The sequence below is a fragment of the Rattus norvegicus genome, chromosome 3, assembly GCF_021556685.1.
Source record: "Rattus norvegicus strain SHRSP/BbbUtx chromosome 3, alternate assembly SHRSP_T2T, whole genome shotgun sequence".
Classification (NCBI taxonomy): Eukaryota; Metazoa; Chordata; class Mammalia; order Rodentia; family Muridae; genus Rattus; species Rattus norvegicus.
The window spans coordinates 116,027,922-116,171,132 of NC_141536.1; the positions used below are offsets into that span (position 1 = coordinate 116,027,922).

Consider the following 143,211-nt stretch of genomic DNA (forward strand, 5'->3'; position numbering starts at 1 on the left):
AGTCTTGCTGGAGGAAGTGTATCACTGAGGGCGGACTTTGAGTGCTTACGGTCTCCTACACTTCCTGTTTACCGTGCACTTCCTGCTCGTAGTTAAAGACATGATCTCTCAGGTCATTTCCTCTTCCACAGCTCCTGCTGCTTGCTGCAACGCCTCTCCACCATGATGGTCTCTTATCTCTCAGAAAACTGAAGCTGAGATAATTTTTCCTTCTATAAGCTGCCGTGGCCAAGTATATTTTTGATTAATTAAATAATTTATGCATTTACTTTACATCCAGACCGGTCAAAGTGTTTTACCACAGCATCAGAAAAGGAACTAATTCAGACATAAATAAACACAATAACCTACGGTCAGAGAAGAAACAACATAGGCATTCCCTTTGTATGTGTGTATTAAAAAGGTTGCAAACTTGAACTATGTGTCTGAAGATGACTTACCTTGAATAGGGAGTGAGTCAACAAGATTGTAATATTTATATTTTAAATCATCAAATATTTATACCAATAAAGTTACAGGAGGTGTAAACTGAAGTAACAGCATGCTAGCTCAGGAAGGCACTTTATTTTCTTAACCAGATACAAAAAGTCTATGTTTACAAGCCTGAGTCTACAACTGAACTACCAGCCCTTTAGAAACCTCTATCTATGTCATTCTTGCAAGCTAGTCTACATTTCTCTTGAGCTCCTCCAACCCTAAGGGGCCCGTTGCTCTCTTTCCTAGAATACTATTTAACCTGCGTCCTGCACTCTGCTTCTCTCCTCTTCCTGCAAACCCAAAGACAGGATCCCCCTCCTACCCAGAGCTTCTTCCACAGACTCTTCTGAGTCAAAAGAACAGAGAGCTCTCAAAAGTCCCATTGCTGTCAAAGTTTCTAGCTCCTTCCCCTACACCCTCGGCAGGCTGAACCGTGTCACCATCATGGTGGGGATGCTCCAAGCCAAGTCAGTAGGGGCTAAACCATTTCACCTTTATGGTGGGGTAGCTCAAGGCCATCCAGTTGAATTTGTCTCAGGTCATAGAGCAAGGCCACAAGACCTCTCCCAAACAGCTTGCCTTAAAGTAGGTATGAACCTTCTCCTCTTTAGCCTTCTTATCTATGGAGGCTTTGGGGACACACCAGCTGCATCCGACATCTAATTAGCCTGTATATTTTGCTAACAATAGGTTTTCTTTCTACAATGGTCAAATATCCTGCAACACAGGATAGCTTTGCCATACAAATTCTACTCTCTTCCTAACAAAAATATTAATTTTATTTATTTTCAGTTATGCAAGCTCACCATCTAAATGTGATAGCTTTGTGTTTATACTGAGTTTATGACATGCCAAGCATGTGCTGGGAAGTGTTAGATACCACTTAATCTCCACAACTATCTCATCATCCAGCCATAGCCATGTCATGAGACACTTAGGGAGTAAATTGCTGGAGCTAGGAGACTGGTTCAGGCTTGGCTGACCTCAGAACCCTCATAGCCTTTGGCTCTCTGTGATGTTGTGTGTGCAAAGTCACACATCCTCACATTGTCACCTTCAGATGAGGGTGGCACCGAGTCCTGTCATCCTTATGAAAATGTCCTCATGACTTTCAAATGGTATCGGTCCAAAATCCAGATCCTGGTTTTGCAGCTCAAAGCTCTTCTCTATGCTGAGTTCTGGGTGACCCAGAGGATACACTGGGAAATCTAGTTAACTTGAAGTAGTAGGAGAATAAAGAAAGGGACAGGCTCTTGAGTGGAGGGTACTGTCAGCTGTGGGGCTGGAGCTTTGGGAGAGGTGATCATGGGTATTTATGGAGGGACCAGGGCTACTGGCTCCTCCTTCTGAGTATGTGTGTTCCTATGCACTCCATACAAGATCAATTTCCCAGGTGTGTCTGTTCCTGACACTTTACTGAAAGAAGTCTGTGGTGGTTTGAAAATGGACCTCACAGGCTCATAGATGTAAATGCTTAGTCTTTAGGTGATACTTGACAGGGATTAGGAGGTGTGGCCTTGGAGTGTGGTCTTGTTGGAGTGTGGTCTTGTCTTGTTGGAGTGTGGCCTTATTGGAGGAAGTGTGTCACTGGGGCTGGGCTTTGGGTTTCAGATGCTCAAGCCAGGCCCAGTGTCACTCTCTCTTCCTGCTCCTTGCTTATCTGGATGTAGAATCCTCAGCTACCTTTCCAGCACTGTGTCTCTCTGCATGCTGCCCTACCACCCGCCCATGATGACAATGGACTAAAACCTCAGAAACCGTAAGTCAGCTCCAATTAAATGTTTTCTTTTAAAAGAGTTGCTGTGATCATGGTGTCTCTTCACAACTTTAGAACATTAAGACAAAGTCTATTCCAGGAATTGTCTGCTACATATAAAACTATTTTCCTGTTGTGGTAAAAATAAAAAAAAGGGGTGGAACCGGTTCCTGCGCGTACCTTCTCTCTGCAGTTCTTGGCTCTGGCAGGCCGTTGAAACTAACACTAATTTATCTCCGTGGCTCCACGTGGCTCCCATCTACTTTCTGACCCGCTGTCTGAGAGCCATTCCAACGTGACACCCTGTCAGGCTGCCCTATTCTCGCTCACAGCTCTCTTGGCTGGTTTCCACCACGCCAGGTCTACACATCCCAATTCCATGGCAGGCCTGGTGTATACTGCCACCATATACTCTCATGAACTCAATTAAGTCGCCACATGAAAGAATACATCACACAATATTCTCTGATCTAATTCATAAGATGCGATTTGCCCATCTAGACAATACCAAATCCTGTACACACCCATCCCTTAAGAATAGTCATAACAACCTGTATATGTACAGAGGGAAATCTTAACATCCGATGCCATGTTTTCTCAGCTCCCTTCCCCTCGCTTCCCCCTTGATTTGGCCTCCTCTGCTTCTCTAAAACTTTTATCCCGCCCATCCTTCCTTCTTGTCCAATGACAGGCCTCGTTCTCTCTTGTACTTGCCTTCACCTGCATAATGAACCTACATTTTCCCTTCAAGGGTCTCTTCTCTGCTGAACAACTTCAAGTTGTTATTACTAAGGGGCCGACACCCTCTGGGGGGGGACAGCCAGAGCCAGGATGAGTGAACTGGGCAGGGAAAGCATATTTAAAACACGTACCATCCACGTGTGCCCTAGGTTGCTTTCTGTTGCTGTGATTAAAGTCCTGGCCAGGAGCAGCATGAACAGAAAGGGGTTTGTTTGATTACACATCCCAACCATAGTCCATCATGAGGGAGAGCAGAGCAGGAACCTTAAGGTAGGAACAGAATTAGAGGTCGTGGGAGAAAGCTGCTATGTCTCTCTTCTCGTGGCTCACTGGGTTTGCTTTAAGTACAAAACAGGACCACCTGCCCGAGGCTGACACTGCCCACTGTGGGCTGGGATCTTCCATACCAATCATAAATCAAGAAAAATGTCCCCACAGAACAATATTATGAAAGCATTTGAGGTTCCCTCTCCCAGATGACTTTAGCCTGTGGTGGGTTGACAAACTAACACTTGGCCAGCTTTCTGTCCCTGCAGCCAATAGCCAAGATAAGATCATAAAGACAAGGGGTTATTCTGCACCTCGGTTCTGGGCTGTGACTGCAAGGTGGTATCATGGTAGGAACACGTTACAGAGCCAAACACACTCACCCAGCCACCAGCCAGGGAATAAAAAAGAAGAGGGGTTGGGCTACCTCCAAAGGAGAAGACGTGCCTAATTCCCAAAAGGTCCAGATTAGGGGTAAAAGCATGCACGTATTGGCCAGAACATACACATCCATGTGGCCAGGACTAATTCAAAGGGGGATGAGAAGTCTACATCTCAGACAGAGTCACACTTTTGTAAGATGACAAGATGGCTTGATGTTGTCCCACGCCTTGTCTCTAAGTAACAGCAGCTGGAAAAGTGAACGACTTTCCATGATTCAGTGTCAGATTGGGGAGTTTTGTGTTATTTTTCTGTGCCACCGCTCACGTGACAAAAGGGACAAGAGTGGCCCCGTTAGTGTAGACCTGATTTCCATTCCCCTCAGTGTTAGTCTCTCTGGTCCCTCAGGAAATGGTGCCCGAGGGGGAAAGACATCACTAAGAAAAACAATGGTGAACAAAAGCCAAAATGAACAAACAAAAATGATGTAGTATTGGGCTAAAGATGTGCTCAACTGGTATAATGCTTACTTAGCACGCACACAGCCCTGGGTTCGATCCCCAGCACTAAATAAATCCAGGATGTGCCTATGGTACATGAGCAGAGGGAGGGAAAGAGGGAGGGAGGGAGGGAGTACAGTCACAGTGTATTCAGTAGATAAGGAGAGTAGGGTGGAGAGAGGCCCCACAGTGTTACCCTCCCCATCCACCCACCCACCCCCCAACCCCGCCCCCCATCCTAAAAGCTAATTTAAAAATGTGAAGCTTGGGTCTGGTGGGGGCATTTATGAGTGGAGTGTTGAGATGGTCATAGTACCAAAGTTGACTTCCTCAGGCAAAGGGACAAAAATCCTTTAAAGAACAAATCTGCCACCACTCAGAAGGGGAAGCTGAAGTCCAGCGAGGGGCGGGCGAGTGGCAGGATGCTGGAGAATTACAGGACCTGTGAAGAGTCCAGGGCTTGCCTGGATCCTGTATGGAGCTGACTCAGGCAGAGTCCAAAGGAGCCCTCCTTGGCACTGCACCACCCCGGACTCAGTAGATGACTGTTTGACAGCCCCCCCCCCCCCCCCCGGGGAACAGATCGGAAGGGAAGCAGGGCTTCACTTGGACACAGGATGGGACCGTAGAATTTCAGTTTTTATTTATTTTGAGACAGGGCTTCGTGTAGCCCAAGCTGGCCTCGAATTTACTAAGTACTTGAGGACGACCTTGGATACACGATCTTTCCTCCTCTACCTAGTGCTGGGATGAGAAGCGTGCTTTTACCGTACTCAGATCGAACCCAGGGCTCAGTGCTAGCTAAGCAGGCACTCTACCGACTGAGCGACATCCCGTGCCTGGATCTTTTGTTTCATCCACCAAATCTGATTTTGAACTAGGTGGAAGACCCAAACAGGGGTCGGAAAGGGATATTTGCAGGCTATGGCGCAGCTGGAATCATTTCCCTTGGTTTCTCCACCGCAGTTCGCTACTACTGCAGCTACATCTGCGCCTCTTGCCACCGGCCTCTCGCTGAGTGGCGGACGGGGCGGGCCCTGCTTGGGAGCTCCAGCCGCAGCAGCCCGCAGACCTGCCCCGAGCGCCGCGCGGAATCACGGTCGTGGGCGGGGCGCCGGCGGTGGGCGCGGCGTCCGGGTGGCGCTCGCCACTCGGGCGGTGGCGCGGGCGCCCAGGGCAGACACTAGGATAATCCGGAGGCGCGGCCCTGGAATTGGGCAGACAGCGGGACTGAGACTGAAGCTGGGGCAGTGAGCACGCGGAGCCGCCGTCCCTTGGACTACGGCTTGTGGCGGCTGCGGGGCGCGCTGCCCTTCGCCATGTACACCTTCGTGGTGCGCGACGAGAATAGCAGCGTCTACGCCGAGGTCTCCCGGCTGCTGCTGGCCACCGGCTACTGGAAGAGGCTGCGGCGGGACAACCCCAGGTTCAACCTGATGCTGGGCGAGAGGAACCGACTGCCTTTCGGGAGACTAGGTAAGCCTTTCCCTCGTGGCCGCTGCGCGCATGAATCGGAGAGCCAGCGCTTTTGTTTTTTAAGGTCATTAATCTTCCCCAGGCGCGAGCTCGCCCTAGAAGATCTAAAACGGGTCCAGCAAGACCTAAACCGGTAGCTGGATTCGGAACGGAGTCTGGGTGCGGTTGCCCTATCTGCTGACAGTGACCTATCCCTGCACCCGGGGTGTCGGCCTGGTTCCTTGGGCCCACAGCAGTCATCTTGTAGCTTTCTGCCACCCAGGATTCCGCCCTGTGTGGTTTGGGCATGGAGGGGCAGTTGTTGAAACCACGGAGGCTTGTGTTACCTGGAGGCCCAGATGAACCGGCAAGGAATTTGGGGAAAATTCACTGACTTCCCCAAAGCAGGAGCTTCTAGGGAAGTTGGGGGGTGGGGAGCTGTTCCATTTCAGACCTTTCCTTTAGCTGCACCAAAAGTGTGCATTTGCAACTGTGCATCTAGTGATGTTTTCTTACATGATCTTGGGAGACTTTTGCTCTCCTCATCCACACGGCCAAAGCTGACTTGGTACCACTCTATCCACATACTTTCATGTAGGAAGGGACAGCAACTCCCCTTTAAATGATGTAATCTAGAAGTTGGCCTGATGGGTTCAAGGAGCATCCACACACTTAAACTTGGTCTCATGGTCCCTTCACTGCATAGTCATCTGGGGAGGGCCTGCCTTTCTCTGGGTGGCTTGTTCTTGTACAGAATTTCACTTGGGGGTAGGATCATTTGTATTCCAAGGACAGAAGGGGACAGGGGCATCTCTACCTTAGAGAACACCCAGAGAGTAATGTCCCATGTCCTGAAGAGGGGCGGTTTTTCAGAAATAGGTATGGTCAGAGATGGATGAGACTGCACTGAAAGCAGTTCGTTTGGAATTAACTGGCTATTTGGCGAGCTTACATAGTGCCTTTGGGTGACATTATAGTCATACCAAGATATGATGACTTAATTGGAATGCAGTATGTTAAGGCTTAATCTTACTGACATAGTTCAGGGACAACTTTTCATTATTACACAAGTTTATACTCTAACATGGTGGCTCCATGGAGTGGCGGTTGGAAGCCTCAGAAATCGCAGAATAGAAAATGTACTTGGAAACTGATGTCCTTGTGGTAGCCAGATTCCTCCAGAAGGACTCAGCATAGAAAGTCCCAGAAAACTAAGTTCCCCGAGAGGAGTGCAGGAGTGGCTGACGAGTTTCTCCTTACTTTATCGCTTCCCTTCCTGACTTTCTGACTCCTCTTGGCACTTGACAATCCCAGGTGGGAAGAACTTAGGTAGAACACACCAAAAGGCTCTGCTCAGCCTGGGGTGGGGATAGCTGGCCTTGTTGGTGTGCTGACAGGTAGAAACCTTAACAGGATCTCAGTCCTGAGAAGGCAACACGCAATTACAGATGACCGACAGACATTTTATTTTTATGGAAAAGGTGTATCCTCTAATTAAAATGGTTCTACCCCCTTGCTGTTGGGAGAGTTCTCCTTCTGTAAAGTGGGCTGCATAAAACCCAAGGAGAAAGTACCGAGAGTCAGGTTCAGGCACTGGAAGGCTGGGGCCAATGGGATGAGAAGGTACCAGGTCAACAGGGCCTTGGGCCTGTCTTCCCCAAGGAGATTGTGCAAACCAGATAATTAATTAATTATTGTTACTGTTGACATCCAACTCAAAGTCTCTTTTAAAAATCTTACTTTTTGTTGCAAAGCATTTTGTTAGGGGTTAAATTTATTTTAATAAAATGTATTGTATCATTTTATTTCTAATCATTTATTTGTATTTATTTCATTTTATCATTGTGGAGCTTGAACCAAGGTGGGGATTGAACCCAAGGCCCCCATATTTGCCGAGGATGCACAGTACTGCTAAGCTACACTCTAAGCATCCAGGATAGAAGGATAAAAGGATTTCTGTAGTAAGCACTATTAAAATGTCTCCTTGTGGGATACGTACAGAGAAGTTCTCAGGGCTTCTGATGGTCTTCCCACTACCTTCTCTCACTTCTTAGTGGCTTCTCGAAGCTCCTTGAAGTAGATAGGCCATACTCTGCTGCCTTCTTTGATATTTGCAGACCGTGAGGTCGGGGATAGATGTGTGGCTGTGTTCAAGTAGCCTTGCTCAACAGACTGCAAGCTTGTGTGTGTTAAGCCCAGAGAGGACTATGCTAAGGGCCAAGGAGATATGAGAAAGAGAACACCCAATGCCCTTCTAATAAGAAAAAGGGAGCCACCTCACAGCTGACCTGCAGGTCAGTATTCATGTTTCAGTATTGAGAGTAGATACTGAGTGGGGCCTTGGAACAGAGAAACACAAGTACTCCACGGTTGACAAGGAGCCTCAAGTGAGACACAGGGAAGCTGGTATGATATATCTGTCCTGTGCACTCTGCTACTGACACTGTCACTCCGCACCTGCTGTTTCCCTTCTGAGTCTCTTCTTTCCTTGTAGGTCACGAACCTGGGCTGGCACAGCTGGTGAACTACTACAGGGGGGCGGACAAACTGTGCCGCAAAGCTTCCTTAGTGAAGTAAGTGTTCCACAAGACCTCTGTTGTTGGTGTTTTGTATAAATGGTTTCATCCTGAAGCACATCCTTAAGCCAAGATAAGGCATTGTTGTAAAGAAAAAGAAAATCTTTACTGTTTTAAAACCAACAGATAGCGGGGCTGTGGCCTCCTCTAGGGTGCTTTGATTACAGTTTAAGGCGTTGCTGTGTATGTCCTAAAGCCCGGCTGCCTCCTAGGTGAGGCTCCCTAGAAGCAGAGCCTAGCTCTCAGGAAGGCAGTTCTAGTGTAAGTGATTTCTTGGAAGATTTTCAAGGCAAACCCATCTGTAGTCAAGGTGGGGGGGAGGGGGGAAGGCAAGTGAGGAGCCAAGCAAAGCAGTGGCTTTAGCTTTCCCTTGGTGTTCTGACATGGATGACAGACACCTCAGAGTTGTCACATCTTGAGACAGAGTGACTGAACATCTGCTACAGTGTCAGTCAGGTGCAGTTCTACTTTTTCTTGGCATTTGCTCATCTAGAAACTTTTCCACCCTCTCTAATTGTAGGGAAAGGGTGGGGTGTGGAATAAGTTGCCAGGCATTTCTGGTCTCCGTAGAAAAATGTGCAAGCCATCCTCAGAAGACTCTCAGGCAGCTAGGGATCCCTGAGATATTCAGACAGAGTGCAACATGGTCATCTCCACCACCCATCCCTGAGCCCATAGGGGTGTGGCTAGTATCACGAGGATGGTGCTCTAAGTTAGAACTGAGCAGTGTGTAGTGACTGAGATCCAGGGTCTGCAGCTTGGGGTTATCCTCAGCTCTTTGAAGAATCCTATTAACAGGCAAATCTTTTCATCCCTCTAAGCCTGAATACCTCCTTCGTAAAGCAATTATGAGATTTAAACCAGGTGACATGTAAGAGTGGATGCAGCACAAAGGCCTGGCACCTCGTGGGAGTTTGCGCTTTGACATCTTGGGTGTAATGGCAGTGACTACCTAGTCTCGTTGCTTTTATTATTGCCATTTTCAGGTGGACGCTCTCGGTCTTGTCCCCAAGATCAGGGCTATGGTAGGTCTCCTGGGCTCTTTCTCTGAAATTCAAAAGCATGTCTGAGTAGTCAAATAGCCTTCAGGTAAAGAGGCACTGGGAGATGGGATTCCATGCAAAATGCTCTTTTCTTGCTAATGTTCCTGTTGGACTTAAGAGGTTGGGTGGCTCTCCTGGCATTTCTGTTTTCTTGGGATGCGCTGGTTCTAGTATCTTCCTCATTTCTCTGGGATGGCTTTTCATGATTTAGCATCAACTCCTAAAACAGAGTAAAGCTTGCTGCAGTCTTTGTGTAATGTGTTCTTTTTGTGTTTAGAATGTAAAAGGCCAAGGCCGGAGAGATGGCTCAGTCGTTGAGAGGACATGTACTGTTCTGTCAAAGTACCTGTGTTGAGAGCCCAGCACACAGCTCACAATTATTCTGACTAACTCCAGGGCATCTGCAGCCTCATCTGGCCACTGTGGCCACCTACTCTCATTCGAATGTGAGCACGCCCACACAGACACATTAAAGACAAAAGTAGAATTCTGCTTTCATAAGTAGGAAGCAGAGGATGCTATAAAAATAATGGTGCTTTGCATATTTGCATATTCAACAGCTGTAATGAGTCAGAGGATGCAGGGCTAGAGTCATGACCAATTCTATTACCCTGGTCAGCACCACCCTGAATCCCAGTGTCCCATCTGGAAAATGGGTTTACGCAGTACCTACTCTGACCCACAGTCACATAGGAAATTATCTGTGATGGCATCTTGAAAAATGGTGATATGACCCGTGCTGGGTGACTGTTGTGACCGTTAGCAGCAACTTCCAGTGTTCTACAAGGTTCCATAGCAGCTCCTGGAGATGCTGGCTCCCTTTCGCAGTGTGTACCTCTGCCGTGATTGTATATGGGTTGAAGGGATGCTAGACAGTTAGAAGTGTGATCTCCCTCATTTTGCGGGCTAGAAGTGACAGAAAGAAAGAACAGGTTGTCGAAGGTACAGCATAGAACCCAGTGCAGGCACCAGGAAGCCCTCTCAGACATGCCTGGCCAGACTGTTCTGTTTGTACAGTTAGAGCTTTCTTTGCTCAGTATGAACTGCCATGGCCTCAGAGTGTATATTGTTTGAAAAACTTATGTCCACATTAACTGTTCCAACCATCTGTCCTCTCATTACCTTATTATTGGATTTAAAGGGGTATTGAACCTACCGAAAAGCAACTTTCAAATTTTTAGTTTGCTTAGCTAACGTTCACAACATCATTCCAAGAAAAATTTTCTGCATTTTGTTACATGATAAAAATATGTAAAATTCATGATTGTTAAGTGTTATGAAGTTGGATAATACATATTATCATACCTGTATGGGTAGATCATAAAGTCTTTTTTTCCTTCCTTGAGCTGTCAACTTAGCTCATATGTGTATAATATGAATTTATGTGAGTTTTTTTTTATAACTGCCATTTAAAAGACTAAAAAATATTGAATGAAATAATGGCTTGCTGAGTGAAAATACCGACTTGGCAAGTATCTTTAATTCAAGAAAATATTAGTTGGAGTTAGTACAGGAAAAAGCTTTCATCTCTCCATCAGAGCCCATCGTCAGAGAACATTCATTAAGTTCACTGTCTTCTGTTTGATTTTTTTTCCCCAATGGTTTCCTGAATTGGTGGTGATTCATCATGACATGACATTTGCAAGTGGGTCCTGAGCCATTCCAGCAGCTGCAGCCATGATACTTTTTATAGAGTGGGCCTCAGAAAGCTGAGAAAGGAAATGTTTCCAGTTTGTATAGTCAGGTGCAGGGAAGCAAATGTTTCCAGTAGGTACCATATGCTGCTATGCAGTTTAAAAGGAAACATTCACACCCCACAAATCCACATTTTAACCCAGCCTTGAAGTTCTGTCTGTTATGACAAAGTCATTTTTACATGTAGACGAAATTCTTTGCCAGATTCAAAATATTAAAAGATACCTACAGCACAAGTTCAACATTGTTTAGGCCAGTGGTTCTCAACCTGTGGGTCTCAACCCCTCTGAGGGCCAAATATCAGATAATGTTGCCGCATTAAGAAGGTTGAGAAACACTGGTTTAGGCTGAACTTTGACGATGTTTTTTTCTGTATAAGCAAAGTATTAATTTGTCTGCTTTTGTCATAACTTATCTAAGACTAAAGAAATATTTTAAGATTTTTTTCAGTTTGTTTTTGATGTTAGAGTTGTAGCCAACGGCTGCTTGGAGATTAACTCTAAAACTTGAGAAGTAACTTAGTTAGGATTACTATTGCTAGGATGAAACCCCATGACCTAAAGCAACTTGGGAAGGAAAGGGTTCATTTGGCTCATGGTTCCACTTTGTAGTAGATCATGGAAGGAAGCCAGGACAGGAACTCAACAGGACAGGGACCTGGAGGCAGGAGCTGAGGCAGAGGCTGTGGAGTGGGCCTGCTTACTGACTTGCTCCTTATGAGTTTCTAAGCCTGCTTTCTTAAATAACCTAGGACCACCAGCCCAGGGATGACCCCACCCACAGTAGGCTGGCCCTCCTACATCGGTCACTAACTAAACAAATGCCCTACAGCCAGATTTTACCACAGGGTCATTTTCTCAGTGGAGGCTCCTTCCCCTCAGATGACTCCAGCTTGTGACAAATTGACATAAAATTGGCTAGTACGCCATCTTTTCAAGTTTTTTTTTCCCCGTAAAGTAATTCATTTCATCATCCATCCATGTACAATGGTTTTCTCTTTGTGTAAAAATGATAGCTATTCTATGGCTGACTGAAGTTACAAGTTTAGGTCTTGTTAAAAAAAAAGTTGTTGGCAGGCCAAGGACTGTAGCTCAGTTGTACAAGGCTTTCCTGGATGTGGGAGTCCGTGGGTTCTGTCCTCAGCACTGCAAGGGGAAAATTGTCTAAGAATGTTTTTGTTCAAGGATTGGAGAGATGGTTCAGTGGTTAAGAGAACACACTGCCCATCCAGGACTAAAAGATTTGGTTGCCAGCACCCACAAGGGCAGGTCACGATCATCTCTAAGCTTCAGCTCCAGAGGATCCTACGTCTTCCACTGACACATACATTCATCTGTGTATAAGTGTGTGCACGCGCGCACACACACACACACACACACAGGTACCCACACACAGATACACACAGAGACACAGAGACACACACACAGAGATACACACACAGATACACACACAGACACACACACAGACACACACACAGAAAAACACACACAGACACACACACAGACACAGATACACAGACACACACAGACACACACACACAGAAAAACACACACAGACACACAGACACAGATACACACACATACAGACACACACACACACACACACACACACAGAAAAACACACAGACACACAGACAGACACAGATACACAGACACACACAGACACAGATACACAGACACACACACAGACACACACAGAGACACACACACAGACACACACACAGACATACACACATACACCACATATAGTAAAATAAAATATTCTTGAAAGAATGTTCTGGGTAGGTACTTAACGATCTCAAGCACTAACGTCATCAATTCTTTCTTGGCTGTGGAGGGAAAACCTCTCATTTGCTGCTTCTTCACAGAAAATGTTACCTTTACCAAACAGACCGCTCTTTCATTTCACTTCACCACAAGTGAGCAGGTGACACTGACTGGGAATTTGTATGACTGAGGGCCACACCTTTCCTCATTATTTCATTTACTTATTCATTTTTCCCTTTACTCTCCTAGGCATTCTCTTAGCTTCTCTGCCCCTCTTTCAATTTCTTAATAGTCCACCTTTTCTTTTATATTTTAAAATATTTGTTGTTATTATTTTTATGTGAATGAGTAAGTTTGGCATGCATGCATATGTATACCACATGCATGTAGCACCCAAGGAGGCCAAAAGAGAATGTTCCAGATGTTCCAGAATGTGGGTGCTGAGAACTGAACCCAGACCCTGTGACATTATGCCTACAAGCCAGTGCTCCTAACCACTGAGCCATCTCTCCAGCACCAATATTTATTTTTTAAACTAGAAAAATATTTCGTGCCTCTCATGGTGTGCATATCTAGCTGTGTTCACTGGGTAATACATACGTGACATTTCATCCATGGACAGAAAACAGGCACTGCTTGAGCTGAATTAATCTGTTGTTCCTTGATAGAACAGCAGTGCTTTTGTGTGTCCTCCTAGAAACAACACCAGGGTGTGACTTGAGGGTAGCAAAACAGTAATAATAAAGGGAATGCCATCGTGCTAAATCAATAAAGCTGAACTTGCTAGAAAAACATTATTACAGTGCATTGGTTTTCTGGTTAAATTTAGATACAGTTTATAGTTTACTTCCTGAGTCTTACTGGCCACTCTTCAAATGCTCAGTGGTTGCATGTGACCCATGATGACCTTAAGGGACAGTGGTACAGAGCTGAGCATGCCGGAAGCTAAAAGTGTGTTGATTTGTATTTCTTGTTCTCTTTGTGTTGAAGAAGCTTTCAAATTCTGTTTGCCATTCAAATGGTTTTATTTAAATGTGTGTGTGTGTGTGTGTGTGTGTGTGTGTGTGTGTGTGTGTGTGTGAGAGAGAGAGAGAGAGAGAGTGCAAACATGTTTGCGTATGTGCTGATGAACATGTATTGAGGCCAGAGACTAACCCTAACTCTTACTAACCTCAGTTGTCACTATTCACCTTTGAAAAAAAGGTTTTTGCCTGGTGTGGTGGCACACGCCTTCAACCCCAGCTCTTGGGAGGCAGAGGCAGGTAGATCTCTGAGTTCAAGGCCAGTCTGGTCGACAAAGTGAGTCCAGGACAGCCACAACTACACAGAGAAACTGTGTCTCGAAAATAAAAATCTTTGGGGCTGGGGATTTAGCTCAGTGGTAGAGCGCTTACCTAGGAAGCGCAAGGCCCTGGGTTCGGTCCCCAGCTCCGAAAAAAAGAACCAAAAAAAAAAAAAAAAAAAGAAAAAGAAAATAAAAATCTTTTTTTGAGACACTAGGCTAAGCTGACTGGCCAGCAAGTCCCAGGGATCTGTGTGTCTTCCACTTCCCCAGCTATGAGGAAGTGAACGCACCTCCCCACATGCTGCTTTGGTGGGCTTTGGAGAGCAATCCCTGATTCTCTGCCTGCACAGCAAGCATTTACCGACTGATTTACCAAAATCCCCAGCCATTTTTTTTAAATCTTAGTTTGGGGTATTCTTGTTTTCGCTATTTGCTCAGACTTGGCTTTGTAGATGAGTCTTGCTTTAGAACTCCCATGAGTAGTTCTGTTCTAGACATTAAGTGGGGATGAATAGCAGCTTCCGGGAGGCCTGAGCTTGTCCTGGCTAGACCCCAGTGCCTCCGATTCCTGGGGCTGGATTTAACATGACAGTTAGGACTTGGGAGTTTGGCCCTGTCTAGGCCTTGCACATTTGTGATATAGGAACTTTACACCTCTGTGACTCAGTTATGCATTTGTGAGGGTCTGGCAGTGATGGGAGAGCTGGTGTGCTGGGAATCCCTTGTGGTTATGTGCCATCCCCAGGGCCTGGTATTTATTATCTTCTGTGGTGTATGCCATTTTAGGAGCAGAAGGCATTTCCTTAGCTCTGCTCCTGTCCTGTGTCCCATTGGAAAGATTCTTTCTTTATCCTGTCAGGGTAAGAGTCTGGGCTAAAAATCAAGAAATAGAACACTTAAAAATAGTGTCTGGATGACTTAGGTTGAGTAGTGAATAGGCTAAGAAGTTACCCCTAGATTTTTCTCCAGCTAGACTAAGATGGTATTTATGCTAGTTATTCAAATATTTTCCTGTCTTTTCACTTTTTTCCCCTTATAGATCAGGCTAGTCTTGTACTCTAGAGATCTGCCTGCGTCTGCCTGGCAGTGCTGGGACTAAGGGTGTGCTGCTGTTTTTGTTTGGATGTAGCTGGTAATGCATTGGTTGAAAGGCGTCATTGCAGGGCTACACTGTAGCTAGTATAGCATTGGTTGAAAGGCGTCATTGTAGGGCTACACTGAGTTTTTAGAGAGATACATTTCTCGTGGGTTTTGTTGTTGTTTTGTTATTTCTTTGCTTGTTTTGAGCCAGGGTCTCTTGTCCTTTATGCTGATCTCCAGACCTTGAGCTTCTGACCCTACTACTTCTGTTCCCCTCAAATACCAAGATTATAGGCGTGCACTACCAAGTCTGGTTTACGTGGTGGTGAGAATTAAACCTTGGACCCTACACTCCCAGCCCACCCAGGACCTGGCTTTGGAACCACACCAGACAGTGTGATGCATTAGAGGCCTGTCCTTGGAGGCTCCTGACTGGGTCTTAGCTTCTGGGAAAGCTTTGCGGGGGAAGCATTGGCTTTTCTGAGCAAGGTGACAGTTCACTGAGAACAGACACTGACCCCGCTGTCATCTGCCAGGCTAGTCAAGACCAGTCCGGAACTGTCTGAGTCCTGCTCATGGTTCCCCGAGTCCTATGTGATTTATCCAACTAACCTCAAGACGCCAGTCGCTCCAGCGCAGAATGGCATCCAGCTTCCGGTCAGTAACTCCAGGACAGATGAGAGAGAATTCTTCTTGGCTTCTTATAACAGAAAGAAAGAGGACGGGGAAGGCAACGTTTGGATTGCAAAGTCATCAGCTGGTGCCAAAGGTAAGTTAGCAATACTGTGCTCTCTGTCACCCGCAGCATCTTCCTGGGTGCCGTTCGGTGGCACATTAGGTTTCAAAGCTGTTTCGTTTCTTTGCTTCGAGGGTGGGGTAGAGGTCAGAGCACATCCTTCTGGTGTCATTCTCTCCTTCCACCATGTGGGTCCCAGGGATTGAACTCAGATCTTTCGGCTTGGCAGCCAGGGCCCGGAACCCACCAAGCCATTTCACCAGTCCCTACTGATGTCCACACAGAATCATCACCGTCAGAAGACTGTGTCCAGTTTTTATTCTGAAAGAAGGATTTTTTTTTTTTTGAGATAGGTTTTCATACAGCCTAGGCCGGCTAGTGATGACCTGAAAACTCCCGACCCTGCCGTTTCCATCCGCCCGAGTGCTAGGGTTGCAAGCTTGCACTCCTGTGCTTGGTTTTATTGGGTTCTGGGAATGAGATCCAAGGCTTATGATGCAAGGCCAATCCTCTACCTACTGGACTTTAGTCCAGCCCTTTCAAGGCCGTGTGGAGCCTCCCAGTGTCTGTTGCCTGAGTCTTCACTTTAAGCTCTGCAGTCAGTGGGACACTCACTGTCTCTAAAGGGATTACAAGTGCAGAGTGTCTGGCACAGAGCTTTCCGCATTCTTTTCAGCTTGTGCACCCAGCCTGCTCCTCCACATTTCCCACTTGGGGAATGATCCCCCATTCACCCAGCCTTTGAAGTCTCAAATCTCAGATTCCTCCTCTTCTTTATAATCTATACCAAGTACATTAATGTCATGCCAGGGCTACCTTCAAAATATGTTTGGAATGAGGTTCTTATATTTCTAACACTCCCCTTCTGGGTCAAAGCCACCAGTCTCTGGCCAGTTGCTGCGATGTGGCCCTCAGCCAGCTCTCATCTTGCCAGACAGTAAGGATTTAAAAACGCAAATCTTATTATGTTGCTTCCTGATCCGTTTAGGATGGCTCTGGAGTCTTGATGGGAGCCTCCCCGCTCCACCCCTACCCCACCTCCCCTCACCCCGGCATTGGACACTTCCCAGTATCTCTGAAGCCATCTCCTGTTCTTGCCCTTGCTCACTGTGCCGTAGACACAAAAACTGCCTTGGATCCCTCAAAATAGATAAATTTGCCTCTATACCTGGGGTGTGTCTCCATCAGCAGACATTGCCTTGTGAGAGGAGGCTCTTCTGGTCTAAAATGGCCCCATGCCCGTTACTTTCTGTATCTTTAACCTGTGTTGTTAGCGTCTTCCCATGACTGTGTCACAAATCCTGGCCCTCCCCACCACACATTAGAAGCCCCACATGAACACAGACTCTGTCTCGTTTGCTTCTGTATCTTCCACACATGCACTTGATACATGTGTGGAATGGATGTCCAGAAAGGGATAAGGCTCATAATCAACTCAGGCTTAGGCTCAGGAGAAAGCTCCTAGTGTAATGACCAACGGTCTCCCCAGAACTACCATCATGCGCTCTTTTTAAAACCATTGCATCTTGAATCTATTTTTTATGATTTGACAGACCATCTGCCCTTGGTCAACTGTACCTCAACTTCTTTTCCACCAATCATAGGACAGGAAGGCATCGCTGGGAATCTCCCAAAAATGGGTGAAGTGAACTCTCGCCAGAAGCCAGGGGCCTCGCTTGCTTCTGGTTCTTTCTTGTAACTCCGTCTTAAGTACTATCTTTTAGTTTGGTTCTTGTCATAAACTGGGGACTTGGAGGAGAATCAGGTATCTATAGTATTCTAGACTGTGGTCCAAGAGCCGGGAGGCTGCTGGGAGGACTCATTGGTTCCTGGGCCCCACTGAGGCAGGACAGAGGGGACCCCACAGCAGGAAGTGGTGAACAGAGAATAACATTTTGAAGACTTTTGTTTTAAGGCTTGAGAAGATGAGTGGTGCATGTTAGCATTTAGCAGGGTGGGGACTAAACAATGAAATAAATAGAATGAACACATGGCCGTTATGTGTATTACTAATAACTCCAACAACACCAAGGCAACCATTCCCCCTTTTTGTCCAGTTAAAAGGCTCTTGTCTTCCAGATATAAATTGAACACAGCCATGCAAATTATTAAGTATAAGATACACTCAACACCGAGTCCGTCATGTGCATTTAGATAAAGCACTCTACCATCTATCTTAACTTAAAAAGCTACAGTTTTATACTTGAATTCTGTTCTTGTTTTAGCTTGTATTACCATCTGAGAACCATTCTCTCGAATCTGTATCATCTCTCTCAATGCGAAACAACTCGTGTTGACTCTGAGGCTATAACTAGTCTCCAACCCCGTCAGAATCTGAAAACTACTTAAATATACCTGAACATACAGGAAACACGAAACAACATAGCTTCACGTGAAATCACCTGAGTTTGTGATCTACTCCTCATCGGGACAGGCAGCCCCTCTTGAGGAAACAGAATTAACTTTAGAATACAGACAGCATCAGGGCAACCCATAACATATAGTGAGTGTAACAGACACAGCCAAGGAAAATAGAGGAGTTAACTCTCATCACGTGATTGCTTTTAGTTTTTATTGCCTTTCTCCATAAATGGGCAAGGCCTGCTTCATCCTCCGTGGTCCATTGGTCTTTCATACAAAGACACAAAGAAAGCAAAATTAAAACACAACCGCACTTGTCCTTCAGCCCAGTCAGTACGAGATGCTAAGGTGTAGGTGTGTAGGTTCAAGAGGCCAGAAGTGCTAGGAGGGTCAGGAACAAGGTCGGAGAGCCCCTGCAGAGTGAAGGCAGGCTGTGTCCGTGGGCTGTAGAACTCAGCGGAGGAAGGATGTCGGCTCACCTAAACTAGTCCGCAGGTTTACGGGGATCCCAGTTAAGAAAGCAGCAGGATTTTCCTATAAAGTTTCTCAAATCCACATGAAAAGACACAAGCCATAGAGCATGTTCAATGGTCTTGAAAAAGATGAAGAAGAATCACTCACTCTACTCATTAGGTGACGTTAAGACACACCGCGTCGCTGTAGTGACCAGGACACTGCAGTACGTTAGAGGGACAGAAGCATGGATCCACAAAGCAGGACTCAACACTCAAAAGTAGATCCCAACGTATCTGTCCACCTGATATTTGACAGGCGAAAGGCATTTGTCTTCATTTCTTTTCCTCCTGCTATGATGAAATGACCTGGCCGTACAGCGTAAGGGAGGAAGGGTTAAGTTCAGCTCACAGTTCAAGGCGCAGTTCCATTAGGCCAGGAAGTCAGGAGAGCAGGAGCTTGAAGCAGTTGGTCACGTTGCCTCTGCAGTCTGAAGAAGAGAGCAGGGTTGCATGCGTCTCCATCATCCCTTTCTATCCACACAGTGCAGAATCCCCTGCCCGGGATATGGTCGCACCCACAATTTAGTTGTGTCTTCTCCCGTCAGATAATGTATTCAAGATAATCTCCCTGCACTCGGTGCCCAGAGGCCTGTTTTCCCAGGTGATTCATTGACAACACTAGCAACTGTCAATAAAAGACAGGGCTGGCGAGGACAGCTCATTGGGTAAAGCACGTGCTGTGCAAACATGACGAGCAGAAGTCAGATCCCCAGAACCTATGTAAAAGCCAGGTGGGCAGTCCTCCTGCTATCTTGGTGCCTGGTGGCAAGGGCCCCCTGGACCTAGCTGGCTTGCTGGGCCAGCTGAAATGGCAAGCTCTGGTTTCAGCCAGAGACCCCATCTAAATTATATAAGGTCAAGAAGAGCAATTTGAGAAAGACACCCAGCATCAACCCCAAGCCCCTGCATACATGCACACACACGGTACATGTGTACTGACATGCACACGTGCACCCCCATACAGAAACATTCGTGCACACCTGCCTATCGCATACTTATACACATGCAAAAATAAACAGATAAACACGTCAACAAGTGGTCCATATACAATACACAGCCACAGAAAGAAACATGAACCCGTCCACCGGCATACATCAAGCCAAATCCACTTCGTAGTTCATGTAGGTGATAAAAGTAAAATCGGGCAAGAGGCTGGCAAAGAAACCTTAAACACGATACCAGTACGTGTTAATCCATAAGATCAAGGACTGAGAAATTAAACCTCGTCAAAATAAAGCTTGCTCTGTGAAGCCTCTTTTAAAAACTTGGTGCACCACGAAGACACCAGTGGCCTGTACCATGTGATGGAGTTCATAGGAATGTGAGGAAGAGACAGATCCATAGTTACAGCAGTTAGGAGTTGTGAGGAGCTGGGACGAGGAAGGAGAGATGGCTACAGGATTTTGAGTGGGGGATATGAAATGCTCTAACAATAGAGTCTAATGACAGTTGAGGGACTCTTAAGGATACTAAAAGCCATCGGTTTGAATGCTTCACAAGGCTGGACTTTCGAGTGTGTTGTATCTCAATTAAATTGTTTTAGGCCATGCCGCTTGTCCTAGTTGATGGGCTGTGTCCTTCAGTCTACCTGCTGCAGGGCATGCTGCTGCTTTATGGCCGTGCCTTCGCCCCGTTGCTCTGGTGTCCTTCCTTGCCTTCCTGGCATTTCCATAGGGCGTCATCTTAGAAGAGAATTTGGTGATCACAGACCATAATTCTTATTATAACTGGTACCTAGTGACAGTGATATCTTAACCCACCCAGAAACTGCATCTATAAAACTAAAATTTTGGGCCAGAGATATAGTTTAGCTATAAAGGTGCTTGCCGCCAAACCCGATGACCTGAGTTTAATTCCACAGAACCCACGTGGTGGAAGAAGAGAACCACTTCCTTCGGCCTCCACACAGGCAGCATGGCACATACACATACTCACGAAAAATAAATAAGCTTACTTAAAAACCTGACACTTCGGGGCTGGGGATTTAGCTCAGTGGTAGAGCGCTTACCTAGGAAGCGCAAAGCCCTGGGTTCGGTCCCCAGCTCCGAAAAAAAGAACAAAAAAAAAAAAAAAAAGCAAACCTGACACTTCGTAAGTTAGTATTATGAGAACACGCTATGGAGAAGTTAATGGGATGACCCTGGAGAGGGTGGGAGATGGCAGGCGGGAGGGAGGGAGGTCGGGCAGTTGGTTGGAGGAACAGGCCATTGAAGCCCTCTGTGCATTTGTCTGGCTTTGGTCAGGAGCTGTCCCTCTTGGAAGGAGCTGGGCTAGTGTCCATGTTGCTTTTGTTTGCAGGCGAAGGCATCCTCATCTCCTCAGAGGCGTCAGAGCTTCTGGATTTTATAGACAACCAGGGCCAAGTGCACGTGATCCAGAAATACCTCGAGCACCCTCTGCTCCTCGAGCCCGGTCACCGCAAGTTTGACATTCGGTAATGTTCAGAGTCCCAGCGGCCATTTCCGTCATCTTTTCAGGGTGGTAGGGTGTCGTGAGGTGATCTGACTGGGAAGGAGCATTTGCCACGTGAGAGTGGCGAGCCCCTCAGCCTTGCTGCTGCTTCTTTCAGTTCTCCTGTCCAGAAAACTTTACTTAGATTATGGTGCTGGTCAAGATACCAGAAGGCAAGCATGGCAAGTGGAGTTATCATTTATTAACCTCAGACACATCCATAGCCTTCAAAAGTGCCTGTTTTTACAAGGAACACAAGTCTCTCTTTTATGGGGAAATACTTCATTGGCCTCTTCCTGGTGCTAAGCCATTATTTTGGCTAACTTATGACTTGCCGTATATAACTTTAGAACCTTCTCCTTTTCTATACCGTACTGTGCCTACAAATAGTCAAGGTGTGTGTCAGGTGGTCGCACACATTTGATCCTGGCACAGGAGGTAGAGGCAGGCAGATATCTTCAAAGGAAGTCTCTAACCCAGCCAGGGCCTCACAGTAGGACTTAAAGATAGATAGATAGATAGATAGATAGATAGATAGATAGATAGATAGATAGATAGATAGATAGATAGATAGATAATACATAGATAGATAGATAGATAGATAGATAGATAGATAGATAGATGATAGATAGTAGATAGATAGATAGATAGATAGATAGATAGATAGATAGATAGATAGATAGATAGATAGATAGATAGATAAAGGTGTGGAGGTGATGTCTAAAATCCAGGTATCTGAATAAGCTGTCTGTTGGCTTGCAGAAGCTGGGTCCTGGTTGACCACCAGTATAACATCTACCTCTACAGAGAGGGTGTGCTTCGAACTGCTTCAGAACCATATCATGTTGATAACTTCCAAGATAAGACCTGCCATCTGACCAATCACTGCATTCAGAAAGAGTACTCAAAGAACTATGGGAAATACGAAGAAGGGAACGAAATGTTCTTCGAAGAGTTCAATCAGTACCTAACAAGCGCTCTGAACATTACCCTAGAAAATAGCATCTTGCTGCAAATCAAACACATAATAAGGTAGGTTCATTGTAACCTTCCTGGTTTATGTTTCTTCTTGAAGGAACTTGGGGTGTCTGTGCCTTTTAGGGAATTGTCTTTCTTTTTTTTTTTCCTTTTTCTTTTCTTTCCGGAGCTGGGGACCGAACCCAGGGCCTTGTGCTTGCTAGGCAAGCGCTCTACTACTGAGCTAAATCCCCAACCCCGGGAATTGTCCTCCTTAGGTTGCCTAATTTATGGGCCGAGAGCATTTGTAATTATGACCTGTAGAATTAATCTGGGAACGTCACGTCATTTCTCCTAGGTTTTGATAATTCACATCTTGTCTCTAGTTTACTTGGATAGATTAAATCATTTTAAAAAAAAATCAACTTTGGCTCTTATTAACCATCTTCTTTATTTATCTTTGTTATCTTCTCCCGTCTGTTCTTTAAGACATTTAATTTGTCTTCTACTAGTTACTTAAGGTGAAAGGGTAGATAACTGATTTGAGGCTAACACAAAATTATAGACTTATTTAAAAGTAAAAAAAGAAAGACATACACAACAACAAACCATTCAATATCTCATTTTTTCCTCTGCTTTCCACAGATTATATGAAGTTACATTTATATTTTTATCATATCAAAATCTTTTTATTTTCCTTAATGCTTACATCCTGTCAGTGTGTGATCTAAAACATTTTGCTTATTAACTACGTGTTGGTAGATTTTTTTTTTCCTAATTCCATTATGGCCATAAGGACATTGCGTGGTTTCACTTTTATTTCTATTTATTTTTTCAGGAGTGGATATGTGTGGTGTGTGTGTTTGCATATGTGCTCAGACATGTATGTGTAGGTGCCTGTGCACATGTGTGAGTTCACATGTGTGCTTGAATGGGTGGAGCCCAGCCTGCACCTTATATACTGGGGTCTCCCACTCGAACGCAGAGCATACTAATTCATCTGCTCTAGCAAGACAGCTGGCCACAGGGACCCTGTATGCATATCTTATATTTAATAGTCTTGTGTTTGTTTTTACCTGCTCCTGACTTAGAGTTCATTTCTAGTGTCTTTTTTTTCTCTCTTGTTTCATTTCTCAGTATAGCTAGGAGTGGCGCTTTTACTTCAGTACTCTTTATGGTAGGTTACAAAATCTCATCATTTTAAACGATGAAGCATAACGCTCTGAAGTGTGGCTCAGTGAGTCGAAGGTTATGTTCATACTCACCTAACCATGAAACAAACTGTGATATAAGGTATTTATAGTAGGAAAACTCCTTTTAGCCCAGTATCTGGTAGGCTAAAGCAACAGGGGTTTGGGGCTTCAGCTAGGCTGGGCTATAGGATGAGACCATGCCCCCCAAATAAGGAAGTAAATAAATAAATCCAGCATCCCCAGAGCATCCTTTTAGCTCCCTTAAGATTCCTTGACAGAGGTAGCCTTTCCTTCCCATCTTTATGGCTAGAGTCATGGGTGCTCATTTTAAACGGTGTAGATGGAATTGCACTGTGGCTCCTGTTTTAAGCTTAGCTCCTGTTGACATCGTATTGCTGTATTTATCTACAAAGCAGTAGGTTTTTTTCTTTATTACTATGTATTATTCCATGGTGCGACAAAAATGTGCCTTCTGCAGTTGCCAGACATCTGGGTTTTATGCCTTGTATTTTATTTTTGTTCATCTTTCGTTTTGTTTTGTTTTTTTCTTCTTGTTTCTTATGTTTCAGACCCATACTTTGCCTGGTAGTTATAGGATGGTTAGAATTCCTACACCAAGAAAATAAAGTCCTCAGAAGGAATCTCCACTCCAGGAGCCTTTCCTTGGGCTCTTCCGCGCCCCCTGCTGGCTGCTCCCTGCAGTGCAGGGGTGCTGCTCCTGACTGTTGCTCACAGATATTAGGTTATCTTTTCCCCAGGCAGCCTCCTGCTGACGCCCACTGTAGTCAAAAAAGGGTGCACTGCCTGCAGCTTCAAATAATGAAAACCCTTTACTGTAGTTATTCATCCTAACCTCCTAGCAGATAAAAAGTGTAATTTTGTGTGTCAGATTGCAACGTTTATCTTATCCTTTTCTCTTGTCTCCCCTTTCACTAAATTTCTGACTTTTAAAAATTATCATATTTTAGAGGTTGGAGAGATGGCTCATCAGTTAAAAGCACTGGCTGCTCTTCCAGAGGTTCTGAGTTCAATTCCCAGCAACCACATGGTGGCTCACAACCATCTGTAATGGGATCCAGTGCCCTCTTCTGGCGGGTCAGAAGGCAGCGACAGTGCGCTCACATACATAAAATAAATAATAAATAATTCCTTTAAAAATTTTCCTATTTTACCTAGCAAGCGCAAGGCCCTGGGTTCAGTCCTCAGCTCCAAAAAAAAAAAAAAATATCATATTTTAAATATACTTTAATCAAAACACTTTTAAATGAGCCAGGCATAGTGGTGTGTTTGCCGATCTTGAGGCACCAGAAACAGGGAGAATGGAGTGGACAGGTCTTGGCGGACAAGACTTAGTGTCTCATGCAACAGTCATCTCTGTTCAGCGAATCAGACAATATCTGAGAGGCGGGAGGAGTCTCCTGGATAGTGTACAATCACAAGGAAAGCCACACAAGAGAAAAACGTGTCTCCCATAGAGGCACATAAACAAGTAACAATGGCCAGATGTATTGTATAATCTAAATAAGCTCACTCCCATCCGCTGCAGATGAATCTCTGAGTTCGAGGCCAGCCTTGTCTATATAGAGAATCCCAGGCAACCAGGGACACAGTGGCACTCTGTATCTAAAACAGTGACAAAAAACAGAAACAAAAAACCTAACAAAGTATTTCTTTGTAGAGAAAATGCTTTAAAATGTTGGATAGAATACCTTTTCTTCCCTCCCCCTCCCTGGTTTTATTTGTGAGTTTTTGTTTGTTTATTTATTTATCTGTTTGTCTGTCTGTTTATTTATTTATTTGACAGGGTTTGTCTGTGCTGTCCTGGCTGACTTGGAACTCACTCTGTAGACCAAGCTGGCCTTGAACTCAGAGATCCACCTGCCTCTGTCTCCCTGGGTGCTGTTAGGTTTTTGTTTTGTTTTCTTTTTTAAGATTTTTTATTTGTCTGTGTATGCCATGTGTGTTGAGTTACTGGCTAAGGCCAGGGCAGGGCACCGAATCTCTTGGAGCCGGAGTTACAGGTGGTTGTAAACCGCCCCAACATGAGTGCTAGGAACTGTACCTGGGTCCTCTGGAGGAACAGCGCCTACTCTTACCCACTGAGCCATCTCTCCAGCCCATTGTTTGTTTTGAGATGAAAACTTACACAATCCAGACTGTCCTTGAGTCCTAGATCTTCCTGCCTCAGTGTCTCCAGTGCCAGGATCACAGCTGTGCCATAGACATGGGTTATTAGCAGGTATTGTTGGTATAAAATGAAACTGTGGTGGCACTTTCATACATGCTTTTAACATACTATGGTCATGCCCCATCCCCATTTTCCCATCTTACTAATTTTTTTAACTCCTAAGTAACACATGTTTATTGGCATCAATGGTAAAGAATCAGTGACAGCTAGTTCATTAGAGCAATGTTTATTACATTTATTAAATGATGCCTAGACCTGGTTGTGGTGGTATACTCTAGATTTGCTGAAGGCGGCACTGGCAGGAGGGTCACGAGTTCAAGACCAGCCTGGGCTACACATTTAGCTGGTGACATAGACCTTTAACCCCGGCACTTGGGAGTCAGAGGCCAGAGGATCTCTGTGAGTTCAAAGCTAGCCTGGTCTACATGTGAGTTCCAGCACAGTCAGGACTACCTAGAGGCCATGTTGAATATCTTATATAATCATCTCTATGAACAGTCTGAAGGCTAGGCAGGAGCAGGTACTGTTTCTCCTACTCAGTAGGGAAGGAAACTACACATTTGAAAGTGCAGTTGTGTACCTCTATAAGCCTCAGGAGTCAGCTGAGGCTTGCCACTAAGTGCAAGGGAAACCTGCTGAGCTCTAGGCCAGCCTGGGCTACATAGCCAGACCCTACCTCAAAAACAACTGTGTCTGAGATTGTGGCCCGTTTTTAGACAAGACTGGGCATGTTCAGGGTAGTATGGCAGTAGACCTGGCCTGTCTTTACACCTCCTCTGTTTCTTCAGTATGTTTGAAGTCTCAATGTTCACTTCTTGCTGTTATTAAAAATCTTCTAATTAAAAAAAAAATGGTGGTTGGTGCTAAAAGGTGATAGATTTCAGTATTTAGTTTGAATACTTGTAATCTTAAATGTTCCATTAGCAGTAGGTGGCAGCAAATCTGGAGCTAGCAAGAGAAACCAATGCTGCCCAGAATTCTTTGAAGAGTTTTTCTATGTATGTGAGTATACTTGTAGCTGTCTTCAGATACACCAGAAGAGGGCATCAGATCTCATTACAGATGGTTGTGAACCACCATGTGGTTGCTGGGAATTGAACTCAGGACCTCTGGAAGAGCAGTCAGTGCTCTTCACCACTGAGCCATCTCTCCAGTCCCCATGCCTAGCATTCTTCTGTAACTCCTGCGTTACCAAGTGCCAGTCCACTCTTCACGAGGCAAAGTACAAGGATGTGGCCTGGGGTGCTGGCTCAGCTAATAACATCACTGCTGGGTAAACATGAGGTCCCAGGTTCATCCCCAGCTTCCATGTCTAATAGAGCCTTGGGTGATGGCTTGGCACCCCAGCCCTGGGGAGGCAGAGGCAGGCAGATGTCTGGGGCTCACTGGCCATCTGGTAATTCTCATAGACGGCGGCGGCGGCAGCATCTGCACTGATGGGGATTCACAGTGACCTGGTGCTGAGCTGCCAGTGGTGGGGCCTAAGCGAGCAGCTTTGACTTGGAAGAACAGGGATGATCGCGTGTGTCCCTAACAAGTCACTTGATAAGTAGCCTTCTCTTGAATAATCTGTTGGTAAAGTCATCCATTTTAAAAGACAATTAAGTTGAAACTGATTCCTATGCACACATGGGATGGGGTCTCGGCATAGTCTCACGTGTCCTTCCTCCTTCCTCCTCACAGGAGCTGCCTCATGAGCGTGGAGCCCGCCATCAGCACCAAGCACCTCCCTTACCAGAGCTTCCAGCTCCTTGGCTTTGACTTCATGGTGGATGAGGAGCTGAAAGTCTGGCTCATTGAGGTCAACGGTGCCCCTGCGTGTGCCCAGTAAGCCCAATCCTGCCTGTGTTGATAACCAGAAGTTGGGTGTGCACCTTGGGTAGTCTGACAGGTTCGAGCATGGACCCTTTGATGGCTGTTGGGAAAGCACTGTCACAGTGAGAGGAGTCCTTTGGGAGACATGATCAATGTACCAGCCCTGCCTGGTAGGAGCGCTTAGCTGAGCCATCTCCCTGTGGTTTTATGATACTGGGGATTCAAATAAACCTAAGCTGGGTATGGTAGGTTAGACCTGTAATCTCAGCACTAGAGAGGCTGAGGCAGGAGGATTGCTGTGGGTTCAAAGCCATCCTGGGTTTATACAGTAAGGCCTGTGCCCAGGATGTATGAATGAGATCATGCCTCTAAAACAACAAAAACGGAAACACCTCCTAACACACACACACACTCGCACACACATGCACACACACACACACGCACACTCACACGCACATGTTCATGCACACACACTCACACACATACGCACACGCACTCATACATGCACTCACACACGCACACTCACACACACTCACACACTCATTCACACTCACATACACTTACACACACATTCACACACACTTACACACACGCGTGCACACACTCACACACACTCACACATGCACTCACACACGCACACTCACACACGCACACTCACACACACACTCACATACACTTACACACATTCACACACACTTACACACACACACGCGTGCGCACACACACTCACACACACTCACACACACACCCTAAACCATCAGAGAAGCCCTGGCACTGTCATGTTCACGAGACTAATTGAGTAAGCTGGCCTGTGAGTGAGAGACTGTGACGTCCAAGGGCTTCTCAGGCAGGTGGTAGCACAGTCGGGTCTGAGCTAGGATGTAAGGCTCGGTCTCCCCAAAGACAATGGGGAGACTGCTCAGGGGACACAGGGACCTTGCTTTGTGCTGCATTGTTTCCTCTTGCCCCTTCTATCAAAGACTCATGGCTCCAGGGTGCTCTGCTCCATCCTTCCCTCCTGATGTCTGCCCACCCTCTTCAAGCCCCATGCCTCCTCCCCACATGGCTGTGGGGCACACACACACACACACACACACACACACACACACACACCCTGCACCCTTCATGAACCAGCCCCTTGGACTGCAGGGCTGTCCTATCTTCCTCCGGGAAGCATTCTTAGAAACGATGACTCTCCCAGCTTTACGTCCTCACTTCCTTGTGGCAGCTTTGGAGGAGACCACCTCCCTCTTCAGAATCTTCCTTCTGTTTGGCTTCAGGCCCTTGAAGACCAGACGGGGCTGACTAGGGAATTTTTTGAGCAAGCTGGAGTCTCTCTTCCTCACCAAGGATCTCAGGTTCTGGTGCTGGGTGGCCTTGGGCCTTTTCTGGTCTACTTCCCCTGTATGTGTTCTTGTTAAACTTCATAATAAAGCCACCAAATTAGTGCAGCTTCTGAATCTAGACCCTTGTGTGCACCTGCCTTCCCCGGGTCCTGTGAGGATGCCTGTGAGTCTATGGGGAACACCCACCCCTCTCCCTCCTCTGCAGACCCTTCCATGGCTAGGGAAATGGAGGGGCTGCCATCTCCCTCCACGGGAACCCTCAGCTCAGCACATGGGTCCCGTAGACTCTGCCTCTGGCCTCCTTGGTCTTCTGTCCCTCTGTGTCCGATTCCTTCCATCACTGGGGGAACTTTTGCAAAGAGCCTCCTCACTGGGTTTCTGCTTCTGCGCCACCCCCATAAAATCCTTCCTTCCCAGAGCAGCCTGAGAGAGAAAATAGAAACCACACCCCCTTCCCCGTGACAATGCTGCCACCTCGCCTCTCCCACCCACCAAAGACGCTATTCCTTATGACAGCTCTTATCCGCTGTAGGTCTTTGTGCTTCTGTGGCCTTCCTGTGGAGTCCCTGTCCCCTCACTCAGGCCTTCCCTGAAGGAGCTCCATGTCGTCTATCCAGAGCGTTAGGATTTCTTTCATCGCATCAGCTGGGCTTTGTGTCTCCATGGAACGTTCACACCATGGTGTCTCCAGCTTTGCTTTGGTTGGGTTGGGTTGAGTTCGTTTGTTTGTTTGTTTGGTGGCTTTTGAATCTTTGAGCTTGGCTCTGTGCCTGCCACACAGTTCTCTGTACATTTTCTCTGAATGAGCAAACAGTGTTTGCTCTTCCTGGCTAACAGTGTTTTCCGCTCACCTGATCCTTTTCTTTTTTTTTTTTTTTTGGTTCTTTTTTTTTTTTTTCCGGAGCTGGGGACCGAACCCAGGACCTTGCGCTTCCTAGGTAAGCGCTCTACCACTGAGCCAAATCCCCAGCCCCTTTTCTTTATTATTATTATTGTGTGTATAGGAGCACATGTGTCTTAGCATGTGCGTGATGTCAAGAGGGTAACTTCGTGGAGTCAGTTCTCTCCTTCCGCCTTCACATGGACGCTAGGGACTGAACTCAGGCGGCCACACTTAAGCTGGCTGCACTGCGCCTTTGCCTACTGGGCCGTCCCACCAGCTCAGCACTCACCTGATTGACAGTGACGTGGGTTTTAATTAAGTAGAGATATCTTTAAATTGTCTCTGTTAGGTGGTAATACAATGCTGAGATGCGAAAGATTTCTTTATATTAGGTCCAGCTTTATGCTGACCCTGATTCTTCTGGTGGCGTGGTTTTATTTGTGGATCCAGCGATGTGGGCCTGGTGGTGTGGGACACCCGTGCCATCCTGAGTCTTCCTGTGTCACCAGTGTTTAAGAGGCGAGTTGGGCTGGCCCTGAGTATCATCTCCTGGCTCCAGCTCTCCTCATGAGCAATGCTCACAACAGTGATTTATGTGCACAGCACATTTTTATAGCCATGGTTCTTGGTGAACTAACATCTTCACTGAAGGGCTCCCATGTCTCTGTCCCTTCAGCCATAGGAGCTAGAGTAATTTGGCTACCAGACTGTTGGAAACGGGACTACATTGTGTAAATGGGAGTGGCGGGGGAGTTGGGGAGCGGAGAGAGGGTCGAGCAGGACTGATGACGATCAGCCAGCAGTTAGGACTTCCTAAGAGAGAAAGTGGAAACATGGCTTCCCAGAGGCCTTCTAACAGGATAACCTGGCAGCCTAGGAGACAGGGGTGGGAGAGAGGAAGTTCTTTGATGGGGGAGACTGCTGGGTGGACATGGCATTGGGCCACAGGGATAAGAATGGCTTAAGAGGAACTTTTAGCCGGTAGAGTCGCCACACAGTGACCTCTGGGGATGAGAATAGTTAAAGCTGTGGGCCTAGGCAGGCTGGTCTGCATTCCTATCCTTGGATCTGGCTCCTTGGATTCCCGATGCCTCCTGATCAAGCTGCAGGCTTACCAGATACGTTTCCTCACGTCTCTGGCTTCTGCCTATGCTAAGGGTCAGTCCCAAGCAGTTGGCTCTGGGGACCCATGCCACCCGTGGAGTCCCACAAGGGAACCTCCCCACACACTGTTCTGAAGAGACAACAGGTTCCCTCCTCTTTGTCCTGTTTGCAGCCTGGGGTGTTTGTTGGAGGTCAGCAACACTGGGGTGAAACCTCCCGTGTGCTGATTGGAACCACAGGAAGAAATCTAAGATGAAGGGGTTTTGTTGCCCCTGGGGGAAGTTAAGCCCACTGAGCCACACTGCCTTGGGCCTTGGATAGTCTACAACACGATGCTCCACATTCAGGTCCCATTTCTCCCGCGTGTCCTGAGTTCTGTCTTATTGGTATAGGTTAGCGCTCCCTTCGTGCTCCCCCCACATGCACATTTACACAGCCCCCTTCCCTTCTCCAGACCCTCCATCCCTTCCCTCTCCTTTCTCTGCTTCTCTACACCATCATAACTCTTTGTCTGACCACTCTCTACTTCCTGGGTCCCCTCTCAACTGTCAGTTCCACAAGTGGTTAGTGTCCCTTTTCTCTTGGAAGGTGTTGATTTTCCTGGATGATGCCTACCTGTCCGAGTACTGCTCACAGACAGGTGAGCTAGGCTCATGACACCGCTGAGATTACCTTCTCTGGGTCCATTGTTCCCGCTGGGACCCTCTAAGAAACACTTACTTCTGCCTTACATGTTTTATTTGTGTGCAGAGGCACTTGTGGGTACTTGGTTCACAGAGACGAGTTTTTCAAAGGTGGAATTTCTAGTACAGATCATCACTGAAATCACACACACGCACACACACGCGCGCGCGCGCACACACACACGCACCATGCCCAGCTTTGATTTTTCTCTTGTACCTTGATGAGTACCCTCAGTGACATCTTTTAAACACTTATTTCAGGAAGCTCTATGCAGAACTGTGTCAGGGCATCGTGGACATAGCCATATCCAGCGTCTTCCCACCCCCAGACACGGAGCAGGTGCCGCAGCAGCCGGCTGCGTTCATGAAGCTGTGAAGGACTGGAAGGCACAGAGCCACCTTGGGAAATGTATGGGGTCCTGCTCCAGAGGAACGTGAGATGGCTGGACTGCTCCTGACCAAGGCATGCTGGGGAACAGATGTGCAGGAAGAACAGAAGAGCAGCCGGGCTGCCCACAGTGCTGTGGAGACCTTAGGAAGCTGACAGAAGTAACTGAGAGGGAGAGCCAGACGCTTTTCTAAAAGGCTGGAACCAGGGATTTGTTATGGTGCGATCTGATCCCTTGAGCGGTTTCTGGTCTTGGGTGGTTCTGGGAACAGCTCCTCCTCCCTGGGATGCAGCTCGGGGCCTCTGAGGGGTGTCTCCCCACCTGCTGCAGCTTTAGTGCCTTAGTCTGTGCCCGGTGCAGCCTCACTGGACACAGACTGGACCTTAGAGCATTTTAGAGGTTGCCACATGTTCCCTGCACATTCCTTCCGTGATGCTGTCCTGCCGAACTCTGGACAAGCATAGAGCACAGTCCATGCTGCGCCCTGGCCTGTCAGTGAAGGCCTCTTGCTTGTCACCATCCTGGTGGGCTATGAGTGAGCGCCTGCCAGGGGTCCTGTGGACACCAAACAGTGTATGCTGCTCACTGCATGTTTTAGAAACAAAAGCAGCAGGCCTGACAAATCTGCAAGCATCAAATAAGCATGAGAGAGAGAAAAACAAAACCATGATATCTTACTTTACTTAAAGGGAAGGGCGGGTGGGTGGGAGTCTCTGAAGTGTGAGTCTCAGTTATCTTTGGTTTAACCAGAATTCTGAATGCAACTTTGCAAGTTTTCTTTCCTTTACTCCCCACCCCCATCCCCCAATCTTTGAACCTTTGTAGCAATCCTTTCTGGGAGTCAGGGAAGGTAGAATCCTTTTCCTCACACTCCACCTCATAGCTCTCCCCATACCGGTCCTCCTTGGCACCAAGGGCCTTCTGCAGGAGCTGGAGGGCCAGGTTCCATTCCAGAAAGAGCCCTGTCTGCTTATGCATGTAGGTGACAGGAGAGACGCCCTCTCAATGAGGGTGTGCCTGCCTGAGTGAGAAAGAATTTTGGGAGCTCTGCACAGCTTGTAAGTGTCAACAAAAGTGTACCATGAAATGTTGTTTCTGGGTCTTGGGTCCATTCATATTTTATAGGCTTCTTGGGAGCTTGCTTCCGTGGTGGTGGTGTTGGTGGGACAAGTCACGAATATTCAGGGTGAGCATGTAAACAGGCTCTTCTGAAGAGTGTCCTGGAACCACAGCAGACACGGCAAAGCTGCCCTCCTCCCCAGAGAGCTGTGTGCTTCCCATGTGCTTCTTCACTCACACCTACTTGGTACATTCTACAGTCAAGGGAGCCATACATAACAGCCGCTGAAGCACCTCTTCCTCAGATAGAGCGAGGTGTGGGAACTTGTGGTGAGGAAAGGGAGGATGAGACTGTTTATTATGTGCACCAGCGGGTGGCAGGATGTGACAGTGTTTCCTGAAGCAAGGAAGTCCCAGCTCATGGGAGCCTGGAGTTAGAGGGCAAAGGTGCCGGGGTTACCTGGAATATGGGGAACAAGAGTCAGCAGCAAAAGCAAAGTAAAACATCCAATATGAAATCAGTTCTTCAAAGTAAAACATCCAATATGAAATCAGTTCTTGAGGCCCAGCAGAGCCGACAGGCGAGTGCTGGGGACCTTCTGAGAAGGCAGTGTGCACATTCAGAGAGTGGTGGTGGCGGTGCTGGGTCCTTGACTAGACCAGGTTAGATGGTAATGGAGAAAGCAGGGAGGTCTGTGTGTGTTCTTGGAGCCAAATCACAGGGACATTCAGGAGTGTTTAGCTGTCGTGGTGACAGGGCTGAGAAAGCAGATGTCAGTAAATCTTTATGAGTCCTGACAGGTGTTGTAATAAACCTCAACAAATCCATACCCTCTGTATAAAGGAAGTGAGGTCTTACAAAATGGGGAGGGTCGAGGTCATTCCTCACATAGCTTCAACCATTATTATGCGTTTTCTTCCCACCAAGTTAGGAAGATCGGCTCTGAGCGGTATCGTACCGGTCCATGGTGTCCCTGGCACAGACGGTCATGCCTGGCCTCCCAGTCAGTCTTCATGGTCAGTTGGTGTAAGTGCTGCCCACCGCCAGGAAAGGAGGGGTTGTTTGGAGACGCCATTTCCACACATGGCTCTGTCTTTAGACTGCACAGTGTCACACAAGCCAAATAACCTCGCTGTGCCTTAGTGTCTCGTGGAGGAGACATTACCTGACCCAGGGACTACCTCAGGGGAGTTTTGTGAGAGGAAAAGAGAGTAAAGTGGGAAGACTCAAGGGCCTTTGGTACCAAGGTTCTCGGTGCCGACTACTACGTGCTACACTCTCCAGGAAGTTAAAAGGGAGTCGATGACCCTTCCCACCTGTGGCCAATTGAATCAGAACCTCAGGTAACGAGATGCCTTGAGGTGCCTTGAAACATTACTTCGGTAAGGAGAACAAACACATTATTATCTTGGAAGAATCACTTAAGGATTAGGCTAAAAAAAATACTCTTTGAAGCAAGCGGTTCTGTAAGAACAATCAGATGTTGATACGTGTATTCATATATAAGTATTATCCGAGCAGTCTCTCAGTTTGCTTCTCATCCAAGCATCTGGAAAAAAAATCAAACATGCTTTCATTTACCTGAGCAGCGTATCAAGTCCTTGATAGCAAATGTACACAGACACGAATCTATAAATCTAATAATATATACTAGAGTTATTCGTTAATTATGGGAGAAATGCCCCTCCCCTCACACTTGACTTCAATGGCAATTACTATAAAGTCCATTTTGCCAAGAATATATAAGTGCCTCTGTGTTGTGAGGTAGCATGGAGCTGGCGTGCACACCAGCTGGCAGTGTGTTTCGGTGGCTCTGCGGGATGACACATGCACAGGACACTGGGGAGTGGGGGAGATGGCCCGTGATCCACAGCGCCAGCCCGGGGCAGTGATGCTATGAGGTGTTCTTATGAACAGCTGCGGTTGTGTTCATGGGCAAACTCAGTCCTGTCGTGACTGTGGCAGGGAGGAGGGGATCCGTGAACAAAATGACAGGGTGCCAAAGTGGGCTGCATGTGGGATGTGGGTGCTGTCGTGAGGACTCGGTGGTTGATGTATGTGCCTCCAGCCCTGGACACGGAGCCTGCACCTAAGAGGAAATTTCTGAAAGAAGGCAACTATATGAATGTTTTAAATGCTTGGAGCATTAAAGATATTTCAAATGTTCTTGTGTCCTTGTGTTTGGTCATCTTATTGTGGGAGTTGACTAGCCTTTGTCTATCACTGGTAATTTCAGTCTGTGATACCACCCGTAGGAAAACAGGATTTTCCTAGAAACAGCAAGAAATATCTTTGCCTCTTATGAGCCATCCGGGGTCTATATTGCTTATCCCATATTAATCCCTAAACTCTGAAAATGGAGACATAATTCTAAACTCACCTACCATCCAGAGCCAAGTCAGATATGACCATAGTTCCCTAACCAAATGATATATATTGCAGAAGTCAGCAGACGGCAGTTTCAGCTGCAGACCCCAAGCTATCCCTTCTCAGTGTCTTGGGCACCCATCTGAATCATGACACGATGGTCAAGTGGACCAGTGTTCGTGCAGGAAAGCTGTGTGTGCTTTCAGCGTAAGGTAGAGATTACTTGCTGAGAGCTCCTTGCTAATCATCTGACTGACGTTAAGTGTTAGATACCTAAAACTCTCCTTGTGTGTACAAACAGCCCCACAAGGTCATTTCTTGGGCCATGAGGTTGTTTGCTTTGAACTCCCGTATAGCTGGCCTGCCTTTCTGTACCCCATTTCTGTGACTCACAATAGCTTCACCGTGTTTTTCTGGCTGTTGGTTTCTAGGACTCCCATGAAGCAGGGAAGGCAGGGATGGAAGCAGGACAAGTTAAAGCATCAGGAAGCTCACGGTTGTGATTTTTTTCTGGGTGACCAAGAGCATCAACTTAACATCTAGACCAAGTTCCTGGTGTTCTTAGTGGTTTTGTGGCACAGAGGATTTTCAGGGGTTCTACCTCTGCCCTTCAGAGAGAGAAGAGCAGGCCTAGGGTTAGTGTGCTGCCATAGGAGGTTGAAGCAAGAAGAGCAAGACTTCAAGGCTGGGCCAGTGATGACCCCGCAGGCTGGGGTGCTTGCATGCAGGCCTGCTGACAGAGCAGTCTGAGCCCCGAACCTCATCGCTTGGAAGGGGACAGCCGATCCACTCTCTTCCCTTCACACAGGCTTCTACAGCCACATGTCTGTGCACACACACACACACACACACACACACACACACACACACACACACACGACTCTGAAGCCAGAGATCCATAGAAGACCCTGTCTACAAAGGGAATTGGAAGAGGGAGGAACAGGGAGAGAAACAGTGAAGGAATCTATAGTATTTTGTGTCCCAAACTATTCAATTACATTAAGAGATACTGGTTTTTGGTACTAATTAGGGCTCATGCAAAGAAAAAAGATACAGTCTGGACTAATATGGAAAGTTGGAAAGAGACATATATTGTATAGTGTGAAGAATAGAAAGAAAAAAGAACAGCGTTTCTGAGACCTACCAGATGCCATTAAGCATACCAACATATGCACAGTAGGAGTCCCCAAAGAAGGAGACAGGTCAAAAGCCAAGAGCAAGATGGCAGGTGTACTGGCTGGTTTTGTGTGTCAACTTGACACAAGCTGGAGTTATCATAGAAAAGGGAGCCTCCGTTGAGGAAATGCCTCCCTGAGATCCAGCTGTAAGGCATTTTCCCAATTAGGGATCAAGGTGGGAAGGACCCAGCCTATTGTGAGTGGTGCCGTCCCTGAGTTGGTGGTCTTTGGTTCTATAAGAGAGCAAGCTGAGCAAGACAGGGGAAGAAGTTGGTAAGAAACATCCCTCGATGACCTCTGCATCAGCTCCTGCTTCCTGACCTGCTTGAGTTCCAGTGCTGACTTCCTTTGGTGATGAACAGCAATGTGGAAGTGTAAGCTGAATAAACCCTTTCCTCCCCAACTTGCTTCTTGGTCATGATGTTTGTGCAGGAGTAGAAACCCTGACTAAGACAGCAAGTAAACCCTACTATATCAGTAATTTCACTAAATGCAAATACATCAAACACACCCAATCAAAAGGCAAAAATTGGCAAAATGGATTATAAAGAAAAGAAGACTATATACTATCTATAGGAGGCATGTTTTAGATTAAAGGCATAAATAAGTTGAGAATATAAGGATGTAAAAAGACACACTGTGTAAATAGTAACTCAAAGAGAGCTGAAATGGCTATACTAATATTAGACAAAGTCTACTGTAAGAATGTTATGACCAAGAAGGACATCTTATCACGGTAAAGGACCAGTTCATCAGGAAGATGCAACGGTTATAAACATGCACACCTAGAAAGAGAGCCTAAAACCCTAGCAAAATTTAATGGAAAAGACAATTCAATAAGATTTGGGACCCTTGAATATTCCACTTTTGGCAGTGGATGGGACAGCTATAGAGAAGAGCATGAACAGAACAGGAAACATTCTAAATCAATGGGAATCAACAATTACCCACCATATATTCCACCCAGATACTCTAATAATATACATCCTCCTCAAGTGCATCTGGCCCATACTGTGCTAAGCTATCAAACAAGCCACAGTAGATCTAAGGCAGTGGGAGTCCTTCCTAATGCTGTGGCCCTTTAATACAGTTCCTCGTGTTATGATAACCCCCAACCATAAAGCTGTTTCCATTGATACTTTATAACTGTAACGTGGCCGCTGTTCTGAGTGATAAATATCCGCTGTGCAGGAAATCTGCTAAGGGAGCCTGTGAAAGGGGTAAGACTCAGGGGGGGAAACACTGTTCTACACAGCAGCATTATCCAAAAGGAAGAACGGACATCCAGGTTGGAGCACAGTGTAAGTCTCTTTGCAGATGATGAGCATAGAGAAAACCTTTAGCAAGAGTCCTGGGGACAATATCAACAAAAAAAACCCAATTGCATTTCCAAACACCACAAATAAACAATTTGAAATGAAATCGGAAGGCAGTTCCACTTTTATCAACACCAAAAACAATGACTTAGGAATTAACACGGGTTGTTGTTGTTGTTGTTGTTGTTGTTGTTGTTGTTGTTGTTGTTAGACAGGGTCTCTCTATTTTAGAGCTTTGGCTGTCCTGGAACTCACTCTATAGACCAGGCTGGCCTTGAACTCATGGAGATCAGCCTGCCTCCACCTCCCTCCCCAGTGCACAGATTCATTATACAAAACAATTTCTTTTTCTTTTTCTTTTGAGGCAGGGTCTTTCTATGTAGTCCTGGCTGTCCTGGAACTCATATGTAGACCGGGTTGGCCTGGAATTTACAGAGATTTGTCTGCCTGTCTCCCAGGTGCTGGGATTAAAGTCACATGCCACTACACCCAGCTACAGAAATATTTTTAAAAGAGGGAGAAGGAGAAGGAAACGGGGGAGAGAGGAGGAGTTTGTCCTGGAGTGAGACAAAGGACTGCCTCTGGATAGGGAGGAGACAGATGTGGCACATAGAAAAACAGTGGTTTATAAAGGTACAGAGGGAAGCCTGTGTTAGGATGAGGTGTTCGGTTTTAACTGGGTATGTTAATGTGAGCCAAAGGGGGCTTTTGATTGCTGGACTTCAATACTTTGATAGCTTTGGTAGTCAGCCTTAGAGGGAGAAATTGGCCAAATAAGGGAATAGCCTTTGGGGTCTAGCTTTAGGGATGTAATTAGATTACATTGCTAATGGTTTTTAGCAAGGCAAAGGGAATCTGGGAGAAGGGCAAGGCCTGCCAAAGCCACCCTTGCCAAGCTCAAGCTGGCCAGAGTCCCTTCACATTTTCCAGAGAAAATATACCATCAACCAATAAACTCATGAAATGATATTTGATGCTATTATCCTCTAGGCCATAGTCTAGGGAGAAATGCTAATCAAAACCCACAAACAGATACTGTTGTGCAAATAATAAGATTGCTGTAATCAGAAGATAGGATCTAGTACTGGTAATGATGTTGCTAGGGGGAAAAATGAAATTGTCCAGCTCACTTTAACAGTTTCACAGAACTAAAGAAAATTAAATATTGTTAATATGACACAGAAATGGGGTTCTTATCTCTGATACCTAAGGGAATTGAAAACACACAAATATAAAAATTGATATTCGTAAAAGCCAAACAGTGGAAACAATACAAATTCTCACTGACACTATCCAACCCCCTTGATTTCTATCCAGAAGCAGGCTGGGGTTGCTTCTTTTCTTTTGGGTAGCATGGCCTGATTACTGCTGGCTGTCCTAGTGATCAACATTCAGAGTTGAGTAGAGTAGACCATAAGTGCACAGCCCACAGAATCAAATAACCAGGGCTCGTCGAGGTTCACAGAGACTGCATCAACAATCATGGAGCCTGTATGGGTCTGAGCTAGGTCCTCTGCATGTATTGATGTATAGCTTGGTATTCTTGGGGGACTTCTGACAGTGGGAGCAGGGGCCGTCTCTGACTCTCTTGCCTGCTCTTGGGATACTTTTCTTCTACTGATTTGCTTTGTCCAGACTTGATATGAGGGTTTGTGTCTAGGCTTATTGTAACTTGTTATGCCATTTTCAGTTGATATAACTGGAAGGCCTGCTCTTTTCTGAAGGGAAATGGAGGAGGAGTGGATTTAGAGGAGAACGGTGGTAGGGGGGAAGATTGGGAGGAGGGAATGGAGGGGAAACTGAGGCCAGAATGCAATGTATGCGAAAAAACTAAACTAAAAAAATAAAAAGAGTTGAGAAAGAGACAGAGCCATGGGTGGTGGCACATGCTTTTAACCCAGCACTCAGGCAGAGACAGATGGAGTGCCAGGCCAGCCTGGTCTACAAAGCAAGTTCTAGGACAGCCAGGAGTACATAGAGAGACCCTGACTCAAAAAACAAAGAAACAACAATAAATAAATAATTATTATTATAATAAACCAAGAGTTGAGTAGAGAGGACAGGTTGGTGCCCCAAATCTGCATTTCAGTAGAAGCCAAGACTTCAGAGTCTCCTAAAGTCTGCATCAGGATGTAAGAGGCAAGCTGTGAAAAGAGACAGAAGGGAACCGTTAAAGATACTTCTATCGGGTCCTAATTGACTAATTAAGCTAATATGGGTCACAGAGGTCACACACTAAAGTGGAAAGGGATTTAGTACGGTTTGTAGGATACAAAACATCGAAGTTTAGAGGAAGAGGCAGATCTGCCTGTCTATGTAGTGTTCTCTCTCTCCCTCCCTCCCTTCCCCCTCTCTCCCTCCCTCCCTCCCCCTCTCTCCCTCCCTCCCTCCCTCTCTCGGTGTTTCAAGACACCTCTGTGTTATTGCCCTAAGATGTCCTAGCACTCGCTTTTTAGACCAAACTGGTCTCGAATCCACAGAGATTCCCCTGCCTCCCGATTGCTGGAATTAAAGGTGTCTTGTGTGTAGTTTTAACAGGTCCAACCACGCCATGGTTTAAGTTTCCAGTCGACCGTGAGAAATGGAAGGACCAAAGGTGGGGCGGGCAGAACAAGAGGAACTACATTTCCCAGCAGGCCACGGGGTAGGGTGGCTGTAGGGTTGCTCCGGCCATTCCTGCGGTCCACGAGTGGAGTCGTAGCTCCGGTTTCCCGTCCGGGGCTCGCAGAAGCATGGATGTCGACAGCCGGTGGCGGAACCTGCCCAGCGGGCCCAGCCTAAAGCATTTAACCGACCCCTCGTACGCGGTTCCTCCGGAGCAGCAAAAGGCGGCGTTGCAGGACCTGACGCGGGCGCACGTGGACTCCTTCAACTACGCAGTGCTGGAGGGGCTGAGCCACGCGGTGCAGGTGAGTGGAGCGCACTCTCTGCTCCGGAGCCCTAACCCTCGGCCGGAGGGTCCCTGAGGTTGGAGGAGGTGGCCGGGAGGCCACAGTATGACCTCAAATAGTGATGCAAGCTCACCCTACAGTTCTTTGGGATAGTTCAGAGAGAAAACAACTTATAGCCTAGTGATGGAGGGAAACATGTATTTGTGATTTCTGGATTTATATGTGGGTACGAGCCCTGGTTTTGGGTACTGTGAAAGGAGAGTGAGGAAGTGATCTATTTGAGACTGTTTTCCGCCCATTGACAGCGCTCACGCCTTTTCACACCTGGAGTCTTACGTTCTAAAACTACCTCAGAAGGTTCCAAGCTGATTCAGACAGGCTGCAGCAGAGCACATCCTTCAGTTTGCTTCCCTTAGAGTTTCCTTTGGGGGCCAGGAGAGCGGGAACGGTTCGAGACAGGGTTTCGGTAGCGTTTGCTGTCCAGGAACTCCGTAGACCAAGGCTGGCCTCGGACTCACAGACATCTGCCTGCCTCTGCCTTCAAGTACTGGGATTAAAGGTGTGTACCACCACCCAGCTTCTTTTAAGAATTTGCAAGAGGGCTGGAGAGATGGCTCAGTGGTTAAGAGCACTGATTGCTCTTCCAGAAGTCCTGAGTTCAAATCCCAGCAACCACATGGTGGCTCACAACCATCTGTATGAGATCTGATGCCCTCTTCTAGGGTGTCTGAAGACAGCTACAGTGTACTTATATATAATAAATAAATCTTTAAAAAAAAAAAGAATTTGCAAGAGAAAAACTTGCCACCTCTTCTGAGTTGGGCCTGTTGAGGAAGATTAAAAAAAAAAAAAAAAAAAGCCCAGGGGATCATTGTAACCATGGTAGCAGAGTTCAGGAAAGGACGATAAGGCAAGGTCTCTTTTTGTTAGCATCTGTAGTCCTGGCACTACGCTCTGAGAGTAAGACACCTCTCAGGTTTAAGTGTACCTCACCCTTGTTGGTTGTGTAGGGGTAGCAGGCACCTACAAGCAGTCAATGGCATTCTCTTGAGAACTGCTCTAAGATGTAGAGCTTTTTTAGTCAGGAGCACCATGGAAGTGCAACTATTCCAGGTGTTTAGAAAGGTCTACATTAGATAAGGTTAAGAGAAGAAGATGGTGCGTTCCCTCTGGAGGGAGTAGGTTCGGGGAGGGACATATGTAGTAGACGGTACCCTGAGGTTTTGTTGTCAAACAACTGTATTGTGAGAATTAGGGATGGAGAGATGTGGGAGAGCTTTGACTGTCTGACTGATACTTGGAAATACAGAAGCCATTTACAATTCTTTGAATTGCCAGGCTTCAGTCTGAGGGAATAAAATATACAGAGCTGAACATTTAGATCATCATGTACTTGCCGGTAAAAAAAGCAGTTCTCCTTGTCTTCCTATGCGCAGAGAAGGTGGACTCTTGGCTTAGCGTTTTCTGTGTCTGTAGCACCTACTGCAGAATCAGATACACAGCGCACCATTAAAAAAGCCCTTGGTAAACACATTATAATTAAAGAGTTGGCGAAGTAACCAGTTAGGTATAGCTTTAGTCCCTTTTAGATTTGCTGCGTGGTAGATGTCAGTGAGTGTAGACCATGGTGATTTCAGAGACTCTTAGTGAAGAGTGTGTTAAAAAATGTAAGTGACTTAGCAGGGTGAATTGTCTTTCAGGCCATACCTCCCTTCGAATTTGCTTTCAAAGATGAGCGCATATCTCTTACTATTGTGGACGCTGCCATCAGTCCACCCGCAGTGCCCAAAGGGACCATCTGCAAAGAGCTCAACATTTATCCAGCTGAGTGCCGTGGCCGGAGGAGCACGTACCGAGGGAAGCTGACGGTGAGCATCAGTGGTGGCAGGCAGCCGTCCCTGCACACTTGAGACTAGGGCTGGGGCCTAAAAAGGTTATAGGAAAGGCCTGCTTCCTTAGCGTTGCCACTGAAATGATCGTGTCTTCCTCTAAAGGGATCGAGTGTCATCTGAAACATGAAGTCAGTTCCTCCTTTTAATATATGAGATGTCTCAGTGGTTAGGAGCACTGCCTTTTCTTCTAGAGGACCAGGGTTTGGTTCCCGGCACCATGGAGGCTCACAGCTGCCAGGAACTCCAGTTCCAGCAGGTCTAAGCCCCTCTTCTGGCCTCCACTGGCACCAGACACACATCTGGTACACAGACGTACATGCAGGCAAAACATTCATATGCAAAATAAAAACAAATACATCTAAATTTTTATTTAAATATTTATTCTGTCATCTCAAGATAATTTCATTTTTTTTTTCTTTTACTTGCCTACAGGCTGATATCAGCTGGGCCGTGAATGGAGTCCCCAAAGGCATCATTAAACAATTTCTTGGCTATGTTCCCATCATGGTGAAGTCCAAGCTTTGCAACTTATACAACCTTCCTCCTCAAGTCCTCATTGAGCACCACGAGGAGGCAGAGGTGAGTGCAGGGATCTAGGCTGCAGGGCAGCAGCAGAGGCTGGGGTTGGAGGTGAGGAACAGGAAGCTGGACCACTGATGCGGGTCTGTGCTGTGCCTGACTCTTACCACAGTCTGTTGAGGCCGCGTGAACGCGGTCATACGTTAAGAGTGTTGTTTTGAGCAATGTAATAGGAAAAGGTCTTTTCCTTCTCCCTTTTCCTCCCCCTTATCCCTTTCTCTCTTCCTCCTTCTTCCTGAGCATTGAACCCAGGGCCTTTGCATGTGTGAAACTTACACTCCCCACCCAAATTCTCTTTTATTGCCTTCCTTTCTTTCTTTTTATTTTGGTAGTGGAAGGGTCTTGCTGTGTGTCCTTGGCTGGCCTGAACGTCACTGTGTTCATCAGTCATGCTGCCCTTCATGTCACCTTAAATGCACCCCCACCCCACCCCGGGATTAAAGGTGTATCATCAAGCCTGGCTATATAGTTATTGTGGTCAGGGCAAGGGAAGTGAGGGGTCGCTTTAGTCACATGGTATCCTCCACACATATGTAGAGGTCAGAGGATCAGAGGACACGTCAGGTGTTGGTTAGGGCTTGAACTCAGGTCTTTAGACTCTACAGCAAATTCCTTTACCTGCTGAGCCATGATTCTGGTCCTGGGTTTCCGAATCATGCATATGTACATGAGTACTGAACCACAGAAGTATGGTAGGAACGGCCTGTAAAGTTCCCTGAGCTTACTGAGCGATTCGTAGCCTTTCCTTTGTTTCTTCAGCTGTGTAAGGTGGCTCTGGGCTGTTGAGTTGAAGTAAAGAGGATGTGCAGACTGCCTGTTCCTGAGACTGTGAGGCCTTGGGAAGGTGTGGGTGTCAAATCAGGAGGTGACACTCAGCCACTCTGTTCATCAGTGTAGGGCTTGGGAGAATTTAAGTCACCCCAACCTCATTTTCTCTCGTGAGGAGGGCATATCTATCATTAGGAGAACGGTGTGCTCCATTCACAGAGCCGCAGCGGTGGGCCTGCTTGGTAGCAGATTAGTAAAGTCTCTTTTTATCGCTAAACGTATTTTCCTGTATTTTCTAGTCTAGATTTCTAGTTAGCAGAACTCTCACATAGCCTCTTTCTTTGTCATTTTTCCTTAACTTACCCAGGAGCCTGTTTGGAAACAAAAGTGCTTAGTATTTTTATCTTTAGATTTTGGAGCAAGTTTTGTTTGTTTAAATGGTACTGGAAATTGAAATAATTTGGGACAGAATGAAAAGTTTGACTGAGCCTGTCTAGTTAGAAGGGATGGATGGCCCTGTTTTCCTGACTCTGTTCTCTCTGTCTGTTGGACCACACTCATGTATTTGACAAAGCTTCCTCTGGAGCTTGTACTGTTTCTAGAGACCAGTGTGTCCCTTTCACCAGTGTGTGCCTCTTCTGAAGATTGCACTTCATGTAGCTAGAAATAACTTTGTGTCCAGTTGTTTGACAGACTACCCATGTCTTTGGCAGGAAATGGGCGGTTATTTTATAATCAACGGCATTGAGAAAGTCATCCGCATGTTGATTATGCCTCGGAGAAATTTTCCCATCGCAATGATAAGACCGAAATGGAAAAGCAGAGGGCTCGGCTACACTCAGTTCGGTGAGTCCTAGTGTACATCGGAATGTCGCTTTAGACAACCTGAAAACCACTAACAACTGTATAAAGTATTTATTGTGTTCCTCTTATATTATTTTTGTTTTTCCATTTAGCATTTCTGTAAGATTCAGGGTGGAGGTTAGCGAGAAATGTTGATCAAAATGTAGACTTTAAGTTACAGGCTAAGTATGGGGCTGGGAAATGGTTCAGTGGGAAAACACTGGGGATTTAGTTTGGGTCCCTAATCATCCTCATTTAAAAACAACAGGGGGAGGGGTTGGGGATTTAGCTCAGTGGTAGAGCGCTAAGGCCCTGGGTTCGGTCCCCAGCTCCGGAAAAAAAAAGAAAAGAAAAGAAAAAAAAAACAAAAACAAAAACAAACAGGGCTGGAGAGATGACTTAGCGGTTAAGAGCACTGACTACTCTTCCAGAGGTCCTGAGTTCAATTCCCAGCAACCACATGGTGGCTTACAACCATCTGTAAAGAGATCTGGTGCCCTCTTCTGGTGTATCTGAAGACAGCTACAGTGTACTCATATATAATAAATAAATAAATCTTTAAAAAAAAAAAAACAGGGGGAGGGGGTATGGCAGGGCACATATCTGATCCTAGCACTTGGAGGGGAGAGGACAGGAGCCCCATGCAGGAGCTACAGCTAGTTTAGCCAAGGTAGAAAGTTCCAAAGAAAAGCAAAGTGGAGAAGTGAGTAAGGAAGACGCCTGGATGCCAGTCTCTGGTCTCTGCCTGTGCCTGTGTGGAAGAGTAACACACATGCACACGCATGCACAGGCACACATGCACACACATACTACCTGTGCCTGCGTGGGAGAGCAGTGCCCCCCACATATGAACACACAGACAGACTTGAATACAATCTAGTGCTAGTGTTCAGCACTGTGACTGTAGTTAATAATACTGTTTTTGCTTATTTGAAATTTTAAAATGGAGGCTAGAGTGATGACCCAGAGGTTAAGAGCACTGATTGCTCTTCCGAAGGTCCTAAGTTCAATTCCCAGCAACCCCATGGCGGCTCACAACCATCTGTAATGGAATCCGATGCCCTCTTGTGGTGCATCTAAAGATAGCTACAGTGTACCCATACATAAAATAAACAAATCTTTTTAAAAAAATTAAAAGTGGAGGAGATTTTTAAGTGTCTTGATCCCACTGTACATCATGCACAGTTGGCAACTGTATGTGGCAATTGATGTTTTAATCAATTTGATTATGGTATTTGCTGTGGATGTTTCTCAACTAGTAGGGTTCTGTCCTAATAAACCTGTAGTAAATTGAAAGTATTATGCATTAAAAATGCACTTAAAGGGGCTGGAGGGATAGCAGTTGAAGAGCTTGTTTTAATCTTCAGAGAACCTGAGTTCAGTTCACAGCAGCCATGTTGTGCAGTGCTTGTGCTATCCATCCATCCATCCATCCATCTATCTATCTATATATATATATATTTTTTTTTTTTGTATTTATTTTTTTTTAAATGCACTTAGATCCAGGCATGGTGGTGTATGCCTTTAGTCCCAGCCCTGGGGAAGCAGAGGCAGATGGAGCTCTGAGTTCAAGACCAGCCTGGTCTACATTGTCAGTTCAAGGACAGAACTATCAATAGACCCTGTCTCCGAGAGAGAGAGAGAGAGAGAGAGAGAGAGAGAGACAGAGAGAGAGAGAGAGAGACAGAGACAGACAGACAGACAGAAGTCCTTAGAGGCAGGGACTGGTTTGGTAGAGAGCTTGTCTGACCTCAGAAGTTTCTGGGCTCATCCTTGACACTGCACACATAATAATGCTCTCAATGCACTAATCTGCACACATAGTAGCTTAGCTTGCCAAGCCTAAATGTGCTCAGACAGTTATTAATACAGTAGCATACACTTTGGAAAAATCACCTAAAACAAAGCCTGTTTTTATGAGCAAGTGTTGATCAACTTGTGCTCACACACAGATTGTGAAAACACTGTTCAAAAACATTGGCAACCCTGGACACTGAAGAGTATCAGTTTTTCCTTTTGATCTCTGGGCTGGTTGGGAGCTGTGGCTCACTGCTGCTATCCAGCTTCCTGAGAAAATACACAGCACTGTTAGCCTAGGAGTGGGTCTCATTTCATGTATATCCATCAAATCGCATTACTATGTATGGGATTTACTAAGAGAACTTAAGATATACCCAGAAAGTGATTTCATAATGAAAACCCTTTGTATATTTTTAATCTGGAAGACTTCATCTATTTCCGGTATCGTTTCTGAAAATGGAGGCTAGCCTGACTGAGAACTTGTGACCAAAGGCTTCAGAGGCCCCCTGGTTCAGGCTGCCTGGCACACCCTCGGGGGACAGGGCGTGGTTAGTCTGTGTTCTTATGCTGCCTGTGACTGTGCCTGGCATCATAAGCTAGCATATGGCATTCTCTATTAAACTTTTACATTTTATGTACATTTACATTACATAATGTCTTTATAGTTGAGATAAAACATCCTGTAAATGTTACCATAGATACAACACCTAGGAGAACAGCATCTCAGCACATCAAAACATGTATCCATTGGTCCTTTTTTTTTTTTTTTTTTTTTTTTTTTTTTTTTTTTTTTTTGGGTTCTTTTTTTTGGAGCTGGGGACCGAACCCAGGGCCTTGCGCTTCCTAGGCAAGCGCTCTACCACTGAGCTAAATCCCCAACCCCCCATTGGTCCTTTTTTGTAGTGTCTATAAACCTGAAGTCTGAGTTCTGCTGTTCTCCATCAGGATGTTGGATAAGCAACCATGTCTGGACCAGTCCCGCAGGGCAGTGAGGATAGGAAGTGCACTTTGCAGGGTAATCCAAATAAAAGGTGCTACAGGACGTGGGCCACAGCTGGTGGGAAATTTGAAAGTTTGACCAAATTCATAGCTTCATTTATTTCACAGAGTAACCCTGAAAATATTTGGCAGTGGTCTACAGACATTTTTGATTGCCATCCTTGGTTAATTTAATCTCTGGTCGCTCTTGTGTTTTGTTTCGTTTGAAATAGGTTCTCTCTAGGTAGTCCTGGCTGTCCTAGAACTCATTATGTAGACCAAACTGGCCTCAAACTTACAGAGATCTGTCTGCATCTGCCTCCCAAGTGCTGGGACCAGTGTGTGCTACCACTCACTCTGGGCCTTGGCTCATCTTAACAAGTGGTTTGCCATTGATTATGGTAGGAGTCAGAAGGAAAATGAACTCTGCCCATGATTCCTTGCTGTTTCTTTGAACAGGGGTTTCCATTCACTGTGTGAGAGAGGAGCACTCTGCTGTCAATATGAACCTTCACTATGTGGAGAACGGCACGGTCATGTTAAACTTTATTTACCGCAAAGAGCTGTTTTTCCTTCCTTTGGGATTTGCACTTAAGGTGAGATGACATGGATGTCTGTCTTTGCTATGAATAGACGCATTGGAAGCTGTGTCCTGCACACGGGGTGGCGGGGTGGTTTCTCTTTATTAAAACATACATGTGCATGCATGTTATCCAAGCATTTTGGTAATCTGAGACTGGAGGTTGCAAGTTCTAGGCCAGCTAGAGCAACATACCAAGTCTTTGTCTCCTCCAGCCTCCCCAACCCCCAACTAAAAACCAAACCAAACCATACATGCTGTATTAATTAGCCCCTCGTCCAGTCTTAAAATCAGTAGCTTGAAATACCAATGAACATTTTTTCTCTCAGTTTCTGGGGTTGTAGAATTTGGGAGGAGCCTGACTCCATAGGCTACATTGAAGTGTTTGAGGTGTTGTGAGCTGGCGAGATGGCTCCCTGGGGAAAAGCACCTGCTACGCAAGTCTGACAGCCTGAATTCAGCCCCCAGAATCCACGGCGGCAGGAGAGGCCTGACTCCCTAGAGCTTGTCCTCCTTCACCTCCGTATGTGTGTTTACTCAGGCACCCCCTTCTCTCTCCCTCAAAGAATTAAACTGTATAATAGGTGAAGTGGTGCGATCGAGTGGTTGCCCAGGCTGGCCTGATGGCTGTTGGCAGGAGGTTGAGGCAGTCTGCTTATGACCTAACCTGGGAATCTGGCGTCTCCCTTTTCTGTTGTGTTTTTCCTGGTGATGTAGGACAGCCCTAATTCATAATGGGAGGAGATGATTCCAGTTTTGAATACCCAGTAGTAGATCACTGGGGTTTGCTGTTTGGCTGATATAAAAAGAAAGCTTTATTTTGGAGGGCCGGTTCTGCTTGGGCGTTAAAAACGATGAGAAGATTAGTGCAGCGTGTGTGTTTGGTTTGGTTTTGGTGGGGAGCGGGGATGAGCAGTAGCTCAGTGAAATAAATGTTTGGTTGTTGTTAAAAAGAAAGATCTACTTTAAAAAATGTATTTTCTGTTTCAGGCACTTGTGAGCTTTTCTGACTATCAGATTTTCCAGGAGCTCATCAAAGGCAAAGAGGAGGACTCTTTCTTTAAGAATTCTGTTTCTCAGATGCTGAGGATTGTAATGGAGGAGGGTTGTCACACACAGAAGCAGGTCCTCGACTATCTGGGCGAACGCTTCAGAGTAAAGCTCAGTCTTCCCGATTGGTACCCTAATGCGGAAGCTGCCGAGTTCCTGTTTAAGTATGTGTGCTTTCGGGGTGAAAGGGGTGGAAGGGGTTCGTGCCTAGGAAGTGAGCCTGGTGGGAAGGTGGTCCTATCCAGGAAGGAGGCTCTCTTGTGTTCTGCAATAATTCCAGATCGGCACCAGTGTCCATGTAAGACAATAGTCACTAGTGCTGATATTTTGTTACGGTTACAATGCTCACTTTGTCTCTACATCCATGCACATTTCCTCTCTGTACCTTTGAAAGTTGTGGGGCCATATTTCCTTGTGACAATGGCTTTGTATTATATAAACACTGTATTAAAGGAGCATGGTTCCAGACCACCATGGTGGGAGCCAAGCAATTGAGATGCGGCCATTGTTGCTGAGAAAATTAAGTCTTACTTTGAACTGAACCAGAGTAGCTATGTGTGGTTACTTGCTCCCTGCCATACTGGTGAGCATAGCTCCTGACTTTGGCACTATTCCGTTAGAGTTGCAAGTGAAGGTAAAAAGCAGTTTGGGGAATAAGAAATGTCACCTAAACAAGAACCAGGCCCCTGGTTGTAGGAAATGGAGTGGGAGAAAGCAGACCTGCTCTACCTGGTGTTTCTTTCTCAGCCAGTGCATCTGCATCCACTTGAAATCCAACACTGACAAGTTTTACCTGCTCTGTCTCATGACCCGGAAGCTCTTTGCTTTAGCCAGAGGAGAGTGCATGGAGGACAATCCTGACAGTTTAGTGAATCAAGAAGTCCTTACCCCTGGGCAGCTCTTCCTGATGTTTCTGAAGGTGAGTGCCTGCTGCTGTGCTTGAGCCACTGTGCCCTGGGGTGATTGGATGCAGTTTTCTGTGTGTTGATAATTCCTAGTGTGAGCATTTTACATCCTCTCTTCTTTGTTTAGCAGTGAGGGACTTACTCAAAACTCTGGCTTATACCAGGCCTAGATATCTGTGTGTCATCTGTATGTATGTAATTTTGTTTCCGTGTAAAATCTGGGGTTCCCAAATATGAGGGGTTTCCTGAGAGCGACCTGGCTCCCTCCTTCCCTTTCTCCCTTCCTCTTTTTCTTTGGTTTTCAAGACAAGGTTTCTTATAGACCAGGCTGTTCTCTGCCTCGAAAGCTCTGGGATTAGGGGTGAGTACCACCACTACCTGACTGACTCAGTTAAAGGATTTCTTCAGTTGAATCCATTTTTTTCCCAACAATAGAATTTCATTCCTCACAGCTAGAAACCCTTCTATTATGAATACTTACAGCATATTTCCCTTATCCACTCCTCAGTTCTTAGACACCTAGGCTTAGCTGTTCATAGCTTAGCTGTTGTAATTAGTGCCTCGGTAACGTGGATGCGCAAGAATCTTTGACACATTGATTGACACCCTTCAGAACCACTCGGAGTGTGGGCCTGTTTTGAGGAACCCTCTGCTGACATCCATGCCAGCATCAGTGGCTCAGGACTCCCTTTTGTCTGCATCTTCTCTGTCGGGATACTTATTTTCTTGATGACTGCCATTCTGATGGGTTGAGATGGAATGCCTTGTTCTATTTGCATTTCCCTGTGACTGGTTTTGTTGAACATTTCTTTATATGTTTATTGCCCACTTGTACTTCATTGTCTGAGAACTGTCCCTTCATTTCTTTAGCTCATTTCTTTTGGGTTGTTTGAATTTTTCTGTGTGTTTGGGGGTGGGGGGATGGTTATGAGTCCGTACCTGTTCTTGTGTGTGTCCAGGTATTGGGGCACTTTTTTTAAGATAGGGTCTCAGTGAACCCGGAGCTCACTGATTTGGTTGGGCTGGGTGGCCGCCAAGCTCCAGGGACCTGCCTGTTTCCGTCTCACCAGCGCTGGGCCTAGGTGTGTGCCCGCTGGCAGCTGTGCTGTGCTTTGTAAGTGGGCGCTAGGATCCAGACTCAGTTCCCTATGCTTGCAAGGCCAGCATGCCACCAACCAAGCCATCTCCTCTGTTTCATTTCTCGTTTTCCAGTGTTTGGACAGCGTGTCTCTTTACCAGCTCAGGCTGGCCTCTGACATAAAGCCTCCTCCTGTCCTGAGCCCTTCTTCACATATGGAGATTATAGCCCTGCCTGTTTCCTTCCATATATATATATATAGTCTAACGGAAACACCAAATCTTGGTTGTAGCGCTGACGACCAAGCAATTACTGTATGGAAATCCTTGGGTACAGTCATAGTCTTTGCGTTTCGTTTCATGCCTTTAAGTTCATGTGCTTGCTAACATTTATTTGCAATACTTTAATAAGGAGTGTGTGTGTGTGTGTGTGTGTGTGTGTGTGTGTGTGTGTGTGTGTGTGTGTGTGTGTGTGGTTTTGACAAAATGCCTGACCAAAGCTAGCATGTGGCAGAGAGAGTTTATTTGTTGCGCTCGTGGTTTTAGGGAATATAATTTGTCACAGTAGAAAGGGGGTTCTGGATGTAGTGTGGGAAGGTGAAGGGAGGAGCAGAGCCAGCTCTGGGGGCCAGGTCCACTAGCCAGATTCCATTTTCCAGAGGACATGGATGTTGGAAACTGATTTTGTGGCCTCTGCAAGAGCAGTGTATGCTCTTGACCACTGAGCAGTCTCTCCAGCCCCTGACCTGGACTTCCTGTCTGTCTTTAGAAGTGCCTGAGCGTCACTTGTACACTGAAGGACTGGCTTTCAGGGGTGCCCTGTAGATGTGTTCTTTGTCACTGTGTAACAGTAGGCCTTTGCTGGACCCTGTCTGTAGAGTATGGGGGTAGATACAGCTTTTGAGATAATTAAAGCGTGTGCTACTTTAAATTTAACATTTTTATCTCTTAGGAAAAGATGGAGAATTGGCTACTGTCTATTAAAATAGCTTTAGATAAAAGGGCTCAGAAGACCAATGTTTCCATAAACAATGAAAATTTGATGAAGATTTTTAGTATGGGAACAGAGCTAACAAGACCATTTGAATATCTTCTTGCTACTGGAAATCTGCGTTCTAAAACAGGTAAAATTAAACAGGTAGGCCATATTTTTTTCAAATTTTCATTATTATATTAATTAAAATATGCTGCTGAGGAATTTCAGAGTAAGCTCGCCCTCACTAATGTCAGATTTCATGTTATGGTAAATTTTGTCAGATGCCTGCCACCCTGAAGGGTTCAGTGAGGTGTCAGTCGGGTAAATCTAGTGCTAGCTAACAGACATGTTCCCGGGACTCCTAGAAAGTGATGACGGTTATGTCTGGAGCAGGATTACTGATTGCAGTCTTGAAGGTTTTGATACATCCCCGCCCTGAAACAGTGGTGTTGGAATGAATTGGGAAAATAAAAAGGACAGTTGGGATCCAGAAATCTGCTTTTGTTTTTCTGACAGACACTCCTGATGCCACTTCTCTCGTGACCGGGTCAGCAAGTGCTTGTTTAGCTCCAGGGCTCTCAGATCAGTCTAACTGGGTTCTTTCCATTCACCTGATCTAATACTGCATATGTTGCAGTAACCTGCTTTTGTGTTTAGTGGAGAACTGGGAATTGAACGCAGGGCCACTTGGGTATTAGGCTAATGCTCTTAGCACTGAGCTACATCCCCAGCCCCTGAAGTTTTATCATTTTATCACAACGAAACTATTTAGGGTTTCTAAACAAGAGTTTGCCCTGTTTTGAGTGACTTTGTTTTTTGTTTTTTGTTTTTTGTTTTTTGTTTTTTTTTTTTTTTTTAACTCAGGTCTTGGCTTCATGCAGGATTCTGGCCTGTGTGTTGTGGCTGACAAGCTGAACTTCATTCGCTATCTCTCCCATTTCCGCTGTGTGCACAGAGGGGCTGACTTTGCCAAGATGAGGACCACCACCGTGCGCAAGCTGCTGCCAGAATCCTGGGGCTTCCTCTGCCCTGTGCACACCCCAGACGGGGCACCGTGTGGGCTGCTGAACCACCTGACTGCTGTGTGTGAGGTTGTTACCAAGTTTGTGTACACAGCATCTATTCCAGCCTTGCTCTGTGGCTTAGGTAGGAACAGTGAACAGCCTTGCTGTGTTTCACCACTTTGAACAGCGTCAGGCCATGAAGTTACTCTTGGGACTCAGCAAAGGCATTTCTTCACTCCTCCGAGCATGAGTTGGGCTATGTTCTGAGCTTCTCTCTCGGGCGGTCTTTGGAGCTGAAATAAGTTCAATGTCCTCAGTATTGTCCCTTTTTGATAAAATGAGATGATAGAAAGATATGGGATGGGACAGCAGTTAGTATCCAAGTTTAGATGCCGTTGTGTAAATTTAGGGTCTCTCTCCTTTGTCCCTAGTGGACCTTTGCATTTCTCAGTAGAAAGCGGTGGTGGTTTGAGGGAATTCCATTAAAAAGGAGCTTATCCTGTTCCTGTATCGCTGATGCCATTGGTCAACGATCTTTGCTCCTGGTACCTTGCAGCTGCTATCTCTGCTTTCAAGGAAACTCAGCCATATTCTTCTAGGCTTGGTAGTTGAGTATTTTATACCATTTAGTCCTGGGCTTTTCCAGTCGAAGTATAAAACCATAGTACTGTGCTTTTATCGGGGGGGGGGGGGGGGGGTAGCGTGCAGTCTCTAGTGGATTGAGGTTTATGAAATGCAACTTAGAACTCATAAGGGTCAGGTGATGGGGGCTTCAGGTAACCAGAAGGATAATGAGTCAAAAGTCAAGACTTTGTGTAAAATAGTTCACCCAGCTGGAAAGTAACCATTGAAAGGGGTCTTCAGAGAAAGAGATAAATCTTAGTCAAGAGTCAGGAGATAGAAATGGAGTAATCTGTCCATTTGTTGACTACAAGGCAAAGAATAGTTTTGTTCTATCACTGATTAAAATCAAACCAGGTATAGTGGCACCCACCTATAACCCCAGCACTTGGGTGGTGGAGGCAGGAGGATGAGAAGTTCAAGCTACATAGGAAGTGTGAGGTCTGCTTGGGTTACATGCCTGTCTCAGTCCAGAAGGAAGCAGAGAGAAAAGGTTAAAGTAGAGAGGTAGATAGTATATCCCGCCATGGAGGAAGAGACAGGGAGTCATTTGCTCTGGCTCTGAGGAATAGGGCAGAATAAAAGGCTATCCTTGGAGGGCTGGTGTGGGCAACACATGAAGTCCTGAGTGGGAACCTTTGACACTTGGGAAAATGCTGGCTGCTTTCACATGGCATTTCTGTGTGCAAGCGTCCTTTTCCCTTAACTACAGTTGGTTCTCATTTGCAGCCCTGTATTGTATTAAATTCACTGCCAGTGCTGTCAGCCCATACTGAACCATTACTTCTGGGGAACTGGAGGGCTCAGCACTCTCAAGTCTAACCTTGAACTCTGAGCCAGCAGCCCCAAGCTTATCTGACTTTCTCTGAGGCCTGTGACAGCCACGATGTACTTAGGAACACTAGGCTTCCCCCAGCACTAAGGGTTTTCATGGCCTTGAACAGACATGGAAAGGCTTTCCTGCAGTTTGATCAGAGACAAGATGGCCAGGTATGTGCAGCAGGAAACTCACATTTCTGCCATGTGACCTCAAAAGAATTATAATTTTGTGCTTACAAATAAAATGTGTATGCAGGTGTATGTCCCAAGTAAGGGAACTGCAGATAAGGAGGGTCAGCAATAGTTGGAGATTTCTAGGGAGAGGGGATTAAGTGAGCAGGCTTTAGGCATCGGCGTGTGAAAAAGCAGACCTTGCAAACCTTCCCTGCACCCAGCCATCTTCTCACGGGAGAGGTTACTAGATGCTTGTGTGTCCTTGGTGAAGCAGTTTACAGACATGCAGATATGAGAGCGTCTGTGTTGTACAGTTAGGGCAGTTGGACAGCTAAACTGAGAAAGCCGTTGTTGACTGCCCTTGATTGCTCTGCTTGTCCCTCCCAGGAGTCACTCCTGTTGATGCAGCACCATGTCGACCGTATAGTGACTGCTACCCTGTCCTGCTGGATGGCGTCATGGTGGGCTGGGTGGATAAGGAGCTGGCTCCTGAAGTGGCAGACACTCTCCGTCGATTTAAGGTACTCATCTGTGGGTTGTCTTACTTATCTGTGGGTCTGGTTTTTAGCCCTTCCCTAGTTGGTGAGGTGTCCCAGCGACGGGTCTGCAGTGGCCAAGCAGACCGCAAGTGGAAGCTAATTCCAGAAGTACCTCGCTCTTCCCCTGGTGGTGTCTTGCCTTGTGTGAGGGGTCATGACAGATACGTGACCTATAAGCATGCATTGGTCATTTTATTTACTGCCTGTGTGACCAGTTAGACTTCGTAGGAATGCCAGCAGTTGGCTACTGTGGCTGCCCCCAGTTGTCTGCCCTGGGGGGCGTTAATCTGACCCTCTTCGCCTGGGCACGGTGCAGTAAGTTCTTCAGGGGTAGCTTGTGGACCTGCTGAGTTCCCATTACTCCCTCGGTCGTCCTGTGCTGGTTTGCTCATCGCTGTGGACATTGTCTGTGCTCACTTAGTCCACACAGGCCTTGGCCATCTTCCTACTCAGTTTCCCAGGAAGCTAGGGTTACAAGCCTAGACCCCCAACCAGTCAAGAGTTCTTTATTTCTACTCTTCCTAAGTTTGCTGCCTCTGCTGAGGTCTGTGTTAGTGAGCTAAATATTTTTATCTTGGTTTTATGATTTTAACATCTTTCTTTCTGTAGTTTGGCTTTCTTTTTTCTCTTTTTTCTTCATTATTAACTCTTGCGTTAATTTGGACTAGTGAAATGGCACAGTGGGCACAGGCACACACTCAGACCTAGTGATCTGCGCTTGATCCCCAGATCAGACAAGGTCACAAAAGAGCTGACTTCCGAGACTCCTCTGCTGCACACTCACGCTCACGGGCCTGTACCCGTGCGTACGATGAATCCATTAGAACTCGAGGATTGGAGAGATTGCTCAGTGGTTAGGAGCACCGGCTGCTCCTCCACGGTTCCCAGCACCCATGTGGTGGTCCACGGCTGCCTACAGCTCCGGTTTCAGGGGGTCCCACTCCTTCCTTTGAGCTCCATGGGCACCAGGCACAACATGGCACATATATACATATGCAGGCAAACTGCTCATACATGCAAAGTGAAATAATTAAATCTGAAACAGTTAACAAGAGAATTCAGTTTGGTCCAGGCATCCAAGCCAATGAAAGGCTGAGATGGGGATGGCTGTAATAACCCGTTTGTCTTTCATTCTTTTCTCCCTTTCTTGGGCCTCTTTTGGTATCTGTGTGGTGAGCTTTACCCACTTCACAGACATCAAAGATGTGATATGGCTGTGCTAGCTGAGATTGAAGACAGCACGGCCAGTTTCTAGCTCAGTACTGCCAGGGTTGGACTGTCATCTTTTAATGTCATTTCCTGGGTCCTCCCTCTACACAGTCTCCATTCGTCTTTATTGATAATGTGCTCAGCTGTGGATCCCTTAAACATATGTAGCATTTAGAATCTTTTTTCAAATTACTGTAGTTTGGATTTGTATTTCTCCCTTTTCTTAGGAATTTTAATTTATTTTTTATGCATGCATGCAGTGCCTGTGAAGGCCAGAGGAGGGCGCTGGATCCCTGGGAGTGGAGCTCTTGGCAGTTATAAGCTACCTGACTTGGGTGTTGGGAACTGAACCCTGGTCCTCTGTGAGACCAGTAAGTGCTCTTAACCACTGAGCCATTTCTCCAGCCCTGTTTTGGGGTTGTCATTGTTGTGTGTGGCATGTTTTATGATTTTAAAAATGTGTGTGTGTGTGTGTGTGTGTGTGTGTGTGTGTGTGTGTGTGTGTGTGTTTGGGTATACACACATGAATATAGTGCCTATTGTATGTACTCTTTGTAGCCATCTCTGCAACCCTGTTTTGTTTGTTTTTAATTTCCAAATGGAGGACCCTTTTCCTGTAATTGTTGGACAGGAGAGGAAATTCACTAATGCATATTTCAAACAGAGGAGAATAAGCCTGCCTTTTAAACACTCCTTTGCCATTTCTCGTGGCCAGAGTGCGGGGTGAGACCGGGATGGACAGCTGTGGCTCCAGTCTACTAGGTTTATTAGAGGATGACATCATTCTTAGATGCTGCTTCTCTCCTGCTCTGCCTGGCTCCCCGTAGCAGGGCGGCTGGGATAAGACATTTACTCTTCACTCAACCCTGTTTTGTTAAAACAGGTGTTGAGAGAAAGGAGAGTTCCTCCCTGGATGGAGGTGGCCCTGATTCCCATGACAGGAAAGCCAAGCCTGTACCCAGGGCTGTTCCTCTTCACCACTCCCTGCAGGCTGGTGAGGCCTGTGCAGAACCTGGAGCTGGGCAAAGAAGAGCTCGTTGGAACTATGGAGCAGGTAGGTACCCGCTGCAGTGCTGCTTCTGTAGAACGCAGCGTGCAGAGCCTCAGCCATCGCTTTCTAAAGTATTTGATAGGAGTCAAGCTGACGCTCTGGCTCTCTTTGCCCAGTGCTGCTGTCTTGCCACGCTTCCAGGAACCTGGGGGAGGGAGGCTTGGTGCTCACATGACTACCCTTCGTGCTGTCCAGCATTCAGTTCCTTTACACTTGGCTCTGTCCCAGTTGCTAAGACCAAGGCATCCTGTTGACTCGTCTCGGTCATCACCTACGTCTTTGCCATTGACAAATAGATTTGTGCCTACTTTAGAAAACTGAAGCTGGGTGTTGTGGTGCACAGTACCCAGCCTTGGGGAGGCAGAGGTAGGCAGATCTGAATTCAAGGACAGCCAGGGCTACACAGAGAAACCCTGTCCAAAATAAATGAACATTTGTCTTCCTTTCTGGCCCTCCACAGTTGGACAGGGTAGATACAGGATGACTATCTCAGGGAAAGCATTAGGGAGGTCCTTCAGTGGCGGAAAGCTTGGCATGAAGACTCTAGGTCCTAACTCTAGCACCTTAATAGCAGGGAGTAGGACATCTGTCTGGAAGCGGTCCGTGCTTCTGGCAGAGCTCATAAGTGATTTGGGTGATACAAGCACTTGGCAGCCCCAGCACCAGCCCCTGGGAAGCAGCACGACCGCCACAGGATTTCATGCCTCTGCCTTCCTGCCCTCCCTCTGCTCCAGCTCTTCATGAACATTGCCATCTTCGAGGACGAGGTTTTTGGTGGAGTTTCCACACACCAGGAGCTCTTCCCTCACAGCCTGCTGAGCGTGATAGCCAACTTCATCCCCTTCTCTGATCACAACCAGAGTCCTCGGAACATGTACCAGTGCCAGATGGGTAAGGTGGGTGGGGAGGGTTGGGGGTGAGCACAGCACAAAAAGCATTTGTAAATTAAGTTGAAATGATCAAACTTACAGTGAGTTTCAAGAATAGTATGAAGAATGCCCACAGATGAGTCATCTGTTGTGTCCCCAGTTTGCCCAGTTTGCTTTTTCAAGCATAATGGTGCCTTCCCCCACACATCAGTAAATGTCTGCAAGAGCAGTACGCACTCCATATTTTAGTCCTCATTCTCTTTGAAGGGAGGTGGGGAAGCAAAGGCCTGTGTCCAGTTCTCTTGTGTCCCATTAGTGTGTGTGTTTGTCTTCCGTGGTGCAGAAGAACTCTGTTTTGCATTTTCAAAGATGGCTTCTCTGCTGAGGTCCTGTGACTTGCACCGTTACCATCAGGTGCTTCCTTACTGCTTTCAGTACTCCTCATGTCTGTCTGAGTCACGCTCTCAGCATTCGTCATTTCTTTACCCCCCACTCCCACCCCCACCCCCAGCCTTCCTTAGGCTGGTCTTGAACTCTGTATCCTCCAGCCTCTGTCATCCCACACCACACTTGGATCCTTGTGGCATATTGTTGTTCACTTAATACAGAGCCTCTTGTGGTCATTATTCCGAAATTTCTTTTTCATGCTCACCTGAAGGACATCTTCACTGACTATATAATCCTGAGTGGACATGTCCTTTTATTTCACTGTGTCTGTTACTTCTAACTAGAAGGCAGGGCTTGCAAATTATAGTTTTCCTGCTTAGTGTACTGTTTTCCCTCTCTTTAAGATTTGTTCTGAAGCTGGACAAGATGGCGTACATACCTTTAATCCCAGCTCTCAGGGGGCAGAGGCAGGCAGATCTCTTGAGATTGCAGCCAGCCTGGTCTACAGAGCAAGTTCCAGGACAGTCAGGGCTACACAGAAAAACCCTGACTTGAAAATACAAAACAAAAGGACTTGTTCTTTATTTTTGTTTTCAGGAGATTAGCTGTATGTCTAGATGTGACTCTCTTTGTGTTCTGATAGCATTTACTGGTCTTTATAAGAAAAAAACTGATCAACTTTGGAACATTTTCAAGGGTTTCAAAACTTATTTCTTCCTCTTTATTGCTTCTCCTCTTTCAAGACTTAGCCATGCGTTTCATAAATAACCCTGTGGTTATTCACCTTGCTGTGTGTGCAGGTTATGTGTGTGGGTGTGCACATTGCAGCATGAGTGTGGAGGTCAGAGGACAGGGCAGCATGAGGGTGAAGGCCAGAGGGCAGGGCAACATGAGGGTGAGGTCAGAGGGCAGGGCAACATGAGGGTGAGGTCAGAGGACAGGGCAGCATGAGGGTAGAAGTCAGAGGACGGCATGAGGGTGGAGGTCAGAGGGCAGCTTTGTGGAATAGTCTCTCTTCTTGCCTTTATGCTGGTTCTAGGAGTTGAACTCCAGTTGTCTTTCGGTCTAGACCTGTTGTGTTGGGGTGTTTGTTCTTGTTACCAGTTTGTTTTCTGGGGATTTGTTCCCTCTTCACTATGGGCTTGTTTTCCTGTGTATGTTGAGCCTGATTAGTGGATGCTGTAAAGTTACTGTTCCAATGTTGGGGTGGTCCCAGGACTGCTGTCCACTGACTGTAGTTTTTCTTGAGTGTGAGTTATGTTTACTGTTTACACTATGTTATAGTGTTTCAGTAATCTCTGTGTCAGCTAACGTCACTGGTAGCCCTTTAAGCTAGGCCCCTGATAGGCCTCTCTGAAGGTGCGGTCAGCCGCCAGTCTTTTTTTTTTTTTTTTTTTTTTTTTTTTTTTTTTTTTTTGGTTCTTTTTTTTCGGAGCTGGGGACCGAACCCAGGGCCTTGCGCTTCCTAGGCAAGCTCTCTACCACTGAGCTAAATCCCCAACCCCCAGCCGCCAGTCTTGACTGATGTTTAACTGGGTTCTTAGTCTCAGTTAAGCTACTTGGCTCAGTCTCATGCAGTTCTCACCAAAGGTTTACACTCAACATATGTGCAGAGAGTAAAGGCTCTTCCTCTGTTAGCCACATTTAAAAAAGGGGGGGGGGGGGTTGGGGGATTTAGCTCAGTGGTAGAGCACTTGCCTAGCAAGCACAAGGCCCTGGGTTAGGTCCCCAGCTCCGGGAAAAAAAAAAAAAAAGAAAAACAAACAAACAAACAAAAAAATACCTCTTACTTTCCAGCAGCTGCCATGCTATGAATTCTTTTCCTTGATTTTTCTAAACATTAAATAATTAAAAACTTATTTTATTATTTTTATTTTTGAAATCTCAAAGCCCATCCTCAATGACACACATTTCCTCCAACAAGGCCACACCTACCCCAGCAGGCCACACCTACCCTAGCAGGCCACACCTGCCCCAGCAAGGCCACACCTACCCCAGCAAGGCCACACTTACCCCAGCAAGGCCACACCTACCCCAGCAAGGCTACTAATCCCTCTCTAGCTGTGCCACTTCTGATGCCTGAGCATTCAGACATAGGAGCTTGTTTGGGTTTACTGTACCAGGTAGTGCAGTCTGTCGAGGCAAGAGGTGCAGGGTCAGCCGGCCACACAGCATGGGGAGCGGGAGCAGTGACTCTTTGCGCTCAGTTTGCTTTCTCCTTTAGATCCAGTCTGGGAGCTGAGCTCTAAGTTTAAGGCCTGTCTCCTACCTCGGTTCACCTCACCTAGATAATCCCATGTAGACACATCCAGAGATTTGTTTCTATGTAATTTCTACATCTAGTCAAGCTGACAGTCCAGTAGCCATCATTTCTGTATACATATTTGGTTTTAAAATCGTCCTGCTCTGAAAGGATTTCTTGTAAAGGAATGCACAGATGCACCCCTTACCTGTGCCCAGAATTTACAAACACTGTCACAAATTACAAATTACAAATTCTGTGTGTGTATCCACAGGGGTCCTATACTTGTCAGTGTCCTCTGCAGCTCGCAGTGTTCCCATTATATTGCAAATGATAGCATCTGCTGTGTGTCACAAGCGTCTGTAAATAGTGTGTACATTAAACGCAGTTCTGAACTCTAGGCCTGCGTTATTTCAGTCCAGGCGGTGCTGATATTCTTGGTTCTCAAAGCTGATGTTAGTCTCATAAGCAGAGCCACCATGCTTGCCTTACTCATTCTGTGGTGTGTGTTTAGCTCTTTGCAGTTTTGGGAAGCGCTCTGAGAGTTGAGGATTGAAAACAAAGCCTTTTTTTTTCTTCTGTAGGTAAGCAGACCATGGGCTTCCCGCTGCTCACCTACCAAGACCGATCAGATAATAAACTCTATCGTCTCCAGACACCCCAGAGCCCTCTAGTGAGACCGTGCATGTATGATCATTATGACATGGACAACTATCCCATCGGGACAAACGCCATTGTGGCTGTGATCTCCTACACTGGCTATGATATGGAGGACGCCATGGTGAGTGTTCGAGTTCTACCTCTGTAATCCTTGTTCTTAACTGTAAACATCCTCACTGTGAGGTTACTGACACAGTGTTTGTGTGCCCTCAAGGCCATAAAAGTAAATGCATTTGTTCTTGAAATGGTTAATTCCTGGTCTGCGATGAATGGAGGGAGACATTGAAAGATACTCAGTGTGTGTATACCTTCCATATCTGCAGACACACTGTGAGTAAAGGTTGATGTGAGGTTGCTATATTCACCCTTTACCTTGGATTATGTCTTAAGCCATATCTGGGGCTTGATAGTGTTAGAACTTTGGAAATGTGGTTTCAAAATCAAATGCCGGTTACCTTAAACCAAATATTAGTACAGCCTTAACTGGTTATATTTTGAAAGAATTGGTTTGCTCTCAGTCTCATAAATTAATTGGATTCTTTGACTCCACAGATTGTAAACAAGGCCTCCTGGGAACGAGGCTTTGCTCATGGAAGTGTCTACAAGTCTGAGTTCATAGACCTCTCTGAGAAATTTAAGCAAGGGGATGATAGTCTGGTATTTGGGGTCAAACCTGGTGACCCACGGGTTATGCAGAAGCTGGACAATGATGGCTTGCCATTCATAGGAGCAAAGCTGGAGTTTGGTGATCCTTACTACGGCTACCTAAACCTTAACACCGGAGAAGGCTTCGTGGTTTACTATAAGTAAGTGTGGGGACATGTTGGACTACTGGTTGGTTAGTGAGTGGAAAAGTGTGCCACTGGGAGCCTGATTGGTCTGGAGGACACTGTACTGACCAACCTGGCCCAGATGTGATGAGTGATCCCTCTGCCTCTTAAGTGATGGGATTATAGGCCTATGTTGCCACATTTGGCTTATGGGCTGTTTCTTAGTGAAATTACTGGAGGTCAATTAAGTTGTCTTCTAACAGAAGAAACAACTTTAGGTAATAAGCTAGTTATTGTTTTAAATCTCTGCTGTGCTAACAAATAGATAAGACTGGGAAATGAAAGAAATTCTCTCTGTTCTGTGGGCTAGGGCGTTCAGGGTTAAAGGTGAATCCTCATGATGGCCCTGTCTTAGAGTCCTCACACGGGGATGGAAAGGCAAATATAGTGAACAGCTCAGAGCCCTTCCGTGAAACCCCTATCTATCAGGGAGACTCTCTCCTCAGGACCTAAATCTGTCCTGAAGGCCTGACTTCTGACACCACAGCAGGAGAGGTGGTGGCGTGACCTAGCGGTGAACACACGTGGTTGATGTTATTCATGGTCACTGCAGAAATGAGCACTGTGCTGTGTTTGGTGTCTTACTTTTGTGGTAACTTTCTATGGTCATTTCCTTAAACATGGCATTAGGGGTGAATCCTAGCCAAAATACTGGGTTCTTAGGCCTCTTTATAAAGATGAATAATTATCTTAGCTGATTTTTTTTTTTTCTCTTTTGGAGCTGGGGACCAAACCCAGGGCCTTGCGCTTGTTAGGCAAGCGCTCTACCACTGAGCTAAATCCCCAACCCCCATCTTAGCTGATTTATAATGACAGCTTCAGTGGACTTGCCTAGAAGATTTTCATTTGCTAATATTCTCTCAGATAAACACAATTAGTAATCCTAGTCATGAATATCATCTAACATCTATTTACATTGTGAGCAGATGGGGAGCATTATATATATATATATATATTCTGAAACATTAATCATGTCCACAGGGTTTAAATATTTTTAAGTTCAAACCAAGCTTGACTAGGCTCTTTGTCACATGCCTGTTCCTAGCACATGGGAGACAGAGACAGGGAGATCACTGCAAGTTCTAGGTCAGCCAGGGCTAGACACTCACAAACAGAACAAGCTGCTTGACTTCTTATTTCATGCATTTTCTTTAGGAGTAAAGAAAACTGTGTTGTGGACAACATCAAAGTGTGCAGTAATGACACAGGAAGTGGGAAGTTCAAGTGCGTCTGCGTCACCGTCCGAGTCCCCCGGAACCCAACTATTGGAGATAAGTTTGCCAGCCGCCACGGACAGAAGGGCATTTTGAGCAGATTGTGGCCAGCTGAGGACATGCCTTTCACAGAGAGTGGGATGATGCCGGACATTCTGTTTAATCCTCATGGGTTTCCCTCCCGTATGACCATAGGTATGTTAATCGAGAGTATGGCTGGGAAGTCAGCAGCTTTGCATGGTCTCTGCCATGATGCAACACCCTTCATCTTCTCCGAGGAGAACTCTGCCCTAGAGTACTTTGGTGAGATGTTAAAGGCTGCCGGCTACAACTTCTATGGCACGGAGAGATTGTACAGCGGCATCAGCGGGATGGAGCTGGAGGCTGACATTTTCATTGGTGTGGTTTATTACCAGCGCCTACGACACATGGTGTCAGACAAATTTCAAGTCAGAACAACTGGAGCCAGGGACAAAGTCACCAACCAGCCCATCGGAGGCAGGAACGTCCAGGGTGGGATCCGATTTGGGGAGATGGAGCGGGATGCTCTGTTGGCGCACGGCACATCTTTCCTTCTGCATGACCGCCTCTTCAACTGCTCCGACCGCTCTGTGGCCCACGTATGCGTGAAGTGTGGCAGTTTGCTTTCTCCGCTGCTCGAGAAGCCTCCCCCATCTTGGTCTGCGATGCGTAACAGAAAATACAACTGCACCGTCTGCGGCCGCAGTGACTCCATCGACACTGTCTCTGTGCCGTATGTTTTCCGGTACTTTGTAGCTGAGCTGGCTGCCATGAACATCAAAGTGAAACTGGACGTCATTTAACTTGATCACGGCCATCTGCGCTAGGAGAAGAGAACAAAAGGTGTCTTTAATCCAGTGAGGATACTATGGGTCTGCTCTGGGTCTATATAAGAATTTCAGTACGGAAATGTCTCAGTAACCTACTGAAGTTGGTTTTGGTACATTCATTTTTAAAAAAAAAATTATGTGCCTTCTTTAAAAAATGACTTAATTGATAATAGGTCATGCAGGGCCCTTCTGGGCCCAGGTTCACTCGCTGTTCCCTGCTTTGAGTAGTAGAGTGTGTCCGCCATCTAGAGCAGGGCAGTACAATAAACAGAAAATGGAAGCCATATGGTAATATTTATTTTTTCTAAAGATTTATTTATTTTATTTATATGAGTACACTGTAGCTGTCTTCAGACACACCAGAAGAGGGCATCAGATCCCATTACAGATGGATGTAAGCCACCATATGGTTGCTGGGATTTGAACTCAGGACCTATGGAAAAGCAGTCAGTGCTCTTAACCACTGAGCCATCTCTCCAGCCCGTAATATTTATTTTTATATACATATAAACTAAAGCTATTTTGTATATATAATTTGCTGGGTGGATTGGAATGTAGGTGTGGTCCGTGTTGTCATTATCACAGTCAAGGGGACTGACTAGATGTATTGATCAATGTTGGTCATGGGTGCCACAGTAGAGAGAAGCCCACCAAGGTGCTAATGATTTCCATAGGAGCAAAGGGCTTCAGCCTTCTTGAAAAGACTGACCCCAACTAGCACATTTCAGTTACTTTTATTCAGTCATTACACAAATTAATTGGGTCTGGGAAAGGTTCCAACTGCCAAAGTTATCTTGCTTGCCCTTGCTGCCTGAGAAAGCATAAAACCCATACAAATCCCCTTTGACCGTGCCTAGCCAGAATCAAAAGTAAGAACTCTAGGATTGCCAGGAGTGTCTCGGTACCAAGGAAGGTCTGTGCGACTGAAAACTCATGTAGCAGCAAGTACACTTCGAGGGAGGCAGCATTTCTTGAAGGTTCAACAGTCTCAAAAAGGTTTTCTTAGCCTCTACTTACTCACCCAACATAGCAGAGACTTTGTTGCACAATTTCACGCAGACCAGACACAAAGACTTCCTGTACATTGCACTACACAGATCTGTCATCTCCAGTTTCCTTGTGCACCTTTGAGTGGTGTGTGTGTGTGTGTGTGTGTGTGTGTGTGTGTGTGTGTATGTGTGGTGTAAGTTGAGATGACCTTTTCAGAGTTACAAGTGAGTGTGTATAAGTTGAGATGTCGTCTTCACAGTTCCAAATGCAGCACAGGTATCAGCTACAAGTGCTGGCCTGTCAGTTTGGCTTTCCTTCTAACTCAGAGTGGGATCATGCAGCACCTGTCCTGTGTGATTGCCATGTTTCACATAGCATGACACCCCCCCCCCCACTGTCAGCCATTTTTTAAAATGGTGGGACTTCCTCCTTTAAAGCTGGATATATCTGATTAGTGAGTAACTATGTTTATTTGGGTTTTTTTCCTTAATCTTTGTATGTGTTTCTCAGTGCTTGTTAGGATTCTGTGTGTATGCTTCTGTATAACATACTGTTCCCTGTTAATGGGCGTTTGAGTTTTTCCATAAGGAAAACACCTTGTATTGTTGATACTTCTCCCTTGTTATTAATAGCTCAGCTTTAGACCCAGACACACCCTATTCTCTATCTCTCCATGATCCTATACCTGGGGTTACGGTGTAGATCTAGTGTCGAAAATATTTGTGTTTTAAGGGTTTTGAGGGTAGGATTCATTATGAAGCCAAAATTGCTTAGCCATCTCCTTGCTCCAGCCTCCAGAGTGTGAGAATTATCAACATATCCCACAATACCCCGTTAAATTTTTTAAAATTAACTTTGATCTCAAGTTGTAGATTCTTGACTAAGAAATTGCGTGACATTACGACAATCCAAGAGCTCACTCAGCTTTGGACAGTGATGTGTGTTGTGTGGACTGTTTCCCTCTGTGTAAATTGCTCTTACACACAGGACATATTGCCACACACACAGCTTGTTCTGTGCATTCTGTCCTTATCTCTAATCCTTCAACATGTTCTCTGTAATTTCAAGAAATACATATAAAGAGAATCATAACATCATATTCTGAAATAGGCTTTTCTTTTTTTAACTTTAAAGGGTTTCCTTTAAGTCTGCACAAGTTCATGTAAGTATTCATGCCTTTGTATGGCTGTATAGTACTCCCAAGTATGGGCAGACTACTTTTACCATCCACTTTGAAGGACATTTTGATCGTTTCCAGTTTGGGGCATTAGAGATGAAGCTTCTCTGGACACATACACATTTGTGTCTTGAGTCTGAGACAAATGTTCAAGAAGCAGTTGTTGAGAGTCATAAGATAGTTACCTGCTTTATAAGAAATAAACTGGGGGATGGCTAAGTAGAGTGCCTTCCAAGCAAGCACGAAGGCCTGAATTTTGGACCTCAGCACCTGCATAAAAGGTATGGTAGGACCCACTAGCAATCCCAGTGCTAGGGTGAGGAGTCAGGATCCCAGGTGCTCACTGACCGGCCAGTTCAAGCTCACTGGTGGGCTTCGAGGTTCAGTGACACCCTGTCTCCAAAACACTTGAGGTTCAGTGACACCCTGTCTCCAAAACACTTGAGGTTCAGTGACACCCTGTCTCCAAAACACTTGAGGTTCAGTGACACCCTGTCTCCAAAACACTTGAGGTTCAGTGACACCCTGTCTCCAAAACACTTGAGGTTCAGTGACACCCTGTCTCCAAAACACTTGAGGTTCAGTGACACCCTGTCTCCAAAACACTTGAGGTTCAGTGACACCCTGTCTCCAAAACACTTGAGGTTCAGTGACACCCTGTCTCCAAAACACTTGAGGCGTAAAGCAATAGAGGAAGGCACCTGCCGCTGACCTCTGGCCTGCACACACCATACTCTTGCTCCCCAGTTTCCTTTTACCTGCTCCCTCTTCGCCGCTGGTGCTGATGTTTACAACTTGCCTGTTCTGGTATTTTCTCTCAGACTGATAACATTGCCCTTGAACATCTTTAATGAGTACATTTAAACATTTTTTCGTTAATGAGTTCCCAGAGAGGGAACCCCAGTAACGGAATCACTCTTGAGATCTTCACTTCAAACCTTAAGGTGATTTAGTTATCTCCATTTGATTCTCAAAGACTCTTGACAGCGCCACCAGACAAAAGGCAACTACATGTGTGGAGGTGTGAGTGTCATGTTTCCCAAAAATAAAAGTATGAAGGAGGCCACAGCAGTCATCCTCGTTTTACAACTGCATGCTAAGGTAATTGCCGTTCATTTTCTCTAGCCTTAGACCTCTCCATACTAGGTGACATTTAGGAATATTTATCCTTACAGGGAAGTAAACTTCCAGGTCTAGCCTTATAATCTGAAGGCAAATATGGAGGTTGCAAACACCACCAAAGGAAATTACAAAGAAAGTAATTTGTCCACGATTGCAAGGAGCAAGCAATAAAACGCACTCTCATCCTGCCTTTACCACCTATGCCAAGGAAAGGGCATGTCTGAGTGAATAATCGGGTGGGAGGTCATTCTTTCCCATCAAGTTGAAACTAAAGTCAGGAGGCGAGTATGCACCGGCGTAAAGCCTATGGCAGCACAGTCTGAGAGGTTAATCCTCGTGTTCCTAAACTCAGCAGCAGCGTGTGCAGAGCCGTAGTCACGTGGGCCGGCGGCAGCGCGAGCAGCTGTAGATTTGACAGACAGGGAACTAGCTCAGGTCCCCAGCTGCAGAATCACTGCCGAAGTCCTACTTCCGGTGATCTCTAAGGGCCTGCACCACAAGCCGGAAGTAAATAAACCAAAATAGCTGACGGACCGGAAGTAGTTACAGGGGCCGCCTCCCGGATAGGCAGTGAGCCGGAAGGCAACGCAGGACACAGCTATGAAGGTTGAGCCTATGTGGGTTGAATGGCGGGAACTCTCGGCGACCGGAAGAGTAAGCCAGGAGGTCTGGCTTGGGCGCCGCCATGACAACCTAATACCGGAAAAGGCGGGTCTCTTCTCCCTGACTGATCGGCGCCTGAATTCGCCTGGAGATGTGAGTTTACAACTCCCTATAACTCTAGATCATGCTTGTCAGGTTGCATGATCCCCACCGGGAAATGACTGCACTCAAGATTCTTGGGAGATACTCCAGGCCTGCCTCACAATAGCCAGACTTTGTTTTAGGACTTCCACTATCCCCCGGGAAATCCTACCTTGTTCCACAACGATCAGGGATCGGCGCTTATTTCTGCCCCTCATTGGTTGTCCCTATAACAGTACCTTAAAAATTCCCAAATCCAGACTGGATCCCTAGTCCAATCACATACCAAAATCAGAACTCTTTCTTGCCTACTCTTGCGACTATCTTCGCTTACCCTATCCCACAGGCAGGCGGCCCTGGAAGTCACTGCTCGATACTGCAGCCGGGAGCTGGATCAGTATGGCCAATGTGTGGCAGCCAAGCCAGAGTCGTGGCATCGAGATTGTCACTACCTTAAGATGAGCATCGCTCGCTGCACGTCTTCCCAGTGAGTGTAAAACTGGGGGCTAGAGGTTGCCAGGCAGTGGCATTTGAATGCTTCAGGTTCTAAAATACCCTACTCCCACAGCCCCATCATCCGGCAGATCCGACAGGCCTGTGCTGTGCCGTTTGAAGCCTTTGAGGAGTGTCTTCGCTTGAATGAGGCAGCAGTTGGCAACTGTGCTGAACACATGCGGCGCTTCCTGCAGTGCGCTGAGCAGGTGCAGCCACCAAGTTCACCCACGACTGGAGAGGTAAAGGAGGCTCACTCGATCATGCCTTTTCCCCTTCATAACTCCCTTCGTTTTCTAATTTAAACACTTTCAAGAACTAGCCACAGCCCCATTCCTATACATGGCCTTGGCTATGCATCCAGAATCCAAAAAAAACCATGGTTCTCTGTCCCCAAGTCGCATCCTCTGCTTTACCCCACCCTTCACACTCCACCTCCGCCAGGGCACCTGCCCCAGCCTTTCCCTGGCTTGCCTCACCCTCTTGCTTTCATATAATGACCTGAATTCTGGTCATGATAAGCCCTTGCTTAAAACTCTCTGGTGGCTTTCGATTCACACTGGAACAAAGTCCCTGATTCTTACTGGATCCCTTGTGTTCTGTCCCTCTGCCATTGTGTCCCTTCACTGTTTTCCAGCTCTGCTGGTTGTGGTGATGGAGTGAGGTGGAGGGATACAAGATGTCTGAGATAATAAAATGTTATTGACAGGGCCATTAGAAAAAAGTCTTAAAATGCTCTGGAATTGGCAGAAATGGAAGAAAGAGTGAGAAACCCTCCATTAGATGTGTCTTGCTGCTCTTGCTGGACCACTCCAAAGGGAAAATTCAAGCCTTTATTGGCCCTCATCTGAGCATACCTCTCCGTGTCTCTTTCTTTCCCTGCAGCTCTGCCTTTTCTTTTTCTCCTTCTTCTGGCCTTCGGTGTCCGTTCATCCTGTCCTGTCCAGTTCTTCTGGTGATGGTCCCAGAATGGGCTCAGAGGAAATCTTAGCATGTTGACTTCTGCATAGAAAGCTCTCTGTGGTTTCAGTTCTGCCAGACCAGCTCACCCCCAGTGCAGCCTGGACCCTGGGTGACCTAGTCCCACCTCTCCACTCTCCACCTTTAGCTCTGTGCTCCATTTGCAATGGACAGATGTGCAGATCCCTGCCTTCCCTCCCCCGGCCACCTCACTCTGCATGAGCTGTCCTCTCAAGCCCATCTCTGTCTGATTCTTATCCTGTGTACATGATCTGTCTCCAAAACCCTTCCTCTGTTCCCCATTCCTATTCCCTGGCTTTTTAAGCCCCACCAGCCCCCTGCATCCCAGGTCACAGCCTACCGTCTCCCTTGGATCTCATGACTCAGGAGAGTTCTTGGCTAAGGGTTAACCTCTCCTTATGTCTGATAGTCATTGTTTCTTTGTATAGAACAGGGGCAGATGAAAGATTTAGTTTATAAGAGCAAAAACTGCCCAGAAGGAAATGCCCCCGCAGGAAATGCTCAGGGATGGTTGCATATTGTCTATATTAATTACCTAATTAATTTTTTCCTGCATGTATGTGGGCTGTGTGTGTAACGTCCGTGGAGGTCGGGAGAGGGCTTCAGATCCCCTAGGATCCCCGGAGTTAGAGTCACTGTGGGTGGTTGTGAGCCACCATCCGGGTGCCGGAGACTGAACCCAGGTTCTCTTCAAAAGGAGCGAGTGCTGAGCCATCTCTCGAGCCCCTCTTCCTTCAAGGTTTGCTGTTCTTCCTAGAAGAGGCTATCCTCTTCTCAGTCCACTGTGACCCACAGTTCCTTTCCCCTACAACTAAAGAACTTTTAAAAATGGAAATTAGGGCAGGGAGGTGGCTTGGCAGGTAGAGACATTTGCTGCCAAGTTTGGTAACCTGAGTTCTATCACCGACTCCTGCAAATTGCCCTCTGCTGTGCGTGCACATCTGTACACAAACATCCCCCAACATAAATTAGTGAGCGTAAGGGTTAAAAACAAAGTGGAAATGAGGTCACCTGTCCCCCCTCCTGGTTTGAGGCCTAGTGCACTAGGAAGGGCCAACACCAATTCCTGCACTGCCCTGCTCCACTGTGCCTCTGGCATCACAATGTTGACTTTTCCTAGTTAGGCCTCCTCTGTTCTCTGATCTTCACGTGAAAATGCCCTCATCATGTCGAGGGAGAGCTTGTGTCCTGTGGCCGACAGTCTGGAAGCTCCCTGTTCCCACACAGACTTCCGCCTTTCTTTCACCCTGATGCATAGGAATTCCTACCAGCTGAGTAGTTTTCTCCTTTGCATGTCTCCCTCCCCTTTTGAAAGGAAGTTCCTAGAGTGAGAGATGTTTGCCCACTGGGTCCCCAGCACCTCTGACAATGCTGGCACATGCCTGTAATCCTAGCACTTGGAGGCCAAGCTAGGAAGATTGCCGTGAGTTCAAGCTAGCCAGAGTTCCATAAGTGAGTTGTAGATCAGCCGGGGCTACTGGTGAGTTCTAAGCTACCCTGGGCTAGAGTAAGACCCCTGTCTCTTGTTCTCCTCCAAAAAAAATTAAAAAACAGAATAGTACCCTCCAGCTCCATGCTTTGGCTTATCCTGGTCAACCTGTTCTCACGGCAAGTGGCCAAGGTCACCCCTTGTGTGACCTTCCTTCCAGACACCTGCTGTGTCTACCTCATTTGCCCATCCGAGGTCTCAAGGCCAGTAAATGCCAGTATGTTTTCTCCACAGGCACAACCCCTGCCTGCCTCCTGACAACCCCTTGGACTTTGAGAAAATGGACATGAGTGACTATCCCACTTGATGTCCTCATCTAGAAGAGTGACAAGACTTTTGGAATCTTGAGGGCCCTGCTGTGGGTCTGGCTCTCTTGGACATCAGGACGATATATAAATAAAGACTGAGTACTGGGCTTTGATTCCAGCCTTCAGTATTGAAAGGGGGAAGAAGAAAGATGGGGGAAACTTGCTCATCCATCCCTGGCATTACTTGGTCTGCCAAGTAAGCACTCAGAGGGGCCAGGGTGCTCTTGTTGTAGGCTTGGGAGTAAGACTGTTAAGTCTCGGCAGCCCTGAAGCTCATGATGTAGACCTAACTGGATTCAGACTCAGCAGCAGTCTCCCCGAGTGCCAGGGTTCTAGGCATGAGCCCCCTGACCAGCTCTCATCCCTTCAGAGCTAGAGATGGAGACAGCCCGTGACCGCACACATGCCAGTCAAATGTGCCTGCTTACTGAGTGTGCCCCCAGCCTACATTCACCACACCTCGTACACTTCTCCAGAGACGTGGTGGAGGAGCCATGAATAGCACATTTTCCCACTGCTGAATTAGAAGCAGTTGAGCAGTAGACACAGGCTTTGCGCAGTGGGCATAAAAATTCTGATCTTATTATTGTAAACAACCATGGGGAGCCGGAAGCAAGGCATGAGGAACAGGAGTTCAAGGTCATCCTTTGCTACATAGTTTGAGGCCAGACTGGGCCATTTGAGAGCCCGTCTTGCTAAATAAACTTTAAAATCAAAAACTGGACAACTGCAGCTTGGAGGTCTCCTTCACTAGATGCTTGTTTTGTCTCGATTAGAATCTCCCAGAAGCCAAGTCTCAGAACAAGGCACTGATGGTACAATCTCAGTCTGAATCCAGGAATAGTGGCAGGGCGTGGGGAAGGGAGACAAGAAGACAGCCAATAAAAAGTGCATTGCCAGAGTGTCAGGGTGGGTCAGTGGGTAGGCTGCTTGCCACCACCCCTGAAGGCCCGAGTTTGATCCCATGAGCCACATGCTGGAAGGCTAGAGCCGATTCATACAAGCGTCTTCTGACCTCCATAGTGATCCACAGCATTCCCCTGCCTCCCACCCCCAGTGACGCAGATGAATAAAATGTAATTTTTAAAAGTGCACTATCAAGCTGGTTACCACTATCAAAAATGAGACTCTGAGGATGGCCAAGAACTTAGCTACTGTGTGTAGAAAACTAGTTTCTTTACCAACTCCCTGTCTGTCAGGGAAGGCCATTGTCACAGGCCCTGAACCTCTGGCACCTCTGTCCATGTGTGTCAGTGTGTGAAGAGGACAGCATGTAAAGAGTGGTGGACTCAAGTACAGGAGAGATCTGGCCCATGCAGATCTGAGGTATACTGCCTTCCTTGTGTTTGTAGTAACAGCTCTTTGGTTGCCCACCGACTCCCCAATTCAGTTAGTTCATGAAGAAACAGTCTGGATACAGAGGAAAGAAAGCCCAGAGGTGGCATTCTGATAAAAGCTTGAACTATCCTAAATGTAACTGCTAAGGAACAGGGGAGAAGACAAGTGGGGATAGCAAGGTATAAGATAAAAAGGACATTTTGTGTTGATGGAAGGATTTTTTTTTTTTTTGCCTCAGAAAGTTAGGATTTCTATTTCTATTTATGAGATTTTGTGCAGTAAGAGTATTATTTGCAGTTCACAGGAATGATTTTTTTCCTTTGTGTTTTGAGAAAGTGATAAAAGAGAATACTAACCCACATGGTATCTAGGAGAAGTAACCTGTCAAAACCTGTCACTTTCGTGTCAGAACACTTCAACTTAAATAATACATTTGTATGTATGTATGTATGTATGTATGTATGTTAAAATCTGAATTTGCACCATGCCAATCACTAGGGTTCCTATTTATGTATGAACTTTCCATATTGTTAATACCAACCAATCTCTAAGTCTAATTTATTTTGAGGCAGCCTCCTGTATGCTGGGCTGGCCTTGACCTTGCTGTGTAGCTAAGGAAGACTTGGACTTCTCTTCTTCCGGTCTCTAACTCCTAAGGGCTGGGGTTATAAGAGTGTGTCCCGTGCCTCATTTATGTGGTATTGAAGATCCAAACCAAAGATTTGTACACACTAGGCAAACACTCTACCAACTAGTTATACCCCCAGATCAGCAACAATCCCTCCTGTAGGCTGTCCTCAAGATTTCAGAGATCCCTTGATCTACAGAATTTTTGGTTCAACAATGCCTATGCCATCCGATCAGATTAACTGTTGAGATAAGTCTCTCCTCCCTTGAGGTGACTCCAAAAGTAGCCAGCCACTTGAATCCCAAGATTTGTGTCACGGCTCAGAAAAGCAGCCTGACCCATTGGCAGTTTCCTCTGAATATTTACTTCAAAAACAAAAGAAATTTGTTGGCTTGGGAGTCAAGGTGGAAGGCCTACATAGTCAAAATTGGAAGAGCCGCCAGGTCCTGTGTGGGTTGCAGACTGGAGGGATAGGTCGGAGAGGGTGAACAGCAGGTCTCGTAGCCCTGAAAGTTCTGCTAGGATCTGACGGCTCTGCTCCTAGCTCATTTTCCTGGGCTGTGGGTTGAAGCCCCAGGCTTTGGGGCATTTTCAGCACAACTTGTTTTGTTTGACTGGGGCTTCTGCTCCGAAGAGTGGAATGAGAACAAAATGGAGGTCCAGCCCACAGTTTAGACCGTTTTTATATGGCCTGTCGGGACTGCAGCGTCCAACACAGTAAAAGGCAGAACCTCACAGGCATCACGCTATTGCCTTTTATTGGCCCAAGAGTTCTAGAGAGCTCACACATTACAAGAATGGAGACCTCACTTCTGGATGACATCTGACCGTAAAGAATCTGTGCTTCTGTTTAAGCAAACAACTTTATGGCCTTTTCTTTCTCTAGCTGTGTGTGGTTTGGTTCTTCTCTGGGAATTTACCACAATATCTATGATTTGGAGTTGTCATAAATCTGTTCATAATGTCCATGCTATCCTAAGGTCCACAGCACCTGTAGTACCATCCCTCCCTTCAGAAATATTTTTTCAGGCTTTTCCCTTCTCCCTTTATCAATATGGACAAGAGGATATCAAGCTTATTAACCTTTTTGGATAATTTGTTTTTAGCTTTGTTGATCTTCATTTTGGCTTTTATTTGTCTGAGACAGGAGTTCCTGTAGGCCAGGATGCCCTGAATTTACTGTGTAGCAAAAACTGCCCTTGAACTCCTGATCCTCTTGCCTTGGACTACAGGCGAGTGCCTTTTTGAGATGAATGCTTCAGGCATTTCCTTTACTGAGATTCATACATTACTTACCAAACATATTGTTCCAATTTCTATCTTTTTATTGGTACTGGATTATTTAGAAAATAGAGGTGTGTTTCTTAATTTTTAAACATATGGGAAATTTCCTAGTTATCTTGTCTAATTAAATTGGCTTGGTAACATCTTTTACGTTTCAGTCTTTCGAAATTTATCGCAGCTTTATGGCTTGGCAGAGGCTCAGTTCTGTTAAGGTGCCATATGTGCTTGAATCATAATCTCCTCGTGATGCTGCTCTTAGCTAAGCGATGTTAGACAGGGATTCAGGAGACGATCCCAGAAAGCCGTTGTAGAAGAACAATGGGAGGTGCGACAGGGCAGGCAGACTGTAACTGTGGGCAACAGTTCTCTGGGGAACTCTGGGAGATAGAACATTCCCACTTAAGGGGTGAGAAAAACCAACCCCCATCGTCCCTTTGATTGAGGACTGTTTCGTTGAGGGCTTTAGCTTTTGTTGCTGTGACGCATCCCCTCAGCTGCCATTGCCTGAGCCTGTCGTAGCTGCCACAGATGATGCGACCACCATCATCTTTTCCACCCTTCCTGCCCATCACTGCTGTCACCAATCACCCTGTCCCACAGTGGCCACCACTGGTGAAAATATTTTTTGATAAATTCTTCAAAATCCCTGACTCACTTCATATAGAATGCCAAGTAGCCTTGTTGGGCATGAGGGGGTCGGGAATTATGGGAAGAGTGGTGGTGGCATCAGGTAGCAATGTTGGGGAAGATATGCTTGTGCAGATGTGGCTTTTAGGACAACTGGTTGGTGTTCACAATTCTAAGGAGGCTAATGTTCCAGTCAATGGGCTGTGGGTGTGAAAAGGTGGGAGAGGTCTGCCAGGAAGCAATTCATGTCTTCGGGAACATCTATTTTACCTTTGGTGGTTTTGAAGACAAAGTTTTGTGCTGCTATTAAATATAAACTGTTGAAAATCACAATCAGTGTAATAATGATAGTATTTTTCAGTGCTGACCTCCAATGGGTAAGCCAATCAGTACTAACAAAACTGGGGAAGGCAGAGTGTGGGGGTACACACTGTAATCCTAGCACTTGACAGACTAAGGTAGGGGGGTTACAGTAAATTTGAGGCTAGCCTGGTCTACCTAACAGGCCAGCAAGGATACCTAGCAAGACCTTGTCTCAAAAACAAAACATTAACAAAAAGCTGTTCAGAGGGAATGTGTGCACATAGAAGCCAGATTCTCTAAGGACAATCAGCCTTGAAAGAAAGCGTGCTGGCTTCTATTATACAGCATGCTGGGTTTTAAAAGCTGTGATGTATTCGTGTCGATTAAGTCCCAATCTCTTGGGATAAGACCCACACTTAAAAAAGATAATAATCCGAGCTTAAAAATTGATTCAATATACAGCCAAGTCTGAGAACCACCACTCTGATAAAATTCCTCAGTTTTTGCATACATATGTATATGTATGTAGGTATGTATATATGTATGTATGTATATATACATATATATTGTCTTTCCTAGAAATGTAGTCCTAAAGGAGGTTGAACTGATTCTGAAGTCCCTAAAAACACTAAATCCTGCAGGGTGGTAGATGTCTGTGAGTGTCATAACAAGGCTGAGGTCACAGGCATGTACCGCTACACTTGGTCAAATGGCACTTTTGATTGATTTAGAAGCATTTGCCTGTGCTGTGCATTTGTGCACTGCTCTGTGTATTTTGAGCACATACTATCTCGTGTGCTTCTATATGTTGTGTATGTATCGAATATCTCCACTCATCAAACAAGCGTCATCGTCATCATCATCATTATCATCATCATCATCGCTTCGTCTTTGTTTTCAGTGACATCTGGGTCATGCTGACATGGTTTCCTTAGGGTTCTCATTTCACTGTTTAAATCAGGGCATTTGCAGTGTTAAACAACTAAGCTATCCTTGCCTCAACATAGAATGCAATAGTTGACCCATGGTCAGAGATGACCTGTTGACACAGAACTCCAAGGTAGCAAGTCATGCACTGTATCACCGCTTTCAAAATGCCACCTTAATGGATGGTTCAGTATTATGAGCCACAGAGAAAAACAGTTATGGTGACTTATGGAAGGTAAGGAATTTCTGGAGGTTAACCTCCATTCTAACTTGTATATTGACCGTCAATCTAGCGACTCCATTCTGATGTGTGAGACTCTAAGGCTTAGAGGATCTTGATCTTGCCATGTTCAGGGCTGATCTCATGACTGGCTCCCTGCTCACCCTTCCCTGAGGCAGGCAGATCTGTTATTCTTCCAACTGCTCAGACCAAAGACCCCCGGGTCCTCTGGCACCCTTCCCCTCTCACACTCAACCACCGTGCACCACCCACAAAGTCTACCTGTAATTCGGTTTATCATCCCACCTCCTTGTCACAAGGTCCAGATGAGCCACCACCATTGTCTCATGCCTTCCACATAGCTTCTACTTTGATTTCTACTTCTCTAGAAGCCCTTGATGCAGCAGCAGGAGGCCCACTGCTTAAGTCATAAATCGGAATGTATAATACTTCTCTGTCTGAGAGGGAAACACATCCTGTACTGACTGGGCCAGTGAGATGCTCAGACAGTAAAAGCTGGCCAGACAAGCATGATGACCTTAGGTAGATCCTTGGAACCCACTGTGGAAGGAAAGTACTGTCTCCAAAATTGTCCTTTGGTCGATTATTCTCTCTCTCCCCTCTTCTTCCTCTCTTTCTGTCACACACACACAACCACCCCCACCACAACAACAACCTTAGAGCAGAACCCAAAAGTTCTTATAGCAGCCTCCAAAATTCAACACAAGTGGGTTCCTTCTTCTCGTTCCTTTCCACTCTCCCACTCTTCCAAGATCCCAGGCACACGACCTTTTCTACTCTTAGAACACTCTGGGCTTCACCCTGCCTCAGGCTTGTAAAACAGTAGCTTCACTACCCATCTCATCTACTAGCAGGAGACACGAGGGCTGGGATCTTTTTCTTGTTTGTTTGTTATATTAAAGACACATAGAAGAGTGTACGTCATGAATGCCACACAATAAGTGTTCAGAGTTTTGTTTTAGCCTTTTGAGACAGAGCATTGGCACGTAACCCAGGCTGGCCTTGAGCTCTTCAACCCCCCAAGTGCTTGGATTACAGGTGTGTGCTGTCATGCCTCGTTGACAGAGAATACTTTGAACTAGTGAAGGAGATGGTCACCATGCCCTCGTCAGGTACGAACCTGGAACGTGATCTACTTTGGGGTAGGGCAAGATGACTCTGGGCTCGTGATGCTGTGGTAGGCAGAGGGCCTGGGGCCTAGAAAGTCACTGCTTTCTCTCACTTCCTGCCATATGTGGAGCTAGCAGGTTCATCATTGCCTGGGACAGGAAGAACCAAAGGAAGTACACATTCCAACCGAGCATAAGTCCGCTGTGTGCCTCAAAGGTGGGCCCACCACTGTTACTCTGCCCAGAAATGCTGCAGGGTTTGGAATCCTCCATCCAAGCTTCTTCACAGCCCAAGCAGATAAAGGAAAAGATGAAGTCAGGGGGACATTTATTGGGGCTGGAGCCTATCAGTGTTGCTCACATCCAAACTCAATCCTACCTCATTGTAAGACTTGCTAGGAAATAGCCCACCCATGTGTTTTGGGGGAAAGCAGGTGAGCACTCAGGACCATCCTTGTCATGACAGACCCCGCCGTCAAGGTGACAATTAAGAAAAATATCAATTGCCTAGATCAGATTGGTTTGTGGGCACTTCTGTAAGGGATTATCTTGATTATTAATTTATACAGGAGGGTCCAGCCCACTGTGGGTATCACCATCCCTAGGCAAGTCATCCTGGGCTGTATTTAAAAAAAAAAAGCTAGCTCAGTGAGAATGAGCCAGAAGGAGCAGTCCCCTGCGGTTCCAGCCTTGAGTCCCTGCCGTGACTTCCGCAGTGAGGGACTGTGACCTGGGAGTATAAGGCAGATCCTCCCGGGTTGTTTTTGTCTAGAGTGTTTTACCACAGCAGGAAGGAAACTAGAACACCCTCACAGTTTGGGGAGAACACTCGCTGTTGTGGAATACCTTGAGCTCTAGTGTGAGTGAGGCGACACTCTGTGTCCTGGAGCAGCCTTTTGTGAAAATCAATGGAGACGTAGTCTCTTGCCCCACTTGTAGGAAGTCATGCTGCAGAAGTTTATGTGGGCACAAACTGAATGTCCAAAGGCACATCCTGCAGTAAACACTCTGTTTACAAGAATGAGTAACTGGGAGCACTGGACAAACAATGTTTGATCTACAAAACGAGATGCACGTAGCGATTTGAAAGAGTACAAGGACTGTTGTTATATTGCTATTTGATCAGATGTCCAACAAGATATAAATCACAAGTGTGTGATCTCGGGAAGAATTACATATGCATTTTTTTTATTTTAAAAATAGTAATAGCCTCATGTAACATTGAATTTCAAGGGTACAGAAAGCTTGTATTGAAATATCCCATTTGCCTCTGCTCTGGGTGTATGCTCCCTCTCCTCTTGGGTAACCAAGTTTACCAGTCTCTTTTTTTTTATCCTATTATAAACATTTTATGCACACATCAGCAAATGCATGCATGTGCAGACACACTCCTACATATATAAATGTGTATTTTTATGCCCTTCTTTTTATAAAGATGCTACCTTACTATATATACTATTATACTCTTTCCTTTTTCCACTAAGAAGTTTAACTTGCAATCATTCCATATTATATATAAACAAGTAATTCTTATTATGGCTTCATAATAGTTCCTTATGTAGGTGCAGAAGAGGAATTATATCTAAAACTAATCCTTCTAAGTGTGTTCGCAGTTCTATATGGAAAATATCCTCAAACTCTGAGCTTTTGTCCAGATCACCAATGACCCCCTACTCCACCGCCACCCCCACCCCTACCCCCATCCCCACCTCCACCTGCTGTCCCATGGATGTACTTTTCACCATGTAGCTCAACACCAGTCAACACCTGCCTAAGACTCACCCACAGACAGACTTCCGTCAGACTCCTCTGAGCTCTCTTGGTGCCTAGACCTCAGTCTCAGCCCTTGTTCTTGGCTTGCCCCTGCCAGGCACAATATGGTGGGATCTCTTAACCCTTGATATTTGACCAACTTCCTCCTCTCCTACCTTTTGACGGTTACAATCTTGACCTGCCCTTATCTGCCTTGATCTGGCTTCCTAGGTCAGTTTAGTTAGGATTACCCTACTGTTGAAGCCCTCTTAGGACTGTCTCATCTCACCCTGCCCATCGGTTACTAAATCCTCGCCTTCTCTTTCTGTTGTCAGTCCCATCTGTGATGTCCCTACTGCAACTGCTTTGCACAGTCTTTACTATTTAACACCCCTTCTAATTTCCTGAAACTCTTTTTACTTATCTCCTCTCTCTCTCTCTCTCTCTCTCTCTCTCTCTCTCTCTCTCTCTCTCTCTCTCTCTCTTCATACATTCCACAGATTTCTTCCTGCATATTAGGCCACTCCTCTGCTACCTCCAACGCTGGTATTACATGATAGAACTTTTTAAGATCTTAGCCAAGCCTTTTCTTTTTTCTGTTCTCTGGTTAGTGCTCTTTGTCATGGAGAATTTTCCAACAAGTCATTAGCCCATGCATGGTCAGCCCTAGCCCAGGGCCTCTGCCGAGCTCCACCTGCCTATGAGGTTATGTACGTGGATTTCTCAAAGGAAGTAGTGAAGTTCTTAGACTGGAAGCCAGTGTGGGTCCTAGTTTACCATCCCCTCTGCCTGCCATGCTGTCTCTCACCACTATGTCTTTGACTAGAATGCTTCTATCTGACACAGTGGTGTTGTTTAAATATCGGCCCGCACCCAGATAAAGCACACCAAGCCAACATGGTTCCACATGGAGAGATTTAATGGGAGAATGAGACAAGGGAAAGGGACGAGAGAAAGAAGAGAGAGAAAGAGGAGAGAGAGAGAGAGAGAGAGAGAGAGAGAGAGAGAGAGAGAGAGAGAGAGCGCAGAAGATGTCTTCCTTTTATTTGGAATGTGATGTAACTGCTCCCGGGTGGAGTTGGGAATTGAGCCAAAAGGTTTACTAGGAATGTATGGCCATTGCCATGGCAACGGTGACCAAATGGTGTCGCTGCTGAAGGCAATTCCTGATACCAACACAGTGTGCTCAAGTAAGTTCCACTCATTGTTCGGTTCCAAGATCAGCCAAGAGTGATGCCTTCGAGACCCTTCCCTTCCTGACCACCTCAGAGGTCAAATGTTCACATCTATATGTTTTCATAGCAGTATTAGAAACCCTTCACTTGTGGCCCTTATTGAATGAGGTAGTGCAATATTGAAAGGCACTGTGGAGGGGTTGGGGATTTAGCTCAGTGGTAGAGCGCTTGCCTAGCAAGCGTAAGGCCCTGGGTTCGGTCCCCAGCTCCGAAAAAAAGAAAAAAAAAAAAAAAGGCACTGTGGATGGCTATTCTTGGTGCTTGAAAAATATCAATGTCATGAAAGACAGAAAAATCCCAGGGAACCGCACTCAACTAAAAGAGACTCTGGGAAGCTCTAAAAGCCATTCCTGGGGCTCCTGGGGATGCACGGCCTGGACTGCATGTTATTCAGTAGTCATGTATCAGAGTTAAAGGACTTCAGTTTGAGGATGCTATTTTGCTCGTCTACATGCATGTCTTTGTTTTTAAGAGATTCACATCTGTATTAGTCACTTTTCTTGTTATGACAAAATATTTGATAAGAATGAAAGGTTTGATCTGGCTTACAGCCTGAGGGTTTAGTCCATCACGGTGGGAAAGGCACAGTGGCTGGGGAACGAGGCAGCCAGTCATGCTGCATTTGCAGTCAGGGGGCAGAGAGAGATGGGAATTAGTGCTCCTCTCTCTTTCCCCTGTCTGATCAAAACACCAGCTCACAAAGCGTTGTCACTCACATTCAGGGTGGGCCTTCCCATCATAATCCAAACTAGAAGATCCCTCATACACAACAACAGATGCTTATCTCTGAGATGCTCCTAGAGCCAGTCAAGCTGACAATCGGTATAACTACAGCAACTGTGAGGATTTGCATATGCTTGTCCCAGGGAGTGGCACTATTAGAAGGTGTGGTCCCGTTAGAGTAGGTGTGACACTGAGTATGGGCTATAAGACCTTCATCCTGGCTGCCTGGAAGCCAGTCTTCTGCTAGCAGCCTTCAGATGAAGATGCAGAACTCTCGGCTCCTCCTGCACCATGCCTGCCTGGATGCTGCCATGCTCCCACCTTGATGATGATGGACTGAACCTCTGAACCTGTAAACCAGCCCCTGTTAAATGTCCTTACAGGAGTTGCCTCGGCCATGGTGTCTCTTCACAGCAGTAAAACCCTAACTAAGAAAGCAACAGAGAAATGTTTATAGTGTGACTTATTTGTATGTAGTTCAGAAAGGAAAAAATTTGAACTTATGTCTGTAGAGATCCTATGAAGAAGAGAGGGATGCAGAGGCAAAGAGAGATGCTAAGAGGACTGTAAAATGGCTTGCTATTTTACAACAGTATCCAGTCCTCTTAACTCCCTGACAGCCCTCCTCCCAGTTTCCAGCCCAGTCCCTTCAAACATTTCTCCAGTTGTTCCTCCCTCTGTTCCCCAACAGTCTGCTTAAACAGCCCCATCTCCCAGTTTTCCCAGCTCCAAACCATAATGACTGTTCTAGCCTACCTGCTCAGCTCGGCTTCTCCTGGCTCAATCGTCTCCTACCACATCTTCTGCACCAACTGCCTTCTTTTCTCACTCTTCTAGCCCAATCCACTTTCTCAGCCCCAGTTGGTTTTTATTTTTATTTTTTAAATAACCTATCCTGTTCCCAGAAATCCAAGAGGCAACCAACACTGAAGGCTATCGGGTCAAGCAATTCTAATGGCTAAGAATTCTTACAGGGCTGGTTGACTGTCAATGGGGACCCTCTAAAAGGCCAGGCACACAAGATAAATCACACTGAAGAGGGCAGATATCCATGCTTAGCATTCATATGTGTAGACACACATGTACATATGTACACAAACACAGCCACCTGATACACAGATTGGAGAAGAGACAGCATCTTCAGCAAATGGTGCTGGGAAAACCGGACGGTTCCATGGAGGACAATGAGACCAAATCACGATGTCTCACCCTGCACAAAAGCCAACTCCAAATGGATTGACGACTTCAACTTAAAACCCGGAACTCTGAAACCACCAGAGGACAGAGTCAGGGGCAGCACTTTAAAACGGAGGTGAAGGTAAAGAGTTTCCAAATAGGACTCCTGCTCACTCGGGAGATAAAGTCAGTAACTGACAAACAGGACCTCATGAAATTAAAAAGCAGGAAAACCTGTCAGTTAAGGGAAGAGGCAGCTTACAGAGATGGGAGCCTGTGGAGATGTTTTGGGGCTGCGTCTAGAGATTTGGCAGGAATTTGACATTGGGCTAGGACAAGGAAGTAGGCTCAAGGTAAATACAGCTGAGGAATGTATTGTATTCCTTATATCTTGGTCATCCTGATGAGCCCCTAGACACAGTGACTATGAGTCTGTTCCTACTAGAGACACTTGCTCTCTGGGGTGACAGAAAGGTTTACAGGAGGATGTAGAGGAGGGATGGAGGGAGGTTAGTGAAAACTAAGGATGCATGGAAACCCATAAGTCAATTAAAATATGTGATTTTTTTTTCTCCTTAGGAAACGAGTCAGAACAGAGTGGGAGGAATACTGCTCCCAGAGAGCATGTGTTTTTAAGTGGGGGGAAAAAAATCCCAGAGTCAGCCACGGGATGCAAAAAAAAATAAAATAAAATGAAAACAAGGTTTGTCTTTATTATTGTTGTTGTTGTTTCCCCCTAATGGTCTCTAATTCATATATGAGACCTGACCCTCTATACATTCACCCTTTTGATTTGCAGCAGAATGGAGATGGTCTCAGTCAACTTTGCTGTGGGTCTTACCCAGTGACGTGACCCTCACTTTCACTTTCCTCCATCACTTGAATCCTGCGTTCCACAGAGCAAGCCCTCTGCTCAGCCCCGCCCCGGAGCTCACTTCCCATGCCCTTGGTGCATGCGTCCTAGGACTCGACCGCTGTCCCTGCGATTTTCTGCACTGTGATCTTTATTCTGAAAGAATTACTTCCAATCTCCTAAGTTATGCCCCCCCCATCTTGATCCCCTCTTCCACCAGATAGGAAACGAAGCAAGATCTGATAAAAAGAGAAGACCAAAGTCTAGGTTTTCTACCTGCTCAACAAAATTTCACATCATTTGACTTCTCTGATTAGATGTTCAACTTCAGCTCAGTCATGAGAATGCATATTTTGTACATATCCATTTTTACATTTTCCTCGAGAAACTGGAGACCTTTCTCAATGCATTTTGGTGGGTTCTATTAATGTCCTCCAAGTCAAGACTCCTTCCACAGGCTATGGTCTCTCATGCCTTAACAATTTATGCATCTGTACTGTGCCCAGGAGAAAACTGTGCAGCAGTTCTTCCTGGGAGAGACTGGCTATTCTGGGCTCGCGCTGCCCTCGTAGGACAAGCCGCTGCCTTCTCGGGGTTTTCTTAGGTGTAAAGGTTACCACTGAGAACATGTCAGTGATGGAAACTCAGTCAGACCTGTTTTCATTGTACACATCTTCCACTGATCAGAATCCTTGAGAGACTCTCACTTCATAGAGGGGATCCGTTCAGTTAATGTTTGCTTATGTAAATATTAATAAATGACATCAAATGTAATCAATCCCCTCCAAACAAGGTTTGTGCTGTTCATGACAAGTCTCAACAAGAGTAAGTCTGCCTTTTGGTTTTTGCTTGTTTGTTTGTTTGTTTGTTTGTTTGTTTGTTTTGAGAGGGGGTTCTCATGAATCATAGCCTGGTCTCCAACTCATCCATTCTCCACCTTCCAAGTGCTAGGAGTATGAGTTTACGTTACCGGCTGGTTTCTTGCAGTGCTGAGGACCAAACTCAAGCCTTGTGCATCTAGGCAAACACTCTATCAGCTGAACCCCTGCTTACTGCTTTTAAACATGTTAAGTCATTGTCCCAGTACTCCCCAATAGCCTTGGAGAGAGAACAAAGGCCCACATCGATCAAATATTGACTTGGTCCCACTCACTACCTTCATTTGGAAGAAGCACTTTCTCCTCCTCCATACTAACTTTAGTTCCTTATCTTTCTATCACAAGCACGGCCTCTTCAATATCTGTCAGGTTTGGCAAGGAAAAAATATGAGATTAGCTGCCTAGATCTCAAGGCAGAGACAGCAGCTCCCAGCTGGGCCCCATCGTTGGCAGCCAAGTCCTCAATGCAAACAGAGCCCTCACACCAACATATCCCATATTCCAAAGTGATACGTTAACAAGCTGCTAAGGGAAACGGGTGCGATCCTCCTGCTGTGATAAGTATAATCTCACATGAACGAAATAGAAAGACGTATACAGCTAAGGCCTCTCTATGAGAAAAGCTGTCAGCTTATTAAAATGTTTACATTTAATGTTTGCTGTTCAGCTCTGTGAGACCGTGGTGGGCGAGTGAGGAAGGAAGCACTACAGAACTCAGAATTGATGTTTGTTTCGTTAAGGCTTTCCCCTTCATCTCAATAAAACAACTAAACCTTTTAGAAAACCAGGCCTTTCATGTAATTGGTGAAGAAATGAAAAAGTGGGTGTTTGGCATTATTAGAAACTGGGAAATAGCCAAGAGCCCATGGTGTTTGTGGCGCCCTATCTGTCTGTGGGGAACAGAGGCAAGATGGTGCCGCTGCTTTGAAGGCAAGCTGGCAACTCCTCAAAAATTTAAATGTGGATGAGGAAAGGCTGATCGATGGGCACTAACCTACAGTTAGACAGGGGCAAACACATTGGTGTGCTAGTACATGCTAATATAATATACTGTATTTTAAAAGGGCAGACAGGAAGATTTAGAGTCTTAGAGCAATGCCAAGTCATTGAAGAGACAGAGATGCTTAACCTTATTTAAATGTTCTGCAATGTGCATATGTAAAAAAAAAAACTTTACATAACGCCCTGTTAGTATGTGCAAGTCTTATCATTTTTCTTTTTTGGAGATTAGTTCAAAATAAAGTTAAAAAGGAAAAATGAACAAAGAAATGCATTTGTCCACTTTAAGTTTGGGAATTGCATAAACAGACAAAATGTCTGTCCTCCAAGGTGATAGGATGGGAGAGAAAGTGAGGATGACCGGAGCGAGCTGCACTGTCTGTCATCCTTAGAGGAGACTGCCTCTCCCATCGTGCACTGAGCACAAAATAAATGACCCTGTCACAGAGGACTCTAGTGAATGCCAGGCTTGTGACTTCTGCCAAGAGTTAGTGCCTGTGTGTCATGCACGGAAAGCCTCATACTGGGGCACCAGCTCCACTGGTCCCAGACATGCTTACCCCGCTGTGCTTGCCCCTCTGTGCTCACCACACTGTGCTTACCCTGCTGGGCCCTTGGCCACCCTTTCTGGCATCAATCCCACCTCATTTCTTTCACCACCTCACCGTGTTCTGGTGTTGCTCTGTTCTTATCAACCCATTCTACCACACAGTTGTAGCCCCTGAACTAAACCACCGCATGTCTGCTGTCTGGGCCACCGCTAGCTTTGCAGTGGTGTATCTTTTGAAATAAAGTCTTAGACACTGCCCAGCAATAGACTGAGAGTTGAGATATTCAACCAACCTGCTATTCCAGCACTCAGAGGCAGGAGAATTACTGCAAGTTTGAGGCCATAGTCTACGTACTTGGTTCTCTTGGCTCCTCCTGGGCCATTCGTCTTAGTAAAGCAGTTTGGCCACTGGGCCTGACACTTCGTTGTGTCACAACTTGGCTAAACTGAACTGCATTTCCAAGAATTCTATTGCTCAGTCTTGGCCTCTATTGACAATAGGCTGGACATTCATCAGGATTGTGTCCATGGTGACACCGGTGAGGGGAAGGGGAAGGCCACCCTGCTGCATTCCTGCACAGACTGCAGTGCTTCCGTTGTGTCCAGGTCATCTCTCACGTGGCCTCTTCCACATCGTTTCAATCTACCTGTCCATGGGCCCAACGTAGCACGGCCATCACTCTCTCTCTGTGAAACTTCATGGCTCTCTGTGAAAGTTTTGATCATGCACAAGAGTTAAATGGCAATGCAGTTAGAATCATTGCCTCTGAATCTTTAAAATCCTCCGTGGCAGCACCAAAGGGACAGGAACTCACTCCTCCAGAGGCAGGGAGTAACTTGTGTGGCCTCTCAGTGGAAGAGGTAGTGCTTCCACGTGGCCGTCACACCAGCCTTAAAACGTGGCCAGAACACAATCCCAGGATTAGTCCAGGTTCCTCTTGGCCCGCTGTGGGAAGGCCTCTGGCCCAGTCTATTGACCTCCACTAACTCATCCCTTTCCAGTAGACCATGGAAGCACCTTTACTCCCCACTGTGCAAACTTACGGTTGAGAACCCGCAAGGTGGGGCTGGAGAGATGTCTCAGTGGTTAAGAGCACTGTCTGCTCATCCAGAGGTCATGAGTTCAATTCCCAGCAACCACATGGTGGCTCACAACCATCTGTAATGAGATCTGGTGCCCTCTTCTGGCCTGCATGTGTATATGCAGGTGCAACGCTGTATACATAATAAATCTTAAAAAAGAAAGAAAGAAAGAAAGAAAGAAAGAAAGAAAGAAAGAAAGAAAGAAAGAAAGAAAGAGAACCCGCAAGGTGGCCACTAAGGCATGAGCACAGTCTTGACAAGGGTGAGTGCCGGGCTGTCAAGATGGCTTAATGGGTAAAGGTATTTGCTGCCAACCTTGATGACTTGAGTTCAATCCCAGAACGCATGCTCACATAAATAAACGCAGTGAAAGCTTTCAAGGTGTGTGTCCTCATACCTGTGTGTGGTATGTGCCATGAGTGCATGTGCCGAGGAAATGCCTGAAGAGGCTGTCGGATGCTGTCGAGCGATAGCTACAGACAGCCATGAGCCACCTGATGTGGGCGATGGGTAGACCCCTTTGAGTTCCGTAACTTGGATCCTCTGAAAGAGCAGTATATGCTCTTGTCTCCTGAGCCATCTCTCCAGCCCCCACCTCCCCAAAACCCACTAAAAGGACAAAAACAATAGCAATAAAATAATTAAAAGATGAGCCTTGATTCCTCCCATGTGCTTTTTTTCCCCTTTAAGGGAGGGAGGGTTCTCTAATATGAGTCTGTTTGCTCATCTGTCACATGAAGCTAAATTGCTCACCTGCCCATCGTGGCCCACGTGAAGTCAGCCAGCATCTCACACTGCCTAGTGAGTGACCATCACTGCCCTGCATTTTCTTCTGGAAAGAGATCACAAAGCTCAGTGATTGCTAGCCCTTCATCAATATTTCAAGAACGTGCATTCTGTAGCGCTTTCGACTTTCCTAAAATACTTTCAAGTGTTCTACATCATTTAATTATTCATAATGTTTCTTGGAAGTAGGCTGGGGTTATTTATACTAAAGCTCAGAGAATATAAATTACTTGCCCCTTATTTTCAAATGACAATCAGTAGAAATGAACGTGTATTTTAGACACAATGCCGTAGTACTATGTTTCGGTGTTGGTGCAGGTGTCGTGCACGGTGCTTAGACAATAGCTGGTAAGTAATTTAGGGAAACGTTTCAAGAGACCAAAACAGTACAGGTTGAAAGACCTGGGAAAATGTTAGCATCTTAACCCAGCAATTCAGTCTAGAAAACCAAACCAGGAAATAAATTTCCTTCCTTTGTTTTTCCCTCCCCCTCCTTTCCTCTCCCCTCCCCTTCCCTCCCCTTCCTTCCATTTCTTTCCTGACAGGCCCAGGCTCACCTTCTACCCATGATCCTCCTCTTTCAGCTTCCCAAGTGCTAGGATTACAGACACACATCACTACGTCTTGCTCAGGGAAGAATTTTTTAAATCAGCAAAGATTTGGCAGCAAAGGCTTCAGCATATATTTCTGTAGGATACATCATGGCCCGAGAAGACATTAACAGTATATTACAGTTGGTCCCACATGTTTATGGGTCCTAACTCCATGGATTCAGGCAGTCATAAAACAAAAATATTTAGGAAAAAAACAGTATTCATTGAATGAACACATGTAGATTCTTTTCCTGTCATTTCCCCCTAAACAGCACTGCAGTCACCTTATTTATATGACATTTATGAAGTAAACAAAGCACCCAAATTCTGTGGGGCTGAACTGAGGCTAAATAAGGGAGCTCCCGGAATACAGAAGGGCAGGTAGAATGTCAAAGACGCTTTGCATGGAAACAAATTGGGTTCTGTCACCAGACACAGAAGCACCTAAGTTCAGTATCACGGTGTGTCTGCCTCTTCATTGAAACTGCATGCTGTGAGGTCCAGAGAAGTCCGTACTTATTAAACGTATGGACGTCTTTGTTGTTTCTAGTCCAGACATTGATAATGACCACACAAGTGTTGTGATGAGTAGTTTTTTTTTTTAAGTTACACAAAATAAGGGTGGGCCACAATCAAAATGTATCACAGAAATTTTCTTTTGACTGGTCTGAGTCTGAGCCCTTGACGCACAGTGAGTGTGACACACGTCTGTGATCACAGCATTCCAACAGCTGAGGCAGGAGGATCTTGAGTTTCAGGCCATCGTGGGCTAGATATGGAAACCCTGTCTCCAAAAGGCAAAAGACAACAACAACAACAACAAAGAAAGGATAAGTAAATTCGATGTTAGGGAAACAGAAAATGGGAACCTGCTATACGGTGTCTGGAAATGAACCTGCTGTAGGTGGCTCCCCCTATAACCCCAAGAGAAGTGTTTCTGGCACCCACCATCACCTGTAACTCCAGCTCCAGGGACTCTGATGCCCTTTCCCGGCCTCTGCAGGGACCTGTGTACGAAGCTTGTGTATAAAGGCACAGACACAGTTGAAAATAAAAATAAATAACATGATTCTTACATTTTTGCATCTAAAATTACTCAGCAGAAAATATTATTAGAAAATAAAAAGAATAGTAAGGCTAGTCAGATATCTCAGCAGATAAAGACACTCTCTTCAGACTTTCCTATTCTTGACATTTTTCCACTTTTGCCTTTTGTCTTTCTCTGCTCCCAACATCTGTTTTACCTGAACAGTCTGGGAATAAAAAACAGCGTCACAGTTCTTTACTCTTGATTTGATGTCAAATGCGCCAGTGAGGGAGCCTCTGGCATCCATGGGAAACGGAGAGGTGAAGGCTCACATGGACTGAGGGTGACCATAAGGTATGCTGCCGTTGAACTGGACTCCCTCGTATAGACGGGAAGGAAGATTCCAGAACAGCAGAGGCAGTGCCAGTACTTACTAAGAGCTAAGGTGGCCATACTTCCCAGAGAGAACAGCAAGCCTGGAGTGGGAGGCATGGTACCCTGACACAGAGGTATCTGTGATGGCTAATGATCCACCAAAGTCTTTGGGGGGAGACATAAAAAGGAAGCTGACTAAGTAGCATTTGATTGCATAACCAGAAAAATGAGGAGCAAAGCCAGATGGTGTCCACCACAGCAAGAACCTTACATCCTCCTGTACTTTCTACATCTATGTCAGTCCTCATGAAGAGGAGAGCATCTTCTCTCTCTCTCTCTCTCTCTCTCTCTCTCTCTCTCTCTCTCTCTCTCTCTCTCTCTCTGTGTATGTGTGTGTGTGTGTGTGTGTGTGTGTGTGTGTGTGTGTGTGTGTGGCCTGAAACTCTCTATGTGGATCAAGTTGGATTCAAATTCAAAGAGATCCACCAGCCTCTGCCTCCTGAGCCCTGGAATTAAAGGCGTGCGCCACCATGCCCAGCCCTGATGTGGACTTAAAGACCGGTACTCGCTACCTCAGTAGCTACACACCAGGTGTGTGTTTGAAGCCCTCTGGCTCTTCCTTTAGGGACCCATGGCCGAGTTCTAGACTAAGCGTTCACCACAGAGAAAGGAATGTCTGGATTTTTCAAGGGCCTTAGATACTCACTTCTGACCTAAAACCCACGCCAGAGAAAACTGTCATGGCTCCCTGTCCAATGAAGCCACTGGAGACAAGGTAAAGAGTCCTGCCTGACATCTCCTTCACAGTGGGTCTAATAGGTCCACAGATTCGCTTTGCATTATCTCTGAGTTTTCCTCAGTAGGGATAAATATATTTATTGGCATGCTGGATACCTCACCCTTTATGTTAAGAAGGTTCTAGCATTCAATGCTAAGATAATAAATGAAAAGCAAAACCATGTGGGTGAAGAACTGCAGAGGTCATTTCCTCCATCAAATACTAAAGGCACTACAATGACACTTCCTACCACATGCCCGTTGGGGTCACAGTCATAAGGAACTGCAAAGATTCTGCTGGGTGACTGTGGTTTCCATCAGTTTAACCAAGCCATAGCTCCAAATGCATCTGAGGCAGCTTTACCAGAAGAGGCTGATGCAGCCTTTGACACTTGGTGTGCAGCTCCTGAGCCAGTTCAGTTCTTCAGGTCCTCACTGGAGCTGGGCATGGTGGCACACGCCTTTAATTCCAGGGCTCAGGAAGGAGGCAGGGGCCAATGGATCTCTTTTAGTTTGAGGTCAGCCTGGTTTACGTAGGGAGTTTCAAGTCAGCCAAGATTACATAGAGAGACCTTGTCTCACTATTGCCCTGCCCACTGCCCCCAAATGATGTCCTCACCAGTAAGGAAATTCAAAGTTATTTTGTTCAGAATGGGAAACACAGCAGAGTCGGTTTATTGCCTTGCCCTAGTGTAGTGCTAATCCTCCTGTCACAATACAGTTTCCAGGGTCTTGATAATCCTGGCATTCCACAGAGCATGATGCTAACTGGATCTGAATAGAATATTGTTTGTAAAGTAGATGAGAAAGCTCCCTTTCCTGAAAATCGAGAGCTCTGTCACACTGGGAGAAAAGTTTTGGGGAAATCCACTGGTCTGAGGTAGGAGGCTGTGTCTCAGCTAATCCTTCGTGCTGAGAAAAAGGCATAGCATTGTTAGGGGTATCCTATATCAGACCGACAACACGACATTGATTCATCTAGTTCATGGTTCAGATAATGCCTAGATGGAGGGGGACTTTGCAGCAGCTCTATACTGTGGGTCAAAATGCCGTGTGTGTAGGCAGCTTAGTCACGGTAGATAAAGACGCAGCATGGAGTCTCTGGAAGGTTTGCTATTGGAATTGCAGGGCAGGGCCATGGAAACCTGGAACGGAGTATTCCTTTTGCAACAAATGACTCTTAACCAGTCATTTGAAAAATAGTCTTTTGAAGGACATTTTGAAATCGACCGTGAGATACCAAATGACTTTGAAGCTGAAGCTGCCTTTCAAGTGTGAGGGAAATGGTCACTGGGAGAAGGTCCAAAGATCACGAGGCAATTAAATGAACACATGGCCAAGATCCCAGTGTCTTCCTCCTCTGCTGCATTACGGCCAGTCTCTCAACTCATGTCACAACCCTGAGTGCATTTGCGTGACAAACAGATGCAAGAAAAGTCTTGTGCCTTGGGATCATCTATAATGAACTTTGGTCACAGTAGCATGGGAAAATCTTGCCCAGAACCAGATCTGTGAATAGGTGCTGTGGTTTAACTGTGAAATGCTCCCCTTGCCCCCACCCAGGTTCACCTGTATCAATGCTTGGGTCTGTGTCGGGCATGGTGGTGGAACGTTTTAGATGTAGGGTCTCATTGGAAAATACACAGTCATAGGGGTTATAGCCAACCCTGATTCCAGGCTGAGATCTCTGCCTTCTGATCCCCCAAGGTTGCTGAAAGCTCCTATTACCCTGGACACAGTCTCAGCCACCACATTTTGTTCTCTACTGAACTGTGAGCTGAAACAGTTACTGCTTCCCTCCAGGCGATTCATTTGGTCACAGAGATGAGAAAACGAATATCACAGGGTATTTGACCATTAACTCCGTGTGGAGGAAGAAGAGGCTTGACGTGGATATCTCAGTCAGCTTTGCATTGTCGTAGCGAAGAACTTCTCAGCGAGGGGTGGGGGGTGATACTTATGAAGGCAAGGAGGGTTATTCAGCTTATGTCTTGGAGATCCAAGGCTTTCATTTCTAGTGATGATCTCATGAGGAATGGTAAATGGTGGAAAACAAAAAGGAACAAGGAGGGGCTGGGGACTTAGCTCAGTGGTAGAGCGTTTACCTAGGAAGCACAAGGCCCTGGGTTCGGTCCCCAGCTCCGAAAAAAAAAAAAAAAAAAAAAAAAAAGGAACAAGGAATTGCACCTTGCACTAGGAGCAGAGGGGGAACAGGAAGGGCCATGCTTGCTTTTTTCCATGACAACTCTCTCAGGAATTTCAGAGATCTCAAGAACTTCTGAGAGACAGAATAGTATGGCTGGAGTAACCCAAGGGCCAACAACTAGGCACCTTCTTTTAAAGTTCCCACTGCTCCCAATAGCATGACCCTGAGAATCCTGCCTCTCACATATGGACCTTTGCATGACTCTACCTCCAGTTATAACACATCAAAAACACACACAGAGCAGGATAGGGAAGCTGGAGACAGAGGCCCGAGTGACAAGCATTTGGACGAACTTCTGTACCTTGACACACAACATGTAGGTGTCTTTGTGTTACAAATCATTGCCTACCCGAGGGCAGGCATCTCAGAAGATGCCGTTAACACCATGTGGACAGGAGAACTCCCTGGAGTGGGAGCAGTGGGAACTTGAAAAGGAGGTGTGTAGTTGGTGGCCCTTGGGTTACTGCAGCTCTCAGAAGTTCTTTGGAGATCTCTGAAGTTCTCAAGAAAGAGTTGTCAGGAAAAACAAACAAACAAACAAACAAACAAACAAAACAAAAGGAAAATGTGGCCCCTCCTGTTCCGAGGCATTCACCTCAGAAGATGCTGTTAACACCGTAGGACAGGAGGACTCCCTGTCAGATATCAGCTAGCTCCTGTCTCTCGGAATCCCAAGCTTGTTCTGTTGATGCTTGGAGAAAGGCCTACAGTGGCAGAGATGCGGGTGTAGGTGGTCCAACAGCCTTCCTCTGTTCAAACTGATCTAAATCAACAGCCAACCTGTGGGACCATCTCTATGCAGTATGGTGCCATCTCACGAGGCTTCCAGTCAGTCTACCAAGGGAAGGACAATAATTCATACTGAAATTCACATCTCCTCTACGTAGCTGTACTTCATTGCCTGAAATGTCTCTTCTAACTCCTCTGTGAAGGCTTGCAGAATGTTTGGCTTTTCCAACGTGGCTTCTAACATGGACTCTTGTATGATATCAACTCAAAGTAAATGTTGAGTACAGATGAGATTTAAGATTGGGTATCGGGGTTGGGGATTTGGCTCAGTGGCAGAGCGCTTGCCTAGGAAGCGCAAGGCCCTGGGTTCGGTCCCCAGCTCCGGAAAAAAAAAAAAAAAAAAAAAAAAAGATTGGGTATCTATGGGCTGGAGAGATGGCTCAGTGGTTAAGAGCACTGACTGCTCTTCCAGAGGTCCTGAGTTCAATTCCCAGCAACCACATGGTGACTCACAAACATCTGTAATGGGATCTGATGCCCTTTTCTGAAGGCAACTACAGTGTACTTATATATAATAAATAAATAAATCTTAAAAAAAAAAAAAGAATGGGTATCTAAAGATAGAGCCACTGATTTCCTCTTATTTCACCTCAGCCAGAATGGTTATCCAGATAAAACTTCAGAATGGCCTATCATATAAATGTTTGCTAATCCTGGAAAAATATTTAGGATATTCTCCCTCCAGGGCTGCAAGCTATACCATACGGCAGCAGCCAAGAGCACACACATCACTGCATAAGGTGGGAGAATTCGGTACAGTGTGCTTTCTAACACCAGGACCACGTTAGTCCTCACAGCCTCGTAGTTTGAGGCCATTCTAGATCTGAGGTCTAGGTTCACAGAGACTGAATGCTTGAACCTATGAAAGAAATGAAACATCTTTTCTAAACCAAATGTGGTGGCCCATTTCTGTAAATCCCAGCATTTGAGAAGCTAAGGCAGGAGGTTGACCACACTGGAAATCCAGTCTCAAAGCAAACCAAAACTCCATCAGAGATGTGGAGTTATGCTGACCTTTTTGTAATTTCTTAAGTTACATATTAACATGAATATTGAATTTATAGCTCTGATATTTTTCAACATGAGCATTTAAGGTTATTGATATCCAAAGAGCATTTATGATGCAATAATTCCTGTCGTTGTTTTCAGTTCTGCATACTAAATGAGCTTCTCTGTGGATCATTGATATGAGTCATTTAAAAGGAAAGTCATGGCTTTCCAAATATGGTGACTTTCCACTGTTCTTGGCTGATATAGTCTAACTTAACTGAATTGCGGTCAGAGAATGGCATCAGTGAAATATTCTTTGAAGCCTCTCTTTACACATGCACATGAAATTCAAAACAGTTTGGACGTCAGACTCCTGTGTCACAGTCTACGGCTGTCCACAGGGTAAGCTGATGGGCAGAGTTCAGTGAACTCTGTGGATCTTTGATGTGGATCCACTTGACCTAAGCACTACAGAAATGGTGTGAGAATGCCTACGTTGTGGCTTCTCCCTTGAGGTTCTGTCCATTTTAAGAATTCTTATGCTCACATATGTAAGATAAATAAATCTTAAAAAAAGAATTTTGCTAAACTCCAAGTTATGTTCCTTTGTGTTTGGTTTTCACTGTTCTCTCTCTCTCTCTCTCTCTCTCTCTCTCTCTCTCTCTCTCTCTCTCTCTCTCTCTCTCTCTCTCTCTTCCCTCCCTCCTTCCCTCCTTCCCATCCTAATCCTTCTCCCTTCCCCACCCCATGTGTTTCATTGAGGACTGAACCTAAGAGCACTCCTTGTTTGTCAGGCCAGCCTCTGAGCCAAACCACCCACACAGACTCTGATGTCCCCTTACACAAGGCACTGGGTATCAGGCACAAGGCCTGAGAATCCAGACACTTCTCCCAAGCAAATGCAAGCAATTCTGCCCTACTTGTTCATGGCCTCATGGGGGCGCTAGAGATATATAGGCTGGGAAGGTCCAGGAAGGGAACTGACTCCATTTACCAGCTACAGGAGAGTCCTTGTCCATACTGACCTCTCAGTGTGCCTACTCTAAGGTCACCTATACTCCACCTGTGCCCCTCACCCATTGCTCTTTTTTTTTTTTTTTTGTTTCTTTTTTTCGGAGCTGGGGACCGAACCCAGGGCCTTGCGCTTCCTAGGCAAGCGCTCTACCACTGAGCTAAGTCCCCAGCCCCTCACCCATTGCTCTTAAAACCTAATAAACTCACTGGTTCCCCCAAGTAAACTTTAGTAGAATTATACCTGATTTTCCACTGGGACCTTAAGAGGTGCAAGTTCAGCTCATATTGGGCAGCTCAGGACCACCTGTAACTTCAGCCCCAGGAAATCTGACTCCCTCTTCTGCCTTTTATGAGCATCTGTATGAATATGCACGTACACATAGACAGATAAATAATGAAATTAATTTTTTAAAAGACTTCATGTATTCTATGTAAACAAGCCATACCCCCAAACTGTATTTATGTTCCCGGTGTAATTAACCTTTTATTGTAATGTCCCTCCATCTCTTAAAATGCTCTTGCCTTCAATTCCTCTTTCCCAATGTGATCCTGGCCACAATTCTTTTCTTTAGTTTGTGTAAATATATCACTTTTTCTTCTTCTTTAAATCCTTCTGGAAATTAAATATTTAGTTAAATGTTCCTTATTAATAATTTAAAATTGCATTTCCCATTATCAATTCTGACGCTTCTTCCCCACATGAAACAGTTTAGTTATTGGTATTCTGTGCGTTTGATCTTAATCTATATAATAACTAATGGTCTGCTATATCTGTTATAATAATCAGTGGTTTAGAATATTTTGGTTGTTTTGCTTTTGCAGAATACTTACATTTTCTCCTATTTTTATTTTTCTCTGGATTTTTTTTTTTTCTTTTCTTTTTTTCGGAGCTGGGGACAGAACCCAGGGCCTTGCGCTCGCTAGGCAAGCGCTCTACCGCTGAGCTAAATCCCCAGCCCCTTTCTCTGGATTTTTTGATTGATTACATTTTTCCCCTCCAGCCTCTATTTTATATATTTTCACGCTTATCATTAAATCATTAATGCCTAAACTTTAATTTGCCCTTTGTCAATGATTTGACCTTGTTGAGCTGTTGTATGTGTGTTGGTGGGGAGATAGTGTAGACACACACACACACACAAAAAGCTAATTTCTCACTTTAACAATCAGGTTTCGGGGTTGGGGATTTAGCTCAGTGGTAGAGCGCTTGCCTAGGAAGCGCAAGGCCCTGGGTTCGGTCCCCAGCTCCGGAAAAAAAAAAAAAAATCAGGTTTCAACCCCTTAGCACTTGGCTTCAGTGCCTGTCTATTCACAGATGGAGCCCAGGCCAATGGTCCAGGAGATAATCCCACCCTCCACTGTCATAGAGGAACCCACTCCCCCATCAGCGTTGTGGCTCTTCTAGGAACTTGCCCAACACCTCCTTTGCAGTATATTTCAAAAAGTTTTTTTTTTTTTTAAGATTTATTTATTATATATAAGTTCACTGCAGCTGTCTTCAGACACACCAGAAGAGGGCATCATATCCCATTTCAGATGGTTGTGAGCCACCATGTGGTTGCTGGGAATTGAACTCAGGACCTCTGGAAGAGCAGTCTTAACCGCTGCGTCATCTCTCCAGCCCCGTTCTGTTTTTAAATCATTGGTAAATCCTTTTTATTGTTCGTAGAGCTGGGCTTCCAAGTGCTGTTTTGTATGGCACACAAAGAGAAGGCACACCAAGACTCACTCTACCGCATGACTAGGACTACCTGAAGGCTTTGAAAATGAGCCAAGAAGCGATCTCACAAGAAGATAAAAATTAGCCTAGGAACAAAGGTTAGTATATGCTTCTAAAGGAGGTTGGGCAACCCCGAGGCATCTGAGTGAGTCTGCTGAACTCATGGTAGTGCTTCGGGGGAGGTTAAAGGTAGGAGCCTCACCGACTGAATAAGGGTCAGAGATTCCTGGGATGCTAGTGCAGGGTGGGGGTGGGGTGGGTGGGGTGGGTGGGGTGGGTGGGGTGGGTGGGGTGGGTGGGGTGGTGTAAATCAGCAGGTTTTCCGGGCAGTCAGGTGGGAACACAGGCTTTATAGGTAAGTCAGAGCAGTCTGAGGATGACTTGTAGAGAAGTTCTACACTAAATAAAAATGTGACAATAGCTGACTTTGGCCTCTTAGAGCACACTTGTCCTCCCAAGTCAGTGGTCGTTCTTAAAAGGCCAGAGGCAGTGAGGAGGGTGTGGTGGTCCGCTCCCTTAAGCCCAGCATTTGAGAGTTAGAGACAGGAGAGTCTCTGAGATAGATAGAGGCCAGCCAGGACTACATAGGAAAACCTTCATACACACACACACACACACACACACACACACACACACACACACACACACACACACGGAAAAGGGAGGGGAGGGGAGGGAAGGGAAGGGGGAGGAGCCAGATTTAGATCTACATCCTTCGGTTCTGTCCCTGGGACAGAGAATTACGAAGCTGCTTTGTACTATTCCTAACCAGTACCCCATTCTTTTTTTTTTTTTTCCCAGAGCTGGGGACCGAACCCAGGGCCTTGCGCTTGCTAGGCAAGAGCTCTACCACTGAGCTAAATCCCCAACCCCCAGTACCCCATTCTTTTGTGCTTCTTGTATGTGCTAAATTGAACTAAATTACGTGATGTTAAACTTCCCACCAACTCCAGAAAAGTTATAAAAATCAAATATTTCCTTCATTCTGAAAATGCCCCCTTACTCTCTCAACTCTCTCTCTCTCTCTCTCTCTCTCTCTCTCTCTCTCTCTCTCTCTCTCTTCCCTCTCCCACTCCCTCCTTCCCTACTTTTCTTATTCCCACACTTGATGAAATTGATGAAATACTTAAGGTTTTACAGGGAAACCTCTCTTTCCCTTTAAGGCCCTGTTAAGATGAATCCAAGACTCCTATTGTTCTCTTTCTAACGCTTTGCTTTCCTTTCTCAACTGGATCAACCCTCAGTCGTCCCCCCCCCCTCAGTTATAATCATGTGTGTGCTTGTGTGGGTTTGACATGTGAGTACAGGGCTCGGGGTGGCCAGGAGATGGTGTCTGATACCCTGGATCTGGAGTGTGGATTCTGGGAACTGAACTTGAATCACTCAAGCCAGAGTGGTACTGCTTTTAACAGAGCCGGCTGCCCACCCCACCCCTCCCTTTTGTCTTATATCTTACAGTCTCATAGCAGAGAGATGGTTGAGTTTTGGAAGAGAAGCTGAAAGGCTTGTAAGAGGAAATCAGGGGCCATAAAGGAATGAACCCTGAGAATTTTGTTTTCCTGGGAGTCTAGTGCTGGAGAAGAGAAAGGCAAAGCCCCAGCTCCAGCCAGAAGAAGACTTTGCCTTGCAAGGAAAGATTTCACTCGGTGCTGACATTTGTCTCACAGTTCAATGGCGCATGCACATTCTGCCTCTCGTGTCATCTTTGCTGTTGCTGTTGTCTCGCTATGCAGCCCAGGCTGTCCTCACACTCACTCTGTAGCCCAGGCTGGCTTTGAACTCACAGAGATCTACCTGTCTCTGCCACCTGAATGCTGAGATTAAAAGTGTGTGCAACCGTGCTTGGCTTGTTTTATCATTAAAGAGAATGTTTAACACTGGTGCAGTGAACGTAGAAACTTGGAGGGTATTTTTTTCTCTGTGTTGGTTAAAGTGACATATAAATCCATTTTTTTCCTTATTAGCTTCTGTCTCCTCATTTCTTCTGATACACGGGCACCTAATGGCAACCAGTGTGTGGACACAATCGACTGAGAGCAAAAGTAGCCAGCCACCTTCCTCTCATTCAGAATGCACTGCCTCAGCTCATCCTGAGTGCCAGCACAAACCCCAGAGCTTACATTCTAGAAAGGGCCCCAGCCACCATGCCCCCTTGAACCCAGTTCCTATGGGGTTGCAGACCCCTTCATGCCACCTATGAACCCAGATCCTCAGAAATGGGCTCCTTAACGGCTCTTCTACTGACACTTGGGACACAAGATTAAAAGGGGCAAAACCAACAAAAACAAAACAAACAACAACACTAGGTCCTTGACATCATCTCCAGGTCCTTGACAGTGTTAATCCCCGTGCGGCATGATGGTGTTTTAGGCCAGTGAATGCTCCTCTATCCAACTTTACATTTTGCTCACTTGATAGCAGCATGAGAAGGAAGAGTCCCAGAACCCTCGGAGCCCACTGGAAACATTGCCCACGTCCCATGGTTCCTCTTTGTAGAAAATCCAGAATTTGCTAAGTGTCCAGACAGCAATAGGGCAGCTACTGAATGCATGAAGGATGCATTTGGCCAGGGAGGAGATGTGGAACCCTTGTTTTTATATAAGCAGATAAATCTTGGATAATCAGGTATATCCAATCCCTGTGGCCTTTTCACAGGGTAACACCCAAACAAAAAGGACCAGAGGGGAACAATGTGTGGTGCACGGAGCCCCCTGCCTTGCTCACAGTTATGAAGTGAGGGGGACACGATGGGAGGATGGATACCGGAGGTGTTAGGGTCTGCCTCAGTAGTCCTAGAAAGGCAGGTTTGGCAAAGCAAGAAAAGGACAATAAAAAGTAAGAAAGGGGGGTTGTTCGCTGTGTCACATTGGGAATTAGCCTGGAGGAGCGGGCGATGATACAGATGTCCTATCCACAGCTGGGCACTCACAGTTTCTTGTTCTCAGCATTTTGAAGTGTTTAGTCTGTGTGTTGTTCACTACCCTGTTCAATAAGAAGCTTCTCAGCACAAACACATGGCCGTAACATAAATACTCAGAAGACAAGTTTGACATCATGACCACGTAGCAAGCAACATCTATAGGTTCTCCCCAAGAGCCGATGGCTTCTTTTCTTGGTTCTTTTTTTTTTTTTTTTTTTTTTCGGAGCCGGGGACCGAACCCAGGGCCTTGCGCTTCCTAGGTAAGCACTCTACCACTGAGCTAAATCCCCAGCCCCGAGCCGATGGCTTCTTAAGCCACGGGTTTGGACTATATTTATAATACAGGGCTTGAATGGTGATGGGAATTTGAGGTTTGGTTGCCTGGGAATCTTTAAAAGTTTCTCTTTCAAGCGTTCATTTCCTCTTCCCATGGCATCTCCCGCCTGTGGGTAACAGTGGGCCTGCACCCACACCCCAGAATGTCAGGGTGGGGCTTACTGCTGGGTCCTCGTGCCTACACACGGCACTGCTGTTTGTTTGGCTGTGCGCAGGAAATCTGAATCCATGACAGGTCCTCTGTGAGTCCTACAACATAACAGCAGGACAGATGTGCTCTGTCCTGCACTTGTCAACAGCTCATAAGTGCCCTGAGGATGTAATTGCTCTGTTGAGTCCCGGAACATGGCTGTCATAGGTGATGTCTCAAGATCCAGATACCCAAGAGAAGCATAGGGAAGGAGGGAGTATAACTTGCTTTCCAAAAACTAGACAGAATCTGTTTCAGATATACCCAGACAGAGTTTTCTAGCGTCACTGACAGGCACAGTTGCCAGACATTGAGCTTTGTGGTGGTGGCAGCTATGCCAGTGGCGGCGGCAGCTTCTTCCTCCTCCTCCTCCTCCTCCTCCTCATCATCATCATCTTCCTCCTCCTCCTCATCATCTTCTTCTTCCTCCTCCTCATCATCATCTTCTTCTTCCTCCTCCTCATCATCATCTTCTTCCTCCTCCTCCTCCTCATCTTCCTTTTTGTCCCTCTCTTCCCATTTCTCTCTCTCTCTCTCTCTCTCTCTCTCTCTCTCTCTCTCTCTCTCTCTCCCCCCACCCCCCTCTGTATGTGTGTGTCTGTGTTGTGGATTAAGAGTGTGAGCTGCCACATGCTCCTATAGCTTCTTGTGTTAAAATGATCAGGCCTTGCTTTAGACCTCAGTTCTGTGTTGTAGTGAGCCATATTGGATTTGGGCCTGGATAGCTCAAAGTGGCTATGTGACTCTTGGCCACACATACTCCTAAGAGCCTCTCCCATGTATTTACGGCACAAGAAGAAAAGACCAAGTAGTAAACATCCCGTGTCTCCACTGCATGACCTCGGCTGAGCCCGGCTGCGGCAAGTGGAACCCACACACCTGGACCACACCTGGGTGGTGGTCAATTTACTTCTGCCTTTTACTTCCTCAGCCTTTATCCTTGAGATTTAGGCTGGTCTTCTCGGATTTCTCCCTAATTAATTCAGATCTCGAAGTCAGTCTTTTGTTACCGAAGTCACGAGCCAGGTGGTCACGAGCCAGGGTTTCCCACTGTGCTTCCCAGTTATTTTCTACCTGGAGACTTGGGTATATAAGTGGTGAATAAAGCTACAGGAGACTCTCACTTTTCTTCCTCACTCCTACTCTTCCTTCCGCTCTTCCTCCCTCTCTCTCTCTCTCTCTCTCTCTCTCTCTCTCTCTCTCTCTCTCTCCTCCTCCTCCTCCTCCTCCTCCTCCTCCTCTCCTGGCTTGACACGATAACCTGTGTGTGTGTGTGTGTGTGTGTGTGTGTGTGTGTGTGTGTGCGCGCGCGCACACGTGTTTCTTTCATCCTGTAGGCTTTCTTGGTACCATGTTGGTGTTGGCGCCGACACTGTGTTGTCACGAGGGTAGGCCAGGTTGCTTTTACCCCAACGGCACATGTCTGATCAGGTGTTTAGTTCCACTCAAGTCTGTGTTTAAGGATGCCCACATTAGTTACAAGCAGAAGGTGTAGGTTCTATGAAAGCTAACGCCACCATGTTCTCCACTTGTCTTGTTGCCAGGCACATGGTCAGTAGGCTGTTGTCTATGGCTCAACAGAAATGTAACTGGTGAATTTTGGAGGGATTTTTCAGCTTTTCAGATAAAGTGGCACAGTTTCCAGCTCTGTCTACCGAGCAGAACTTCTTTCAGGTAGCCACTTGAAGCAGGGGGTGCTGGCACAACTTTTTCCTCTGAGATCTGGAAATGGCCTTTATATACTTCTAGGATACTTGGTGACTTTATTCTGCATGCAGCTAGCCACAGGTACTTGAACCTTAAAAGGCTCATTAGAGTTAACTGGGCTGAGAAGGAAAGCATTTCTTACAGCCTTCTGGACAGTGTTCCTAAGCCTGCCTGTCTCTGCTAGCTCTCTTATTCGTGTGAAATCACACACACACACACACACACACACACACACACACACGCACACTAGCCCTTACTGCTCCACTCACACCACACAGCATTGCTGTAAGTGTGGGGCGGGTCACTGGATAGGCAGGTATCCCGTTACTAACAGGTACATTTCTTTTGGTAAAGGGAGGACCTCACTTTCGTAAGGCAGGCTGCGTATTTCCACATGACTTTTGGTAAGACAGCTTCTCTAGGCCACGGTCGTTCTTGGGAAGGGATTCACTGTGAGTCATTAGCAGTCAATGCTCCATCAGCTCATGAAATAACTGTCTTGGTCCTGGTGGAGCATTCTAGGAGGTTGGACAGGTATATTTTGTACCCTAACGTCAGAGATTTCAAGCCCATGCTGTCACTGTTAAGCTGAAAGTTGGCTCTGGTAGGAACAAATGTGCCTCAGAAAACAAGACAGAAACCACAATAGCTGGCTGGGCTCAACTTCATCTGAGTCATGAAGACAGTGTTGTTAGCCCCTCCAGATGGATGACTAAGGGTCCCCAAACAGGACAACAAGAACAATAGGCAGGAGTAGTCAACTCTGGAGCATGTGCAGTATGCTGTTACCCTTTCCCTACTAAACCTTTCAACTTCAAGGGAACTTAGTTTGACACATCATCCCACATTTGCTGTCTACTTATAAACTGAATTCCAAATACAATGGAATTCTGAGAAGAATGCTCCCCTTTCCTGGGAAGGCTCACCCTGGGGGAAGACACAAGGGTCTGGTTGGGAGAAGAGAAATACAAGCCCCACAGTTGCTGAGACCTGCTTTTTCTAGAGTATAAAGAGAGCCATGTGATTCACAGCAAGGTGGTCTCTGGCCAAGTCTTATCTTGTCCCACACCTCCTTAAGTCTCTCCACTGGATCACAGATACTCCAGGGATTAGCCTCAGAGAAGCCCCATTATCTATGGTTCCCAGTAAAATGGGCCACACACCGGCATTAAAGATCCCCTCCATCGCGTAGGCGTGAGTTCATTGCTTATTTGCAAATTAAAACTAAATCTACTGTCCTGACTGTTGTTCATGCTGATGTACTAGAACACACGTATCCAAGGCTGTTCTCACTTATCTGGAATGCTGCTGAAGGGCCATCAGGACCACTTGGTGCAACTTCTGGAAAGTGTAAGGAGGAACAGACACTGTTTTTTGTGGTGGTTTGAACAAGAAATGTTTTCATAGGCTCATGTGTTTGTTCACTTGGTGCCCAGAAGGTGGCGCTGTTCTGAGAGCTGAGGCATCATTAGGGATTCTAGCCAGAGGAATTGGGTTGCTGCTGGGCTGGCACTGAGGCTTGCTTGCTTGCTTGCTTGCTTTTACAGTCCAGGGTCTTGAAGATGCCACTCCATCATCAAGCTACTCCTACAGCCCATTGGCATGACCTTTCATTGATTATCTTATAGCATTTCATCAGTTTGGGCTTGTTCTGTTTTCATTTTCATTTTCTTCTTGCTGCTGATGCTGCTACTTCCTCTTCCTTCTCCTCCTTCTCCTCCTCCTCCACCTCTTCGAGAACCCATTCATCCATCCATCATTCAGCAGTATGCTGTCCAGTCTCCATGAGTTTGTGTCTGTCCTAGGATTTCTTTTGTGGTGCATTTGTAGTCTTATCCCAATGTGGTCAAATAGAACACAAGATATAATTTTAATTTTCTTGTATTTGTTGAGACTTTCTGTGTGTGCTAATATACAATGTATTTTGGAGGAAGTTCCATGGGATCTTGAATTGTAAGAAATGAATCTGGGGTCTCAAGAAGGTGATCACACAATCCAAAGCCCTTTTTGCAAGGTAATGAGTTTTATTTCTTTAGAAGGGTGCATAGCCAAATCAAGCAAACGTTCCCTGCCCTTCACGCTGAGTGGTCTGAGCTTAATCCCACATTCCTAAATTTCTCTGCTTTAAAACAACAGCTGACAAGCAGAATGCGATTGTGAGCAGACAGTGCAACCTTGAGCACCTATTTTGGTGCTGTTCCTGAAGGAATTTGTGTTTCTACCAAGCTGTTTCTTTAAAACGCATTTTCATGAACTTGTGTCTTATTTAAACTTTTGATAGAAAAGACAGTGCATTTTGTTTATATTTTCCATGATATCACCCACCACTATCAGTCTGGACTTCTTTTTTTTTTTTTTTAAGATTTATTTATTATGTATTCTGCCTGCATGTATGCCTGAACACCAGAAGGGGACACCAGACCTCATTACAGATGGTTGTGAGCCACCATGTGGTTGCTGGGAATTGAACTCAGGACTTCTGGAAGAGCAGTCAGTGGGCTTTAATCTCTGGGCCATCTCCCCAGCCCCTGACTTTATTGCTTTATGATATTGGAAGGATCTGTGTTCTGGTCACAGATGCTCAGTGCTGTAATATCCTCTTGATAGGCCATTCCTCTTACTCAATTATGAAGCAATATGGATGCTTTCTGTGTTCGATCCACTCTACTGGTCTGCATTTGACTAAGAAGTTGAGATCGTTAATAGTCTTATTAGTGAAAGGTGGGTATGGATTCTACTCATTTTGTTTATTTTGTGGTGTTCCTCCTTCCCTGACTCTTCTCTCTTAAACATTATTCTGGAGTGGTTTATTCTTTGTGGTCTCATGGATGGATATTTCTCTTCAGATCAAAGGGATCATTCAAGTGTTTCAACAGTGCTGTCTGAGCAAATTCCTTGCCCTACTTTTTTTTTTTTTTTTTTTTTTTAATTCTTTTTTTCGGAGCTGGGGACCGAACCCAGGGCCTTGTGCTTGCTAGGCAAGCACTCTACCACTGAGCTAAATCCCCAACCCGCCTTGCCCTACTTTTATCATGGAAAGTTTTCATTTCTCCTTCGACTCTATGATAGCTTTGCTGGGTATAATAGTCTATGCTGGCAGTTTTGTTTCTTAGGAATATATCTTAAAATATGTCTGTCCAGGTCATCCTAGACTTTAAAGTTTTGAGTTAACAAATCTGCTACTATTTTGATGGGCCTGCTTTTATATGTGACTTGGTGTTTTTCTCTTGCTACTCTCTTTCTTTCTTTTTTTTTTAAAGATTTATTTGTTTATTATATATGAGTACACTGTAACTGTCGTCAGACACACCAGGAGAGGGAATCAGGTCTTATTACAGATGGTTGTGAGCCACCATGTGGTCGCTGGGATTTGAACTCAGGACCTCTGGAAGAGCAGTCAGTGCTCTTAACCGCTGAGCCATCTCTCCAGCCCCCTCTTGCTACTTTCAATGTGGCTTCTTTGCTGTGTATATTTAGTGTTTCAATTATAATTATGAGATGGGACATGACCTTATATCTGGATTAGCATCTCCTTTTCCAATTCTGGGATATTTTCTGTTATGATTTTTAAATTTTATACATTTATTTAACGTGTATATTAAATATTGTGTGCATCATATTTGTGAGGGAGCCCACAGAAATCAAAATAGGTCATTGAATTCCCTGGCACCAGAGTTATAGATGGTTGTGAGTTGCCTATGGTTGCTAGGAATTGAACCCCGGCATTTTGCAAGAGTAATAAGTACTCTAAGCTAGCCCTCCAATGTCTGTACTGAATCTCTCTTTTTAAAAATCTTTCCTATGTCTTTGGAAATACACTGTTTTCCTTCCTCTACCCCTGCTGTTATCAGTAGGCTTGGTCTTTTCATGGTACTGCATGTAACTTGGAATGCTCACTGGTCCCTGATTGATTGTACCAGTTCCGTCACCACACTTAAAGGCTCCAGGGTCCTATTGATGAGACTTCTGTAGGGATTTTTCTTCAACTTACTGTGTTCTCTATGTCTAGTCTTTCAGATTGGCTTTTCCTCAGTATTTCCATCTCTTTGTTGAATTTCTCTCCTGTCTCACAGCTCTTTTTTTAAAATCTCATTCAGCCGTTTGTGTTCTCAGTCAGGAGCTTATGCTTTTTGATTTCCCCGAACACACTTCTAATCTTAAGTTCATGGTCTGAGATTTCATCTAACTCACCATTACTATAATCTTAATCTTCTAATCTTAAGTTCATGGTCTGAGATTTCATCTAACTCACCATTACTATAGCAGTGATTTTGGTTTTTTTGTAAGAGTTTTGTTGTCTTGTTTTTTGGTGTGTGTATGTGTGTGTGTTTCTTATGTTACTGGGTTGGGATTCGTACATGTGGTGTTATTTCTTTGCTTGGCTTGGTTTGATTTTTTTTTTTTTCTTTTCTTTTTTTCGGAGCTGGGGACCGAACCCAGGGCCTTGCGCTTGCTAGGCAAGCACTCTACCACTGAGATAAATCCCCAGCCCCTTGGTTTGATTTTTAATCACTTCTATTTTCTCAGTTGAAGTATTCACAATGCTCCTGTGGCGTCTGGGTGTGGTGAAGTTGAGTATACAGTTCAGAAAACAGTTCCTCAGTCCTGCAGCTCAGGGGTCCCGGTGGAAGCTTTAGATTATCCCTTGAGTAGGACCATACTGAGAGAGCCACCAAGCTGCTTGGTATTATTACTACCATGCAAATGTCACACCAGTCAATTAACAGCAGTGGTCCTTTAATAACTGCTGGAGGCTAAACAAGCAAGGATAGTGTGATACATATCCCGACTTTAGTTAATAAGATTAGGAAGGGGAAGGAAATGAAGTGGGCGAGGGGAGACGGACGTAAAAATACCAAGGTTGGTAAAGCACCTGGGAAGGGGAAGTTGTTTGGGATTCTGTTAGAGTCCACAGATTTTAGTAATTGTTAAAGCTATGGAAGATTATAATTTAGAACTAAAACAGGGGAACCTGAGAGATGGCTCATAGGTGAAGAGCACTGGCTACTCTTCCAGTTCCACAGGACCCTCACACAGATACACAAACAGGCAAAACACTAATGCATATGAAATAAAAATAAATAAATCAATAAAACAAATTAAAAAGAACAGAAAAGAAGCTTTAATACCTTTAATCCCAGCATTCAGGAGGCAGAGGCAGAGGCAGATGGATGTCTGCGAGTTTCAGGCCAGCCTACCCTACATATAGAGTTCCAGGTCAACCAAGGCTACAAAGTGAGACCCTGTCTAGGAAAAATAAAAACAAAAAGAGGAGTGGGACGGGTGAGAGCAAGAAGACAAGACCTTGGAATAAAATGAGATGTGGTTGAAGGGTATACTAAAGAATGCCCTAAAATAAACTGGGTGGAGAAGTAAAGACCAGTTCTGCTTTGGCTTCCTCTTCTAGCGCAACAGCAAGTGATGTTGGAAGCCGGAAGTGACCCGAAAGTACTAGTTCCTACTGAGCATCTCCACAGTGCTTCCGTGGTGTGCCTTCCTGTTACCGACTCTTCTTGAATTACAGCCCTAACCAAGCAGCCTGATATATGTATCTTAAACTGAGCACGCGCGGAAATGGACCCTTCTGAAAGTGCCGCCCCTCATATGAATATGTATGAGCCTCCTTACCAATTCCTTACCCTTTCATTGTGCCTGCGGGTGATGAGAATCCTTCACAGTTCTGTGACCTAGCTGGGATTTTTCAGCCTTGAAGTTACTTACACAGCTGCGGCTGGAATGCTGGCCCCAAGCTCACTTTCTTCATTTTCTCCGTTATATTCAGTGCAGGACCCCACTCCATAGGACGGTGCAGCTCACTTTCAGTGAGTCTTCCGCACTCAGTTAAACTTCTCTGGAAAGAACCTTATAGACACACCCAGAGGTGTGAGTCCATGCTGAGTGTAAACCTTATTTGACAGAGAAGATTAACCGTCACACTTAATACCGAATAGGAAAACACATGTGTTAGGATTTCTATTGCTGCAATGACCACCGTGACCAAAACTAACTTAGGGGGAAAAGAGTTGAGTTTATCTTACAACTGTCAGGTCACACTGCATTACTAAGAGAAGTCAGGGCAGGAGCCAGGAGCCAGGAACTGAAGCAGAAGCCACGGAGGAACGCTGCTTCCTGGCTTGCTTCTCAGGCCTTGTTCTGCCTGCTTTCTCTCTCTCTTTCTTTCTTTCTTTCTTTCTTTCTTCCTTTCTTTCTTTCTTCCTTTCTTTCTTTCTTTCTTCCTTTCAAAGATTTATTTATTATTATATGAGTACACTGTAGCTGTCTTCAGACACACCAGAAGAGACCATCAGATCTCATTACAGATGGTTGTGAGCCACCATGTGGTTGCTGGGATTTGAACTCAGGACCTCTGGAAGAGCAGTCAGTGCTCTTAACCACTGAGCCACCTCTCCAGCCCCCTCTGCCTACTTTCTGATACACCTCAAGACCATCTGCCCAGGGTAGCACTGTCTCCCATGGGCTGGGCCCATTCACATCAACCTGGATGGAGGCATTTTTCTTAACTGGGTTTCCCTTTTGCTAAATGACTAAAGTTTTGGTCAAAGTTGGCGAAAACTAACCAACACATCAAGTAAGAGAAACAGGCCCAAAAAAATATGAACCCCCCCCCAAAACAACAACAACAAAAAAACAAACAAAACCCCCAGCAGTTGTATGATTCTGTGTGACACCTGAGCTGGGCGGGCTTCCTGAGGGTTCTCCATTGACTAGACATCCTGCCACACATCCTGCAGGCCTGGATCTGAGGCCTGACCCTAGAATAGATACTAACACCACAAGGAGAAGTCCAGGTACTGCTTGGGAGATGACAGGAGAGCCATGTCAGTGCTCCATCGGGTGCCTTGTCTTAGAAGGTCCCAGCAGAGGGCAGTCTAACTCACGCACCATTTTCCCCAGCCACTGGTTTAGCAAACAGGGCAGGCAGATGGGCACCTAGCCCCTCGCTGCTCACTGAAGCTTGGGCATGGTGCCCACTCGCTGGCGACAGCACTAGAGAGGCAGAATGCACAGCGACGCTGTGTGAAAAGGTTTTGAGTTCTCCCCAAGCTGGCACCCTGCCACATTCCCCATCTAGGATCCTGGGATAAAGGCTCATCCCCGTGCTGGCTGCTTACTGTTTCCACTCACTTTCAGACTCCGTTTCTCTGAAGCATAGACTCCTGCAGTCTCGGAGGTGGAAGGTTGGTTGCAGTAAGTCTAGAAGTTGGTGTTTCAAATAGCTTTGAAGGGAAGGTGGGGAGCCTAATTTGTGAAGCTGTCTTAGGTAAGAAGGTGGCAGCTATGTTGAAGGAGGGAGGTGAACCTTGTGAAAAAAACAGCTTAATCCTATTGTTTTTCTAACAAGAAACTTGACTGGGGATGGTGGTGGTGGTGGTGGTGGTGGTGGTGATGGTGTTGGTGATGGAGGAGGAGGAGGAGAAGGAGAAGGAAGAAGAGGAGGAGTAAGAGGAGAGGAGGAGGAGGAGGAAGAGGAGGAGGAGGAAGAGGAGGAGGAGGCGGCGGCAGCTTGAGGTATGGATCAGTGGTTAAGAGCACTGGCTGCTTTCCCAGAGGAACCAGGTTTGATTCCCAGAATCCACATGGTGGCTTACAACCATCTGTAACACCAGTCTTTGGGGATCCGATACCGTCTTCTGGCCCTCTGGGGCACTGGGCACACACCAGGTACATTTGGTGAGGATTTTGGAGGAGTTGGGATGGGAAAGAATATGGTCAAAATATAGTGTCAACAATTTTTAAGAGATGTATATATTTATTATATTATATATATGAATACACTGTAGTTGTCTTCAGACACACCAGAAGAGGGCATCAGATCTCATTACAGATGGTTGTGAGCCACCATGTGGTCACTGGGATTTGAACTCAGGACCTCTGAAAGAACAGTCAGTGCTCTTAACTGCTGAGCCATCTCTCCAGCTCCCAACAATTTTTATATTAAAGAAAGAAAGAAATGTGACCACGGACCAAGTTGCATTACTGGTGATCAGTTACCCCCTGATTTAATAGAAGAGAAAATTAAAGGTCCAGAGAGAAGGAGCTGCTTACCAAGGAGGGGCTCCAGGCTCTCTCTCATTAGAACCTGGCATGGTAGTGTCCTCGTACCATGGAGGTAAAGGGTAAGTATGAGCAGAAGGAGCTGGGCATGGTTGAACTTCTAGATCTGTCCGGCTGGTGACAGCTGATTAATCTGATATTACCTCATTTCCTTCCTTAGCCAAAGAACTCTTGTTTGGAGAAAGCAGCCTGCCCTAGGACACAGGGCACTCCTTTTCCTCAGTGAGTCACAGCCTCTGAACCCACTTTGTATAGCTAGACTCCAAGGCAAGAGTCCTCCCACTCCCGCTTTTTCCAATGAATACCTCTGTCGGAGGCACTCCACTCCTTTGGCCCTCTCCCTGTAAGTTAAACTAACTTATTTAGGCTTGTTATATCCACCTTGAAATGGGATCCTAAGGATCCAGAGGATTGTCAATCCTCAATTCTTAAAGCTTTCTCTCTTTTTTAAGGCATAGGCATGCATTGTCTTAGTTGGGGTTCCTATGACTTAGATGAAACACCATCAACAAAAGCAGCTGGGGAAGGAAAGGCTTTGTTTCATTCTTTGTTCCACAGAAACAGCTCATCACCCAAGTAGTCAAGGGAGGGAGGAGCTCACGCAGGGCAGGAACTTGGAGGCAGGAGCTGATGCATAAAGGAGTACAGCTTACTGGCTTGCTCAGCCAGACTTCTTATGTAACACAGGAGCACCCCCCACAATGGACTGGGACCTCTCACATCAATCACTAACTAAGAAAATTCCCCACCGGCTTGCCTACAGCCCAATCTTAGGGAGACATTTTCTTTCTTGAGGTTTCTTCCTTTCGGTTGACTTTAGCTTGTGTCAAGTTGCCATGAAACTAGCTGGCACAGGTACGGAGTGTGGTTTTCCTGCACCGTGTGCAGGTCTCGTGGATGCTGCATGTGCTTGCAGAGGTCTTACAAGTGGCTTTTAGGAAGCCAGTGTACACTGGCTTTGGGTCCTCCTCCAGGAAGATGAGCAAGCCAGAAGCGTGGTTGTGGATGTTTCCTTTGCCTCCTGAGTCGCTGTGACCAGATAACCCGTCACAGGGCTACACCTGTGACGTAAGTCTTGGGCCGGGGTTTGGAATGGAGCTAGCCCTGGGAAGAAAGTTATTTCCTTGTCACTGTGACTAGCTCCAGTGAGGAGTAACACACAACAAATCCCTTTGTCATGGCTGTTGCTTGTCCAGATCCTCCCAGCCAGCACACACAGGAGGGGAGGAGGAGGAAGAAGAGGAGGAGGAGGAAGAGGAGGAGGAGGAAGAGGAGGAAGAGGAGGAGGAGGAAGAGGAGGAGGAGGAAGAGGAAGAGGTGGTAGTAAGGCAGTCATGAAAAAACTAGTCTTGAAAGGGATTACCTCAAGAATCTCCCCTAGGGGAAGAAGTAAGAACATGTACCTATTTCTTCAAGGAAAAAAGGAACAAAAATAGAGATTAAAAAAACAAAACAAAACAAACAGGGGTTGGGGATTTAGCTCAGTGGTAGAGTGCTTGCCTAGCAAGCTCAAGGCCCTGGGTTTGGTCCCCAGCTGGGGGGTGGGGGGGACCAAACAAACAAAAAACCAGAGACTAATGAGTTTAGCTACCTGCTTCAGGACATGGCGGAGACGGGGTGGGAGGGATAAAGTGGATGAGGTGGGTACAGACTTCCCTAAACAGAGCCTTTTGTTCTGACATGACATTTAGGAGCCATTGCAAAATTAAAACTGAAACAAAATAAAATTTGGAAGGATACGGAGAACCCTAAAATCAAATAAAAAACAGAAATAAACAAATTAAAAAATAGTGCCCTTTGACCTCCATTTTATCACTTTATAGTTAAAGCAATCAAATTTTTATTATGTACAGAGCAGTTAATTAAACAATTCATTTAATCTCTGTGATTTCCTTAAGTGATTTGGCGTCATGACCACTTTGACAAGGCCTGGGATAGATCCCGGTGACTTAAAAATGCTCTAGGCCTCAGTGGAAGAGGATGGGCCGAGTCAGACAGAGACTTGATGAGCCAAGGTGGGGGAGTTACCTTGGGGGGAAACCCTCTCAGAAGAGAAGGATATGGGGGAGGATCTGTGGAAGGGCAGGGAAGGAGTAGCATTTGGGATGTAAATAAAGAAATAAGAAAAAACAAAGATCCCCAACAATTGAAGCAGGTTTTACTCAGCTCTAAGATCCTATTGTAAGTTCAGCTCTGGGGCAGGCACTGAGAGAGTTAAGTGTCCCCCAGGTTCCTGGAATCTATAAGCTCAGTGACATACATCGTAAGGTCACACATAGGAGAGGAATGATTCATTTACCCGTAAACATTTAAGTGCCAAGAGGAGATTTTATGCATGCTGAGTGCTCTCTGTGGATCGCCTTCCTAGATGATAAAAAAAACAGATGATCCGGGTTGGTTGGATTCAGACAGGTACAGGAAAAGGGATGAGGGGACTACAAAGAGCAGAGCTCACTGATTGTAGAGGGCGCTTGGGCAGGAGTGAGTAGATAGTCCATGCCATACAGAGGAGTCGTTATATAACTTTCCGGTAACCCTCTTAGATTCCTCAGTCTCAGAGGAGGAGTTGTCCACACGGGCCGGAGTAAAGGCAACCCGTTTCTGATTCCAAACCTTAGCCCTTCGGTAGCTACATCTTGGTAATGGGTATTTTGCCTTGCCCCTTTCCAATGACTGGCTCAATAATTACTGAGGAAAAGGCGGACAGACACACGACCTTCTGTACGTACAGTTGAAAACTTGATGCTCGCTCCTTTGGTTGTTTCCGCCCTCCCCCAACCCCCAAGCGTCTGTGCGGAGTGCAGGAGTAGGAGTTAGGCCACGCCCTGTTTGCGAAGCAGGAAATCAAGCTCTCCATCCTGCTGTGACAACCTGTCTGCAACCCCAGGGGTGTCAGAGGAAGGGCCAGGAGAAAACACTTCACCTTCCAATTCCCCCCTGCTGTGCTGGGGCTTAGGAGGGAGAATTTGGGTTTCTCTGAAAAACACATATTATAGGAATGTGTTTCCATTTTAATCCCAGCTGTGGGATATGCGGCTGCTCAAACTGTCCACAGCAGCTGACTGTGATTTGCCTCCTGGTCTAAGCAGGGGCATGGTTTTGCCAGGGGCAGATAGTTTCTGCGACTGTGTGACATTTGGAAATCTGGGGACTTTTCAGAGGATGTATAAATGCTAGCGCCCCAATTGGCCAGCTGTTGGTTGGATGGTATTTGCTAACATCTCAGTAGCGGCCCCAGTCACGGGGCTAGTGAGGGGTAGCTTGGTATCCATGCTTCATCAGAAACATACTTTCTCCCTTCCTTCCCCAGCCCATGTCAGAACCAGCCACCAGGGTCCAAAGGACATGGTTTCTCCCATGACACCCCTCAGACTGGGTTTTACATCCTTCCCTGGTGGTGTCTGTCCTTACCCCATCCAGAGTTCAGACTGTGGTTTTACATCCTGCCCTGGTGATGTCTGTCTTTACCCCGTCCAGAACTTTCCAGCTGTGGTGGCCAACGTTTGTTTTTCTCTTTCTCCTAGAGCAAGACACAGCTCTGATAATATTTGTATAATATTTGAGGAAGGGATATTTTCTTTTAAACCAATATTTTAAAAATGTTTTTGGGGCCGGGGATTTAGCTCAGTGGTAGAGCGCTTACCTAGGAAGCGCAAGGCCCTGGGTTCGGTCCCCAGCTCCGAAAAAAAGAACCAAAAAAAAAAAAATGTTTTTAACCTCCACCCACACTAAGAAGTACATTTTATATTATCAACAGTTTGCACGGACACACACACACACACACACACACACACACACACACGAGAGAGAGAGAATACTCACAGTGTTGGATGTGCTCTGGTATTTCATTTCATTTTTTAACGAGGCTTCCTGTGTGGGCTTGGAGATGCGGCTTGGTGGTACAGCACTTGCTCAGCAAACGTGAGACTTCCAACACCAACACCAAAAAGAGCTTGCTGGGACCTTAAGGTAGAAAGCCGTGTCCTAAAGCGCAGGGATCCTCCGGTCACTGTTAACCTGAGAGAGCTTTGCACCCAAACCTCATCAGATTAGGATTAAGCTATAATCAAGTGAGGGCTTTGGCTGGTCCTGCTTTGCACACTGTGAATTTGACCTTGTTGCAAGGAAGGAGCCCCTTCAGGGTTAACTGAAGGTGGCGATGGCCTCATGGTCTGGATAAGAACCAGGACCTACTTCTGCTTTCTTGTGTATTTCCTCTTCCGTACTTTGTAGTTTTTCCTTTATTATTGTACCCACAGGGTCTGCAGATCCCTATTTTTCTAGGGAGACCTAGAGGGATTCAGAGGGCCAGGGCAGGACAAAGCAGGTCACTCTGTCTCAGGATGGCAGAAGCTGTCCTGGGTCAAGGAGGGGAGCTAACAGTGAGTTTATAGAACTCAGGTATGCCTACAATACTATGTTCAGATTTACTAATCTAAGAAATTAAGAAAACAAACCTGGACTTTAGAAATGGGGGTGGGGCACACAGAAGGCGGTTCTTAGGCCTGGAGAGGCAGGAGGTGATTAGACCTCAGTGGGAATAATGGCAGGTGAGAAGCAGCCCCTCCAGAGTTGCCCCTCCTCCTGCCTGGGATAGCCTGACCTGAGCAAGAGGTGAGAGGAATGAATGCAGGGGTACGGGAGGCTGTTCCCGTCTTCCATCCCAATATAGCAACATTCCAGCTATAAAACCTTTTAGTCAGTCAAAAATAACTTCATAAAACATAATTGATGTATAAATCATGAAATTACATTGCAAAGTGTTGTCTTGATTCTGTTTGTCTGCTGATAACACAAACCACACATCTTTTACAGAGAAAGAAGTATCAGACAAGAGGGCTACATTCTAGCCATTTGATAGGGGACACTCCTTTTCCATGAGGAAAGCTGGTTTCGTTCCAACTAGGATATGGCTGAGGCTAACATACTGAGGTCTTTGTCCTTTCAACCTTATCAAATACTTTCTAGGACAGCATTGTTCAGTTTGTCAAAGAACAGCATTGGGCCAGAAAGGTAACTCAGCACTGACTGCTCTTATAGAGGACCTGAGTTCGGGTCCCAGCACCTACGAGATAGCTAACAGTTCTCTGTAGCTTCAGTTCCATGGGGTCTGAAACCCTCTTTTGGTCTCCTTGGACACAGTACACATGTGGTACACAGACATACCTACAGGCGAAAATACACATTTTAAAAAAGAAAAATCTCAAGGGGAGAGAGATTTAAAAATTTTTGAGTCAGGGTCTTGTGTAATCCAGGGTGGTCTTGAACTATGAAGCCTAGGCTAACCTTGAATTTCTGCTGTTCCTGTCTCCACCTCCCAAGCGTTAGGATTACATGTCCATACCACTAAGCCCAGTTTATTTGATGCTGGAGAGCAAACCTGAGGCTCTGAACAAGCCAGGCAAGCACTCCAGCTAGTGAGCTGCATCTTCAAACCCAGCAATTTCATCCTTGTACTGAATGTGAGGGGCCAGGCGCAACTGTTGTCCAGTCAGAGTACTCTCCTATCCCACTGGTGTGAAGACGTGTGTTCAGTAACAGGACACACGCACACACACATACACTTGCACATACATGCACAACAACTCTGGAAATTAAAACAAACGAGAAGCGTAACTATTTACCTATTACTGCCTCTTTTTTTTTTTTTTTTTTTTCCAGAGCTGGGGACTGAACCCAGGGCCTTGCGCTTGCTAGGCAAGTGCTCTACCACTGAGCCAAATCCCCAACCCCAAAGATTGGGTTTCTTTCTTTCTTTCTTTCTTTCTTTTTTTTTTTTAGTGTAGTTATAACCATCTGCAGTAGATAGTGCTCCTCAGAACTTGTGTGTCGAGCCTGAGTGTGGTGGCAGCAAGAGGTAGGCCTCCAAGTGGTGATCAGATAATAGGATGAATCCATCATAGGTCAATGCTCTAATAAGAGGATCAAATGATGATCCTTCACTAGACACTATCTATGGGCATTCTGATCTGGAACTTCCGGCTTCCTGTGGGGGGACACTTTTCTGCTGCTTACAGTCCATGGGTCAATGGTGTACTGTCTTAGCAGCCCACATAGATTAAGACACCAATATGCTCATTGTTTGCCAAATATAGGAAGTGAGGATGGCCCATGTTTTCCCAAATGCATATGGCTTTCACTTGAGTGAGGGAGACTGGGATGACCTTGACCCTTGGAATAAAAAGGTCCTGAGCTGAGACTAGAGCTCTCTGGCCCAGGATTCTTTTGGCTGAGGAGGAGCCTGTGTCTTCTGAGACTTGAGTTCTCATCTGTAGAATTCAGGTAGCTTCACTGTTGCTCAAGATTGGTACAGGGAAGCAGGTAAGACTTCTGAGGAAGTTATTTTTGTTCCTAATTGTATGAATGCTGTACTTAGTAAATAGTTATGGGAAAGCCCCCAAAATGAAAAGAAAAAAAAAAGAATCTAAGCTTGCCTTTTGCTAAATAACCATGTACACAGGAGGGAGTGGTGGTGAGGACAAGGCAGGCTGGAGACAGCATATTTCCCCACTGTGAAACAAAGGAAACTAAAGCTGGCCTGGAAGGAAGGTGCAGCCGTGGACAGCCCTGGCTAGACATAGCCATCTGGATTGTGTCCCGTAGGCAACGGTAGGAAATAATGGCTTAGACTGCAGGCTGCTGGCTCCAGTGGACTGTAGAGGCTGGGACAGAGCTGAAGATGTCATTAGATGAACGGCTAGACTCAGGGAGCAGACGGTGCAGTAAGGGCTGGAGAAACCAGAGTCTAGTCCAGGTGCCTGGTCTCCTCACAGCTCCTCGCACATCTGCTTTCTCCTCCCGTTCGGCTCATCTTCTACCCCCACAGCCCACATCACCTGTCCCTCATCCCTCTACCACTTAAGTCAGTGTGTTGATGGCACTTAGCAAACGCTTAGGATGATCAAAATGCTGCCAGCAGGAGCTCCTTGGCAAGCTCTGGCTGGCTGCCTTTGAGTGGGTCATGAGCAGAGGAGAGGCAGGCCCACTCTTTTCTTCAGTGAGAGAGGCGGCTCGGAGTCTAGCTCACAGGAAGCCCCAGCCCTCGGCAGTGCCTGACATCAGGTGCGGTGCAGCTGCTTGGGTGAGAAGAGAAGCTGACACCTCTGGGCTCGCTGAGGGCTGCTGCTTCCTCTGCTCTTAGGTGGAGGAAAACAGGTCATCCTGCACCCTGCCAGACATTAAGGGACTGACCGGTGCCTCTGGGGACCCAGCTGTAGAGAAGTATATAATGGAATGGCTGCAGGCACTTCACTAAGGAAGTAAAAGTGGTGATTCAGTCTGGTGGAGCTGGGTGGGTCTGGCCACCCTGGGGATTTCTGCCTTCTAATATACATACCTTCCTTGGTACCTCATATCTTACTCTTCTTGACTTGTCCTGAGCTTGGGAATTCGCCAATCCCTCGATGCCTGTGCTCTGAGCACAGGGCACAAAGATGTCCACCTCAGTATTTTGCTGGGACAGCTATATAAGTGCACGGGAAAAGAGAGCTGATTAACCATACTCAGGGCTTGGCTAGTAGACACCTATGTTTTAGAGTTAAACATGTGTTAGAGGTATCCCAGGGGGACAGACGTAAGGACGGGGGGGGGTCTTAATCACTAGGCTACATGCCACACAGTGGACTGGGGATGACTTTGATGATGGCTCATGAGATGGCTATAAGCCATCTAGTCACCTGGCATCCAAATAATCTAGGAACAAGGCAGGAAAGAGGCGGTAACCTAGGTGAAACCTCGGGATGCAGACTGCCGAGATGTGGAGTTCAGAGACTCAAAGAGCAGTAGGCTTGAGGCCTCAGAGTACCTACCTGGGAGGGATGCCCATCTGGTTATTCTCTCAGGGAGTGGGTCCTGAGAGGGCTACTGTATGGTGGGGCTTTTGGCTACTTTGTGTGTTTTCTTTGCCCTTCTCCTCTATTCATCCACCCCCTCAACCCCCTAACACTAGGTAGGAGAGGAACAAAGGCATTTTCCTTAGACTGCTTCCGGCTGTTTAGGGGTGTCCCGTTCCTTAGGGCGAGTTTGATCTTCACCTTCAGAATACCTAATTTCTTCTCATTGTTGTTTCTTCTTTGTACATGACTACTTAACAAATTACAAACAACCACCAACCAGCCAATCAGCCCCTTCTGCTAGGGCTCTGGCATTTATACATCCTCTGAAAAGTCCCCAGAATTCCAAATGTCACACACTCGCAGGAACTATGTGCAGCTGGCAAAAACACACCTCTGCTAGGACTCGAGGCAAACCGTAGTCAGCTGCTGTAGACAGTCTGAAGCAGGGCTGTATTCCACACCTGGGATTCTTGTAATATTTGTGTGTGTATGCATGCGTGTGTGTATGCATGCGTGTGTGTATGCATGCGTGTGTGTGTGTGTGTGTGTGTGTGTGTGTGTGTATGTGTGTGTGTGTAATAAAGAAACCAAAATCCTCACTACACTGCTGCTTGGAGTCAGTGAGACTTTGGGCTGACTGTGCTATGGTTGTTGAAAGAGCCACATAGCTTGTATTCAGATTGGTGGAGAGGGAGGTACAGGTTCGAAACGTGCCTGGTGATTTCAGGGCAGACAAATTAGGGGAGATTCTACACAGAGACTGAGGAAAGAGATGATGAGGGGCTGGCAAAGGAGGCTGTTGTCGACTCGATAGGCAGAGAGCACACAGAAACCATCGGAGACTATGTTCAAAAGGAGCCTCGCTTGGGCTGGAGAGATGGCTCCGTGGGTAAAATGCTTGCCTTACAAACATGAGGACCTGAGTTCAATTCCCCGCACCGGCAGGGGTGGGGTTGGGGAGCCCAGGATGGTGTGTACATCCAATCCCAGTGCTGGGAAAGCAGATATGATCAGCATCCTCGGGGCTCAGCTGACTAGCCTGCTTCGGTGAACCACTGGGTTTCAGGCCTGAGTGCTTCCGCATGCACACGTGCACAAGCGCACACTCACACACTCATACAGGGAACTGCATACCTAGGAAGCCTTGCGAGAAGGCTGGAGTGTTTGGAGGTAGAAGATGGTATGGATCTCAGCAGATGGAGGGGCAGGAGACCAGTGGGTGGGGACTACTATCAGGGAACCTGTGGTACAAAGGAGTTGCAGTCAGAGCACAGGCCCCTGAGAGATGTTTAGAGGTGACACAGATGACAGTAAGAGTAGTCCTGGATCCTGAACCTGCTGGGGACAAAGAAGACACAAAGAAGACGAAGAAGACAATAAGGGTGAAAGGAGCTAAGAGACACCTCTACCCCACCCCCATGTCCTGGTGTAGCTGGAGATGCTAATCTTGGAATTCACAACAATGTGCAGCTCCCTCATTCCCTCAGCCCTGTGTCAGATCTGCTAGCCTGGGGTCCCTTAGGCTCTGGTCTTCATTCCTGCAGGCAGAGGAAGACATCAGGTAGCTGGACCAAGAGCACTAAGTTGTTCTTAGCTCAAGGCTGGAACCCTGAGCACCAGACACTACTCCTTTTTCCTTCTGCATGTATTTCCCCACCCTAACCCCCTATTCCAGGGCACCATTAGAACTGCTGACCACTGAAGTTTCTGAGTAGCCCCTGGGTGCTACTCAGATGCTCAAGAGTGACAGTAAGTGAAAGTGAGTAACAACCAGGAGGAGAGGGTTAGAGCTGGCTTCATCCTGAGCTATTCATTTGGAGCAAGATTCTTGAGCCAGCTTCAGTCGGTAACTACAGATTCACAGTTGTTGGCAGCAGAACCTTGTCTCTTTGGAGTTTGGTTACCCACGCTGACCCCATAACAACCACCATGCCAACAGCAGGCTCTGTGGAGGTGGGGATGACCTCATTGGATAAGCAAACATACACCCCACATGGCTGGGGGAAGGAGGTCCTCATCAGCTGGCCTGTGGGAGGCTGTTTGGAAGAAGACAGGCTGGGAAGAGGGCGCAGGGAGGAAGAAAGGAAGCAACCTTGGTCTACAGAAGCAGGGGTGGTGGGAAGGGGAGAGAGACAGGCTTGTTCAGCGAGGACAGGTTCAGGCTGCAAGGAGGGAAAGCTGCTAGGATGAGGATAATAATCAAAAGATTTCAATAGAACTGAGAGTTAGAGAGAGTTAGAGAGAGCCTGACTCTGGAAAGGGAGATGTGGGTGGCCACATGTGATCTGTGAGAGAACTGAAAGCACCCTTAGCCTTGACCTAGGTGTTTTTCTTGTGTGTGTTGGGTGGCACATCTTATAATGAAAACATTTACGTAGCCTATGACCCACCTAATACAGTTGCACAAGGACCGTCAGACATAGACAGACACACTCGTGCGAGCACGCACACACACGCGCGCACACACACACACACACACTCACTTTGTAGTGGACTATTATTATGCTGATAATCAAAAAAAATAATCAAGAAGATTGCAAAGGAATCTAAGATCGTGGTAGCAGAACAAAGAACACATTGTTACATAATTCCATGGTATGATTTAATTTGGTTAAAAAAAGGAAACTATACATTATAGAAACTATAAATATTAGTGTGTGTGTGTGTATGAGTATGTGTGCGCGCACACGCGTAGCTGTAGGTGGATACTTTGGAACATTGAATTCACCACCAGGATCTGTAGGACCAGGATCTTGGGTCTCACTCTCCTCTTCTTCCTAGGAAAAAGGGTCTTGGTCTTCTTCCTAGGAAGTGCCCTATTAACTTGGTAACCTCCTCTGTGGGGCTGTTTTCAAGACTGTATTATTTTAAATACAAGATTTGGAGTTCCTCTTGCTGTAAATAATTTTACTCGTTGTCTGATAGGCTTTTTCCTTTGCCTTTTGTACTAGGATTGACTGTAGGGCTTTGTGCATGCTAGGGAAGTGTTCTGTCATTGAGCCCTATCCCCTTCCCTCTTCTTTAAAAGTCATGTCTGGGGGGCTGGGGATTTAGCTCAGTGGTAGAGCGCTTACCTAGGAAGCGCAAGGCCCTGGGTTCGGTCCCCAGCTCCAAAAAAAAAAAAAAAAAAAAAAAAAGTCATGTCTGTGTATGAGGACGTTAGTACGGTATTAGATCTCCTGAAGTTAGAGTTACAGGTAGTTGTGAGCTGCCTGGTGTAGGTGCTGGGAATTTAACTCAGGTCCTTTTAAAGAACAATATATGCTTCTGACCTCTGACCTCTGAGCTTTCTCTCCAATTCCCTCAGACCTCCCCCCCCTTTTTTTAAAAAGATTTTTATTTTATGTATGTGAGTACACTGTAGAGTGAGTACACTGTAGCTGTCTTCAGACACACCAGAAGAAGGTTTCAGATCCCATTACAGATGGTTGTGAGCCACCATGTGGTTGCTGGGAATTGAACTCAGGACTTCTGGAAGAGCAGTCGGAGCTCTTAACCACTGAGCCATCTCTCTAGCCCCCAGACCCCTTTTTTATAAGACAAGATCTCACTATGTTGCCCAGACTGTTTTTGAATTAGCAAACTTCTACTCTCAGCCTCTGAGTATCTGGGAGCACAGGCTTTGGTTAGCCTGATAGTTCCAATGACCACGCTTAGAGAACTAATTAGTCAAAGCATAAGTCTGAGATATATATATTATCATAAACAACACAAAAGTTGTAAAGATAAAATGAAACAATGCTTTTGAAGGTACCTGGAACCTAGATGATAAATTCTGAAAGTATATTTAAGGCTTTTGCAAATTATTGTTTTGAAAAGGCAAAGGAGGGGCTGGAGAGATGGCTCAGAGGTTAAGAGCACTGACTGCTCTTCCAGAGGTCCTGAGTTCAATTCCCAGCAACCACATGGTGGCTCACAACCATCTATAATGGGATCTGATGCCTTCTTCTGGTGTGTCTGAAGACAGCTACAGGGTACTCACATACATAAAATAAATAAATTAAAAAAAAAAAAAGAAAAGAAAAGGCAAAGGAGCCAGGCATGGTGGTGTGCACTTTAAATCCCAGTACTTAGGAGGTAGAGACGGATGGATCTCTGTGAATTTGAGGTTAGTCTAATCTACAAATCCAGTTCTAGGACAGCCAGGGCTGTTATACAGAGAAAAGCTGTCTCAAAATATCAAGAAGAGGAGGGGGGGAAGGGGAGGGGAGGAGAGTAGAGGGGGAGGGAGGAAGATGAAAAAATGAATTGTACATGGTGACAGTTAAGAAACTCAATTCTTTCAGTGGTAGGTATCATGTGGTAGAAGAGATAACCTGGAGATGTGAGCATCTATCACCATATATACATGTGCACATATATGTAACACATTATATAAGAATATATGTATTTTAAGACAGGGTCTTAGGGTGAAGGGTCCTTTTTTTAAATCCTGTTTTGTCTCCACTCAGAAACAAGGCCATAAAACCATTTTACTACCCATCCTACGTGTAAGGTACTTTGCTTCTGCAGTTGATCTGCCTGTCTGGGTGGCTCTGAGTTGAGAAGCTGCAGTCTCCGATTTAGCACCTCACAGTAAAACAGCCAGAGGTTAGGTAAAGTAGCCTTTGTTTCATCTATTGCACAGCTCTAAGTTGAAGTTTTGAGAAAAAAGGGGGAGGGAAGCCTGTCTCTGCTCTTTGTTCTGAGCACTTGTATATGACTTTCAGAGTGTGTGATCACATGATAAAAACTTCACTAGGAGTTTGCACATAAATTCAGGTTACAATTTGAATAAGAGGTTTATAACAGAGGATGTCTATATGCATATCCACCAGGAGTAATTATCTGGCTAAACATTCATCATTTGTTACTAGCTTACAGATTCATGGAGAGTTGAAAACAATAACTAAGTTGCCCTTGAAGTTTTGTATAGATAAACCCAGTCAATATTTTCTCTCCTGTCCTTGTACCTGTGGTGTCTATCTCTAGCTCCCTCTTTATGAACTCCGTTAATGGTTTTTTATAACCCCCTGGAATGTACTCTAGGTGTTAGAAGTCTATTTGTTATCTCAGGAGCAATTGAATAGTTGTTATAAACGGGGCTCAAAGACCTTTGCCTGGGTCACCATCCTGAAGTGGTGGTGACCCTAGCTAGCATGCTGGTTGTTTCTGTAGAATAAAGACTCTTCGTTCTTGCATACTTCTTGAAGGAAGTCTGGGGTCTTCCTTCAGTGATTTTAGAACCCTAACAATGGCTATTGTTTTTTGTTTTTTGTTTTTTTTTTCCAGAGCTGGGGACTGAACCCAGGGCCTTGTGCTTGCTAGGCAAGTGGTCTACCACTGAGCTAAATCCCCAACCCTGGCTATATATTTTTTTTAAATGAGCTTAATTATAGCTTTATTGACATCTCAACAGTTGTTTATTTCTCATGTTATTCTTCCTGTAATCGTTTTAAGACACTTTCAAAAGGGCCACTTTCCCTGAAGACCCACCCTCAGGGTAATCCAAGTTAGATTCTGACAGATGCTGCAGCTTCCCAGAACCTGTGTTCAATCTAAGCTTTGCTGATTCATTCTATTTAAGTGAACTTCCTGAAGACCACACCCTCCAGGATTTAAATGCAAAAATGCAAACCCTTAGGCAGCTCTCTTCAAGATAGGGTCTTACTACACATCTATCTTAACTTAAAATTTGTAGGCTTCCCACCTCAGCTTCTTAGATGCTAGAGCTACAGGATGTACTAACAAACATGACTAAAATGGGTTGTTTTTTTTTTTTTTTTTGAAGTAATAGTTAAATTATCTCCAAGAAAAATAGTCACTTTGGGGGAAAAAAAAACCCAAACCCTGAGAATAATCTAAGAATAATGGATGAGCCAAACTACAGAATCATTTCACTCTAAAATATGTAAATGTGGTTTCTACAAAATATGAATGGCTGGGCAGGATAACACATGCACATAATCCTGGTATTTGGCAGTAGAGGCAAGAGGATCACAAGTTCAAGGCTAGCCTGGACTACTAACAAGACTATGGTTCAAAAACAAACAGGACAGGAGAGATGGCTCAGAGTTTGAGAGCACTGATTTTTCTTCCAGAAGTCCTGAGTTCAATTCCCAGCAGCCATATGGTGGCGTACAACCATCTATAATGAGATCTGATGCTCTCTTCTGACATTCACTCATTCATATATATCTCTATATATATATCTGTTATAGATATATATATATCATATGTGATATATATATATCACTGTGTATATAATAAATAGATAAACACAAACAACAAACAAACAAATGGACCTGGGAGACGTAGCTCAATTAGTAGAGGGTTTGCCTAGAATCCTTTCAGCTCTGAGATAGGTTCCTAGCCCATCACTGGGTACAGAGTTCAAGATCATCCTTGGCTACAGATCGAGTAGAGTCTGAAGCCAGCCTGATAGTCACGAGACTTTGTCTCACAAACTAAAATCTGGGGACATTCAGATCCAATCAGGATGCAAATGAGTGCTTCCCAGATGCAAGCTACATCGGCAAAGACTTTACTTGTAGCCTTGAAACAATGCTATTACCTCCACTTGATGAACTAGAACTTGCCGAAAGTCATGGCAGGCAAATAACTGGCATAGATTCTAATTTCAGATAGTCTAACCTCGGGGTTGGGGATTTAGCTCAGTGGTAGAGCGCTTGCCTAGTAAACACAAGGCCCTGGGTTCGGTCCCCAGCTCCAAAAAAAAAAAAAAAAAAAAAAAAAAAAAAAAGAAAAAGATACTCTAACCTCAAAGCTTATGTGGGAGTACAATAGCAGGAACTCAGGAAAATGGGACTGAATATAGAAAAAAGTGGTGGTGGCTTTCAGCCTCTGACTGGAAAAGAATCTGTAAACATACTGTTTCTAAATTCACCAGTGAACAAGAATCATTATTCTTGTAATTGCTTCCCCGGAGAATCCCATGGGGAGCTTGTTGGCTGTTCCAGGGGCTAGGGTTACTGCACAGTGGCTGAGTGCATGCTTAGTATGTATGCACAAGGCCCTTGGACTAATCCTCAGTGCTCCCCTCCACAAATGCAGTCTGGTTCTAGAGGAGGTCTGGGGTGGGCTTGTGGCATGTTCCCTTGTCACAGATCTATGACCATGCTTTGAGGAACCAGGCTACAGGCAGAAGACAAGACCTTTTAGCCTCCATCACACTGGAAATACATTTCTCCAACAAAAATAAAGACAAAGTTTTGCTCATAACCTGAGTGTCCCCCAACAGCTCAAATCAAATCTTATTCTCTGTCTCTCTCCCTCCTCTTTTCTTTTTCCCTCCTTTCTTTACGCCTTCCCCCTGTTAGGGATCTAAACTAACACAGGGCTTCCATCTACCATGTTACATTAGTATGGCTTTTTTGTTTGTTTGTACATGGTTTTGCTATGTAACTCGGCACGGTATTGAACTGGCTAAGAATTGAGATGACCTCAATCTCAGTCCTCCTGCTGTTACTTCCTGAGTACTGGAATTACATGTGTACACCATTATCCCCAGCCTGAAGCACCTCTTGGGCCCCCAAACACTTACTAGAAACTTATAAAGCTGGAGGCCGGAGAGATGGCTCAGTGGTTAAGAGCACTCACTGCTCTTCCAGAGGACCTGAGTTCAATTCCCAGCAACCACATGGTGGCTCATAACTGTCCCCTTTTCTGGTCTGCAGGCATATATGCAGGCAGAATGCTATATACATAATAAATAAATAAATCTTAATCTTAAATAAAAAAACTAGTAAAGCTATGATAAAATTCCCCTTACCCGGGGCTGGAGAGATGGCTCAGTGGTTAAGAGCACTGACTGCTCTTCCAGAGGTCCTGAGTTCAAATCCCAGCAACCACATGGTGGCTCATAACCATCTGTAATGGGATCTGATGTCCTCTTCTGGTGTGAACTAAGACAGCTACAGTGTACTTATATATAATAAATAAATCTTTAAAAAAAAAAATTCCCCTTACCCAGCCCCAAGACTGGCATTATTGGGCTGTTCTTACAGGGCCCTCTTTAGGTGAAGGGATCAAAGGAATGAATAGTCCTGATTTGTAGGGGGAATGCTAGTAAAAGGGGTACCCTTCTGTAGTACGGTGGCCTGGGGGACAAGTGGCCTGGCATAATCTCTCATGTCCTGGAAGTGTTTGCTGAATGAATGATAAATCAGGGTCACTGATAAATCCTTGTGTACACGGAGGAAAGGCATGTGGGCCAGGTAGAGAAGTGGCAGGCCTGGCAGGGGCAGAGTGTGACAAGTGTAGGAGGTTGACTGGTGGCTCTGCTGTTGTGCTCATGGTTGGTGTTCAAAGTACAAGGAAGGAGTTTGTGTTTTGTAAGGACGCAGGTTGGTCAACCTTGTGGATGGAGATCCGCAGCAGGATGCTTGGTGAATGATTGAAGAGCTATGGGAAGCCATGCTGAGCCCAAAGCTGCCTCTCTCCTCCTGGATAGGACTCTGTGGATGACTCATGTCTTGCCACCCCCTCATTTTCTCAGGCTAAAACCGTATGTCCCGGGGCGTGGGGACAATGAGCAGACTCTCCATTACATGGGTTCCAGCAATCCTCTCACCTCGGCTGAAGAGCACTGGAGAAAATAGGCAGTCTCAGTCCGAGTCTCCTCGAGCGAGACCTCTGACGTCTGAAGACCTTCTCAAGAAGTGATCCGAGAATGCTGTGTGGTCCTGAGGTTGGCTGGAAGGAGAGCCAGGACACTTGGACCATTTCAGGATGTCGAAGAGCTGTGCTCCTTTCCCACTGTCTGGAGCCTCGGCCACATCACACCCACGTGTGTGAAGACAAGCCAAGGGGGAGCAACCACATGATGAGTAGTCAGGAAGGAAGCACAACAAGTCTGGAGTGGGTGGGGGCCAACTCCTGTGTCGACAGTGAAATGGAGCTCTACTTTCCCTGGCCCAACAAAGTGCAGCTAGCTGTTCATGCTTCAGGATGCTGGCCTGAGCTCTACCTCAGCTCTGCTCTCCACATCAGAGATCGGGTGACTGGGTATTTGAAAGCACTCTGCCTGTGCTTCAGGTTCCAAGCTCCCTGGAATCTAATGTGGATGGAGTCACATAGACACTGATGGTCTGATTGTCTGTGCGATGGGGGTTAGGGAGATGCGAATTTGTCTGGAGATGGAGAGATGCATACAAAGCAGACGGGGAAGTGATGGGCACAGTCTCCTTTCTGTATAGCCCAGGCTGGCCTAGAACTCATGATTTTCCTGTTTCTGTATCCCAAGTGACTGTTGGTGGGTTGGTCTGTCTGTGTCTGTGTCTGTGTTGAGGCCAGAGGAGGATATTAACTGTTTTCTTCTATTGACTCTATCCTCCTAGCTTGAGCAGGGCCTTTCATTTAATTGGAAGTTTGCTATTCAGGTTAGGTTGGTTGATTATGGAACTCTAAGGCTCCCTCTCTGTCCCCCGTTCCCTCAGGGTTATGGATATAGACACGTGTGACCATGTCTGTTGTTTTACATGGGTACTGGGGATTCAAACTCAGGTCCCCTGCTTCTACAGCAAGTGCCCTTAGTCACTGAACCATTGCCCCAGCCCCACGGGAAGGTTTTGTCTTGCAAGACAGGTTTTATTTTCCAAGAAGACTTAAAGAGAACAGGGTTTTCAGCAACTCCAAGGCAAGGTCAAGGCCCAACTTTACTCTAGAGTGGGCATGCACACCAGTGTCCAGCCTCTTCTTAATTCTAGGAATTCTGGGGCCAATCTTGGAGATAAGTTTTTCCTATTCCAATAGGACTTGAGAAAGCGTAAAATACAGGCTGTAAATGAAAGAGCCAGGTAGAAGAGAGAGATAAATGTCGCAAGTGCAAATAAGAGTTAACAGCCCAATCCACCTAACTTGCCTCTAGGCTTCCTGGCATTCTGGGGACAAAGTACTTCATGCTCTGTGCCTCAGTTCCTTTGTAAAAAAGATGAAAATATTCACGATACTTTGCATGGGTTATGTGCAAAGGACAGGAAACAGAGCCTGGCACAGAGTAAGCATGTAATTCTCTCTTTTAATTGGGGACAGGGAAGGGACTGTGGAGCAGCTCGTTCTCCCTTAAGGAGTACCTTCTCTTCCAGAGATGTTCTCTTTTGCTGATCCCTTCATGTCCTATGGGTGGCCTTGGCAACTGCCCTTGTTCCTGGCTGCATGGTGAATGTTCCCATATCCGTTTGAGTTTCCTCTCTCCCCAAAAGCCTTTTTCCAGGATGTACACTCATGTGCATTGAATGGTAGCTGTAGATACATTTCCTTGACTGTTAAAGTCTCCCTGAGCTCAGAATAACCATATGTGGTATTGTCTCCTTGTTTTTGTTTGGAATTTTGTAGCCATGGAGGACCTTGTTGCACAGAACCTAGCTTTGGGTACTGCTGTGCCAGGCAGGCTGTTTTTTTCTCTGACCTCTGAAGGTCAAGGTATGGGGTTGGGGGCATGTCTCAGCCTCATGGCTCAGTGGCAGTGACTAACTTATTAAAGATCCTGTGGGTAGGGTGCTGAAGTTTGGCTTAGCAGTAGAGTGCTTTGCCTAGCTATGCAAGTCCTGGGTTCTATCCCAGGTACTGCGAATAAGTGAGTATGGTTAAGAGACCATACTGTTCTTAGAGGACCTGAGTTTGATTCCTAGCACCTATACTGGGCAGCTCACAACTGTCTGTAGCTTCAGTTCTAAGAGCATTCAGTGCCTCTAGCCTCCACAGGCTCCTGCATTCAAGTGCGCATACCCACCCACATATACATATTTAGAGATTAAAAATAAACACTTTAAAAAAAACCAGGGGGCTGGGGATTCAGCTCAGTGGTAGAGCGCTTACCTAGGAAGCGCAAGGCCCTGGGTTCGGTCCCCAGCTCCGAAAAAAAGAACCAAAAAAAAAAAAAAAAAAAAACCAAAAACCAGACATTCACATGCCATGGATCTCATGGTTGACACTGCCCCCTGGCAGCAGCCGATTTGCTTGGTCACTCTTCTGCAGCAAGAAGTTTAAAACAACTTGGCCCTCATGGCTGGAGAAAGGAAGACGGTGCAGGGTCTCTGCTCTCAACTAGTTATTGAATAAAGAAAATGAGTGTTTGATGTACTAATACCCTTTAGGGGAGCCTTACACTGATCATCTTCTCCTCCCAACAGCCCTGTGAAGCTGGGACCCATCCTCTTTTTCTCTTTAAAGCTGAAGTACCTAGCCGAAGGCTGGCATTTGCACTGTGTCAGGAGACTAGAGAACTACAGAGCAAGCAATCTGGCTTCAGATCGTTTTAACTACTGATTAGTAAGCTCCCCAAAACCTGAGCGTGTTTGCACCGCAGCCTCCATTTTAACACGGGTTAAACTCCCCAGGCTCTCTGACTACTTTCCCTAGTGTAGAGAGAGTAATGGAACTAGTGCCGTTCATGGAGTAGTTAGGGTTCCTCACAGTTCCATTCTACTGCTGTAATAAAATACTCTCACAGGAAGCAACTTAGGGAAGCAAGGCTTTTAGCCTACAATTAATTCCAGGTTATAACCATCACTCTGGGGTAGGCCAAGATGACAGACGGTTGGAACAAGTCATACTGTACTCATGTGAATGTGTGCATTCTTAGTGTTAGGCTAGCTTTCTCCACTCTCTAACATTAACTTTTATTTGATGTGTCTGTTTGCCTAAATGTTATGTCTATGCATCATGTGCACACAACTACATGCAGAGGTCAAAAGAGGGTGTTAGATCTCCTGAAACTGGAGTTATAGACGACTGGGAGCCATCTATCCTGTGGGTGCTGGAAAACAAACTGGGTCCTCTGAAAGAATAAGTACACCGGAGCCATCTCTCCAGCCCCTTATTCTTGTATAGTTCAGGGACCCAAACCAGGTATGCTGCCTTATTTTATGTCAACTTGACACAGTGCACAATCATCAGAGAGGAGAGAGCCCCAACTGAGAAAATTCCTTCCTAACAACATGCTGCAGGTAAGCTTGTAAAATATTTCTTAATTAGGGATTGATGGGGGAGGGCCTAGCCCATTGTGCCATCTCTGGGTTGGGGGTCCTGGGGTCTTTAGGAAAACAGGCTGAGCAAGCCAATAAACAGCACCCCTCTATGACCTGTGCATCAGCTCCTGCCTCCAGGTTCCTGCCCTTGTTTGAGTTCCTGTCCTGACTTCCTTCAATGATGAAAAACAATGTGGAAGTGTGATGAACCAAATAAGGTCTTTCCTCCCCAACTTCCTTTTCCGTCATGGTGTTTCATCATAGCAAAAGAAACCATAACTATGGTACCAGGGAATGGTGCCACACACTTTTCAGACTTCAGCGTTCCACACTAAGACAGTCCACCACAGACTTGCTCACAGGTCAACCCGATCTAGACAAGCTTCACCCAGACTCTCTTCCTAGGTGATCCTAGGTCAAATATTAAAACTAATAGCCAAGTATAGAAGCCCATGAATTTGGGCTAGAGAAGTGGCTCAGTGGTTAAGAGCACTGACTGCTCTTCCAGAGGTCCTGAGTTCAATTCCCAGCAACCACATGGTGGCTCACAACCATCTGTAGTGAAATCTGATGTCCTCTTCTGGTGTGTCTGAAGGCAGCTACAATGTAGTCATATATAATAAATAAATAAATCTTAAAAAAAAAAAGAAGTGCATGAATTTAATCCCAGCACTTGGGAGGCAGAGAGGCAGGAGGATCTCTGTGAGTTCCAAGCTAGCCTGATCTACACAGTAAGTTCCAGGATGACCAGAGCTACACAGTGAGACCCTATCTCAAAAAACCAAAAGATAAACAAAAACCCATCACATCACACACCCCCCCCATTCCAAGTCTCAACTACTCTCTAGAGACAGAGAAGTCTGTCTCTGCCTGAAAACACATGGATACCAAGCAACATAAAGCCAAGTCTCAGAATACTGCAGTCTGAGCCACAGTGACTCCTTATATGCAGAACTAATCTAACGTCAGAACTACACCGTTCTTTGATATCTTGCAAAGGATTCTGCTCTTGTATACCTTGCTGGACCTTACTCACCGTGGCTGCTCACCTGGTTGTCTCAATTTCAAGAGACAAAGGCATGGCTATCAACAGACGAAGCAAAAGAGGTCGAAAACAGTGGGTGAAGTTATGAGCAATTTCCTCGCAAATAATTACTTTTAAAATTGTTTTAATTGGCAGAACACTTAACCTTTAACAAACCAGTCCTTTAATTCAATGTTTTCTGACCTTGGAATGAAGGGCAAAAAGTGTTGTATTTGAAGATGCCAGAATTACACACTGGGGTCAATGTCCTAGAACATGAGTGCTGTTTTCCAGCCATGACCTTGGGTCAATAGACCTGTATAACCTATACGATTCTGAGTCTACCAGATTACAGGTCACAGGACATTCTGGTGAAGTTATAATTTACAACATGTTTGTTTCTGCTAGCCACTGCCCTACCTTTGGAGGTGATAAAACTGCAGGGAGGGTTTTAGAGCATTCTAAACCAGGTATTTCTGGCTGGAATATTAGCTTTCACTATATCCCTCATAACTTAAATCTCTCAAGGGGCGGTGGCTAGTTAGTTCTGAGCTTGGGCAATAAAACGAAAAGTCAAATATGCAGAACTAATCTAATCTAATGTCAGAACTACACCGTATACCACGTAGGGGACCAAGAAGCAATATTTATACCAAAAGGATGAGAGGACATCCTCTCTAACCTTTTCTTATATTCTAAAACAGGCAAAAAAGTAACGAGGAAACGAACATTTCCTGAAAATCTATTGAGTTCCAGTCACATGCTTACATCTTAGCTAATTTGAGTCTCCTTACTGGGTAAGAATTTGTAACCAGAATACCTGAATTAGTACAGCCTGTCGCCACAAGGCCCGATGAGCAGACAGGAAATGCATCTTTGTTGTGCCTTACACACAATCCCAACCCGTCCTCCAGTCTCCTCTCACACTGCTATTATTTCACGTTCCCGAGCACTCGGTCTGAGAGACCTAGGGTTTGTTCAAGGTGACACACTGCAGCAAGTATGAGTTAAGAATTCGAATCCGAAGTAACATCCTCCCCGCTGCGCCACAGCCGGGGCTCCTAAAACGCAGGTCCGCCGCGGGGAAACTAATGACCCATGGCTCTCTCTCAGCGCAGAGCCACAGCTGGGAACGCAAGCCTGTTCTCGTGACTCCTGAATCTTTCCGTTTTCTCCCAAGTGCGTGACTGCGGGAGCGAGGTGGCCACGTGAGAGTCCTCCACCCTCTCCGGGCGAGGAACAGATCGGGTCTGGCCAAGGGCAAGTCCCAGTACACGCGCGCTTCCGCGTCGCCACAGAGCTGACCCGAGCTCGCGTGGGAGAAACTCGGAACGACCTTGGTGGCGGCCTCTGAGTCCCAGCATGTGGACCTGCGTGCCTGGGCGAGACTCCCCCACTGTCCCCGCCTGCAGCCACACGGCTTGGCCAGCGCAGACAGGATAACCCGGGCGAGGCTGCAGGGAGGAGGCCGGGCAGTCCCACGTGGACCAGCTCCCAGTTGGGGGCGGAGCCTCGTGGACGTCTGGACCGATCAGCGCCGCTGCTCAGCTCACCCGGCTAGGCGCGCCCGACCAGCCTGTGGTTGTGTCATATGGGAGGCGGGACTTCGGGCGGGCGCGAGGCTCGGCAGGTCACGTGGGGCGCGGAACCGGCTATAAATAGGAGCCGGCGGCGTGCTCGCTAGATGATGGCCGCCGGCGCGCATTGCGCGTTTTCTTCTCTCGCCTGCTGAGGCGCCAGCGGCTGCTTCACGAGTGGGTAGAGAGTTCCTCCGTGCTGTTCCCGGTGTTGCGGTGCTGGGTTGTGCGACTGTGACTCGAGCCTGTTTCAGCCTCGTTCTTCTGGTCTCTGTTCGGCCCTCAGTTTCCTTTGGTGAGTGGCGGCGCGGCACCCGTGCAAAGGTCCTTTCTTCTCTGGAGTGGGCCCGGGTGAGGGGAGCTGGCGGGAGGGTGTGGGCTGCCGGCTGTAGGAACCCGTTTCACTGCTGTCCGCCTGCCGCCTCCCCCTCGCCGCACCCTTCCGCGGGCCTTTTCGGCGGTCTTCGGCGGGCGGGCGCGCGCGCGGGAATGGCCTTTTTCCGGTCTTCCACGGAGGGCGCGCGCGGGCTAGCGGCCGGAGACAGAGCAGAACGCGTGGGGCGGGGCGGAGCGGGACGGGGTGTGGGGTGGCACAGAGCTCGCCATGTGCCCCACCTTTGCACACCGTTTGGGGGACAGAGGACAGAAGTGGCGGACCGCGGGGCGGGGGGGTTACTGCAGAGTCCCAGTCTGCCCTCTTCCCAGGGATGCGCCGCTATTGTTATTTTCTCCCACTTCGTCCCCCCAGGATGAACTTGCGTCCTTTCTCTAATCCGCCATGGAATTCTGCTCCGTGCTTTTAGCCGTCCAGAGCCAAAGAAACCCCAGACAACAGACGCTCAAACGCAGCGTATAGCAGTAACTCCCCAGCTCGGTTTCTGTGCCGTAGTTTACAGTATTTAATTTTATATAATATATACTATTTATTATAGCATTTTTTGATACCTCATTCCGTTTACACATCTTGAAAGCCGCTCAGTAATTCTCGTATTATTTAAAGAACCACTACACTACAGGATGGCATCTACCCTGGCCCCGATTACTAGTACTCTAGCTGCTGTTACTGCTTCTGCTCCACCGAAGTATGACAATCTGTGGATGCTCATCCTGGGCTTCATCATTGCATTTGTCTTGGCATTCTCCGTGGGAGCCAATGATGTAGCAAATTCATTTGGTACAGCTGTAGGCTCAGGTGTAGTGACCCTGAAGCAAGCCTGCATCCTAGCTAGCATCTTCGAAACTGTGGGCTCCGCCTTGCTGGGGGCCAAAGTGAGTGAAACCATCCGGAAGGGCTTGATAGATGTGGAGAAGTACAACGCAACTCAAGATCTGCTCATGGCTGGCTCTGTCAGTGCTATGTTTGGTAAGTTGTGGTTGTATCTTACGTTCTTTCCAGTCCTGAGCCTTTCCTCAAGGCTCTTTCCATGAGAACACACTGCTTATGTAACAGTTTTGCCATCCACCTGACAAAACTTGGTTAATTATGTTTCAGGTTCTGCTGTGTGGCAACTAGTGGCTTCGTTTTTGAAGCTTCCTATTTCTGGGACCCATTGTATTGTCGGTGCAACCATTGGTTTCTCCCTTGTGGCAAAGGGACAAGAGGGTATCAAATGGTCCGAACTGATAAAAATTGGTATGTTTGATTCTAAATGGTCTGGGTTTTATTTTTATCGTGTGCTGCTATAACAGTGTGTATGTGGAGCGGGTGCACGGTGTGAAGTAGAGGGGCAAGTTGAGTATCAGAAATGGACCCCTAGGGGCTGGGGATTTAGCTCAGTGGTAGAGAGCTTACCTAGGAAGCGCAAGGCCCTGGGTTCGGTCCCAAGCTCCGAAAAAAAGAACCAAAAAAAAAAAAAAAAAAAAAGAAATGGACCCCTAAACATTTTGGAGTCTTGTTTCCTTAATTTCCAGGCCTGACACTTCACTATGTGTTCTATTCCAGTGATGTCTTGGTTCGTCTCTCCACTGCTTTCTGGTATTATGTCTGGAATTTTATTCTTCCTTGTTCGTGCATTCATCCTCCGTAAGGTAACCTTTCTACTTACGACCTCATGAGTCACATTCAGTCTTGTTCAGGCTCACTGGTATTCTCTCAGATGGGACTGGTGTGTAAGTATGTGACTTTGGAAAGTTAAAAAGTTCTTTGTTCTGTACCTCCTGTGTGTTGTGGAGTTCTGTGAAAGAAGCAAGTTTTTAATGCCAGAGGGCATTTAGTAAGGAAAAACTTGGGTAGTAGTTCTATGGTCTGCCAAGATCGAGCCTGGGAGTGAAAACTGAGAATGTTTGTTTAAGGTGGCGTTGTCTAGCGGTTGTAGGCTACTACGTTCAGGACAGTTGGAATCGCAACCTTTTAGTTCAACAAGCCACAGAATCCGTTCTAAATGGGTCTCTCCCGTGTTGATTGTCAAGTACATAGAAGTTTCTAGATGAGACCTTCTACTTTAGGGACTCCACTTTCTCAGAAACAAAAGTAGGGGTGAGTTGTTAGGTGGTTTTTTTTTTTTTTTTTTTGGTTCTGTTTTTGCTTTAAAAAATCAGGAAGCCATTGAATTTTCTGACTACTTGAAAATGCCCTTTGAGAGATCTAGTGGTATTTCCTTTATCATGCAGTCTGATCCTGGCTCCACAGAAAAAATGTAGACAATAAGGATTTATGTTGACTCTGGACTGAATTACAGTAAGAATAAATGAATTTTTCTCAGGAGACAGTTGTCCTATTTTCTAGGCTGAATGGCTCTTAACAGTCCTTTGTTAAGTTCTTTTAAAATTCCCCTAAACAGTAGAAATCTGAGTGAGGGGAGATAGGATAGGTACCTTATCCTAATGGGAGGTGTGTGTTTAGACTCCCTCCTTGATCTAGTTCTCAGAGACTCTGGGGAGCGATTTATATCTTTCTGAACAGAAATCCTTTCCTGGCTCCTTCCTGATTCACTGTACTTATCATTATGTGTCTAGCAGAATGTGTTTAACATGTTGAGCATTAGAAATATCTCTAGCCTGGCACTGTGTGACCTCCAGGACCTCTAGGATTGGTATCTCATCTAGCAAGCAGTTTTGATATGCACTCCCCTCCCCCACATCTGTAATATATGGTAATTTGATTCTCACCGGTATTTAGGAATCATAGTTCTAGTGCTTCTGTTAGAGCCATGTATCTCTTGACATATCAGAAAACAGAATAATTAATAGAATGCTACTGTTTGGATTCCTGTTTTATAAAGGTTTATTCTGGCCCCTTTGATTATGGGGAAATAGATCATACTGATTCTGGAGAGCCTCCGCATATCAGATCTGAAAACTGATTGGTGGCCCTTCCTGGAAGGGGGAGCAGAGGTGCAAAGAGGTTTCTCCACAATGAAGAAGCTCTCCAAAGCTTCTCATTGATAATGTATACCGAGTGTCTTTACTCTCGCTCTGTTATTGGGATGTCAAGTTGTGTGTGTTACTAATAATTCTTTTGTATGATCTCATGTAGCCCAGGCTGGCCTTGAACTTCTGATCCTCCTGCATTCACCTCCCAAGTTGTTGAATTACTGGTGTGTGCCCCCACTCCCAGTTTAACAGAATGTTTCTCCTAAGAGTATGGATAGGATGGGCATAGCCAAGAGTAAGAATGGTGGGTGACGTTTAATACAGTGCTGACTTTGAGGATCTTCTCTGTCTCTCACTTGCTTACTGATTCTGCAGTAACAAATGAGGGACCCTTTCCTGTCTCCACATATCTGAGCCAGGTGTTCACATTTCCAACTAAAGCTTTGACTTCTTTGTCTCATTCCTTGCTGTATTGGGCCCGAAATAGTTCCTGGAAGTCTGTTGACTTGACAGAATGACCTAGTGCAGACTTGGTTTTCATCTTTATCGCTATATATAAAAGATGAGTTTACATGATGAGAAAACCATTTAATAAAGATCCCTAGCCTTGTTATGAAGACCTGGGAGGAGGCCGGAAGGGAGAGAGACCTTACTTTACCATTTTCCTTGGCTCTTTTGAAGTTATGAAGTGGTTTGTTTTTGCTTTTAAACATTGAGTCTATATTTCATAGTAATTATGACTAGTCATTCCCTTCCTATCCCAAGTTATATGCTCTTATTTTTGATATATTATTATCTTGTGACTAATTCTCTGTAGCCTAGGTTGACCTTGAATCTGGGGGTCTTTTGCTTCAGCAAGCCGAGTGCTGGTTTTACAGGTATCTAACACCATGTCCATGGTGGCCCCAGCTATGCTACTACTTCAGGGAATAGGTAATTTTAGGCCCCAAGTGGAGAAATTGTATGTAGAGTGTTTTTTACTTGATGGGTCAATTACTAAATATAAATAGCATTTGGAAATTGATGGGAGAGTCCCTACCTAATGCCTACAGAATATTCCCGAGACCTTGGATTAGCTCGTCTGCCTTTAGGTGTAGCCTGCATCTGTTTAGTTATTCAGCTGAGCCATTGCTCTGTAGGTTGCTTTCGACCTGGCACCTCCTCAACAGTGGGTGACACTTAATAAGCTTAAGTGTTTTTAGTGAAGGCGTGTGCTCATTGGAAAATCCATTCTTTTGGTTTTTTTTTTTTTTGGTTCTTTTTTTTTTTTCCGGAGCTGGGGACCGAACCCAGGGCCTTGCGCTTCCTAGGCAAGTGCTCTACCACTGAGCTAAATCCCCAACCCCGGAAAATCCATTCTTTATGAGGGACTTTAGACACTGATTTTAAAGCTCCCCCTCCTGCAAGTCTTAATGATTTCAGAACTCTGGTATTCCACTCCATTTCAGTCTTTACCTCTGTCTGCCCCCTAAGATTTTCAACTGGAATTGTGACACGGCTAGCATTAGACTTTTGTGCTGAAGGTTTGGCCTTCCTGATGAGACCTATGTTCTCATTCTTTTAAATGTTTGGCTTGAAAGTTTTTCTGTGGAATTATCCATAATACAAACACGGGAACTATTTTCACGTTCAGTCACAGCGGCCATTGGTGATTCCTAAGCATTTCACAATTTTGCCGGGGTGGGGGGTGTCTTTGTACTTGCTCATATTCACTCTGCCCATTCCACCTCCCTCCATCCCCCCAGTGGATGGGCGGCTTACACTTTGCACTCTCTGAGACATGTCAGCCCAACTGACTCACTCCTGTATTTCATAAAAATGTCCTTCCCCATCAACATCCTTACTGTTTCTGTTTTTCCCTTAAAGCATTTGTCAGCCCAGTATGTTAATTCGTAGTAGAAAATGGCTCTCATGTCTGTGAAAATAAGGACTTGGTCTGGTCCCTCTTCTACTCCAGGACCGTGATCAGTTAGTTCTTGACAGTCACTAGACTGAGTAGATGGCTAGGTTCACAATTGATTTAACTTTGCACTTTGGTAAAGCCTTTATGCTATGATATTTGATCAGATATATAGATAAAATGGTTGTATATACTCTGCAGATTTTTTTTTTTAATTTAAGGAGGCAGTACATCAGGAAATAAGTATTTTACCTTAGTCTGTTTTTCTCCAGTACAGTACATCCTGGGTGTCTGTGTGTGTGTGTGTGTTCAGGTTACAGATGGACTTTGCATAACTCAGGAACTGGTTATTTGGGATATTGGCTGCATCCTTGTTACTAAGAATAGGGAGAAAAAGTCACCTGTAGATGGAAGGTGCCATTGACTTTCTTAGGTAGCAAATGTAGGACAGAGCCTAATTGGTTCTGTAGAAATCTGGTGGGAGGCTGTTGCTAGCATCATGGTTCCCTAGTTAGTCTTGCCATAGGGTGCTCTGGAAATAGATCTACATTTACAACTTTTAAGATACTGATCTTAATGTTTTACAGGCAGATCCAGTTCCTAATGGCTTACGAGCTTTACCCATTTTTTATGCCTGCACAATTGGAATCAACCTCTTTTCCATTATGTATACTGGAGCACCATGTAAGTACAAATCAAGATATTTAAATGTGAATTTAAGCTTATTTATAAAACTTTCATTAAATGCCCAATTTACCCCTTTTTGCTTTACAGGGCTGAAATCTCCTAGAAGGTGGCTGGCCTGCACCCATTTCAGAAGGCTGCAGGCTAGTGTATGCTGAGTTAACCTAGATAGGTTTTCAACCAGAGAGACCTGCTCAGATTCTAAATCACTACAGACCTTTCCTCTTTAGTCTTCACAGGATCCACTGATAATATGACCTTCTCCCTCCCTTTCTTGTGTCTCTGCTAAAAATGCTGCAAATGATACTGGCCTCAACTACTAAGAGTCGTTACTTAAATCCATTCTTCAATAGTCAGCTATTTAGGACTGCTTGTTAGATGTCACTTTTCTCTCCCAGTTGGAGCCATTTCGGTTTCTAAGTTCTCAGTTTGTGCCCCTCAATTGACTTGAATGAGAAGAGTTGGGATGTATAATACCTGATCTAATTGCACCTTGAAGAAGAATTTCTGCAGCTAAGAGAAAGCATTTGGGAGGAATATAAAGGCTCTGTCTAGTGTTGATTCTTTCATATTTCGAGTAAGGGAAGGCGAGGATTCAGTCAACTGAGAGATTGGTAGATTGGGCCTTGTGAGGCAGAACAACACAGTTCTGGTATCCAGACTCGTTTGACTTGCTAGTTCTTTTGGTTCTTTTTTTTCGGAGCTAGGGACCGAACCCAGGGCCTTGCGCTTCCTAGGTAAGCGCTCTACCACTGAGCTAAATCCCCGGCCCCCGACTTGCTAGTTTTTAACTACGTAGGACCTTAGGCATTTACTACACTCATTCCCCTGACTGTTCCACGGAAGACTGTGCTGCCCAGGGCACCCCATGTCTGTGTGTGTAAATAGGACTAAAGCAGCAAAATGATTTATCCTCGCATGTGCTCTCATCTTCAGTTCTTTTTTTTTTTTTTTTTTTAAAGATTTATTTATTTATTATATATAAGTACACTGTAGCTGTCTTCAGATACACCAGAAGAGGGCATCGGATCTCTTTACAGATGGTGTGAGCCACCATGTGGTTGCTGGGAATTGAACTCAGGACCTCTGGAAGAGCAGTCAGAGCTCTTAACCGCTGAGCCATCTCTCCAGCCCTCATCTTCAGTTCCTAAAGGAATTTAATGCCATGACTTCCAAATTGATTCTACCTCTGGTTCATGTATTGTGCCCTGTGTAGTATTGCCACCAAAATGATGTAGTAAGTCACTGAGCAAAACAAAACAGAAGAATATTTCTGACATTGTCGTTCTTGAAATGCCAGTAAAGAAACACCTGATGGGATTAGCCGTGGTGTGGGGACTTTGCTACTTTTGTCCTTTACAGATTGTTTATAAGAAAACCCAGTCCTTTCATTCCCCCTTTTGACTTGGGATATAGACAAATTTAAACCGATAGTTACTGATTAGACCTCATGGATATTTTACTTTGTGTGACATAACTGCCTGGACACAGTTGGAAGCAGAACTTAAAAGACCAGCAGACAGAACTTCAGGTCTGAAGGATTTCAGCTTATGTCTGATTCTTTTTTTTTTTTTTTTTTCCGGAGCTGGGGACCGAACCCAGGGCCTTGCGCTTGCTAGGCAAGCGCTCTACCTCTGAGCTAACCATGTCTGATTCCCCAACCCCAACCCCATGTCTGATTCTTAAAGCCTAGTTCTTAGTATTTTCTGTCTCTTTTACAGTGCTAGGGAGTGAATCTAGGGCTTCATGCAAGCCAGACTGAGCTGCAACTCTGACTTAAACAGATTTGACAGAATAGTAATGTTTCCATTTTATAAGTGATTTACTATGCAGTAAGCAAAATCAAGTGAGACAATCACAGGTGACTTAGCTGCTGTGGGAAGGGACACTCAGACAGTGGCCTGGAATTCTGTGCTGTGAATGGTCTCCACTCTAGGATAGGCTAGCAGTCCTGGTTGCCTATGTGCCAGTGGAAAGCTGACACTCACCAACACTGCTGATCCTGAGGTGGTTGAGCCAAGGGAAAAGTATTGGACAAGTCTTTGGCTTGTTACTGAACTACCACTAAACTTGTCCTTTGTGGAAGACAACTATTTAAGCAAGTGTCTTTCCATAGTTAATAGCCCTATTTTCTGTTCCTTGATGATGCTTTTGTTTTTTAAAGATTTATATATATAAGTATACTGTAGCTGTCTTCAGACACACCAGAAGAAGGCATCAGATCTCATTACAGATGACTGTGAGCCACCATGTGGTTGCTGGGATTTGAACTCAGGACCTCTGGAAGAGCAGTCAGTGCTCTTAACCGCTGAGCCACCTCTCCAGCCCAATGTTACTTTTGCAAAGAATCAGTTTTCCCAAAGGCTGCCCGGTACAGTGAATGTAGTAACATTCCTCAACAGTGTGTCAGCATGACACTGACATGAGATACCTTTCTTTTTGACATAAATCATATATAAGTGTAGTATGGGGCAGTTAGGATGAGCTGGGGGGAGAACGGATGCTTTAGTTGATTTCCTAGCTATAGGCCTTAGTGTAGTGATTCTTTACATCTGTAGGACCAGGACATTTAGAAAGCTAGCATGTGAGTCTAGCAAGCATTTCAATGGCTCTGGTTGCTGTGGGTTTAATATGGTCATTGAGCTTTTCTCCATGGTTTTGTACAGCCAGTAGCCTGATGAAACTGGAGTGGCAGCAGCTGTAAAGGGTGACGGTGACGGGCTGGCTTGGGAAAGCCCTCCTTCCCCTAGGAGGGCTTACACATTATTGCAGGGGGCTGTTGCCCTGGGGTTTTCAAGATGCACCATTTTATCTCGTAGTGCTGGGCTTTGACAAACTTCCTCTGTGGGGTACCATCCTCATCTCGGTGGGATGTGCAGTTTTCTGTGCCCTTATCGTCTGGTTCTTTGTATGTCCCAGGATGAAGAGGAAAATTGAACGTAAGTAATACAGTTTAATAGTGCTCCTTCTCCCTCTCCTCCCTGCCTGCCCTTCCTCTCCTCTCTCCCTTCTCTATAAGAGTACACTGTTTTGGGATAGAGGAAGCATTTGCCTCAGCTACCTTTGTATATACACTAAGCTTAGATGGCTGTGTGGCAGTGTGTGTATACATGTACACTGTAATGCTGACACACATGTACACATTATCATGCTAGAGCTGTAACACATGGAGAAGTAAACACTTCTAGATAGGAGTAATCTCTTAGGTCATTGAAAGATGTTTTTTGTGGTATAATTAAATATCGAGTAAGTTTTCATTGGTACTAGTCTTTGTATCATTTTTAGTAGTTAAGATAGCTCAGTAGAATCCTATTCTGTCCTTTCAGTGTGTGGGATGTTAGTTTTCGGATGCACAGCAGAACAGGAATGCATAGACTGCAGTGGCATTAGAAGAATGCTTCGTCATTGCAGATCTGAGGAGCCGCCCAGAGCTCTGTGCTAGTCAACTGTGCCGCATGCACAGTGGGAATGAGGCTTTCAGGACTCTGACCTCATTTTTGTCTCAGTCTGGAAGGAGAGACAAATCTTTCTTTAATGCTATACTAGTGGGAGGTGTCTGAGCCAGTAGGTGAGCGTGGTGAGCTGACCCGTTAGGCAGAAATACTGCCTGGCTACCAGGTATGGAAGTGTTTAGGCATGACTGTTACAGCTCAGTTGTCTGTACTCTTGACCTAAGAGTTAAGAGATTCCCTAGGGCAGCTGCCACCTCTAGGATTGAGGTCCCATTTCATGACCAAGAGCTAAAGATGATTTTACACTTGTAATTATAAAAATAAAAAGCAAGAAGTAGGGATTGGGGATTTAGCTCAGCGGTAGAGCACTTGCCTAGCAAGCGCAAGGCCCTGGGTTCGGTCCCCAGCTCCGAAAAAAAGTAAAAAAAAAAAAAGCAAGAAGTAGACCAGAATCCTAGAATATTTAATACCTGGCAATTCATAGCAGTTTGTCAACCCCCAATTCTCCAAGCAGACGGTATGCTTGCTGTCTGTACCTTGCTCCCTCCCAATGGAAAGATGGATTCCTGA

General features: G+C 45.8%; 4 protein-coding genes and 2 long non-coding RNA genes across 15 annotated transcripts in view; 5 read left to right on the forward strand and 1 right to left on the reverse strand.

Annotated features, from left to right (window-relative positions):
• Positions 1–5,241: 5,241 nt before the first annotated feature.
• Positions 5,242–34,869, forward strand: Ttl (tubulin tyrosine ligase). Of its 6 annotated transcripts, none has more exons than XR_015681084.1 (7): positions 5,242–5,598; positions 8,072–8,150; positions 15,559–15,791; positions 20,933–21,068; positions 21,848–22,117; positions 27,107–27,408; positions 31,516–34,869. XR_015681084.1 is itself a non-coding variant. In XM_087647613.1 (7 exons), exons 1-7 carry the CDS (start codon positions 5,442–5,444, stop codon positions 31,628–31,630), a joined length of 1,089 nt encoding a protein of 362 aa, XP_087503739.1. In that variant the 5' UTR covers positions 5,242–5,441; the 3' UTR covers positions 31,631–34,869.
• A 5,367-nt stretch (positions 34,870–40,236) lies between these two features.
• Positions 40,237–64,657, forward strand: Polr1b (RNA polymerase I subunit B). Its single transcript, NM_031773.2, is given in 15 exon segments — positions 40,237–40,473; positions 42,156–42,323; positions 42,780–42,926; positions 44,408–44,540; positions 47,775–47,911; positions 48,886–49,109; positions 49,693–49,864; positions 51,880–52,051; positions 52,768–53,049; positions 54,909–55,042; positions 57,153–57,323; positions 58,055–58,211; positions 61,403–61,599; positions 62,031–62,284; positions 63,464–64,657. Coding segments are annotated over 15 exon segments (3,408 nt in total). The 5' UTR covers positions 40,237–40,296; the 3' UTR covers positions 64,347–64,657.
• Positions 64,658–68,276: 3,619 nt separating this feature from the next.
• On the forward strand, positions 68,277–72,400 carry Chchd5 (coiled-coil-helix-coiled-coil-helix domain containing 5). Of its 2 annotated transcripts, NM_001430106.1 has the most exon segments (4): positions 68,377–68,418; positions 68,753–68,893; positions 68,975–69,140; positions 71,603–72,400. In NM_001430106.1, coding segments are annotated over 4 exon segments (333 nt in total). In that variant the 5' UTR covers positions 68,377–68,416; the 3' UTR covers positions 71,627–72,400.
• Positions 72,401–97,608: 25,208 nt separating this feature from the next.
• LOC120101659 (uncharacterized) lies at positions 97,609–99,500 on the forward strand. The gene is made up of 2 exons (XR_015683790.1): positions 97,609–97,757; positions 99,118–99,500. It is a non-coding gene; the product is annotated as an uncharacterized LOC120101659 (long non-coding RNA).
• An 11,052-nt stretch (positions 99,501–110,552) lies between these two features.
• Positions 110,553–115,293, reverse strand: LOC147995682 (uncharacterized). The gene is made up of 4 exons (XR_015683794.1): positions 114,711–115,293; positions 114,300–114,408; positions 113,188–113,252; positions 110,553–111,992 (listed from the first exon to the last, which is right to left on the reverse strand). It is a non-coding gene; the product is annotated as an uncharacterized LOC147995682 (long non-coding RNA).
• An 18,105-nt stretch (positions 115,294–133,398) lies between these two features.
• Positions 133,399–143,211, forward strand: part of Slc20a1 (solute carrier family 20 member 1) — a 13,792-nt gene continuing 3,979 nt past the window's right edge. Inside the window, 7 exon segments of one of the 4 annotated variants that reach the window (NR_197219.1) lie at positions 133,399–133,588; positions 134,042–134,656; positions 134,786–134,926; positions 135,236–135,321; positions 139,093–139,189; positions 139,280–139,338; positions 142,009–142,128. Coding sequence is in view for 2 of the 4 variants with exons in the window: in NM_031148.3 (NP_112410.1) it covers positions 134,311–134,656; positions 134,786–134,926; positions 135,236–135,321; positions 139,093–139,189; positions 142,009–142,128 (790 nt within the window). In the remaining 2 variants the exon portion in view is untranslated. 4 annotated transcript variants of the gene reach the window in all.

Bases quoted from the DNA above. Each gene is read 5' to 3' on its own strand.
- Ttl (XM_087647613.1), top strand. From the start codon at position 5,442: ATGTACACCTTCGTGGTGCGCGACGAGAATAGCAGCGTCTACGCCGAG. The intron at 15,792-20,932 runs GTAAGTTAGCAA...TTTTGTTTGCAG, and splicing joins GTCATCAGCTGGTGCCAAAG to GCGAAGGCATCCTCATCTCC. The intron at 21,069-21,892 runs GTAATGTTCAGA...CTACCTCTACAG, and splicing joins CACCGCAAGTTTGACATTCG to AGAGGGTGTGCTTCGAACTG.